This window comes from Eptatretus burgeri, chromosome 1, assembly GCF_056783735.1.
Source record: "Eptatretus burgeri isolate ZD-2024b chromosome 1, Ebu_testis_v1, whole genome shotgun sequence".
NCBI lineage: Eukaryota > Metazoa > Chordata > Myxini > Myxiniformes > Myxinidae > Eptatretus > Eptatretus burgeri.
In genome coordinates this window covers 30,250,786-30,374,739 of record NC_140961.1, presented here as the reverse complement: position 1 = coordinate 30,374,739, position 123,954 = coordinate 30,250,786, and the positions used below count along the sequence as shown (strand labels likewise).

At 44.2% G+C, this 123,954-nt stretch overlaps 2 protein-coding genes and 1 long non-coding RNA gene across 9 annotated transcripts in view; 2 read left to right on the top strand and 1 right to left on the bottom strand.

The window, feature by feature from the left end:
* Positions 1 to 3,109: 3,109 nt before the first annotated feature.
* Positions 3,110 to 98,233, top strand: LOC147034158 (CMP-N-acetylneuraminate-beta-galactosamide-alpha-2,3-sialyltransferase 2-like). Of its 2 annotated transcripts, XM_085877476.1 has the most exons (8): positions 3,110 to 3,384; positions 14,780 to 15,440; positions 23,365 to 23,567; positions 39,137 to 39,313; positions 67,713 to 67,746; positions 92,255 to 92,374; positions 94,690 to 94,759; positions 97,570 to 98,233. In XM_085877476.1, the coding sequence occupies exons 2-8, from the start codon at positions 15,087 to 15,089 to the stop codon at positions 97,812 to 97,814; spliced, it is 1,203 nt and encodes a 400-aa protein (XP_085733602.1). In that variant the 5' UTR covers positions 3,110 to 3,384; positions 14,780 to 15,086; the 3' UTR covers positions 97,815 to 98,233. The 2 variants fall into 2 exon arrangements, with proteins under 2 accessions (XP_085733602.1, XP_085733612.1); XM_085877486.1 differs by lacking the exons at positions 3,110 to 3,384; positions 14,780 to 15,440 and adding an exon at positions 17,720 to 17,786.
* Positions 98,234 to 108,458: 10,225 nt separating this feature from the next.
* On the bottom strand, positions 108,459 to 117,940 carry LOC147034157 (uncharacterized). The gene is made up of 3 exons (XR_015057305.1): positions 117,845 to 117,940; positions 116,600 to 117,619; positions 108,459 to 113,840 (listed from the first exon to the last, which is right to left on the bottom strand). It is a non-coding gene; the product is annotated as an uncharacterized LOC147034157 (long non-coding RNA).
* LOC147034156 (CMP-N-acetylneuraminate-beta-galactosamide-alpha-2,3-sialyltransferase 2-like) overlaps positions 117,192 to 123,954 on the top strand; it is a 93,001-nt gene continuing 86,238 nt past the window's right edge. For 4 of the 6 annotated variants that reach the window (XM_085877451.1, XM_085877443.1, XM_085877436.1 and 1 more), the window contains exons 1-2: positions 117,192 to 117,359; positions 118,316 to 118,461. The gene's annotated coding sequence lies outside the window, so the exon portion shown is untranslated. Of the gene's footprint in view, positions 117,360 to 117,639; positions 117,992 to 118,045; positions 118,190 to 118,315; positions 118,462 to 123,954 lie in introns of those variants that run through there. The other 2 variants (XM_085877417.1, XM_085877422.1) reach the window with 2 other exon arrangements.

Below are 123,954 nucleotides of genomic sequence, written 5' to 3'. Positions count from 1 at the left end.
CAGGATCTTTTCACTTCATTCTTGAGGTCTTGGTATTTGATCATTTTCTATATTTCTGCATCATAAGGCCTAGGTCGCATTTGCTCTACGGCGAGGATACGGCGGCTGTACGCCCTCTGAATTCACAGAAATGTGAGGCGGCCGCTGAGTTTCTGAGGTGGCCTCAGAGTGGCCCTACACCGTATGGCTATATTTTACAGGCCGTAGGGTCGCCGTGGAATTATAGCGCGGAGTTATAACTTTTTTCATTTCTACGCTCGCCGTAGCAATTCGACGAGCCGAAACAAAAGAACTGGTAAAAAAAAAAGAACCCACTCATTACCGTCCGTCTGGCCGCACGTTCGCCTTAGGGCCCCCCTGCGGTGCCCCTGCGCTCGCCTTGCGGGCACCTTGCATCTGCCTTGAAAATTCTATGGCCGCCGCAGGGACGCCCTAAGGTCACCGTGCGACATCAAAACAAAGACCGTACGGCACCCACACGTTTTCGGTCTCCACAATTTCTAAATACTCCTTGTGGCTCCCCGAAAAATAAAAACATATGTGACTGCTACATTGTGTGACCGTGGAAATACTGCGGCCGCCCTATAATTGCTAGTGGCCGTAGATTTTGGAGACCCCACGGCCGCCATGGCAAACGTGACCTCGGCCTTAGTCCAAAATCACTGGTATTAACACCTCAATGAGCAATGCCTTCTTCTCTTTTTTTGTACCTCAGTATGATATCTGGTCGCAATGCTTTGTTTTCGATGTTCACGCTCAATGGGATCATTTGTTCGTATGTGAGCTGTACTTCAATGTTTTCAGTGATCGCTTTTGGTTCATGTTCCCACGAATTTTCTGGAACTGGAACATCAAAGTTTGCAGATGTACCAGCGGATTACTTCACGAACTCTGTTGTGTCACCGTGTGTACAACTGTTCTGACATGTTTTTTTTTTGTGTTCGCTCATTTTGCATAATTCGGTCATTAAGCATTATGCTTGGTGTTGGCTTAATGGCTAGAGTGGTGGGCTTGGGATCCTAGGGTCATGAGTTGAAATCCCCCGCAGTGATGTTACCAGTGAATTAATACCAGGTGGGGTTGACTCTGCCTGTCATCCTTCTGAGGTCGGCAAAGTGAATGCCAGCTTGCTGGTATCCTGTGTCAGAGTGGCGACCCGTCCAGGATTGTACCCAATAGCCAAGGAGACTGCTTATACAGCACCAAAGCTCTGCACAGAGTAAGGTCCCAATGGATGGATTAAGCATAACATCATTCTCTTTGCTAACACCACCTCTACCCCTCACCAGTCTTGTTTTTCTTCCTCCTCCCCCCACTCACCCACCCCTCCTTGCACCCCTCCCTCCCACAGTGTTTTGCAAAGTTTGGTGAGATGTCACTCTCCCCACTCCCTTTCTCGCTCTCCCATACCCCTTCCTAGCTACCCCTTCATCATCCTCTCTGCCTCCCCTCCTCCCTCTCTCCCTAAACCTGCCTCCCTCCTCCCTCTCTCCCTACACCTGCCTCCCTCCTCCCTCTCTCCCTACACCTGCCTCCCTCCTCTCTCCCTCCCTCGTCCCCCCCCCCTATTTTCTCTGTCAGCGAAGTGACGGGTTGTATTTGCTGCTAAAAAATATGAATGAAAAAATGGTGCACCCAACCTTCCCATTTATCTAGCTTAAGTCATGCGTCATGCTGACCATTGTGAAGGTCATGTTTGAGGTCACTAATACATGCATCAAAGAATCTCTCTTGAAAAATAGATATTATTTCATGTGTCACACATAGGGTTTCTTGATAGCTGTTTCTGGACTGAGGATCATGAGAACATACCCTCTGTCCCCATGGGGAAGGGGGCTTGGGGTGGGGGGGGGGAGAGTGGGGTCCTTATGGGGGCATATAATATGTGAGTATACATTTTGTTGTGGCACAACTATGCCACTGATGCTGTGCCCCTGTACCAGCACACTCGTGCTCATTTCACCAACCTCAGAAAGATGAGTCACTCAACCCCATCTGGTGTTAATTCAGCGGAAAACAGGGTTCGAACTCAGGACCTTCAGATCCCAAGCCCACCACACTAATCACGAAGCCAACACCAGGCTGGAGTTGCAGTGCAAGGGATGAGAATTGGTAAACGGAAATAAAGCATGAGTCACATTTGCTCTACGGCTAGGATACGGCGGCCGTACCCCCCCCCCCCCCGAATTGACAGAAACGTGCGGTGGCCGCAGAGTTTCTGAGGTGGCCTTAAGGTGGCCCTACGCCGTATGGCTATCTTTTACAGGCCGTAGGGGTCTCCGTGGAATTACAGCGCGGAGTTATAACTTTTTTCATTTCTAGGTTGGCCGTAGCAATTCGACAAGCCGTAGCCATGACGTAGATGTGTTCCATGTCGACCGTATGTAGGGCGTACAGTGGGCTTGCATTATTCGTGCGTTTTCCGTAGGCTCTTATCAATGAAAAATGAATTTTGGCAACCCCCAAAAAATTACGGCGGCCGCACTATTTCCACGTTCGCCTTAGGGCCCCCCTGCGGTCACCTTGCGGGCACCTTGAGGCTACCTTGTCTCTGTCTTGAAAATTATATGGCCGCCGCAGGGACGCCCTAAGGTCACCGTGCGACATCAAATCAAAGACCGTACGGCACCCCCACGTTTTCGGTCTCCACAATTTCTAAATACGCCGTGCGGCTCCCCAAAAATAAAAACATATGTGACCGTGGAAATACTGCGGCCACCCTATAATTGCTGGTGGCCGTACATTTTTTTTAGACCCTTCGGCCGCCGATCCAAATGTGACTGAAGCATAAATCTGCTCCTCAGACTCCCAAACAAGAGGAAAATGCCCAAATATTGCTTTTCACAGTGTCAGACACTTTCACATTTTAGCTCGAGTTCAAACTCCACTGTAGGGGGGTGGAGAGAGGAAACAAATGATGTGCGAGGTCGAGGAGATTCGCCAATAAAGATGAAACTTCCAATTAACGAAAACACCTGCAATCGCATGTTCACCTTCTTGTGCTCTAAGATACAACACCCATCTCTCACCGCCCCTCCGCTTCCTATCCACTCCCTATCCTTCTCGCCAGACCAGAATTTGTTGCAAACGTCCGATCATAATTGTTCTACATCTCGAATGATAATAATCAGTCAGCATCGACTCTGCTCCGTCGCCTGCTTCGGGCCTACTCGCATGCTCCGTCGCCTGTTTGCTATACTCGTTTGTTGTACTTGCTTTGTCGTCTCCAGTGGTGGGTGGGGCCTCGTCCTGCACGGTGGTTTCGGCCGATGCGTGGGCGCCTCCCCGTTTCGGCACCTGTGCCTGTGGCCTACCCACGATCCGGTCCGCGTTGCCCGTTTGCCAACGGGCACGACGTGGCTTGCAGCAACGACCTGCACACAGGTAAGACCCCAAATCGCAGCACTGGAGACCCACGGTCACGACGAGACTATCAAGACTAACGTTTGTCTTTTGATATGGGTCTTAATGACGATCTACACAGTTTTAATTTCATTGATATTATTTAATTTCCATTAACTGTATAAATTGTTGTTTTATTGCGTCAGCCACCAAAGGTGAAGGAGGTGATGTTTTCACCCCTGTCTGTTTGTCTGTTTGTCTGTGTTCAGGATATATAAAAGTTGAGGACCGATCCGGATGAAATTTTGTGGACAGGTTCGGTGTGTGACGAGGACGAACTGATTCGATTTTGGTGAAGATCCTGATCCGAATCCGGATCCGACTACAAGAATTTTTTAGTGCTTCTGCACCATTGAGAGAGATAGGGCTAACCAGAGAGTTTGTGTCAAAGCCACCCAATGCTCACCTGTTTATACATTTATCGTTTTTAAAAGGCGAGTCTAATAATTAATATTTTTTATTAAGCATTGCAGTGAAGTCTGATCCAAATAATTTTAAAGCAATATATGTATTTGTATATTGTAATCAGTAACGAGCGCAGGTGAGCACAATATACGCCCGAACAAGAAGGTATATACAGAATTGTGCGACTACATGGCAACCAGGATGCTGTTTTCCATGGCAACCTCTTTAGATGACGAACGTATGTCGTGGCACACCGTCTCCACAGTCTGTACCTATGTACCAAATATGAAACGTGAAAGTTGAAAACTTTGGGAGTTAGAGTGCGGAAAGGAACGGATGGAAAACAGCAACTACTTTAGATGACGAACGTATGTCGCAACACACCGTCTCCACAGTCTGTACCTATGTACAAAATATGAAATGTGAAAGTTAAATACTTTGGGAGTTAGAGTGCGGACAGGAACGGACGGATGGATGGACGGACGACCGGTATCACATAATACGCCCCGATATATATAGATCGGGAAGTGTGGTAGATAAAAACATTAGAAAAGAAAAAATAACTTGCACGAAAAACTTTAACATTTTCACGCTCACGCTGATGCTGACGCTCACGCCGGGGGTATCGCTATAGCTCTCTGTTCTTCGAACAGGTGAGCTAAAAATGATATATAGCACGACATCTCAAAAATGTATTGGGCCTGATATGTTCTCGTGGATCAGAAATTACGTGGTCGAGGTATGTGCTCTCCCGAGTTCCCTTCCAGTTACCCTCGTCGTCGAAGGATTCGGAGAGGGTATTGCATTTGGCTCCGTTTGTTTGTCTGTCTGTCTGTTTGTTTGTTTGTTCTCACAGAACTTTTGTGTTTTTCTCTGCATTCGCTTGTCGGATTGAGACTAAATTTTCACCATTGGTGCGACTACTCATGTCGAATGTTTCAATGATAATTATGACATCATTGGTCATGTGCTGTGTCAGCCATTTTGGAAAAAATGGAAAAACTTTGGACCTCTGTATCTCTGAAACCGCACCAAGGAAAAAAAATGAAACTTGGCATGTAGCATGTACTCCTCATGAGAAATGATTGTGATTTGTTTATGGCATCATAGGTGCCCTCGTTATGACGTCATAATTGCATGTGAAGAACGCCACATCCGATCGGTATGAAAATTTCTGAAGGTCATCTCGGGATAAAATGTTCCACAGAAAACAATTTCATGATGTCATCGGTCACGTGATTTGGCAGTCATATTGTCTAAAAAAAAAAAAGAAACCTTCAAAAATCTTCTCCGAAGTGGCTGAACAAATTTAGGCGAAAGTTTACACATATGACTGCCTGTCCATGAGGAACAAAAGGTTCACACATATGATATAGGTCACATGTTTGGCAGTCATATTACCCTAAAACCCATAGATATACAGCACTCAAAAGAAGTCCTGGCGAGGGTCTGCAATCTCTGATTGTTCTTTTTCTTGTTTCACATTTACAATTATGCCTGGAGTTGGCTTCATGGTTAGGGTGGTGGGCTTGGGATTCTTGGATCCTGAGTTCAAATCCCACTCAGCTGTTTAATTAATACCAGGTGGGGTTAACTCAACCTGTCATCCTTTTGAGGTCGGCAAAATGAGTGCCAGCATGCTGGTATACTGTGTCGGAGTAGCGACCCATCCAAGATTATGTCCAACAGTCAAGGAGACTGCTTCGGCAGCACCAACACTCTGCACAGAGTGTGGACCCAATGGATGAATGGATATACAACTGTCTTCCCTCCAACCATTCAAGTTTGTCGCCTTCAGGTCACAATTTTCAACCAATCTTAACGAAACTTCACCACATGGTATTGTTTGTCATAAAAAAAGAAGACTATTGTTTTTGAGGACAAAAGGTCAACCTAGGCCAAAGGTCAACAACTTCAGGGGGATTTCTAAAATCAAATTTCATCCGATTGACTTGAAATTTGAAGAGGAAAAATATATTTCAGGTCACTGAATTCAACGAGCCAATTTCTGAGGTCACCATCGACCAAAAGGTGAACATAGGCTAAAGTTCAACAACTAAGGTGGTATTTCTAAGATCCTCAATTTTGATCGGATTGACTTGAAATTTGAAGAGGATTTGCAGATCAGGTCACTGAATTCAACCACCAAATATTTTTGAGATCAACTTCATCCAAAAGGTCAACGTAGGCCAAAGGTCCACAACTTAGGTCAGGTCAGGTATGGAAGCATGCGCCAGAGCAGCGCGTTGCTGCGTCAACTTTCCGCTGGTACTCCAGGAGCCTCCGTCTGGCCATCCCCCAGGCAGATGCCAGGCCCATCCCCATCTTCTTGAGATGCCGATCAACCTGCTGCAACCACGAGGCACGTGGTCGGCCCATTGGCCTCCTCCACTCACGAGACTCCCTCGCTGAGAGAATCTGGTGAGCAGGATCAGTGTCAGGAAAACGAGCCACATGTTTCATATAGCCGCAGCTGACGCTCATGGACTATGCAGGTAACAAATCTCATTTGAGTCTCTCTCAGCAACCGCTCGTTGGACACAAAGTCCGACCAGCGAAAGCCAAGGATTCTGCAAAGAGACCTGGAACCAAATGAATGAAGTCTCCATCTCAGATCCCTGGTCAGAGTCCAAGTCTCGCGTCCATAGAGCAAGACTGGAAGCACCAAGGACCTGAAGACTCGGACTTTCGTCCTCTCGCACAGATACCGGCAGCGCCACACCCCATTATCCAGTGAATCCATGACTCCCCAGCGCCGACCCAAACGTCTATTGGCCTCTGACTCACAGCCAGCAGAGACATGAATATCACTGCCAAGGTAAGTGAATCTCACCACAAACAGGCGCAGACAGGACAGTGGCATCCAATATGTCATTGAAAGCCTGGATCTTAGTTTTGACCCAGGAAACCCATAATCCCAGCAGCTCCGACTCCTCATTCACAACCTCGAGGGCCCCCAAAAGGATGTCTACGGTCTCCGCAAAGATGACTGCAACATCTGCGAAATCAAGGTCAGAGATCTTGACATTCTCAAGCGATGCACCGCAGCTTGATCTCTCCGACATCCTCCCGAGAATCCAGTCAATCCAAGTGCTGAAAAGTGTGGGGGCAAGGACACACCCCTGACAAACTCCAGCAACAACTGGAAATAAGTCAGAGATGTAACCACCACATCTCACAGCACTCTCAGTACCAGAGTAGAGTTCAAACATCAGATCGATCAGTTTTGGTGGCACCCCACGAAGACCAAGAATCCTCCAGAGGACATCCCATTTCACTGAATCGAACGCTTTACAGAGATCAACATAGGCTACAAGCAGCCCCTGCCGAAACTCTCATCTGCGTTCGGTGAGGACATGAAGAGCAAGGATACGGTCAATCGTTGACCTCTTTGGTGTAAAGCCTGACTGCTCTGGACGCTGGTGCCCAAGCAGATGGTGGCGAACCCTATCAAGAATTATCCGAGCAAAGACCTGCCCGGCACTGAGAGCAGCGTCACCCCTCGGTAGTTGTTGCAGGGCGATCACTCTTCCCTTTCCAGAGAGGGACAACAAGGCCCCTCTTCCAGTCAGTTGGGATGATGCCTGTGTTCCAGGCAGAGCACAGAACTCCATGCAACAACACGAGTGCAGCATTTCCACTAGCCTTGAGAAGTTCAGCATGGATGCCACAGATCCCTGGAGCTTTACCCCATTTCAACCGGTTCACCGTAGCCTGCGTTTCCACAAGCGAAGGTGGACCACAGTTGATTGGAGGGTCAGCAACAGGGATTGTAACACCCCTGACGTCCAACTTGACAGCTGGTGGATCAGCCTGGCAAAACCACTCAAAGTAACCGGCCCAGCGGGGCTTCACTTCGGACTCCTCTGTCAAGAACCTACAACCCTCTGCTCTAACTGCAGTACACCAAAGGATGGGCTTGGATGAACGCAATGCTCGAATTCCCCTGTAAGCGGGACGAGAATCACCTGTCCACATGTGATGCTCTACCCCCTCACAGATTCCTTGCACATAGGCCTCCTTGTCCACCCTTAGCGCACGTATAGTTTTACGGCTCAGCTCCCTGAGCAGCTCAGCTCTGCCATTCAGCCCGGCCCTGCGACTCGAGTCAATGGTATCCAGTGTCCCTTGAGAGACAAAATTCTTCTTTGCCCTATGGTGAGTTCCAAGACATCCACCGGCAACATCAAGGACGGTGGTCTTGAAGGCACTCCACAACTCTTCAGGACCTCCCAAAGCACCCAGTCTCCTCAAGTGTCCACTCAGCTTGTTCGCAAACCTCTCAGCTACTCTCTCATCCTTGAGCTTGCCAACATCCAGCCTCGGCTGGGATGGTACCATTCTCCTGGATTTAAGGTGCAACTTCAGAGTTGCGACAACAAGCCAGTGGTCAGTATTGAGGAACTGAGCTCTCCTGTAGACCCTGCAGTTCTGGATCATCCTCCAGCGACCATCAATGAGGACATGGTCAATCTCATTTGCCACACTGCCAGCGTTGGAATACCAAGTCCAGTGATGAGCTTCTGGGCACTGAAACTATGAACCGGCCACCCTAAGTCCATGACTTCTTGCAAAGTCAAAGAACTTAGTGCTATTCTGGTTCATAGTTCCTGACCCATGGGACCAACCAACCAACATGGCAAAGTGGTGCTGAGGTGTCGTCCACCAGGTGGTGATTCCTTGGTTTAACATGAGGTGGTCCCTTCGGGTGGGTGCCTTGAATGTCCTTTCCCTAAGCGAGGATGATCACCTGTCTCTGTTATCATCTGAGCTCAAGCATTTGAACATCGGTATTGCAGCTCTCTCTGAGGTTCAGAGACTGGATAGTTGCGAGATCATGATGGGTGGTGCCACCTACTATTGGTCTGGTCACTCTGATGGTTACCATGCCCAAGGAGTTGCTGCTGTAGCTCTGTCCAACAAGCTGACTCCAATGATAATTGAGGTAACACCGGTCAACGAGCTTATTATGAGATGAAGGATTCATCACTCCTTGGGTGTCATTTCCCTGGTCTCTGAATATGCTCCAACTGAGTTGAGTGATCTCACCGTGAAGGACGCATTCTATGCCACGCTCGAGTCTGTGGTTGATCAGTGCCCCAGGCGAGATACTCTTCTCGTCTTGGGGGATTTCAATGTATCGACTGGAAATGATAGGGATGGATATGAGACATATGTTCGTCCCCATGGGTCTGGAAATATGAACAAGAATTGCACCAAGTTCTTTGACTTTGCAAGAAGTCGTGGACTTAGGGTGGCTGGTTCATGGTTTCAGTGCCCACAGGCTCATCACTGGATTTGCTATTCCAATGCTGGTGGTGTGGCAAAGGAGATTGACCATGTGCTCATTGCTGGTCACTGGAGAATGATCCAGAACTGCAGGAACCACTGGAATACTCGTTTCCTTAATATTGACCACAAGCTTGTTGTAGCAACTCTGAAGTTTCAGCTTAAATCCGGGAGAATGGTATCATCCCAGCCGAGGCTGCATGTTGGCAAGCTCAAGGATGAGAGGGTAGCTGAGGAGCTTGCAAACAGGCTGAGTGGCAACTTGGGGGGTCTGGGTGCTTTGGGAAATCCTGAAGAGTTGTGGAGCGCCTTCAAGCCCACCATCCTTGATGTTGCCGGTGGATTCCGTGGAACTCACCATCGGGCAAAGAAGAATTTTGTCTTTCAAGAGACACTGGATACCATTGATCAGAGTCACAGGACCAAGCTTCATGGCAGAGCTGAGCTGCTCAAGGAGTTGAGGTGTAAAACTGTAAATGCGCTGATGGAGGACAAGGAGGCCTATGTGCGAGGAATCTGTGAGAGGGTAGAGCATCACCTGTGGTCAAGCGATTCTCATCCTGCTTACAGGGAAATCCGCGCATTGCATTCGTCCAAGCCCGCCCCTCGGTGTACTGCAGTTGGAGCAGAGGGTGGTGGGCTCTTGATAGAGGAGTCTGAAGTGAAGGCCCGCTGGGCCAGTTGCTTTGAGCAGCTCTACCAGCCTGACCCACCAGCTGTTGAGTTGGATGTCAGTGGTGTTACTGTCCCTGTTGCCGACCGTCCAATCAACTGTGATCCACCTTCTTTTGGAGAAACACAGGCTGCGGTGAATGGGTCGAAATGGGGGGATGTGGGGCATCCGTGCTGAACTTCTCAAGGCTGCTGGAAATGCTGTACTCATGTCATTGCATGCAGTTCTGTGCTATGCCAGGAACACAGGCATCATCTCAACTGACTGGAAGAGGGGCCTTGTTGTCACTCTCCGAAACGGGAAGGGTGATCGCCAGGACTGCAACAACTACCGAGGGGTGATGCTGCTCTCAGTGCCGGGCAATGTCTTTGTTTGGATAATTCTTGATGGGGTTCACCACCTTCTGCTTGAGCACCAATACCCAGAGCAGTTAGGCATTCCACCAAAGAGTTGAACGATTGACTATATCCTTGCTCTTCAGGTCCTCACGGAACACAGATGAGAGTTTCGACAGGGGCTGCTTGCAGCCAATGTTGATCTTTGCAAAGTGTTCGATTCAGTGAATCGGGATGCCCTCTGTAGGATTCTTGGTCTTCCTGGGGTGCCACCAAAACTGATAAATCCGATGTCTGAACTTTACTCTGGCAATGAAAGTGCTGTGAGATGTGATGATACCATCTCTGACTTATTTCCATTTGTTACTGTAGTTCATCAGGGGTGTGTACTGGGCCACACACTTTTCAGCACTTGTATGGATTGGATTCTGGGGAGGATGTTGGAGAGATAAAGCTGCGGTGCATCATTTGCGAATTTCAAGATCTCTGACCTTGATTTCGCAGATGATGCAGTCATCTTTGCGGATACTCTGGATATCCTTTTGGGGGCCCTCGAGGTGATGAATAAGGAGTCAGAGCCACTGGGACTATGGGTTTCCTTTGTCATAACGAAGATCCAGTCTTTCAATGACATCTTGGATATTGCCATCTTTTCTGTTCCTGTTTGTGGTGAGGATGTTGAGGTCATGGAGAGATTCACTTCCTTTGGCAGTGATATTCATGTCTTTGCTGGCTGTGAGCCAGAGGTTAAATAGACATTTGGGTCTGGCCTGGGGAGTTGTGGATTCACTGGATCATGGGGTGTCGTGCTTTCAGTACCTGTACAGGAGGACAAAAGTCTGAGTTTTCAGGTCCTTGGTGCTTCAAGTCTTGCTCTACGGATGTGAGACTTGGACTCTGACCAGGAATCTAAGACGGAGACTTAATTTCTTTGGTACCAGTCTCTTCGGAGAATCCTTGGCCATCACCTCTCAGACTTTGTGTCCAATGAGCAGTTGCTGAGAGAGACTTGATCAAATGAGATGTTACCCACATTGTCTGTGAGTGTCAGTTGTGGCTGCATGGAACATGTGGCTCATTTTCCTGAGGCTGATCCTACTCACCAGATTCTCTTTGCGATGGAGCCTCTTGAGTGGAGGAGGCCAATCGGCTGACCACGTTCCTCGTGGTTGCAGGAGGTTTTTCAGCATCTCAAGATAGGGATGGGCCAGGCATCTGTTTGGGGGATGGGCAGATGGAGATCCCTGGAATACTGGCGGAAAGTGGACACAACGACGCGCTGCCCTGGCACATGCTGTCATTCCTGACTTGACCTGACACATTGGTGTTTTTACCACTATCCTCCTGACGGTCTCATTCTCAAGCCTTCCTTCTCTCTCTCCCTCTCTCTTTGGGACGTCAACATGCTTATCTGCTCTACCATCTACTTCAATACTGTCATGTCGGAGGTCTGGCTAATGCAGACCCTTTGAGCTGCAGGTCTAAGACCTCCACAAATGACCAAACGATCTCGAATTTACACTGCGTTTAACAGATTGTAAAATATGTACTCTGTTCAATTAACGTTTCACAATCCCCCAATGATCATTCAAATAAAACCGAGAATGGCAGTTGCTCTGATGGAAAGGCAGAAGGCGGGAAAACTTCTCTTCCAAATAATGGCATATTTAAAATCGATACAGGGGATACGGAAAGACCAGACACTATAAATAAATGGAACAGGTCTAGCAGTCAATGTGGAAAAAAATAGGACAGAATGGAGCATGCAAACTTGTGCACACATATTGGAACTAAACCCCACTAATGGTGCCAAAATACCGGAATCATACCTTTTTGGTCTTGCACACTCTTGCCCTCTCTTGGCTCTGTCCTTCCCAAGTTTCTGCAGGGTGTACATGGTCTGCCAGTAACCCTCTTCAAGTGAAACTCCCAAAATCCAGGCTGACTGCTCACCTCCACCTCTTTTCACATTCCTCTTTTCTCTGGCCTGTGGACCAACTTCCCCAGTCTGTTCAGTTCCATTCTTCCATTCAGAGCTACAAGCCCACTGCTCACCATTACTTCATGTCATCCCCCATCCATACTCGTGATATCTTCTGCCTCAAATGACCCCATTCCCAAACACTCCTTTTGTTCCAGGTTATTGTGATTTTTTTCCCCATCTTCTTCACCTCCTTTCATTTGTAAGTTGGGGGTTGGTTTGTTCCTTTCTGTTTCATTCTCGTGTTTCCCTTCCTCTTCTTGCTGTGTTTCATCAGCTTATATGCAGCTTGTTCACTCCCATGTGTCCTTGTCCGCTCCCCTTGATCTCACTCTCACTCCCACTCTGCTGTTCGTGTTTCCCCTTTTCATTTTCTTCCACTCAATTATGCTCGAGCTCTTCCACGAGCCTCGGTTATGGACACTAAAAAACCCGGAAACAAAGAGACACGTGGGGACTTGAGCAGGCACTGTCTGGTCTCGGCCTGCAGGCGGGTATCGCACAAGACTGGAATGATGCGAAGTGTGAGGATGGCGATGAGGAGATGCCTTCGTTGTTTCTCAAACCATCCAGAGAGAATGATAGAGTGAGAGAGTATGAGTGAGGGAGTGTGAGTGAGAGAGTATGAGTGAGAGAGTATGAGAGAGAGAGAGAGAGAGAGAGAGAGAGAGAGAGAGAGAGAGAGAGAGAGAGAGAGAGAGAGAGAGAGAGAGAGAGAGAGAGAGAGAGAGAGAGAGAGAGAGAGAGAGAGAGAGAGAGAGAGAGAGAGAGAGAGAGAGAGAGAGAGAGAGAGAGAGATATATATATATATATATATATATATATATATATATATATATATATATATATATATATATATATATATATATATATATATATATATATATATATATATATATATATATATATATATATATATATATATATGAATGCACTAAATCATATCGCTCAATGAAGCCGGTTAATTTTGGCATATTCAAAAAAAAATTTGTTCACTCAATATAATTCTCCAAATAGGACAAAAATATAAGTTTAATGCTTTGGAAATTTCACATTTTCTTGTGTATGTATGGAGAAGGCGGGAACATAGCCTTGCAGCTTGAAGTAAATGGGTATATCGGCTTAGTTTTAAGACTCATTATTTCTTTAAATTATCAGGTTTCACAACAGATTTTGACACTTATTTAATCCGGACAATATCCGATCCTCAAAATCGAAATAATATTTTGATTATATACTGTCATTTGTCCATGAGAGTCGATCATGGAAAATCGTATCATACAATGCATGAAATCGCTCCAAGCTCCGAATTTGAAAACTATGGTATTTACAAAAGTGATGTACGCAGCGATTTGTAGCTATGATGAAGATGTTTTCGATAATAATATGAGTTAGTGAAGTTGTAGATACAGTTACACAACTTCAGTACAATTTAGAACATTAATTTTTTTTAAACAGACACATTTAATATGCACGCATAGGAGGGAGGTTCTGAATGGACAAACGCATTCCAGAAATCTCAAATACAAATGGAGAATCTTAGTCTTTATATAGTTTCAGCAAGAGACAGGTTGTTATTTTATCATCTCTGGCACCGGCGCCAGCCTATCTGGTCTTGACATCTTCCAGGCGAAGCTTATCCTCTGGTCTCCATACAGCCCCAGCTTGACCTGGTTGAATGGTTGTAACATATATTTCAAATCCAGACATATTAATCCTTTCTTAATACAAAAAAAACCCCACAGAATGCTTGAATGACATCAAACGCCAACTCTCATGGTCATTAAAACAGTTTCCATCCCAAAAACTGGGAAGATATATTTTCTTGAAGCGACTAGAGCTTCGTGAATACATCTGGATACCTTCTTAAATCCACATTCCAACTTGTTTGTGTCTTATATAAGAAATTCCTTTAGAAATTTATGAAATGAGAGGCAATTCTTCTTCTATTCAACTTCCTGGCAAAGTTCAACCTGTTTACACTTTTAATATACAGGTGATCTTTCCATACAAAGGAGAAATATAATTACGTTAATTCCAGATGGATACATACTTAAAAACATCATATCAGAATTGAGTACATTTTTATTTCAGTTTTAACATTTTCATTTTAATACCCTCTCTCCTCTCTCTCTCTTTCTTTCCCCCTCTCTCCTCTCTCTCTCTCTTTCCCCCTCCTTCCTCTCTCTTATCTCCTCACTCTCCCCCCCCACCCCTCTCTATCACCCCCTCTTTTTTCTTCCCCATCTCAGTGTTCCCGTCAGCGAAGCAACGGGTGGTATTTGCTTGTAATTAAATAAGGCTGCTAATTATCTTCTTAAAAGGGGTGTTTTAGTTAACCCAAACACCCAATTTTCACTCTTTCACTTCCTTGGAGTTTTCTTAGTGTGCATGCAAAGTTTCAGGCTGCTCGGTTTTTATAGGTTTGGAGTTATAGAGGAAACACCCTGACACACCCCGACACACCCCGACACACCCCGACATACCCCGGCACACCCTGACACACCCTGACACACCATGACATTTATTAGTTTCGATTATTATTATTTTTTTTTAATTATTATTATTGGATCGAGGACAGCATTTTATGTTTCACGGCTTCAAAAGCACCATTATGACAGTTGAGACTCGTGTCATTGAATCAGATGAGACAGGTTGAATTCACCATTTAATGTTTGCCCAACCCATTCTCAGGAATCAATCAACATTTCCTCTGAAAGAAAACGAAAATGCCCGAAACGGCACAGCAGCATTTCTTCCTTTCCACGTCCACATCTCGTCATCTGAAACCTGTTCCCCACTGATGTACTGGTGGTCTCTTCTGTCGGCAAGGGCAAACATTCTGTGCGGTTTGGTAAAACGATTTATATTTTTCTCTTGAAAATAATGCCAAAAATAATCATTAACTCATAAATATATAAAACGAAGTGGAAACGACTTTTTCTAGTTGTGGATATTTTCACTGAATTGATCTACAGAAAGAGATTGGACTGTAAGCGTCATGGAGTACAAAGTAAAAGTATTGCTTGCGATTTTTGCATTCGGGACCTTTTCTTGTGGTTTTCTAAACTCGATGGTGAATCGTCAGAACGGGTTTAACACTTCGGACTGGAAGATCCTGCTGTTGATAAGTGGAGAGAGAAATAGCGAGATGGGTTTTATCGAGAGCTGCCCGACGGACATGACGGGCTCGTCTCGCCTGTTTGGTTTCTTTAAATGGCTCTTCAGCTGTGACACCTGCAAGTCGATCCGCAATAACAAATCCCCCTGGTTCTTGGAGCGGTTCAATGCCTCGATCCAACATGAGTGGCCACTCTCGCAACCTCTCTCTCAGGAAGAATTCAGGTGGTGGAACGTAAGTTTCTTGTGTAATCCATTTGTATTGTGTTGATGATACTTTTATGTATGCTATTTTGTAATTTTCCTCTATTTCTGCTGCATCATTGACTCTTAACCTGGGGGGCGTGAGTAATTTCCAGAGGGGGCGTGAGCCCGGAGAAAAAAGTAGGAATTTTTATAATTATTTTTGGAATTCTCTTAACAAGTGTTTGCATAATATTGTGATGAACATAATATTGTGATGAAAAAAAATACAAAAGTATCGCCTTTAAAAAATTTCGTTTTCTATTCGCTACGACGTCTCCCATCTTCTGTATTGAAATTAATTTTAAAATTTAACATTTATTTAAATGTAATATTAAAATTTATTGTTGTTCACAGATTTGCAGTCCACATTTCAAACTAAATCATTCGCAATGAGTGCAAAAAAGCGAAAGTATCTTGAATATATTCGATTTGGATTTGTGTCCCTCCAAAAGGGTGACATAGATGTACCCCAATGCGTAATATGCTACAAGACTCTGAGCAATGATGGCATGCGGCCAACACGCTTGGAACGCCACTTGAAGACGATGCATCCTGCTCTCGCTGCCAACCCAAAGGCATTCTTTGAAACAAAAAGGCAGTCCTTGAAGCAAGCAAAGATGGACAGCAGTGGAGCATTTCGGCAACAGACTTCAAAGGTTGTTGAGGATTCCTATGAGATCGCCATGTTGATTGCAAAGAGCAAAAAGAGCCAAAACATTGGAGAGACTCTCATAAAACTAAGTTTACTGCGTGCAGCAGAGCTCGTTCTGGGGAAGGATAGTCCAAACAAGTTATCCCAAATCTCTCTATCAAATGATACCATCAAGGGAAGGATTAATTAAATGTCTCAAGACAACAAAGATCGAATTTTCGACCAAATAAGAGCTTCTCCTGCATTTGCCTTCCAGTTGGACGAAACGACTGATGTTGCTCAGTGTTCTCAGCTACTGATGTATGCTCGTTTTGTGTCAGGCAATAGTGTAAAAGAGCAAATGCTCTTCTGCCATCCCATGGAAAGTTATACAACAGCAACAGATATTTTTCAAGTGGAATCAAACTTCTTCCAGGAAAATCAACTTTCGTGGGACTCACTGGTGTGGGTGTGTACTGATGGAGCTCCGCCATGCTTGGTTTGCAATCTGGTTTCATAACAAGAGTGAAAGAAAAAAAGTCCATCTGCTATAGGTACGCACTGCATCCTTCATCGTGAATCCTTATCATCCAGAACTCTACTTGCTGAAATGAGGGATGTCATGAACCTGACTATCAAGGTAGTCAACTTCATCAAAGCTGGAGCCTTAAACAGTCGTCTCTTCAAACAGCTGTGTGTGGATATGGATTCTGAACATCAAGCCTTGCTTGTCCACAAAAACGTACAATGGGTTTCGAAGGGAAACATGCTTGGACGGCTTTAAGAACTATGACAAGAAGTGGCAACATTTCTAGATTCACAGCAGAAAGAAGATCTCCATGACAAGTTCCAGTCGGAAGGATTATTGCTCTCTCTCTGGCTTACCTGGTGGAAATCTTTGAAGTGCTAAATGCCATCAACCTCAAACTCCAAGGGAAAAACATCAGCATAATCATGCACCATGACGTCATTCGAGCCTTCATGGCCAAACTCGACATCTGGAAATGTCAGATTGAGGTTGGAAATACAGGCAGTTTTGCTCACTTGGATTCTGCTCTCATTCACAGTCACCTTGATTCCGAGTCAAAGAAACAAATAATTACTAATCTGACTGAATTGAAAGCAGAATTCATCAGATACTTTCCGGATATAGATGAGAACCGCGAAGCCGGGAAATTCAGGCAGGCAGGCTCTTCTCTCCTTGGTTCCTCTGGGTGCAAGTCAGCCATGAACTCTGGTGTGTTCTGGCTTTTACCGGCCTTGGGTGAGGTGGGGGTTTGGGGAGCAATGGTTGCCGCAACACTCTGATCCCTGCGTGCCGCTTCCCCATTGGTGTGCTTGCGACGCCGTAGTGCACTCACTGCGCAGCAATGCCATGGGGCCCCACTGAGCCTGGGCTCGACCCCTCGGAGTTTTTACTCAGTGCGCGCTGCTTTATGCTGGCGTTGTGACCATGCACCCAGTGCTGGGATTGCCTTGGAAATGGCTTTGAGGTTGTTATGTAACGTCATCTGTATATGTAAGACGTGTTGCGTTTTGGGCCTGGTTTGCACTGTAGGAAGGTGCAGAGGAGGAGAGGTTTAAGAGAAATGTGGAAAACAGATTGAAATGGATTAATGAAGAGGGGTTTTTTCCGGAAAATCCGGGGAAGGAGAGGTTTGAGAGGGAAAAGGTGAGATTGAGAAAGAGGCGGATTTCAAGAAGGTGGGACATCACAAAGGGGGTAGAACCTGGTAAACGCACACCACATTTTCCCTGTCCCTGTTGTGAGGGAAAGGTAACCTGACATAACACAATTTAGAGGCCGTGTAGGTATTTCAGAATCAGAGCAAGGTTTTAAGCCCCCACCCCCCCAAAACAAATTTCCCCCTCCCACAAGGAAACTATGTTTGTATAGAAAATATCAGCTCAGCCAAACTCCACCAGATTTTGTGGATGTGCTGGCGGTACCCAAGTTCAGGTCATTGGCATAAAAAAATTCCCTCCGTCACAAGGGAAATTTTCTACGTATGTGTGTACATCTGAACTTCATCAGAAAAAAATATACGGCTGGGCCAATCTCGACCAAATTTTGAAAACGTCCCGGGGTAACCAGTGCCAGGTTATCGGCACCGCCACCCCTCAGCCCCTCCCACAAGGCAATGTTTTATATGTTTGTTTGTACATCTGAAAATCAAGAAACTGACCTCAAACAAGGAAATTTGACCATTTGGCACAACTTTGCTGTAGTGCACTCTCGGGATAATTTTTTGCGACAGCTTTAAACATCAATCCTCTTGATAGTTTACGAAAGTCAAAATAACCCAATCTTGAACAGGTGACCCAGCTTGGGTGGGCTACCCAGTTCTGTAAAGGGGGAGGAGGGGGGTGCCGATGTAGGGGTTCTGGCGCATGTTGCGCATTGCAAATGTTGAAATCATCTCAATATTTTGAAGTGTTTGTGTTTTTATGTGGATTTGAACGTTACTCTTTCATGGCTGAACCATAGCATCTGGAGTCCCTAACATTTATGGATAGGTTCCACAGAATCTAGACAATGTTTAAAGCTACGACAGGTTGGCTTTCACGTCCGTTTGAGGCCATCAAAGGCCGCTAAAAAGTGTATCTTGTATATTGTTCTGGCTTTGGAAAACCTACCCCAGGGGGAGAGCATACATGGACACGTAGGTTACCCGAGGATAAGTTATTTCATTAGTCTTTGTGTAGATAGTCCTTGGTCCCTTGTCAATGGACTATTTGGCTGGGGGTGGGGGGGCAAGTGTTGGCTGGGCTGTGTTTGTCCCATGCAATGTCTCCCCCCCTCCCCTTCTGTTACTTTTCTTCTTTATTCCTTCACCCCGTCATTGTGTTCAATCCCTTCTGTTACTTTCAATCATCCCTCCAATACCCTCATCGGGCCATTTCAATGGTCCACCAATAATCTCTCCTCCATCAAACATCCTTTCAACAGTCCCTCCTTCACCCTATCAGTGTTACTTTCAATCCCACGGCCGTTTGGTCATCGCTAGGTCATGCGGGGTTCCTTTCCGTGTTCCCTCCATCCGCCCATTGCTTAATAATCCATCGGGTACTCTCGCATGCATGCTCATGTCGCATTTCGCATGCATGTTTGTGGAGCTTGGTACTTGGCATGGCCTTTGAGGTACGGCGCTTCTCGAAGGCGTGGTACAGTGCAAAACAGTGCGATTGGGCATTTTCCGCTCGAAGGAGGGTGCCGGGGTCTCTCGTTGTGGCTTTGCATGCGTAACTGGTGGGCCGGGGATTCGTTGAAACTTCCCTCAGAATGGTGTGGCAATTTCCACAAGTGACATCATGCACCCATCCCCATCGGCTGCGGATCAATGGGAGGGGGAGAAGGAGGAGAAGCATCTTCCATCTCACAAAGTCCTTCCTTGGCAGCCCGGAATTCCTGTCCACCTACAAGGTCATCATCTGCAGCTTGATGAAGTACTGCTCTCCCCTCTGGGCTGGTTCCCCTGCCTCACATCTTGCTCGGCTTGATGCTGTGGAAACCAAGGCCTTTAACATGAGTGGAATCTCCCACAAGACGTGATATGGATTGGGACAAACTAACAGCAATGTCACGAGAGCAAGAACTGCTTTGCAATACGTCCCCCACTGATCCTGTGATATTTTCCAAGTCCAAAAAGGGCATAACTCTGTGAAAAATCGATGAAACGCCCTGAAATTCGAGCTTGTTCTGTAACTTATCATAATAAAGCCACGTACAAAGTTTCAGTTGAATACGTCAAAGGGTACAGGGTAAAAAGTCTGAAAACCCACAGGTGGGATAGACAGACAGACAGACAGAAAGACAGATGGATGGACGGACAGCAAATCTATAGTCCCCTCCAGTGAAACCGGAGAATGAATGATCTGAGTTGTATATTATCATCTCAGATCAGTTGTTCTACAGATGAACCCTCTTTGTTCCACTCAGAGTTTGACAACTTTGACCAGCTGTTGAACAACTTAACTGGAATGGGCTCAATGCATACTGCCCATGCCCATGGCGTCACGCTGCAGGATGTGGAAAGCAAGCCAGAGGATCATGGTGGCACACAGGTTGAAATCCCCTCCATTGCTAAGACTGGTAAACAATGCTCTCTGAACCTGAATCAGAATGAAAGCCTTCCAAACTATTAATGTCACACAGCATAGAAGTCCACAACTTGTGTTGCAGCAGCTGACATATCCTGGTGGGGAAGGTGCTCTTGTGGAGGTGAACAAGACACCTTTTGTGGGTGCTGATTCGGATGAGAAGTTTCATGTCACAACAAGAAGTTCCTGGATGGTCAGGATTCTTCTCTCTGACTGGCAGAACATAAGAAAGTCTGACGACCATTGACTTTTTCCCTGTCCTTGCTCGTCTCATTAACCGATTACAAGTTATCCATGTCCCCTTGACCTTGATTTTCTTCCTAACTTTGGAATTGCAGAAAATACAATCTGATATGAACAAGACATTGTCACCTTTATCTGAACTTCTTCTATTTTCTCTGATGAACCATGATGGTTCAGATGAATCGGATTGTTGTGCAAGGAGGTTGAGATTCATAGAAAACCTCTGATGACATTCTCTGTGATACCCGTGATGCTCTGTGATGTCATCAGGGATAAGTTTGTATGTTTCTGTCATCCGGTAGATCAAAGCCAGAGGTTGAGAGAGTCTTTGCTTGCACATCTCCTTCAACCTAGCAAGTTTATCAGCATCCTTAGAAGCAGATAGCAGTTGAAGTGGTCCATATCATAGTCCTGGGATATGAACGATGCACGTTGGTTTCTGTTGGGTATCTTGTCTGACACTTCCATCATCAATATGATTCTTTGAAGGTGGACCTGGTTCCAGCAGTCTGCATTGAACTTCTTGCTCTAGACATCTTGCACATGAATGTGGATATGAAAATGGAAGATAAGACAATATTGAAGCAAAGTGTGTTATCAGAAGTGTGATTACATTCTTCATGAGCATGACATTTGCTTCATTTTGGTGTCAAATGGAAAGTATTTGGCAACAGATCATTACCATTGAATAGCTGTTTGTTTGTTTTCTCTGAAATGTCCACCTGGAAAATAAAGAATGTTGAAGACTTGGGGGAAACCACCCATAAGGAAAATGAGGATGTCGCCACTCAAAGTCCACTAACCGAATCAATGGACATATCAACCGACAAAACATCCACAATGAAGCATCAGGAAATAAGCTTTAATTATTTCCACCACCGAAGGTGAAGGAGATTGTTTTTTCACCCCTCTCTGTTTGTTTGTTACTTGCAAAATGGAAGATTTTTCAAGTATATTGGTTTTTCGATTTTGTTATTCTGTCTGCCTGTCTGCCTGTATCGCCTCCAGGTCAAATTTTAAACCCATATTCACAAAACTTCACCACATGGTAGAGTTTGTCATAAGGAAGAAGCCTATTGTTATTGAGGTCAAAAGGTCAAAAGGTCAACATAGGCCAATTGTCAACAACTTCGGTGAGATTTCTAAAATCCTCAATTTCAATCCGATTGACTTGAAATTTCAAGATAATTTATATTTCAGGTCACTGAATTCAACCAGCCAATTATTTTTGAAGTCAACAGAGACCAAAAGGTCAACATAGGCCAAAGGTCAACAACTTTGGTGGGATTTCAAAATGCCTCAATTTTCATCTGATTTGACTTGAAATTTGAAGGGGATTTATATTTTAAGTCACTGAATTCAACTAGCCAATTATTTTCGAGTTCAACATGGACCAAAAGGTCAACATAGGCCCAAGGTCAACAACTAAGGTGGTATTTCTAAAATCCTCATTTTTATCCCATTGACTTGAAATTTGAAGAGAATTTATATTTCAGGTCACTGAATTCAACCGGCCAAAAGGTCAACATCGGCCGAATTTCTAAAATTGTCAATTTTCATCTGATTCACTTGAAATTTGAAGATGAGTTGCATATTTGATCATTGAATTGAACCACCAATTATTTTTTTTACCCCGTGGGGTCTTCCACTCCATGGGGTCGAAGCGCCGCTCGCGTTCTCTCTTTTCTTGTGTACAGTTCATTTGAACGTCTATGTCTCCATTATTCGTGAAAAGAATTCGATGAAAATTGACAGACATATACTAGACACACATGCACAGGCATTAACTGAGCCCAAAGTCTCATTCCGGCTCTTTGGGCCGAGCAACGGCCCTTTTGGGCCATTTTCTTAAAATTGTTATCACAAAAAAAAAATTGAATGTGCTGGGCGATGCCCAACGCAAAATTAAGTCGCAAGTGATGATATGAAACGAGCCTCACTCTTTTGAGGTGTTCTGGTTTCTTTTTCTGATGCGATGAAAATCTTACCAAATTTCAAAACTATCTGTCATCCATGCTATCGCTCACCTGAGAGTTGTACGAATGAACTCCCATGGGGTATGTTCGCAATTCAAACTTGTTTTAGGTCAAATTTGTTTGATGGATTTTGCAAGTATCGTGCTCGGCATGACGTCATCTTCTTGTTTGTTTGTTTGTCTGTCTGTTTGTCTGCACAGAACTTTTCCCATAACATTATAATATAGCCATGTACCAAATTTCAGTTGAATATGTTAAAGGGTATTGGAATAAATTCTGAAAAACCACAGGTTGGACAGATGGACAGATGGATGGACGGACAGATGGAAAGCAAACCTATAGTCCCCTCCAGTGAAACCAGTAGGGGATTAATAACTAGACTCAGCGATGTAATGGTTGGAGCATCTGCTCTGGGTCTGTAAGGTCAGTGGTTTGATCCCTGTAGTTGGTGTAGAGTCATACCAAGGACTTTAAAAATGGAATGTGCTGGTTCCAGGCTTGATCCATAGCATTTAAAAGGATAGAGCATGGGCAAACAACCATAGGTTGGTAATACTAGTGCAGGCTTTGATAGGCGGAATGGCCTCCTCCTGCATTGAAGTTCCTTGCAAGGGAACTCATATTTATTTATGACTATTATCTCCACAATTTGATTGGGAAGGAAGTAGATGGTGTTCAAAGGCATCTGGACCCTCTCAACACCCCTCCTTGCTTTTCAAAAGTTCCATGAGTTTAATATTTGGCATTATTTAATTATATGATTCGTCTCTAGCTTCATTGTTAAAATTTTTAATGCATTTTTTTCTGATTTTTTTTTTTCTTAAGTGGCTTATACTCAAACGTTACTCGTTGTTGCACACCTCTGGTGCTCACCAAATACTTTGTTTTTTTGACACTCACAGATGTTCACACTCTGTGCTGGTATTCTTGAACTTGACGTCTGTCTTTTGTTTTTTTCACAGACACGGCAAAGCAGTGGTATGTCCTACAAGAAGCTTCAAACTGTATTAATGCAAATTCACAAGCTGATGCCCAATAAGACACAGCTGTTTTTTAAAGAGAAGAAAGAAGGCCAATGTGTGACTTGTGCTGTTGTCGGAAATTCACAAAATGTGATTGGTTCTGGTCTTGGGAAATTCATCGACTGTCACGACTATGTTTTCAGGTAAGTCACTTCTTTTAAAAGCTTTTGAGGTAAATTATGACTGAATAATAAATGCTGAGAAAACTATATTGCAGCAGCCAAACATTCAGTCAACAGTAAAATTTTCATAACTTGAAAAGTTGTATACCCATCAGTTAGTCTGATTTTATCTGGATATTGATGCTTTCTGTATTTTCACATTTGACGTTAATTGGCAGCTTTGTTAAACTTGTGACTCTTTGTCGCAACAAGGAGCTGATACTCTGTCCACTACCTTTTGGATGGTATGAGGAATAGATCTGTATTTCTATGAAAGCTAAATCTTGAATGTTTTTTGAAATATCGCAGACACAAACGAAATAACCGAGATGGTTGTGTGGTGGAGATTTCCAACCAAATGAGAAAACCCTTTATAATTCAACAGATCGTTTATTGTACAAAAACACATGTATGTGGAAAGAAGAGCTTGTCTGAAGAGTCCAAGCCGTTCTCTGCTTCTGAGCGAGAATACATGGCCTTTTATAGAATTGGAAAATAGGGAGGGGTCAGAATATCACAAGGCACTTGGCCAATCAAACTACAAGAAAGCTTTCTTTGCACACGAGGTCCTTTAGGCAAAGAGAAAACAATCTTGTACATAATTAAGCAGCTAGCACTGTGAAAGAATGTGCGTCTTCCTTCAGGGCGTGTATGCACAGAAAACCATCATTTACTTTAGGCAATGATAAGCATTTATCTCAGCATGCAGATGGAGCATCTGGTTTGCACAGCTTTTGCAGAGCAATTAGATAAGAGGTCCATAACCTCTGCAGTTCGATGAGACTCCAGTTGATAAGAGGACAAAGGGAAGATAGAGTTCATGTTTGTACAACTTTGCAATTGAATGGGAGGCCAGAGTTAATGAGACTAATGCCTTTGGGGACTAAACTCTCTGACCAGTGTGACCACTCCTCGTTTTCATAAATGCCAAGGTGAGCCAATGAAAAAAGCCAAGAATTCACAAGTTTTCAGAAAAGCGATGATAATAGAAAAACCTATATGCTAAGAAAACCTGTAGAAAACCAAGATGCCAAGGTGAACAACGAATAGCCAAGATCTTGTGAAAAAAAGTCAAGGAGTGGTCACACTGTCTCTGACGTCACCAAAGTAGTTCTCCCCAATTTGCCAACCAAGTGGAAAATAGAAGATTATATTGTTACATAGTTAACTAACATACTATATCTATTTATTTATATAACAACCTTCAGTATGCAATTATTTATCAAGTATATTTTAGAGTAACAAACATAACAGATGGGTACAGTTTTCCTTTAACTAAACATGGACTAACAAGATCTCTTTCCAGATGCACTTGGGCCAGTATGGGGATTAGATATTCGTTATTATTGTACTGGTTAATCAATGATCCGAAGGTTTAATATGGAAAGATATATCAGTTTATAGGGAATTAACAAGACCATGTGAACATTTACTCATGGCCTGTCAGTATTAACTCTGCAAATTTAATGAGCTCTGACCTTGTCATTGTGAGAGACCTGATGAGCATAATTATCCTGCAGACAATTGAAGTCTATCTCCAATCTATCTCATTGCCTTTGCAGATGATGTTTCCTGGCGAATCATTCCTTATATGGGGATAAAATGACCTTAGCCAATGCTTTACACCAGACTTTATACTTCCATATGCTTTAAAAACAAAAATAAAGAGAAATGAGTACATAATTTGTGGACAAAGGACACATCTCAATATGAAAAATATTTGTTTCAGTCTGATTAATACAGAAACAACAGTGCTTTTCAAGAGTTATGTGATCCATAGAGCTTTCTATTACGAAAATGTCCATGCTCATATTTCACAAGGTGGAATTAATTATTTTACTTCCATAGTTGCCAGGGTAACAAAATTCAATCACAGCATGATAATATAACCAGGTTGAGATAATGTCAGGAGGAATAGATATCTGCATTCTGCAATATGAAAACTAAATGTTCAACATTTTTTAAAATATTGCAAACACAAAAGTACATGGACAGACATTATAATCTGGCGTGCCGGCAGTTACGCAACAGACCTAAGTCAATCGGCCGAGCGGAACCAAGGTTGCTCAACCACATCTGAGATCGAACTTGGATAACAAGTTAGCGCTGGCCAAACACCTCAGCAGTCGTATGCCGCCATCAGAACAGACATAATAAATCAGGACACAGTCTCTTGAGGAAATAGCTTTTAGTGACAGTAATCAAAATGCAAATATTTACAAGGAGAATAAAATGACATATATGGACAATCACAGCACGTATACTTTCCAAAATTATCCCCTACGCGACAGACCTGCCTTCGAAACCTTACTGGTTGCTTAACATGCTGCAGTACAGTATGCTGACATCATGCATCTGATGTGGAACGGAGAGTTGAGTGATTGGTAAAGAAGATTAGATGACGTCAGAAAGGGATAGATAGGGACAGGATGGACCCCTGCACACCTCACACTTGTTGATGCTGGCTCCCATGTCCTGACTGAAACTGGAACCCTCTGTGCTCCGCTCCCCTCCTGCTCCTTGTACAGCCGTGGCTCCAGTGTTTCCCCATGGCCCAGTGAAGTTACTCACAGCATGTATTGAACGCGTCTCTTGGGAAGACGCCCGGGTGGTGTTGATGAGGCAGAGGGTCCAGTAACACAGTTCAAAAAATGAATTAAAAACACAAAACCTGAATATCTTGGTTGGATAAATGTCCACCCCTCTTATAATAGCAATTGCAAATTTGCTCAGGTGTAACCAATCACCTTCAAAATCACACACCAAGTTAATTGGCCTCAACCTGTGTTAAATTGCAGTGATTCTGATTATTTCAGAATAAAATCAGCTGTTCCTGTAGGTTTCCTCTTCTGGGTTGTGCATTTCACAGACTCGACCATGAGCACCAAGGAGCTTTCAAAGGACCTCTGGAATAAAGTTGTGGAAAGGCACAGATCAGGGGAAAGGGTATAAAAATATTTCAAAGGCCTTCAATCCCTTGGACCACAATCAAGAAAATCATTAAGAAGTGAAAGGCGTATGGTACCACCAAGACCCTGCCTAGATCAGGCCGTCCCTGCAAACTGGATGATCAAGCAAGGAGGGGACTGATCAGAGAGGCCACCAAGAGGCCATTGGCAACTTTGAAAGAGCTCCAGGCCTTTATGGCAAAAGCTGGTCACTGTGTGCATGTGATGACAATATCCCAAGCACTCCACAAGTCTGCCTGTATGATAGGGTGGCAAGAAGGAAGTCATTACTCAAAAAACCCCACCTTGAGTTCCATTTGAGTCATGCAAAAAAACACACAGAGAGTCTGAAACCATGTGGCAAAAACTGTTGTGGTCTGATGAAACCAAGATGGAACTTTTTTGTCCAAATGCAAAACGTTACATTTGGCTCAAACCCAATACAGCATATCACCCAAAGAACACCATCCCTACTGTGAAGCATGGTGGTGGAAATATCATATTATGGGGATGTTTTTCATCGGCAGGGACTGGGGCACTTGTCAGGATCGAAGGGAAAATGGATGCAGCAAAATACAGAGAAATCCTAGAGGAAAACCTGCTGCCCTTTGCAAGAAAGCTAAAATTGGGACGGAAGTTTACCTTTCAGCATGATGAACCGAAGCACGCAGCCAAAGCTGCACTGGAGTGATGAAGGAACAAAAAGAGAAATGTCCTAGAGTGGCTCTGTCAAAGACTTGACCTAAACCCAATCGAAAATGTGTGGCATCACTTGAAGATTGTTTGAAGGTGCTTCCACCAAGTATTAACTCGGGGGGATGTACAATTATATCCAACAAAGATATTCTCGTTTTGTATTTTTAATTAATTTTCTGAAATTTATAGAATTTGTTTTTCACTTTGAAGTTGTAGGTTGTGATGTGGAAAAAATCTAATTTCATTCCAGGCTTCAAGGCTAAAAAAGATGAACATTTTGTGAGGGGGTGTAGACTTTCTATAGGTATTGTATTTTGTGGATTGCAAATGCTACAAGCAACAACATATAGTTGGCCATGTGTGAAAACTCGATCATGCAAGAACACTCCAGCTTTTTGCAAAGTTTGATCTTGAGCCTTATTAGCCCGTGCTTGCAAAGCGAAAAGCGGGCTTTAGCGATCGTTCCCAAACATGCATACGTGCGTGTGTGTCTGCATTTTTTAAAATTCCCTTTTCTCTTGAACTGCTTATTTATTTATTGTCATGCCAAATGTGAGCTGGACTGAGAACTGACATCATTGCCAAACAAATGGGATGTACTTGTCAGTGCGCTGTATTGCAATGCCAGGAATTACCAGTTTAGTGTGATCTTGCAATTGTTGCTTGCAGTAGTCGTTCATTGATGATGAAGGGTGACCCATCGGTATTTTCATACTATTCAGCCTTGACAACTTGGGCTAAAACCAAAATTATGTCCCAAAAAAACCTTCATCTATATTACAAAGCAAGAGTGTAGAGAAAATGAGGAAATGATGTGAGGGTTTCCACCTGTGACATTCACGGATTCAGCATTTGCAGATTCGCCATTGACATTGGAGAAGAATTCTCAGTTCCTCCTGTACATTTGAGTCATTTATTAAAAAACAAACATTTACTGGAAGGGCACTCGGTTGAGCGCATACCACCGCCACATAATGCCTAATCTTTGAGGACATATCAGGCCGAATAAATTTTTGAAATATCATGCGAAACACAACTATATCGCTTTTGGCCCCATTTCTCAATGGTGAAGAAGCACTTTAAAAAATAAATAATTCTCATATCCAGATCCGGATTCAGATATTCACCAAAATCGAAAGAATTCGTCCTTGCGACACGCCCAACCCGTTCACCATGTTTCATCCGAATCCGTTCACAACTTTTTGAGATATCGTGATGTATATAATTTTAGCCCGATCTCTAAACGGTGAAGAATCACTTTTAAAATTCTGTTAGTCGGATCTGGTTTCGGATCTTCATCAAAATCAAATGAATTCTTCTATGTAACACACCCAACGTGTCTACCAAGTTTCATCCGAATCCGTCCACAACCTTCAGTGACGGTGGTAACAAAACAAACACGAACATATCGATATGGAGAATTCAGAGGAATTTTAATAAGCAACACAGTCTTCCTCTGATTTTGCCGCACATGGACTTTTTGAGTTCTTCTATAATATTCAGGGAAAAGGAGGGGGGGGGGTTAAGATAATGTCTGGTCATCCTTGAGACAGAATGGTGCCATGGCTGACATTTTTGGGTTCAGGGGAGAGATCACTCATCGCCTCGTCGCAGCAGCCATTCAGAGGTTTGCTTAATTTCAAAGGCTGGGGAAAATTTATGACCTGAAGATTGATAGGAGTTCGAGACATTACCTTCACACACATTCCATTTTAGCTAGACTCCTGCTTCCAGCCAGACTTTCAGACACCAGAATATAATTATTACCTTCGCATTCTGCGAAAGGTTATGTTTTGGTCGGCGTGTATTTATTTATTTATTTATTTATTTATTTGTAATCATGTGATTAGTATAACTCAAAAAGTATTAAACCGAATTGCATGAAATTTGGTGGGATGATTGGTTATTAGCCAGGAAGCATTCGATTAGATTTTGGGATCGTTCGGGTCAAAGGCCAAGGTCAAGGTCACGAAAAGGTCAAAATCGTCTTTTTACGATAACACGGTCAATTTTTATTCAATTTGCATGCAACTAACGCCAAAATGTTCAGAATTCAACGCCTCATCTTGTGATATGCAATATGACACAATGACGCCCATACTCTTGTTACCTGTTAGGGGTCAAAGGTCAGGGGGGTCACGACCTTGAAAAATATGCGGTTTTTGTCATAACGCGGTCAATTCTTGTCCGCTTTACATGAACCCAGCACCAAAATGTTCAGAATTTAATGCCCAATCATGTGACACAATGACGTCATAACACATGTCACCAGTTGGGATAAAATGTCGGGGGGGGGGTTACGCCATTGAAAAATATGCGGTTTTCGGCATAACTCAGTCAATTCTTATTCGATTTGCATGAAACCAGCATCAAACCAGTTCCCCACACTCATACCAAGAACAAAAAAAGTAGTGGCGGCGAAGGTATGCGCTCTATGAGTGCCCTTTCTAGTTTTAATAGTTTGGATTTTTACACCCCTTATAACAACAACAACACGCCTTCACCTCGCTTCCTCACACCGACGCCGTTTTCTTCCTGCATTCGACCACGTATGTGGGCAGAGTTTCCTCAGCCACCAGAGCTCTGACTCCGCCCCAGAGAGATGGAATGTTCCCCGCGACCAATGAGAGGCAAGACATCTCAGACATCGACTTTCTCACGAACCCTCGACCAATGGGAGGCGTGAGACACCACCGACATTGACTTTCTCACGAACCCTCGACCAACAGGAGGCGTGAGACACCACAGACATCAACTTTCTCACGAACCCCGGACCAATGGGAGGCGAGACGTCTCTGACGGTGATCCTCCCCACGACACCCCACCCTGCAGGAGAAATGCCATATATGAAACGCCAGGGCCTTGGAAAAGTCAGTCAGAGTCAGCGTCAGGGGTGAGCGTCAGCGTCAAGGGTGAGCATCAGGAGTAAACGTCAGCATCAGCATCAGGGTTGGGCGATCGGGTTTGAGGTGCCGGAGATCGACTCGTCTGGTCGGCTTGGCGGTGATCGGGTTTGAGGTGCCTGAGATTGACTCGTCTGGTCTGGTCGGCTTGGCAGTGATCGGGTTTGAGGTGCCAGAGATCGACTTGTCTGGTCTGGTCAGCTTGGAGTGCTCGGGTCGTCTCTTGTCTCATCCACCTGGCGTCCGACGCTTTGAGGCGCATCGTGTTGCGGGTTCGAGTCCCGTCGAGCCGGATTGTCGAAGACCACACGAGGTGGACAGGTCCAAGTGCAGGCTCTGGTCTCCAGCTCCCTTTCCTCGAGCTGGAAGACTTCAATAAAGACCATTGGGGCCCACTTCTGTGTGTGTGTGTGTGTGTGTCTGTGTGTGGGCCCATCTTTAAGTAGCAACTGTTAAGTGCCTTGTGCATTGACTGCATTTATCAATAGTCGTGATAACTCTGCTTCTTATGTGCTCCCCTCCTTCCCCACCTATGATAAATAAACCCATGTGTTAAATGTATCAGTTCGTTTTTGTGTTTCTTTTATTGGTTTTACATGCTGCATGTTGGAGAATTAGCCAGGCTGTTGCCGCTGTAAAAGGGACATTTGGACCGACGAAAGCTTGGTGACCATCTGCTCGTGTTGCACACTGTTCGAGTACGCTCGTGACTCGTTCCGTAGGAGCATCGTCGAGGGTGAATTTCCCCGGTAGTTGGACGGTGTGAGTACTTAGGTAAATTGGAGTTAGACAAGTGGACCCTACCTCACGCCGTCAAAATATTGGCGAACTTTGGTCCGATAAGGGACCCATCGGCTCCGGAGTTATCCGGGGTGATGACATATACATTCCGGGTGATTGGTGGAGCCGATTCTACTGCTCCATCTGGTGGTTGTGCTCGTCGCCGACGCCCGGTCCCGCAACAATATAAGGTCATTCAAAATGGAAATATATTATTAAAAATAGATGCGTGTTCAACTTCAAGCACATACAGTTGATGTAAAAATCGATGTTGTATTTGAGTACTTTTCCCATAAAAGGGTTATAACAATACATTGTGCTCTATGCTAAGAACGTTTACTTTTTCAAGTTTAATTGGCAACATTTTTATTTTCATTTTTATCACCCTTAAACCCATAATACTAATTTTGGAGAAATTTGCATCCACATACCCCCCTTTTTGTCATTCAGACATCACAATCAATGACTTTTTAAAAGGTTCACATCGGCAATTCTTGAATGAACATTCCATATTCCCCGAACATCAGCATCCAAGTGCAAATCATCAATCCCAGCCCTTCCCTATCAAAGCCTGCCAATAAAGTTTCACACGGCTTACTTATCCATCTTTGCGAGGAGGTGAATGGTGATACTGTTACGAATTTGGAAACCTTGTGCACACAAGCAGCCAGAGTCCCCGTAGTTCAGTTATTTCGATAAGTATGTGTTAATAGTTAGAATCCTTCCTTCTGTCTTATGGAAATTTTGTGTGTGCGCTACGAGTTATTTTCCAGTTAGTTTTTTTTTTACAACAACAACAACTACTACTACATCCTCCACAACAGCAACTATAACAACAACATCCCTCCTTTGCTCCTGCCTCCATCGGCCTTCCTCACCGCATGCGTGCTGAGCACAGACGTGGGCGGGGCTTCCATCGCCTCAGATCGGAGCCCCACCTCACAAAAGGGCATGGAGTGTTTCCTCTGCCCAATGAGCGAAGGGCGAGCATGACACGCACGCCCCAGCCAATCGAGAGGTGACCACGAGTTGTCCGACAACCCCTCGTCCAATCAGGAGGCGAGTGGCGAGGGAAGACCCCTCCCACCACAGAGGAGTGGAGTGGTGGTTAGGACCAGTGTTGGGCAGACAAGGGTGCGTTCTGCAGGATCGTGGCAATTGCGTTCTGCAGGATCGTGGTGATTGCGGTCTTGGTGGCGAGTGCGGCTTGGTCTGGGTCGTGGATTCGAGTCCCACCGTGGTGTTTTGCGTTGGAACGCTCGAGCTGGGATCCCCCTTCCCGTCCATGGAGTCCGAGTTCCACAACTGGGGGTCCGGTGAAACCGCACAAGGCAGGTAGGTACCAGGTTCTACTGAAAATAGACCCACGAGGTCCATTTCGTGTGTGTGTGTGTGTGTGTGTGTGTGTGTGTGTGTGTGTGTGTGTGTGTGTGTGTGTGTGTGTGTGTGTGTGTGTGTGTGGTGCCGTCCTATAAGTAGAATTGTTTAAGTGCCTTGTACATACCTGCATTGCTTTGAGTTGGTTTAACTCTGCTCTGTGTCCCCCTCCCCGATTATCGTTGTAAAATAACCCCCTGTTAAATGTTCCAGTTCGTTGTTTGTGCTTTCCTTCATTGGCCTAGCATGGTGCGGGTTTGAGAATTAGTAAGGCCGTTCATGCCGTAAATTGTTCATTTGGTCCGGCGCAGCTTTGGTAACTTCCGCTCGGTTACGCCGGTTCCGAGTCTGTGATAGCGACTCGATTCGGACAAAGTCGGCCGAGGGTGCGGTTTTCCCCTGTAGTTGGACGACGTGGGCATTGTTACGTCTGAGGGGGGGGGTATGCATTCAAAGGGTAATTAGGATGTTTAATTAGGTATGCCATGCTGTTCGAGTTGTACCAGGATCTCGATGTAATAAGTAGCAATTCAGTGGTGATAAATTGTCTAGTAAATGTCCATTTCTTAAAGAGGGAAATGATAATTGTCACGTAATTAGATAGAGAGATGGGTTTGGGTAAGTGTTGATGCGTATTCCCATTTAGTATTTCCTGTGGGCTTGCCGTGACGTGATCGAACGGTGCTGTGGATGGCTCCGCCCCTTGATGACGATTGGCGGAAGGCGACAGGCAGAGGACCAATGAGGGGTTCCGTTGGAAGTGACGAGGACTCTTGAGTATAAAAACGATCTGGTCGGAAGAGTAAGAAAGAAAAGCTCTCGTCGAGGCTGGTTTCTCTAAGCGCTCTCTCTGGTCGCGCTTGTTCGTTCCTTGATTCGTCGTGTCTCGTGGCCTTGCTGTGCCTCGTGCCTCACCTCGTTTGGCTCTCGTGTTCTGCTGGCTCTGGGTACGGGACCGAACGGTGGGCAGACCTGCCTCCCCGTCCTGCTCGCATCTCTGCGCATGAACTGGGTTCCCTGGCGGCTGTGAGCGGTCTTGGGCCCACACCGCAGAAGGTCGACGACCCCAAGAACAATACCACAGTGGCTGATTGGAGCTCACAGGCAAAGAACTACAACTCTGTGCGGAAGGTTTCATGGAAGATCGGCACCGTTGTGTCTCCTGCCCCTGACGGAAGCAGCGCCAGTTGGTCCGGCACCAATCCAATGACTGTGGCAGTGACACCACGGGCAAGGCTGACGAACTAACTGTGTGTGTGTGTGTGTGTGTGTGTGTGTGTGTGTGTGTGTGTGTGTGTGTGTGTGTGTGTGTGTGTGTGTGTGTGTGTGTGTGTACCTGGCACCTTCGAGGGTTTGAGATTCGTGTACCGATGAATTGATTCTTTACATTTTGCTGTATATCCATTGAAATTGTTTGTGTTTTCACCACGCCCGAACCCACGCCACCTTTCGTCGAATCGCCCACGGATCCCTCCTCTTGCCGAGTCTTCTTATCGCTCTTGTGTAGAAAATAAACATTATTAACTCGGTGAAAAGCGACTCGTGCCACGTTCCTCATCCCGTTTGCTATAGTTAGTATAGAGCGATCAAAACCGCCACCCTTGGATTGTAAAAAAATAAACCAATGTCACCCGCAGGGTGACCCGTATCTTGCCAAAAGGTGACCACGTGTGACTTCTTTAAGGTCACACTGAGGTGAACTGAGCTGCTATCCACCAGGAGCGACTCCTTGAGGAATATCTGCCTACGAGAGATTCCGATGAGAATCATTCTTCAGAGTAACCATGAAAAATATGCGTTTGCCTCATAACGTCACCAAATGATGTCATAATGTCTCAAGCTTGACATATCTAGAAAGCACTCATCGAGGTGTTCAATTTGAGGTACTACACGATATGGTTCCTAAAACTTGAAAATTTGACCTTGGGGTCAAATATGTTTGACCTGAGGCGCTAACCATGAAGGTCAAGGCCAAATCGCCACCAAAAATTAATCAGCTGAGCGCCAGACCATGAACTATATTCCCATGAAGTTTGAAGACGATCCGATCAAAATTACTCAAAAAATAAGGGTTTCGTCGACTCCCCTGATTTGCGACAAAGTGACCTTGATCTTTGACCTTGACCTTCAAAATTTTATGCGCTGAAAGGGACCTCTATAGGCCTCTGATATGCGAAGTTACAAAAATTTCCAATGATAACTGTGCTCTGCAGAATTTTTTATACGTGATTACAGACAAACAAAAAAAACAAAAAAAAAAACATACCAGCTGACTAACATATCTTGCAAAAACTTCGTTTTGGCAAGATAACAATAAACCGCCTCCATCGTTTCGGCACATCCTACGTTGGCGGGACCGTTCAAGTCCCGTGGACGTCACATTGGTGTCGGATATTCGAACCCCTCTAAATTATATTTGGTATCGGGAGAATATACCAAGATTAAAATCTCGCCATGAATTGGAATATAGAACCACTTCAGAAAAACGCGCGGGAAAATTTTGGCGGGGTTTTTCAAATTTTATTAAATTGGCGACAAACGGGATTTCTGCACCATGGTGGATGTGCAGATGTTTGAGGAGGAAGGACACGTGTCTGGCAGCGAGTCGGGGGAAGAAGGGAGAGACGGGGGTAGGATTGGAACCTTCCCCATTCCGAGTGTGGACCGTGCTTCATCGCGCGTAACGGAGCCGGCAGTGCCGGAAACTGGCGCGATGTCGATCTGGACAATGTTGGAACGTTTAATGAGTGCAATTACGGCACAGGGGGCAGAAATGGCAAATCAATTTGTGACACAGAGGGCAGAAATGACGGCACACGGGGCAGAAATGGCAAAAATGACGGCACAGGGGGCAGAAATGACAGATCACTTGGGGGTAATGGGGGAACAGTTGGGTGCACGGATTGATTTAATGAGGGATGAATTCGGGGAAAAGATGAAGAAAATGAAAACTGAGATGCAGGAGTGTGTGGATGTTAAATTGGGGGAAATACAAAGTAAATTCGAGGATAGATTGGAGGAAACAAAGGTAGAAATTACATTGGAGGGGGAAAATAAACGGAAAACATTGTAGATAAAATTGATGCAATGAACAGTCGGGTTGATAAAGTGGATGAAGGCCTGGAACATCATCGTGCCTGTGTGGATGCTCGTATGCGGCTGCAAGTAGAAGAATGGGGAGAGCTGAGGAAGCAAGGGATGAATTTGATGGAGGAGGTAAAAAGATTGGAGGCTCGTCTGGACGAACAAGATAAAATTATGAGCCAAGAGGGAGACTTGGATAAAGGCCTGGTAGAGCCGTGTTTTGTAAGTAGAGTGTCCGGGTTGGTTGAGGAGCAGCTACAAACTCGCGACGGAGCCTTGGAGGAGGTTGTGCGGGCCCAGAAGATCCTGCGGGAAGAGGTGACTCAGTCCATTCAACGTTTGGAACAGGAGGCAAAATTGACCTATGAGACCCTCACCACAAAACATCTTTGGCCACAGGGGGCTTCAAAATTGGATACGCAGCCACAAGGGTATTTGATCCCTGGGCTGGATTTGGACAAGGGAGAAACTGGGAAGCGGGCCACCGGGAAGGTGATCCCCCTGGTAAATTTTGGCGGGTCAGGGAGCCTTGAAGCTTTTCTGTCGCAATTTGAGTGTATTTCCCGACTAAACGGGTGGAATGAGCGGGAACATACAGGGAATTTGGTGGCAACATTGCGGCGACCAGCCGCAGATGTGTTAAACGTGATCGTGTAGGGGATGTTAACCAGCTCCCACATTTGCGAGGCGTTGAGCCGTCGGTTTGGGTTCGCGGCAAACTGTGATCTGGTGCGGACCCAGCTCCCTTACCGCAGATTAAAGTCGGGCGAGACAGTGCAGGAGCTGGCACATGACATTTACCAATCAGTTAGGATCGCGTATCGGGACCTAACAGTGGAGGCGTGGGACAGACTGGCACTCGAGAAATTTTTAGCTGAAGTCCGAGCGCTAGTGGAGTTACAGGATCCGCCCACCATTCACCGAGCGGCCGAGTGCGCGGCCAAGCTGGCCTCGTGGAGTCGGCCGGGTCGGGTGCCCGAGAGGCCATCGGTGACGGTCCGACAGGCGGAGATTCAGGATGAGGGAGGGGGGCTGGGAGAAATGGGCATTACCAAAATGCTTCAGGAAATTTGCCAGAAACTGTCAAGTTTGATAAGGGGTAATTCAGCAGTCGGTGCGCCACAGCGGCGGGGTCCAGCCCAGCCAATAGAGCAATTTTGATTATGGCCGAGGGGGTCCGGAACCGGAAGAGACATTACACCGATACCCACGGGGGCCTTTTATGGGGAGTTGTTTCCGGTGCAGGCAAAGGGGACACATGCAACGATATTGCCGGTACCCGGCGATGAAGAGACCCTCCAATAGACTTTTAAGCCCGGAGGGGATGAATCCTCCTGCTGAACTGCCAGGTCTATCCGAGGTGCCCTTACCTAGATTGAGTCCGGAGATCACTGTCGGGGGGTCGGGGAGACTAGATCGGGCTGAGCAATAGGGCCATGCTCGGCTAGTGAGATTGTGGCGAAGTGCCCTCCTTTGGTAAAAATAGTGAATTGTGGGAAAATTGGCATGGGTTTGTAAGTTCTGCTGGGTTTTAGAGTGACAGTGGGTAATTGGTAACGAAGCGGCACGAGTGGCTGTCCAATGGCTGGTGTGTGGATCGGGTGAGGAGAAGTGCTGTTAGTTGTTTCAAGTTTAGAAGTGAAATGTATGGTGCACACATTGATTTTTTTTATTGGACATGGTATGGGAAGGTCATGGTCGGCGAAGTGCTGGAAATGCAGGTGTCACATGGAAGGCCGATGGGGTGGGGGGAGTCATGTGGGTTTTTTGGGTGGGGATGATGTGCTTGTCCACAGAGATTGCCGAGGCTCATGGTGAGCGGAAATTGCGACCCCTTCAAGGAGACTCACCCCTGGTGGCTGATGATGTCTGCATAATTTTAGAGTCAGGCAAATTTGAAAATTGGCTCCCCCGGTAACGCTGGGTCTATTAGCATCCACTGGGGGACGCAGTCGCATGTAAATACCCCGTAAGTAGTGTCTTTAAGGCTTTAGAGTGGGAATGTAAAGTATAAGTGTTGTGTTTTTGTGGAACCTTTTGTTTCCCCTCCCCAGATCACCGGAAGAGTGTTGGACAGGAGCGATGATCCAGAAGGTGGAGTGCAACTTCGCTCAGTGCTCTCATGTGATTAAATAAAATTAAAAAAAATGGAAGTGATTGTTTAGGCGAGGTTAAGGCCATAAGGGGGTAGTACGTTAATCAGGCTAGGTAAGTTAGCTGCGGCTCGCTGCCCATTGCCCCTCCTGCTTTATTTTGTTAGGTTAAATAGTTGTGAGTCAGTAAGTGTAAAGCCTGGTACGGTAGCGCCTGTGATAGAACTTGCAGGAGCTGCGGTACCAGAGGAGGTGGCAGTGTTACGTCTGAAAGGGGGAGGGGGGGTATGCATTCAAAGGGTAATTAGGATGTTTAATTAGGTATGCCATGCTGTTCGAGTTGTACCAGGATCTCGATGTAATAAGTTGCAATTCAGTGGTGATAAATTGTCGTGTAAATGTCCATTTCTTTAAGGGGAAATGATAATTGTCACGTAATTAGATAGGGAGATGGGTTAGGGTAAGTGTTGATGCGTATTCCCTTTTAGTATTTCCTGTAGGCCGTTCAAGTCCCGTGGACGTCACAGTATTTAGGTTTATTGAAATTTGGCAATTAACCCTACCCCACGCCGTCAAAATATTGGCGACCATGGTCCGCAAAGGGACCCATGACCTTTTGGACTTATCCGAGAGTCACGACCTAATTTCCGGGGTGTTCGGTGGAAACGACTCGAGTGGTCGTTTGTCGCCACCGAACCCTGGCCCACAACAGTTTGGTGTCAGGAGCGGATTCGAACCCCTCCGCCCCCAGATAAATTCACAGGAGTTGGATCAGGGGTGCACAGAGCAAAACCCCCCATTCCCTCCAAATTAAGAGCATTTTAAAATTGTTCTCAAATACGCACCATGGCGGGCCAAAATGAGCTGGAGCAGGTGGGTGTCGAGATAATGGTAGGTTTAGAGGAACCAGAGAGCCAGTTCACCACCATGAAGGTCGACCATCATCCGCAGCCAAACCCAGAAGGGGTATTAGGAGTGGCAGGGCGGCGTAGTGGCAGGAGTGGTAGAACCAAAGGAGAGGATGATGACAGAGTAAGGACAGAAAGCAGAGACAGGGTGGAGGGAAATATGAGCTCAGTACTTTGAACATGCATTCCCTTTACCACATGATAATGAGATTGGCATAACACCCAGCCTGTTTTCATGCAGCAAGCAAGGCCTTTGCCATCAAAAGCCAATGGGGTTATTGAATTTTCCTCAGACTACAAGACGTTTGCTCCAGTAGCCTTCCAAAGTTATTTAATTTATTCGAGACAACGAGGCGGCAGCAAGGCGTTCTTCTCTTCAGCAGCTGGGCAGTTCAATTTAAACATTGGAGATACGAGTCGTGGTTATATGTATTTCAATGAGGTAAAAGCACATAAGATTTAGTGAGATGCAATTCTACTTCACTTGCATATTCATCTATATCACTATGAACGTCAAAAGACTGTTGGTGAGGGGGAGAATTTACTGACAGTCATTTGACTCCCGTACAAAAGTAAGACCTTATTTTATACTGTGTTCAATCTTTAAAAAGTACCAGCAACAAGTCAATATCAGTGACAATACAATGAATATAATTGTTTTTCTTCCACAGACTGACTCTAACTTAATGGTGGATGTGAGGTATAAGATATGATTCACCAACCATTTTGACATTACTCCTTGGATGGGATTTCTGTTTGCAGGATGAACAGGGCCCCCGTGAAAGGCTATGAGAAGGACGTGGGCTCAGTCACCACACATCGTTTTAATTACCCTGGGAGCATGATACATATACCACCTGCAACAGGTCTCGTCTTTCTTTCATACATCGCAGAAGATATGAGTTGGCTGAGTAATGTTTTGAACATCACAAAAAGCAGGTGTGCAAGATATTGTAAAATAACAATAGGGAGTGTCTGCATGTGATTGACAGCAGAAGGCATGGGAAGGTTTGAAAAATGATTGATCAAAATGAACTTGTTTATGCAAGAGCGGAATCAAAAAGGTGAAGTAATTTTGGTTAGCAAGTTGTTCACAACAGAGTGCCTTATTTGGCCTTTTCTTTGGGGATTGATTCAAATAACGCAAGCATCGGGTGTTGATCAAACCAAATCGAGAATGGATCTTTTGTCCTACTTTTAGCTTTGCTTTCTGAGAAGTATTAGATTCTCTCTTGGTATTCTCATGGTACTGCTTCAAGTTGAGTTTAAACTAACTCATGAGAAGGGACCCCTGCCTTTGTCACACATACAGTAGACCAAGAAAATCTTATATGGTGTTGTTCAGCATTGCAAGCAAATAGAGATTCCTGACTGCACAAGGTGGAGCCTCTTAACTGTAAAAGCAGTTTTAATTAGTTGAACAAGACCACTAGGCTGGAAATGGGTAACGACAGCAGGATGGCAAGAACAATTTTTTTCTGACTGCTGGCAGAATTGGCAAAGATTTCCAATTTTACTAACCTCCATCACCAACATGGAAGATCATTGCAGTTGGCCCAGAAGCAAATGTAATTTGAAGGGCATTTTGGTTTTGGCATCTCGGTAGGTTACCGAGAGACTCGCAAATGAGTCATTGGTGCAACACCAGTGGAAAAAATGTGTTCACGAAAGGAATTTAGGTGGGACGGTGTTGTAAGCAGAGGTGTCGTGAGCTTCCAAAAAGATGAGGGGCCAAGGCCCCCTTGAACTTCAGATCCCCCCAAACCACAATGAATTATAATTTCGCACAGCGACACGTGCATAAAAATAGACTAATCGTTATAATGTGGCCTATCGTAGTCAAGGGACACAGCAAGAAACAACTGGAGCATGTGCCCAATGGGCCAGTGCCCAGCGATGCCCCAGATTGTAGGTACGCAAGACATTGTATGCATGCATGTGAGTATACATTATGTGTATGTATGTACAATTATACAATATTGCAATGCGCTGGAGGGGAGGATTCCAGGTCCCAGGTAAGACTCGCCGAGAGTACTGCCATTGCCTGTATCTCCTGTTATTATATCCAACCCCACAAGTGTATTTTGTATTTCGCAAATGCACCATCTCCACTCATCCTCATGGATCAGTCACCCGGCTTATGGTAAAAAAAAAAAAAAATTTCAAATAAAAATTCAATGTTCAGTGTTTGTCTCGTCAGGATTCCGAGTGAGACTTGTGGTTTTGTATGTCAATTTACTTATATTGCTGTGACATGTTTATTCATTTCCATTTTTTACAGGCTGGTACCATACTGATTTTCTTCTGTTCATTATAATTATTATTGTCCATTATACTTACCACTGCTTTTGGACATTTATTCCCCTTGCAAATGTTTGTCCGATTGAAACAAAATTTGCAGCATCGGAGTAGGTGTATGTATTTACATAGTATGTGTATATGTATATGTATATGTATATATAAATATATATGTACTTTTAAAGAAGAAGAGTAAGAAGACTGGGTCTGCTCTTGCCTTTTTTTTTGCTCAAATAAGCGGAGTCAATCTAGTTTTTACTTTTGGTTGGAAGCGCCTTCTTCTTTAACAATGTGCAATCCCAACTGCCTCAATGTTATACAAAATATTGTTATGGTTGTGGGGGTAGATGGAGGAATTTAATGGGAAAGTGAGGATTGAATGGAGTTGTTTATATATATATATATATATATATATATATATATATATATATATATATATATATATATATACATATATATACATACATATAAGGCCCTGCGAGGAGGAGTGATGTAAGCGACATTTTTAATGATATGATGATGATAGGCTCGGATGATAGGGTAAGGGTTAAAATAGTGCTCTGTGGCATTAACTCCAAAATGGCCGATGTGTCCCTTTCATTACTCCTCGCGGCGCCTCGTGTGTGTGTGTGTGTGTGTGTGTGTGTATGTATATGTATATATATATATATATATATATATATATATATATATATATATATATATATATATATATATATATATATATATATATATATATATATATATATATATATATATATATATATATATATATATATACATATTATTGAATATTTCCACCCGCCGGCGTGCGAACGACCGCGTCTAACCAATAGCGGTCGCTTCGCCCACCGAACGGATAATCCAGTCGCGGCTTTCCAGATCAACGCCGACAACCAGCTACGGGTGTGTTTGTAACCACACCACAACTTTGTCTGCACTCGACCCACGCTACAGGGTCCGATCGCCAAATCTTCGATTTACCTAATTATTCGCGCAGGTAGGTTACCGAGAGATTGTACCTCAACGGCACCGCTTGGAAACGAGCCGCTTAAGCAGCTCGCTTCCTTTTGGGATAACCAAGGGGGGTATTATTGCGCAGTCCCGTTGGACCCGATCACTTTACCGGCTATTTAAAAACCAACAATATTCCAAGTGCAAGATGGCAGCTCAATTAAGGGAAGAGGACGCAACAAACAGGTTTACTTTCACACAAGGACATTTATTATAATAAAGCACGTATGCCATTAAACAGGGCAAAACACGTATGCAATTATACAAGCAACAAAAGAACTACGACCGTCTATACGAAATGCGATGCAAACATTTACAGCACACAAAGCACTTAACAATTTCCTACCTATTAAATGGGCCCACGGACACACGTACACATACACACCCAAGAAATGGTGGCAGAAGCCTTTAATAACGAGCTCCAGCTCGGAGGACAGGTGAGCTGAAACTCAGAACCTATCTCGAACCTCTCCACCTTGTGTGGTCTTCAAGTTGTTCGGACCTGGGCTCCAGCGAGAGCGAGCTGGATCCAATCGCCGTGAGCCGCGATCCTTCCAGAGCTCCCGCGAATCCTTCCGCGCTTCTCAACACGTGCTGGTGAGATGAGGTGCCGATCCTTCCCGTCGATGCGTCGCTTCCCTGAGGAACCACCTCCAAGAAGAGGTCGATGAGTCACACCAAGCCGGGAACAAAATGGAGAACAAAGAGCTCCACAAACCAAGAAGAAGCCACCACTCGCAGCTCGAGCCGAGCGACCAGCTCAACTCTCTTCCAAACAAAGTAGCTCAAAGCAAAAAGCTCTCCCGAGCCAAACAGAAGCCGAAGCTCACTGAGCCAGCCGAAGCAAAAAGCTTCCGAAGGCCTCAAGCCTAACGCAAGCCAAGCATCACCCGACGGTCTGCTGAACGACTCCGCTGAACTCCCTTCCCCAACTCTGCACACGAACAAAGAAAAGATCTCCTCTTATCCTTCTCCCGCCCTTCCCCCGCTCCCGGTGTGACTCATGACTCATGCCCTAGTGCTCGATCCCCCGCTCAACCACGGGTGGGAGGGAGTTGTTGACATCATGAGTCACGGGACGGCAGGGTTCTTCTTCATCTTCACAGAAGGGGGGGGGGGAGGAACGTCTCCATTGTTTCGTTCCTTAACTATTAAATTGATCCGCAATGCATCTAATCGATTTCTGAACATTTAAACAATGGAAGGTGAGCTATCGAGGGAACAAGCACTTATCGACGTAGCTGACTAAAGGAACCTGAATGTTGTGTGCAATCGAATTCCAAATTCGTAACAATATATACATATATATAAATGTTGTTACGAATCTAGAAGCTTACTGCACACAACAGCCAGGTCCTATAGAACAGTTATATTGGTAAGTACGTGTTTATAGTTAGGGCCCCCTACATGTGTGCGCTGCGGAGTTTCGTTTACAACAAATCTCCTTCACTTCACTTCACACACCGACGCCATTGCCCACGTGTGTTCGGCCACGTACGTGGGCGGAGATTTCCATTGCCTCAGACCACGACTCCGCCCAGGAAGGCAGGGGTGTGCCCCTTGTCCAATCAGGCCACAGAAGGCAACTTTCCCATGAGCCCCGTCCAATGAGGGTTGAGATGGCCACAGAAGGTGGCTTTCCCACGACACGCCGGCCAATGAGGGTTGAGATGGCCACAGAGAGCGACTTTCCCATGAAGCCCCGTCCAATGAGAGTGGAGAGCATATTTAATAAATATGATAGTTATTGTGAGGAAACACGAGTTGGGAAAATATATAATATGAATGGGGATAATCCCTTAAGAAACAGGGGATGTGATGTTCCTTTCCCTCGTACTATAAAGGTGAAGGTATGTATTTTGGAAGAGAATACTATAAACCAAAGAGACAATGGGTGAAGGACATCAGTTTAGAAATAAAGGAGATGGGATAATTGATACTCTAATGGGTATAGGTTCAACTATTCTAAAACATAAAGACCTAATTTGTTCAACTGCTTCTGCTGTGGGAAATGTATTGGGTGCTATAAAGACAACGGGAACAAACGCAGACCCCAGTTACAGTCAAAGAAAAGGAATGTATAATGATGACACAAATGCAGGTAATAGTTTTACCCATGGCAGGTATATTTGGTATATTTGCCCAGCCTGGAGATCCAGCCCCATGCGCTGCATTTCACCCCGCATTTCTTTCATTTCGTTTTTCTTTATATACCTCTTAAAGGTATATTTGGATTTTGTGATTTTGATAAAGCACTGTATGGACTTAAAATTAGATTTCAACTGAAAAGGAATGAAAATAGATTGCTTTTCGTGCTGCAAATGCTCTTGGTGATCAGAATAAATTTCTTATTGATGAAAGGAGTTGGTATTTTAGTGAATATTCTCCTCATCATAAAACAGAAGAGATGTTGAATAGAAGACTTAACTCAAAGAAACCACTAAATGTATCCTACCTTAAAAGAAGATGTCAACATATCAAACAAAACCAAACCACTTACACGTGGAATTTGGGTGATCAAGAAGGAAAGCCACGATACCTATGGCTCATTTTAAAGAAACCACATGGAGTTACTGCTACTGATAAGAATAATGCATTGAGTGATAATGCAAGTGTGAAACAACTTTGGGTTTCTCTGGATGGAACATTTTATCCACAAGATAGATTGGAAATTGATTGGGAAAAAAATGATTATGCTGAAGCATACAAGTCTTACCAAAAGGTGTGTGAAAGCAATGGAAATAAATAACCTATTTTGGATATGGTAACATTTAAAAAACTTAATACAACATCTGCGATTGACCTGAGCGCTTACAAGGATACTAAAAAGTCTAATAGAGTGGGTACTTCCCTATACATTGAAAGAGGAGAGAGTGAAGAAGTTGATCCATAATGTTTGCTTTTGGAAGAAACAGAATTACAGATTAATACAGATAATGGTGTTATGAATAGTCTCACATAATTTTTTTGATAAATGAGTAGTTAAGTGCCAACTGGGGTATGTGTTAATCAAATCAATATGGATAAAATATAATCTTGTATTCAAAATTAAAAGCCTTGAATGATTAATGTTAATACAATTCAGAGAAAAGGAGCAGTAAGAATTGATGTTTTGCTCACAAGAGAACTTGTGAAAAACTTGTACTGCACTGGCTCACTTTAAAATAAAATGTCAAAACCAATGTTGAAGAAATATTCAATAAGAGAGATGAGTGGAGGATTTCTCCCATTTCTAATTTCTTCATTTGCTGATTTAAGTGCGGCTGGAGCATTGACGGGCGGTATTTCAGCAGCGGTGAAAACTGCCAACGAAAGGAAGGCTCAACTCCAGGCTTAAAAAGAGTTGGAAAGACATAACAAAGAGTTTGAGAAACAAATTCGTGGAAGTGGTGTAATTGTAGATTTTGCTGAAAAACTTGAGAGCCTACATGAGAAAGCGAGATTGTTGGTTTGAGATATGCTTTCTTCTTTCACACAAGCAGGTGTAAAATTAACTAAAAGGGGTAATGGATTATATCTTTCTCATAAATAAATCAGCATTGATGAGTGGTTTCAAGAATTTGGAAAGAATGCATCAAATATATAACTTGCCAAATATTGTGAGAAATTAAAAATTGATAATGTGGTTATTTGTATGAGATGAATTAACAAACTTGTCTCAATACACAAGGAATATTATTATTAATTTAGAAGATATTAATGGAAACGGTTCTCATTGGATTTGTATTTATAATCATCAGGTTAAATATTATTTTGATAGTTGTGGTCTTCCACCACCTGTTGAAGTCAAGAAATTCTTACAGAATGGTGTTTATCAAACATTTCAAGTCCAATAATCAAATTTTAAGTGTTGTGGTCAATTATGTCTGTATGTGTTATTTCAACTCGACAACAAAAAAAATATTTATGATGACATTTTTAATGTAATATAAATGACATGTTGGAAAAGATGGTTCTATTTTTGGTGTATCACAAGAACTGGCTATTGATTTATCAAATTATTACACAAAGGCACAGGCTGAACGACAGAAATATAGGAAAACAAAAAAAATTAATATCAAAAATGCTTATAAATTAATAAATTATAATCCAAGCCTGACTGAGGTGAATGACTTGGTGAGATTAAGTGATTTATCACAAATTATATATCCTTAAAGAAAACAGCTGTGTATTCCAAAGGTACAGAAGTGTTGATTTTATCTCCGGGTCATTCAGAATTTACAGTTCCAATTGAAATAAAATTTTATAAAGAAGGGCGTATCATTTGTTTGAGACCAGAACATTGGAGATATGATATGAATTATTGAGGGTGTAATTGGTCATTCAAAATAAACCGAGAAGACCTGGAAGAATTAAATCGGTTCGTAAGGAAGAATATTATCCACTTGGTGCCGTTAATAATATTTGTGGAAGCACGATTAGCAAACAACAAATAAAAGAATTTAATAAGGCTAAAATCAACAACTGTTTTACCATAGTTTATATCATGGAAACACAAGTAACAGGATTTTATCTCGTAAGTAAGGGAATACAAACTGATTTAATAATGGGGAGGTGGTATTACCTGTCATATTAATGTCAATATTTCTGATACATAAATGACAGCAAGAAGACTTCAAGAAAATTATCATTTCTGTGTCCAAGCATTCCTACAAAAAAAGGGGATTCGGTATTTCAATAAATATGTTCTACAACATTCTACAACATAAGACTACAACATAAGACTTTATACTGATGTTGTTTCACTCATGGTGGTAAAAAAATGAAATTTGTTGAAAATTGTCAGAAGGGGTGTCCCCTTGTTTCTTATGACCCATAAATATTTTAGGCAAATATTTGGTTTGAATGGGGTATTTTCAGTAAAAGATTGGCTTTATACTGATGTTGCTGAACCAAACAAGTTTGGATTTAACTGAAATGTTAATTAATGAAAAAGTTTTAAAGTTGAGAAAATAAAAGGCTCTTGAAGAAATTTTATTGGTTTCCTGTTGTAAAAATTTTTATTTTGGAACTCCAGATGAATATATGTATGATATTCTTTGGCGTGAAAATGATTCAAGGGTAGGATGGGATGAGGAAGGAATTGAAGAAACTGAGGCAAGGGAGAAGAGAGAGGAGGGAAGGGAGAAGAGAGAGGAGGAGGCAAGGGCGGGGGAGAGAGAGAACGAGAGAGAACGAATTAGATTTTTTTTTAAAGGTCTTTCAGAAAATAAATCTATCTCATCCCACTGAGGAGGAAAACAAAGAATTAACAAGTCTAGCAATATGCATCAAGATTATTAACAGCGGTTTCAGGGAGAAGATTTGAACGAGAAAATGGAGATAAAGAAGGAAAGATATTATTGACGATGTGGTATAATTTAATTGACTTTGGTTAAAGTTTTACAATTTTTTTTCTTTAATAAATGGAGGAGAGAGTGAAGACATTTCTAAAGATTATATATATTGTTGCGGTATTCGCGCCCGCCGGCGTGCTGACGGCCACGTAACTCGAATCGCGGCACGTCGCCCACCGGACGGACAATCCAGTCGTGACCCTCTCGGACTAACGCCGGGAACCAGTCACGGGTGGACCTTTCGGTCTCACCGCGATCGAGCCAATCAGCCCCCGCGTGGGATAGGGTTGCTCGCCAAATTCGACCTACCTAAGTACCCACGCGGAGGGTAGACCGGGCGATCGCACCTCGCCGCAGGTCGACTTCGGACACGGGCCGCTTAAGCGGCCCGTTCCGTACTATCAGAATAACCGAGCGGTGTTATCGTCGACCTCGACGGTTCGATTAATTATCGGGCGTATTCAGCCCACTACCAACCCTTTACGTGAAGCAAGATGAGGATTCAATGGGAGAAATGACGAAGCGAAGCGGGAAACAGTTCAATAATAAAAGCACATTTATTCGCGGCACACGGGAAGCACACATATACAATTCCACCAAATGCACACAGAAAAGACACAATGCAATTTACACAACAAGCAAATGTAAAAGTGAAAACACAATGCAGAGCTAATACCGACTACCGAGCACACGGCAACACTTATACAATTCTACCTCACAGACGGCGCCGACAACACATACCCAAAACCAAGGAAAAGAATACCCCCAAGAATGAGGCGGGCCTGAGGCCGAGACCGGGTCGCGCCTACCCGTCTGGTGATGAGACGCGGAGCGGCGATGGCGCCCCAACCCCGCGGGCCTCGCGGGCAGTGTCTGGTAGGGGGTGGGAAAGGGGCCCCCTTGGTCGCACTATCTCAGCGCGGGGGGAAACAGGAGGGGGTTGCTGATGCTCGGGGTATAGAGGATCTTTATTATCCCTGGTGTGCGTCTCCACCTCGGCCAGGTCGCGCTGTCGGCCTCCCTCGGGTGCAGCTCCCTGCACGACGCGAGCACCCCCTCGTCTGGTGTCGCCGCCTTTCCACAGCTCGTCCCCTCCATTCCGACTCCAACGCACACGACGAGCAGCTCCACCGCCCGCGAAGTCTTGACCCTCTGCTTCCGACTCTCCTACTCTCCGCCTCTGGACTCTCCGACTCTCCACTCTCCGCCTCTCGACTCCCCGACTCTCCACTCTCCGACTCTCCCACTCTCCGCCTCTGGACTCTCCGACTCTCCACACTCCTGACTGACGAACACGGTCCTTTTATCCCCCCGTAGCTTCGCCTTTGACCCCTCCCTTTGACCTTTCACCTCGCTCCCCATTGGCCCGAGAAAAAGTGGGCGTGAAGGCTTTTTGATCCACAAATTTGCATATATCGATCGTTCTGGAGGCGGGGCCAAATCGCCCCTCGCTCACCGATTGGACGGCAAAAAGTGGGCGTGTGTCGTTTTTGATCCGTTTTTGAAGCACAAAATCCGTGATTTTGTACACGCTGTTCGACGCGCGCCCTGCACGAGTCCAACACCGGTACCCACAGCGGGGCAAGAACGGTGGCGATGCTACGGTGGCGAGGTGTGACGGGAAGGTCGTGGCGGTTGTGGTGAAGCGGCGTTGTGGTTGGTGGTTGATGTTGTGGTTGTGGTGGTAATCATGGCGGTTGGTCCAAAATAAAGATAGTAAAAGAAAAACGGCTATCCTGAAGAGTCGCAGCACGCATAAATGACATGTATTCCCACTAGACAACGGGTTTGGACCTAACTACACATGTACTTGCCGAGATACCTCACCTAAGGGACCTGAATGGTGGTTTGCGAATTTGGTAACCACAACACTACCCCCTCCCCTTTTTACAGACTCGTCCCGAGTCGTCAAATTTTCGTGTGCCATCATGTGTAGTTTTCCCCTAGTACATTTTACCTACGGATCCCTGAGTGCGACATTCATGGTATTCGTGTCCCCAAAATAAATAACCTGAGGGCTGCGTAACTATCTAAACAAACTCACTCACACGGACGACTTAAATAAAATTGCCGGCGCTAGACAGACATGCCGGGGGCGCACTCATATTTACAGTACATCTTAACCTTAACTTACAAATTTTACACTAAACCATGGCCCAGGATCACTGAACTCTGCAAAGAAAAGCAGTTAGCAGGGAGCCAGGCTGCCCACATGCAGTCTCTGGCTCAAAACAATGCAGGTGACAGGGAACATGGCTGGCTGCTCACACGCAGTCCAAGGCCTTCCCTTTTGAACTGAACGCAGTGAACCACAACGGTGCATGGGCTGCACAAACGCAGTCTCCGTGCCAGCTCAAGTGGCACACGCAATGAGCACAACGAATGGATGCATGAATGGATGGACGCAAAACACGGTGCATGGGCCGCCACTGCAGGCCCGTGTTGTAGCTGCCAACAGGGCAGTTCTCGCAGCTTGCAAACTGTTGCCTTGCGGATCCTGGCGCACATGGAAATGAACAGGGGGGGGGGCAAAGCAAAAATTGAACGGGGCTGGTGAACAGGGGCAGTGGGCATGGCATGGCAAAGGTAGCAGGCAAACACAGCCCGCAGAAGAAGGCCGCTGCAGGCAAACACAGCCGGCAGATGAACTGGCCGGCACTGGCCTTGAAGAAAAACAGCCAGCCGGCAGATGAAGTGGGCCGGCACAGGCCTTGCAGCACAACAACAGCTGCCGATGAAGTTGGCCGGCCTCTGCCTTGCTGTCAGTGGAAGTTGGTGGAGGGAGTGCGGTGGTGCTGGCCACTTGGAAGGCGGGCTCGGACCTACCTACCTGTCTCCCTCCCAACCTATCGCCTTTGCCTGTCACTGTACATACCCACTCCCTTAATTTGTCAAACCCCAATTTAGCCCCAACTTATTTTTTTATGGTTTTTATTTTTACTTCCCCTCTGTAAATCGTCCCCTAACCCCCTTTATCGTCCTTGTTCGGCTAACCTATCCTGTCACCTAGCCTACTCCCAACCCCTACGTTCCCTTCCCGGAGGGGAATAAGGGAGAGCTAACGTCCTGTGTCGAGGCCCAACGAAGCCTCAGAATGGCCTCCCCAGAGTTCGGCGATCTTTAACCAAAGTGGGTCCAGCGGCCCACAACAACAGCGAGGGGATGGATGGTGCGGAGGGGTACATCTCCTAATCTACCCTAACCATTTAACTGTTAAACTACCCCGGGGCTTTCAACAAGCGCCTCTCGCTTAAACTATTGGTTCTAACAACCCAGATTCCCGTCGCCTGTGTTGGTGTCCTCACAATTTCGGGCCTCGCCCCCCAATTTTCTCTCCGTGCCCTCACACGGTCTCCTGGCTGGGACACGTGGCTCCCTTTGGCAGGCACGACCCTCTGCCGATTCTCCCGCTATGGCACCCCCGGGCACTACACTGCCTCCGAGCCTACCAGCTCCCTAACACCGGGGAGTGCCCCCATGGCACCTCCCCTGAAACGCACACGTGGCAGGCCGGCCTCCCGGGCCCCTTTCCGAGGGTCACCCGTGCCCACAACACTGCCCACGCGGCTAATGGCGCCCGGGCCCCCGCACCAAGCAGGCGCACCCGTGCCCACTACTCTATCCCGGCCCCCCATGGGCCCATGGCCTACCGCGGCCGACTAGCCTGGTGCCCGGGGTACCCACTCAGCGATACTCACCTTTCGCAGCCACGCTCCCAAGCCCGTCAACAGGGCTCCTGCACCCCTCCAAATGGGTCTCGAGCCTACTTTCCCACCAACAGCAAAACGACCTCCATTTTTCAATTTGACTAACCCAGCTAACTCACTTTACTCTGACCCCGGGGTCCCTTGGGCGGGAGTCACTCCTCCCCCCAATCACTCATCGCACCATGCATTCCCCATTCACTCCATACACACACAGACCCGCTGGCCTCACTCACTCATCATGTACTCACCTCTCAACTCTTCAACACACACACCGCTGAACTCTGCCATCCTTCTAACTGCACCCCCTAACTAACTCGTGCTCCCACGTCGTCCCTTAAACTACAGCACGTTCCATTTAACACTACGTAGCTAAGCTACGTTCCCGCTACACATCCACAAGTCTGTCCATGTCCTCAAATAATTCCATTAATCAATTTCCCAGGGGGGGGAATTTCCTCCCTTCCTACTGGGCTCGTGAACTCGTCGCAAGACTCTGAGAGCCCTGCGCCTCTGCGGGAGCGGCTGTTCCAGCACCGACTCCTCCGGCAAGACATATCCATGAGGGCGTAAGGTCGCCCTTGTAAGGCCTCAGGCGGTCCGCGTGGACGATCCGGGGGAGGGCTCGTGGTCCCATTTTAATTTTTAGGACCACGTCACTGACTTGCGCCAGGACGACCCCGGGCCCTGCCAAGGTGAGGTGAGCTTCGGGCATCTGCCCTTCCTTCGCCGGGGGTTAAAGAACCAAATCTTTGCCCCCGGTGGGTATTTGCTCACCTGGCTCCGGTGGTCGTACCTGCGCTTCATTTTTATGCCCGCCTGTTGGAGCTGGTGTCGTGCGAAGGCGTGGACCTTCTCCAAGCCCTCCTCCAACCGACGGGCATAGCCCTCCCCGGGGGCCTATCAAGCCGCTCAGGCGTCGGACCGCACAATAAATCGACGGGGCTTCTCAGCTCCCGTCCATACATCAACAGCGCCGGACTACATGCGGTAGACCCGTGCTGGGACGCGCGATAGGCCATCAGGAGGTACGGAAGGTGTTCGTCCCAGTCCTCCTGGTTAGTGGCGGTGAAGAGGGCCAACTGTTGGACCAGGGTCCTGTTGAACCTCTCCACCATGCCATCAGACTGTGGTCTCAGGGGCGTTGTCCATGTTTTTCGAATTTCCAGGAGCCTGCACACCTCTTTTAGTAATTCACTCTCAAAATTTCGTCCCTGGTCCGTGTGCAGCTCCTGCGGAATCCCATACCGGCATGTAAATCCTTCTACGAAGGCCTTGGCCACAACCCCTGCTTCCTGGCTGGGAAGGGCAAAGGCTTCTGGCCATTTGGTGAAATAGTCCATAATTACGAGGACGTACTTATTACCCCGGCGAGTGGGGGGCAGTGGTCCCAAAATGTCCATGGCCACTCGCTCCAGGGGAGCCCCAACCTGATGTAGTTGGAGTGGGGCCCTCATCCTCTGTGGCGGTCCCTTTTTTGCAGTACAGGCGTCGCATGCTCGACACCAGTCCTGTACATCGCGCCCCATGTTAACCCAATAGAACCGCCGGCGGGCCCGAGATTTTGTTTTGGTCCTGCCCAAATGGCCGCCGGCGCGGGTACCGTGCACCTGTTTCAAAATTTGGGTCTTAAACCCATCAGGGACTATCACCAGCCAAGAAGTTTGTTCAGAAGGAATCTCCACCCACTTGCGATACAAGATGTTGTCCCTCATTTCTAGGGTCCTCCACTGAGCCCAGTATGCCTTTGTTCGCGCCCCGAATGGGGCGATTTCCTCCCCACTGGGCCTCCTGTTTTCCTGGACCCATTTGTACACTGGCCCTAGCACGGGGTCTTCCCGCTGGGCCGTGCTCCATGCCAATCCACCAAATTCCTCTCCCGCGGTTAGTGGCAAAGTTGGGCCTACCATCCGGGCCGCACGGACTGGGAGTTTCGGGGAGGCGTCTGCCAATTGGTCCCTCTCCTCATGTCTCGTACAATATTTGCAGTTTTCCCTCAGACAGGGACGTCGAGAGAGCGCATCGGCATTCCCATGAGCCTTACCGGCTCTATGGACCACACTGAAATCGTACTGCTGCAATTTTTCCAACCACCTTGCAATTTGGCCCTCCGGTTCCTTGAACCGTAAGAGCCATTGCAAGGAGGAATGGTCAGTTCGAACCAAAAATTTCCTCCCGTACAAGTACGGGTGGAAATGGCTCACGGCAGACAGCATAGCCAATAGTTCCTTACGAGTTACGCAATAATTTCGTTCGGGCCTACTCATGGCCCGACTGTAATACGCGATCACTCTTTCCACGCCCCCTGTGTCTGAGACAAGACTGCTCCCAATCCTTCCTGGCTTGCATCCGTGTCCAGGGTATACATCCCGTCATCGGTGGGGTACGCTAAAACAGGTGCGGATGTCAAACACCCCTTTAATTTGAGGAAGGCCTCCTGGCACTCCTCCGTCCAATTAAATCTCAACCCCTTCTCCGTCAACCGGTGAAGGGGCCTGGCTATCTCCGCAAAGTTTGCCACGAAACGCCGGTAGTAGGAGCAAAGTCCCAAAAGCCCCGCACCTGTTTGACAGTTGTAGGTACGGGCCACTCCTCTACCGCTGTAATTTTTCCGGGGTCGGTCTTCACCCCCTCACGGCCTATCACGTGTCCGAGATAGGCCACCTCTGTCGCGAACAAAGTGCATTTCTCTGGGCTCAATTTCAGCCCTGCCTGCCTGAGGTGCCCAAACACCTGGTCCAAATTGGCTATCTCCTGGGTGAATGTTTTAGCGTGTACCAGGACGTCATCCAGATACACCAGGCATGACTGCCACGGCATGCCGCCTAGTACACGCTCCATCAGTCTCTCAAAGGTGGCGGGGCGTTACACAAACCGAACGGCATCACAGTGAACTGATACAGTCCCTTCCCTGTGGAAAATGCCGTTTTCTCCTTCCCCGTCTTATCCATCTCCACCTGCCAATACCCACTCTTGAGGTCCAAAGTTGAGAACCATTTAGAGCCTGCAACGGCGTCGAGGGTATCGTCAATTCTAGGCAGGGGATAGGAGTCTTTGAGTGTCACGTTGTTCAGCTGGCGATAGTCCACACAGAAACGCGTGGTCCCATCCTTCTTTTTAACCAGCACAACTGGTGACATCCAAGGACTTCCCGAGGGCTCGATGACACCTGCATTGAGCATCTTTTCAACCTGTTCATCAGCCTCCTCTCTTTTGCTCCATGGGAGCCTTCGAGCAGGCTGACGGACAGGCCGGGCCCCATTGGTGTGGATCTGATGTTGCACCAGGCCCGTACGTCCAATATCCTCGGGTGACAAGGAGAAGATCCCGATGTGTCGGTCGACCAGCTTGTATAAGGCCTCCCGCTGGGCCTCCTCCAAATCTACACTACTCCGATTTACCATCTCACAAATGGGACCGGGCCAATTCCTAATCGAGTCTGGAGACTCCTTCTGGGGCCGGTCCGGCTCGACGTTATCGTCCCTCAGCTCTGCGACCTCTTTTACTGGGATGCAATCTGCCACCTTCGTGCCCTTCCTGATAGTGCGTGGTTCCGTGCTAACATTTATCACCCGTACGGGCACTACTGGCCCGTCGGTACTTACCAGGGTGCGGCCCACGACTAAGCCCGGGGTTGACGGCCCTGCCGGTAGTTCCGCTAGGCCGCAGGGGCCCTGCCACGTTGGGGGTGCTCGCCACCGGGCCGGGACCACCGCCTCGGCACCCGGGGGAATGACCACGGAGTCAGGAGCCTCCAGCTCCACCCTCTCATCCGTGCTCACGCCTCCTAACGGCAACTCCTCACCACCCAACTGCATGACCCCCGGCCCAAGTCGATCTTACAACCACCGGCCGTCAGCACATCCAACCCTATTAGACATGGGTCGTACACCTCTGCCACCCAAACCTCTATCTTGGTTTTCACAGTGCCCAATTTAAACGACACGAAACCACGTCCTATGATAGGGGCCGTTGCCCCGGTAGCTAGCTGCAAACTATGGTTTTGCAGACGGTGGATCTCATCCCAACCGTCTACACTCGAATCAAGGACCACAGGGCTGATGATCGTGGCGCTTGCTCCTGTGTCCACCACGGCGTCTACCCCTACGCCGGCAATCTTGCACCGAATTGTTAAGCTACCTTTGCCAATTTGGCCACAACTGATGACCTGTCGCAGTTCTGAGGGCTCTTCTCCGTCTGAGTCTGCCGAACACGGCCCTACATGTTCGGCACTTCTTAGTTTCCCGGGGACTGGTGGGGGGGATGGTTGGGCCTGGCTATCCCTATTGACCCGGGGCGGAGTTGGTGGTCTAGGGGGCCGTGGCTCTTCTCTTCGCGGGGGCCTTTCCCTGCGCGGGGCGTTGCACCTCCGCTGCAGGTGGTCCCCTGCGCCACAATTATAACACCTCTTCTGGTAAGGTGTTTGCCTCCAGTACGCCGAATTATACCCCCCTCCATTCCGAATTGGGGTACCCCCCGATGGCCCATCTCCCGCCCTTCCCGGGCCCGACCGCCTCTCCACAGGTCTCCCGAACCGGCGGTCGAACATGCCCTGCACCATCCTTTCCACTCGCGCTTGGTCGCCCAGGGTTGCCTCGGCTCCCAGCGCACTGTCGTGCACGGGGTCCACCCGTCGGACTGCCACCGCATGGCGCCCAGCCCCTCCCAATGGCGTTCTGGCTGCCTCCCAGCAGGCAGCAGTATCAGCCGCCTTCTGGAGGTTGTCCGGGCGCCATACGGTGAGCAATGCTCCGACATCGGTGCTCCCTATTGCTCGAAGGAAATGGTCCAGGGCAATCTCCTCCCGGTACTCCGGCGGCATGTTGGTGTGCGCGATCCCCACCAAGCGGCGAATGTCATGTGCCAATTCTCCCAGTGATTCCTGGGGACGTCGTTTGCGCCCGTTGAGCTGAGCTTTAACAAGCTCGCTCTGCTGGTCCATGCCAAATCGGTTTTTAGGGCCGAATGGAGATCCTCCAGGGTCGCCCCCTCACTGGGTACCGTGGTCAGGACTTCCAAAGCCACGCCACGCAGGGCCGCTGTGAGTTGTGCCACACCCTGCACCTCGTTCCAGCCATTGCCTCTGGCAACACACTGGAACTGGGCCATATATGCCCTCAAGTCCGTCTTGCCATCGTACGGGGGTAGCGGCACCCTCGGTTCTTTCGAGGTCTCCTCCCGTTCCCTAGGGACTCCGGGAGGAGTGTACCTCCCCAGTCCCAACGGTGCCTCACTCCCGCAGGGTCCGAGCCATTTGCCCGGGGGCTCCACCACCCTTGTCTGCGTCTGTCCGTGCCCCGCGTCGTCCCGCTTATTCTCCCAAGCCATTGGACTCACACTCCGCACACCCCCTGGAACAGTCATTCTGGGTACCCCCATTAGGCCAAAAGACCCCGCGGCCTCTACCCTCCCCAAGCTTGGCATGCTCACCCCCGCATCGGGCAAGCCTCCTCCTCCGCCCTGTGACACCGGCCCCACCTGGGCACGATCCGCCTCGAGGGAGTATATCCTCTCCCCCTGTTCCCGAAGGAGGCCACCCTGCTTCTCACACCGGGCCTCCACCCTATCCGTCAGTCTCTTCTCCATTTCCTCCATTTTCCCCTTTATTACCCCATTTATTTCCTCCCCTATCATTCCTAACGACAGTTCCCCGACTTTTTCTCTTATTTGCTCCACCTCCCCTTGTACCTGTGTCACCATCTTATTTGTCTTGGATATTTCCTCCCTCGTTGTCCTAAACTGCTCTTCTGTCTCGCCCCGGTTTTTTCCTATCTGCTCCCCCAGTTCCTCTGTCTTTTCTCCGGCTTTCCGCTCCATTTCATTAATTACCTCCTCATGTCTCTTTCTACATTCCTCCGCCACCTTCTTTAATCCTTTCTGTGTCTCCGCTTTTACCTCCTTTCGCAGGTTTTCAACTTTGTCTGTCATTTCCCGATGTCTTTTCTCACAGTCCTCCTTCACGGCTCCCAATCCCTCCTTTATTTTCCCTTGTTCTCTTTTCAATTCCTCTATCGCCGTCGTGTTCCTCCCGATTTCCTCCTTTATTTGGTCTTGTCCCTGTTTTACTTCTCCCAATCCTTTTCCTACTTTGTCTATTTTTCCCACCACCGTCTTTATTTCGTTTACCCTCTCTTGTTTACTTTCTTCCATTGCGACTCCCACTCCTTTTACTTTCTCTTTTAACCCGGTCACCTCCGCTCGTATCGTGTCGACTTCCTTTTTCATTTCGTTTTTTAGTTCTTCCAAGCTTCCTTTCAGGCTCATTCCCATGTTCTGCGTCTCACCCCGTAGCTCTTTCATTTCTTCCTTCATGTTTGCTTCCATTCCGTTTATTTGCTTGTTCATTTCGTTTTTCATTTCATTTGTATTTGTATCCATCTTTTCGTTCATGCCTTTCATTTCGTTTGTATTTGTATCCATCTTTTCGTTTATTTGTTGTGTATTCGCATCCATCTTTTCGTTCATGCCTTTCATTTCGTTTTTTATTTCATTTGTCATTGCCGCCAGCATGGCGCATAGCTGGGCCATGTCGGGTGTGCTTGAGTGAGCCGTTTCGGCAGGGGTTGGGGAAGGGTCTTGGTGGAGAGGGGGGGGAGGTGTCATACACCGCGGCCGCTGCCGCACCCACCTCGGGCCCTGGGTTCAGTTGGGCGAGTCCGTGTTCCTGCACAATCAACATTTCCTGCCCGGGGATTCCATCCTGGACCATGGATGCTACACATTCTACATCCATTTCTAATACCCCCGGCTCCCGCTCGCCTTGAGACGCCATCTTGCTTCTCGTGAAGGGTTAATTTGCTCGCTCGTAATTTGGAGGGAATCGGGGGTCGCTTCTCTCACCCCTGGACCGATTCCCGTGAATTTAGCCGGAGACAGGAGAGCCCGTTTTCCTGTTCTCCGATACCAGTGCCGCGAGGAGGGCGATGAATTTGTATCGCACGACCTGACACCAGTGTTGCGGTATTCGCGCCCGCCGGCGTGCTGACGGCCACGTAACTCGAATCGCGGCACGTCGCCCACCAGACGGACAATCCAGTCGTGACCCTCTCGGACTAACGCCGGGAACCAGTCACGGGTGGACCTTTCGGTCTCACCGCGATCGAGCCAATCAGCCCCCGCGTGGGATAGGGTTGCTCGCCAAATTCGACCTACCTAAGTACCCACGCGGAGGGTAGACCGGGCGATCGCACCTCGCCGCAGGTCGACTTCGGACATGGGCCACTTAAGCGACCCATTCCGTACTATCAGAATAACCGAGCGGTGTTATCGTCGACCTCGACGGTTCGATTAATTATCGGGCGTATTCAGCCCACTACCAACCCTTTACGTGAAGCAAGATGAGGATTCAATGGGAGAAATGACGAAGCGAAGCGGGAAACAGTTCAATAATAAAAGCACATTTATTCGCGGCACACGGGAAGCACACATATACAATTCCACCAAATGCACACAGAAAAGACACAATGCAATTTACACAACAAGCAAATGTAAAAGTGAAAACACAATGCAGAGCTAATACCGACTACCAAGCACACGGCAACACTTATACAATTCTACCTCACAGACGGCGCCGACAACACATACCCAAAACCAAGGAAAAGAATACCCCCAAGAATGAGGCGGGCCTGAGGCCGAGACCGGGTCGCGCCTACCCGTCTGGTGATGAGACGCGGAGCGGCGATGGCGCCCCAACCCCGCGGGCCTCGCGGGCAGTGTCTGGTAGGGGGTGGGAAAGGGGCCCCCTTGGTGGCACTATCTCAGCGCGGGGGGAAACAGGAGGGGGTTGCTGATGCTCTGGGTATAGAGGATCTTTATTATCCCTGGTGTGCGTCTCCACCTCGGCCAGGTCGCGCTGTCGGCCTCCCTCGGGTGCAGCTCCCTGCACGACGCGAGCACCCCCTCGTCTGGTGTCGCCGCCTTTCCACAGCTCGTCCCCTCCGTTCCGACTCCAACGCACACGACGAGCAGCTCCACCGCCCGCGAAGTCTTGACCCTCTGCTTCCGACTCTCCTACTCTCCGCCTCTGGACTCTCCGACTCTCCACTCTCCGCCTCTCGACTCCCCGACTCTCCACTCTCCACTCTCCGACTCTCCCACTCTCCGCCTCTGGACTCTCCGACTCTCCACACTCCTGACTGACGAACACGGTCCTTTTATCCCCCCGTAGCTTCGCCTTTGACCCCCTCCCTTTGACCTTTCACCTCGCTCCCCATTGGCCCGAGAAAAAGTGGGCGTGAAGGCTTTTTGATCCACAAATTTGCATATATCGATCGTCCTGGAGGCGGGGCCAAATCGTCCCTCGCTCACCGATTGGACGGCAAAAAGTGGGCGTGTGTCGTTTTTGATCCGTTTTTGAAGCACAAAATCCGTGATTTTGTACACGCTGTTCGACGCGCGCCCTGCACGAGTCCAACACCGGTACCCACAGCGGGGCAAGAACGGTGGCGATGCTACGGTGGCGAGGTGTGACGGGAAGGTCGTGGCGGTTGTGGTGAAGCGGCGTTGTGGTTGGTGGTTGATGTTGTGGTTGTGGTGGTAATCATGGCGGTTGGTCCAAAATAAAGATAGTAAAAGAAAAACGGCTATCCTGAAGAGTCGCAGCACGCATAAATGACATGTATTCCCACTAGACAACGGGTTTGGACCTAACTACACATGTACTTGCCGAGATACCTCACCTAAGGGACCTGAATGGTGGTTTGCGAATTTGGTAACCACAACAATATATATATATATATATATATATATATATATATATATATATATATATATATATATATATATACATATATAATAGCGTGTTTCACTCATGGTGGTAAAAAAATGAAATTTGTTGAAAATTGTCAGAAGGGGTGTCCCCTTGTTTCTTATGACCCATAAATATTTTAGGCAAATATTTGGTTTGATTCGTCAATAATTACTGGTCCCACAGTTGGACAAGATTCCACATTTCAAGTGAAACTTCGAAAAAATCAAATGGAGGAGAAGACAAAAAATTGCAACGAACGTTTATTGAACTGAAAATTAACAAAAACATTTATGAAAAAGAAATGTAGAACAATTATGCAAGTAGAGCAGGGCAATCAAATCGTTGGGCTCAAGGAGCAGGAGGGAACTTAGCAGTCACTCCAGCCTTTGTTCTCTTGACGGTCTTGCGGTCATGATGAACAACTTTGAGGAGGAACTGCTTCTGCTGCTCGTCTTCGGTTCGGGCTTGGAGTTTTTGTATCAGTGCCACTCCTCTCTCTGCTGCATTATTGGTGACCTGCAGGCCTCGGACGGTGGCTCGAGTTCGTGGATCTTGCAAAACATCTTCCACGTTATGGGTAGTGACCATCCTCCCAGCAAAGATCCCAATGGCCTCAAGTGTTCGCCCTGTTACCAATTTGGAAAGACCGTCAGGGAGAGTGAAGTTCTTCTTTTCAAGTCTCTTGAGTGCTTTCGAGGTTGCTGGATGGCTTAGGTTCTTGACCATGGCCGCCCGGTCATCGGGAGACACTCGTTCGTCGAAGAAGGCTAGGGCCACTCCTTGCTCTGAGAGGTACCAGAGGTGCCTTTGGAGGGCCTTCTCTGCCGTTGACCCGAGTTCTCTATCCACAAACACCTGGAGAATCGCCAAGAACTCCAGGTCATTCTTTGGTGCACAGTTTGGGACAGCTGCCTCATGCCAGAATCTGACGTAAATGAGACTGACGAAACGGGCCAGTCGTCGGACTCCGCGTTTTTCCGAACTCGTCAGCTCCAGTTGTTGCAAAAACAGGGCAATCTTCAGGATATAAATAGCCTTTGCCATCCATCTCGCCTGATGGTAGACTCCAGGGGCCCTAAATCGAGGCAGATCTCCGCTCCACCCTCCTAGGTAGAGAAGAGAGAGCTGAAGAAGTTCGAGATAGTCCTCTCTTGGGTGGGCTGCATCATGGATGACTCTCCTGAGGAAGTCTATCATCTTCAGCCTTTGTGATTCGCTCCACTCATCCAGGGGTTGTTCGTCACTGAGGGTACCGGCAGATGTCTTGTCCAAGACGTCCCATTTTCCTCGGAATCGTTTGAAGAGGGGAATGTCGGGACCTGAGGAACAGCCGAAGAGGAGTTCATAAGTGTTCTTCAGTACCATCTCGTGAATGTGATGTCGGCATGCCAGCCAAAGAAGAGGTCTTCCAAGGGACTGTTTCAATTATGGTGAAGGCTCCGCTAATCATGCCACTGTTGGACGCAGTCGTATCAAATGAGAGACCGATGATCTTGTCAGCAATCTGATACGTGTCCAGCAGCCGAAGAACGGTATCTGCTATCGACATATCGGTATTGCTATCAACATATCGACATTGCTGACTAAGGGAACCTGTATGTTGTGTGCAATTGAATTCCAAATTCGTAACAATATTTAAAAGTTCATGATAGACACTCTCAAAAGGCACCGTACATGTGCTCAGTATTTAAGGAGATCCAGATCTTGTCTATACAAGAGCTGAGACCAAGAGATTAAGGTTTTGTCTTCACAAAAAGAAGAACAAGAAGAAGATGAACAACGCCGAGCTCTCTATGAGCAGCGTTCGCGACGCGAGACGCTGCTAAAAACGTCAACATACCATTCAAAAGTGTGCGACCTGTTAACACGGTCCCATTTCGCTAAGATTTTGCATGAAGCACTTTTTATAGGAAAGGTTCAAAGGCAAACCTGTGCTGATAAAATTATTGCACTTCAGAAAAAATGAAACACACACATATATATATATATATATATATATATATATATATATATATATATATATATATATATATATATATATATATATATATATATATATATATATATATATATATATTTCAGAGCCTGGTGTTGGCGCAGTGGTTAGGGCAGCGGCTTGGGATCCAAAAGGTCCTGAGTTCAAGCCCCGTTGGGCCACTGAATTAATACACCAGGGGGTTGACTCAGCTTGTCATCCTTCCGAGGTCGGCGAAATGAGTACCAGTGTACTGGGCCGGTGTATACCCCGGTTAAATTAGGTGTACCATATCCCTGTATCGTAAGAGGCAACCAGGGTTGCGTCAGGAAGGGCATCCGGTGTAAAACATGTGCCAAATCACTATGCGGATCATACGGATGATCCGCTGTGGCGACCCTGAACGGGAGCAGCCGAAAGAAGAAGAAGAAGAAGATATATATATATATATATATATATATATATATATATATATATATATATATATATATATATATATATATTTCAAAAATCAAGATTAAAATGTACATGTTGGAAACTAAAAAGTTTTTCGCAATCTGTAGGAATTTTTCTCATAAATAAATGAGTTATTGTCTCAAATGTAAAAAGAAAACCAACACTAAAAATATATTTTATGTTAAAAGTAAAAATAATAGGATAATACAAAAAGGGATATGTTTGGTGTGCAGCTCTCAAAAGAGTAAATTAATCTCCAAACAAAAACGTGGGGGAGATATGCAAAAGTTTTCATCAGGAAGTAAATGTACAACAACTGGAATACCAGGGGAATTACGTCTTCCAGGGTAATCTTTGTGGTCCAGGAACAAAATTGGATCAAAGATTAGATGTGGCTAACAATCCTAAACCTTGGTCTAAACCTAAAAACAGAGTTGATGAAGTATGTATGAAGCACGATATTGATTCTAGAAATAGCATGACATTGGAAGAAAAACACGAAGCAAATCGAGAAATGTATAATTTGTCATAGATACAAAATCCAACCTTGAGAGAAAAAGTTGATAGGTTCATTGTGAAGAAGATGATCCATGCTAAATTGAAACTTGGGCTTGGAAATTCAAAAAACTTATAGGCTGTAATGATGTTATTAAGATTGAAGAGCAATTAGCTGATGAATTACCTAAACCAATAATCATAAAGTTTAAAAGAAGGAAGATTTATTCCAAAGAAGTTGATTATATCTGGTCCGCTGACTTGATTGAATTCAATTATGATAAGGGGTACAAGTATGCTTTAACCGTTATTGATTTGAGGAATAGATGGTTGTCCCTTTGAAAAGCAAAACAGGTAATACTCTTATGTTAGCCTTCCAACAGATATTTAATAAAAGCAAGAGAAAACCTTAAATTGTGGACTGATTAGGGTACAGAGTTCTACAACAAAACATTGATGAATTTTCTTTAAAATAACGGCATTACATGATACAGCATCTTCAATGAAGGAAAAGCGGTGGTTTGTGTCTTATTGAGCATTTAAATTGCACTTTAAAAGAGAGACTATATAAAAAATTCACTCAACTCCGTTCTAAACAATGGTTATCTTTAATTCATGACATTGTAGATAAGTACAACAATACAATTCATACCTCAACAAAATCCAAGCCATCAGTTACATTTACAAAAATTAGAATATGAAAAAGAGATTAATCTCAGAAAGCATAAGTTCAAAGATGGTGATATAGTAAGAATATGCAGGTGGATATCTCATTTTGAAAAAGGTTACACTAAACGATGTTACAATCGATGTTCCACGAAAAAGGTTACACCACATTTCCTTGAACTTACAAATTATCTATACATTACTAAAACCCTTTATGTATGTATGAATGTTCCCGAAATACAGCCATAATGGTACAAGATGGCGCAAAAATGGTTGACCCACCTAACTCACCATTCTGCAGTGTGCAGCATCAAGTTTCGTTGAAATTGGGCAATGAAAAAATTATTAGAAAATCAATTCCTGATTCAGTTAAGTACTCTTTGGGATTACAGTCATGCGCCACTTAACGATGGGGTTACGTTCTGAGAAATGCGTCGTTAAGCGACGTTGTCGTTGTGCGAACATCATGTATATATATATATATATATATATATATATATATATATATATATTTCTATATATATATATATATATATATATATATATATATATATATATATTTTTTTTTTTTTTTCGTTTTCGAACATCGTACTTGCACAAACCTAGACACCTTGGCTATATGGTATAGCCTATTGCTCCTCGGCTACAAACCTGTACAGCATGTTACTGTACTGAATACTGTTGGCAATTGCAACACACATCCAACAGAGACAGAAGACGCGTTAGTTTTACCTTTGTGCTGTTCATAACTGCCATGTGTGTTGTTAGCGGCAGCTTACAATCTCCTCTCGCATCGATTATAGAAAGATGAATAAATAGCGTTTGGATTTTATAAATACGTAATCATTGCATCGATGTTATAATTTGTAAATGTAGAAACGAGCACCTGTCCGTTGTGATCTATATTTTCGGAACAGTGCGATTGTTTTAACAACATAAAAAGCTTCACCAAAAATAAATTTGTGGTTTTAAATTTAGACTGTAACAACAACGATTTATTCACGGAATTCTTCAATTCAAAGGTAATTCACTTGCTTGAAGGTAAACGTGCAAACATTGGTTCAGTTTGAAAGCCGATTTCCTTGAATCCCGATTTAGCACGACCCTGCTTTTTTCGCGATGACATTTTATGGACCTCAACTATCACATTATAATGGGGCCACACTGTCGTTGTTTGTAATAATTATGAAGTATTATGTACTGTACATAATTGTATGTGCTATTTTTATACGACTGGCAGCGCTACGTCGGCTACATCACTCGGCGATAGGAATTTTTCAGCTCCATTATAATGGAGCTGGCAGAACCGTCGTATATGCGATCACTGTCGTATATGCGATTATGGGACCACCGTCGTATATGCAATCCGTCGTTGCCCGAAACGTCGTTATGCAGCGCATGACTGTATTTGATTATTGCAAACAACCTCAACAGTATAGTTCGCTGGAGCTATTTGTTTTTGATTTTCTTGAAATAATTTTTTTTTTATCAACCGCTGTCACAATGGGAACCCAACGGGTTCACGGGTCGTCTGGTATGATTTAAAAGGAGAATAAAATTTAGGTTCATTTTATTCAGAGGAATTACAAAAGACATCCACACAAAAAGAAAAAAGAAAAGTAATTCTTTAACAAAAGAAAAGAGGAATCACACGTGGACACACACATGGACACACACACGGGCACACATACACAGGTATTAATATTATATGACACATCTGTGAATACCGAAGAAGGTGTCAGAGTATGACGTCTTGGTAGATAAATATATGTATCCAAACTCTCATATATTAGATGCAGTCAGAGAGATGAATAATTAATTACCTGGGGTAGCCTTTGATGACGGTTTGGAACAATGCTGCACCACAGTTCCTTGAACTTACAAGTTATATGGTTTAAAAGGAGAAGAGATTTTAGGTTCGTTTTATTCAGAGGAATTACAAAAGACATACACACAAAAAGAAAAAAAGAGAAAATTATTTTACAAATGAAAAGTGGAATCACACATAGACACACACACACACACACACACACACACACACACACACACACACACACACACACACACACACACACACACACACACACACCCCCACACACACACACACACACACACACACTTGTATACACATACACATAGACACACACACACACGGACACACATTAGACACACAGACATACATGCATATACACAGACACATGGACATTGGACACACACATATACACACACATGGACACACACAGACACACACACATTCATTATATAGGCTTACATTAATGGTTTAATAGTGTATGAAACTTACCAATGTTGTGATGGGTCATTATATTCTTTATTGGATGAAAGATGGTTCATCTTCGTTGAATCATAAAGCAAATTCTCGTTTATCTTCGTTGGATAAAATTATTTTTTAATGAGAGCAATATTTTATATAGCATGTTTGAGGAAGTCAGAAGAAGTCTATTTTCCAGAATTACTGGGTCCGGATGAAAAACAGGAAAGAGAACAATGGGGAAACTCTGGGAAAATATCCAGCTTCTCACTTCCTCAAAAATTTAATGCATTCATGTTTGAGAAAAGGTTCGAATATGGAAAATATTTTATGACAGATGAGTGCTACATAGCAATTTTATAAAACAACATAAATAAATATTTATTGACTATATAAGTTTAATGTACATGAGTAGTACCAAAATATGCTCAGACAAGAGCAATGAGAGGTTTGTCATTTCACCTCTGCTCAACAAAGATACTTAAAGGTCTAAACTCTAAAGAATAGTGTATTAAAAGACTGTGAACTTTCAACATTACCTTGAATGTATATGGAAGAGAATGGATGTTTATGAAGAGATGAATCATATTAGAAATTATACACACAAAATATTCTCAGAGACTGTTCGTAAGAAAGCTCTAACAGCATTTGATGATAAAAGATACATAATGTGTGATGGAATAAATACATTAACTTATGGGTTTAAAGTATGTTTAATATAAAATGGGGTTGGGGGTTTTAAGCAGCTCCTGCTGCATTATTTTTTCATTGATGAATAAATTAAGTTATTCCTGAAAATAAAACACAAATATTTATAGGATCTCTATTTGACTACACAATTTGGTTAAATAAATGATCATGTGGAAGGGATGTGAAGCCCAGCCCCCAGCAGGGGAGTAGTGTCAAAAGTGAGGTATTTGATGCAGTAATTTGCTCCAGTTTGAAAAGGAGAAATTTGAGTGAGTGTAAGAGAGCGAATATTGCGACTTTGAGAAATGGGACACATTACTGCGTCACACCCTCCCTTTTGACACTACTGTGGTGACCCATCCAGGATTGTGTCGAATAGCCAAGGAGACTGCTTAGGCAGCACCAACACTCTGCACAGAGTATGGTCGCAATGGATGGATGGATAATTAGAACTACCACTTTATATCTGCCAGCATTGATAACTATTTCAGCCATTTCAGAGAAGATTTTGAATGTTTTTTTTGTTTTTTATAAACAATATGGCTGCCGATTCACATGACCGTTGATGTCGTCAAAAACATTTTGTGGACCATTTTATCCCGAGATGATCCTCACACATTTTCACACTGATCGGATGTAGCATTCTACATATGCAATTATGATGTCGTAACGAAGGCACCTTTGACGTCATCAAAAATCACACTCATTCGCAATGAGTAGTGCTTGCTATGTGATAATTTTCAATTTTTTCCTTGGTGTGGTTTCAGAGATACAGAGGTCCAAAGTTTTTCTGTTTTTCCATTTTTCTGTTTTTCCAACATGGCTGCCACACCACGCGACCTACGACATCATAATTATCATTATAACATTCTACATGAGTAGTAGCACCAATGGTAAAACTTTTGTTTTAATCTGATAAGTGGTTGCAGAGAAAAACACGAAAGTTCTGTGCGAACAGACAAATGGACCCAAATGGAATACCCTCTCCTTCGGTGAGGGTAACAAGGGAGAGAGATGATCGAGTCCAGCACCTGCTGTTGAAGAAAGGGATACCTGTGACTTCAGGATATCCAGTGAAAGAAACGTCATTAAATAATCAAGTCTTTCGAGATCGGAACAATGGGAAGGTTCTCCCAAGTGGCCTGTAATTGAGAATTCGGCCATTTTTCCTGCTGGATTGTTCTGTTGCGTTACAGCAGTTGTGTGTCAGATTCTCCAATTTTTCCCGAAAAGATTGTCTGTGATCCTTTGTTCGACTTCTGTCTACCCCTTCTGATTCCATATTATGTCTTGAGTACATTTGTTCTTCCCCTCGTTGATCTAAAACTCATGGATGAGCTTTTACATACATTCCTTGAACTTGAACATTATATGTCCTTGAATGAATTGAACATTATAAGAGATTATAGTTCCTATACATGAATTATAACACCCTTATTAGATTGCAGACAATCAACACAGACAGTATAGAGGACTTCAACCATTGATCTAATTACATGCTTAGATGGGAATACCAAATGAGTCAACACATGATTCGCAAATCCACTGTAACAGTGTGTTTCATTGTTTCCTATTTGGCCATCACATTGAAGTTTAAATCAAAATCTGGTATTGACGTGTTATAGTTACAGTAATGAAGTAATCGATGTATCCAATGCAGAAATGATTGTGGTTCTTTTTTCGCAGGGAAAATCAATTGACCTCGCTTGACAGGGACAAGGTAAGAAACCAATGGTTCTTCTCACCAAATCTCTGCCTTGTTGGCACAATATAGAGATAAACTGCAGCTGTATTTTTTTTTTCTCATCGTCCTTAAAGTTGAGAGCTTTATTGGAGATGCCACTAGGCCCACGTAACATGCACCGCCACCTGAGCCAATCCATCCGCCGCAAGTAGTCCCAATCACAACACTCCTTATGTTGGGGCAGGAATTTGGAATTTGTTCCTGGTGCCGGTGATAGCTTGCCTACTGTTAGTGACAGACACCGTGGGATCTTTAACGTCCACTATCTAATGCAGGTAGATGGGATGCTCAGTCTAACACACATTCGAGGGATGGTACACACATTGATGAATCGACCTGCCTGTGAAACACCGGGATGATCGTTTATAGCGAACGCAGTGAGCTTCATACTTAACGCGTGCACATGAGAGAATAGGAAACAACAACAACACAATACCCCTGGCTATTTGGAATCTGTGTCATTAGCTATGACCTTTTGCTTCCGGTTGTTGTTAAACGCTGTGCGGTGTATAAACACGATTGGGTTTTATTTCTATCTTGTGAATATTACTTAACACGTGCACATGAGAGAATAGGAAGCAACAAAAACAACACAATACCCTGGCAATTGTGAATCCATGTCGTTGGCTTTGACCATTTTGCTTCCGTTTTTTTTTTGCTTTTGGTTTTTTTGTTTCCGGTTTTTGTCATGGGGAATGATGCATGCCGGGAGATCATGACCGGAAGTGTTTATTTATTTATTCAATTATTTTTTTCCCAAAGTTAATTTTATACTTCCGAAAGTGATTTTTTTTCATGACAGGAAATGTTTATTTTGTATTTAACATAACCGGGAGTGTTTTTGAAACTCTTTCCGGAACTTTTAATTTCTTTTATTCTTGACCAGAAGTGATCGTTTATTTATTTATTTATTTATCCAATTTTTTTTTTTCCCCAAAGTTAATTTTAGTAAAGATATCTCTCGCATCATTAAAAAATATTTTTTAATCGTGATTTACATGATTTGATCGCTGATCCCGAATCCAGGCTGAAGTAACCGGAAATTGCGTCAAAACCATCAGCTGTGCGGTGCTTACACGTACCACGGTATACTTGGCAAGTATACAGTTGTGAACAAGTTTTATGTAAAGTCAGAAGTGAATGTAAGAAGAATTCTACGTTCGCTTCTAGGCTTTGCCTATTCCATATTAGCTGGGCCGGGATTCAAACCCAGGCTTGACAGCTCAGAGGCGAGTGTGTGATGCCATATCTCCAGGCCATCCCCCATCCTGCTAGGTTTTAATTGATGGAATATATGTATATGTATATATATATATATATATATATATATATATATATATATATATATATATATATATATATATATATATAGATATATATATATATATATATATATATATATATATATATATAGATATAGTTGTGGACCCATGGTCAGGGCGAGAAGACCACGAAAGGGGGGGGGGGGTGGGGAGCTACCTCGGGTTCCCACCAGACTCTCCGGAATCGCAGGCCGTCGCTCACGAATAACTCTGTGACGCAGCAGGTCGCAAATCGACCGTGAACGCCAATAACTCAACCACGTGACTTAGGGTCTGCCGTCTAATGGAAACCCGTTACCAAAAATGGTCACGTGATCTAAGTACTGGGGGACATGCCTTCGCTACGCCTTGTTCAAACTGAATCACTTTACCAGATCAGATGCAGCTGAGCGTAATGGCCAAGGACATACCAGCGAGGAAACAGATCGTTGGGGGATAACGTCCTGGCGAGCCTAGGATACGGACCATGTAGTCTGGGATCCAGGGCACCAAAATTTGAGATGACCTATCACGGAAAGATATACTTTGCAGGCCACTTTTTTTGCAAGTTCAGACTCTTAGGAAACAGAATCCAGAGGCCTGCTCTGCCGGAGGAATTGCAAAATTGAAAAAAAATGCATTTTTTACCACTACTACCCTCAAATAAAAAATCGCCTCTCGTGAAAAATTGAAAAAATGCAGGATAAAGTTTGGGTAATTTTAATTAAAATAGTACTAAACTTGGCACATTAATAGAACATAACATCCTTTAAAGTATTCACTATAAATTTGACTAAAGGTTTTCAAAATGGCTGCTATATTTCTAAGATGGCTGCCATTTTCCAATATGGATGCCATATTTTCTCATAGATATCTATGTTCATTATATTCTGAGTTATTGCAATTATTCAAGTGTTTTGTGTTTGTTACGAAACCATTGCTTGGTTTACTCTTTTATTGGCGTCAAAAAACCCAATGTATTGTGGCTGGATCTTTCGAAGATGGCTGCCATTTTGCATGACTGATGATAATTTGGTCCGTAAAGAAACATTTTCAGAATTGTGTTACTTGCTTGATATATGTACTATTCGACCTTTGAAAGTTGGATAAGAAAACACTATTAAATTTAATGAAAAATTCAATATGGCGACCATTTTTTTCAAAATGGCTGTCAATTTCTGACGAAATGTCTGTTCTCACCACAGATTCGATTATAAATGCACAACATGAGTTCTTTTTGTGTCTTTTATGATGTGACCATCTCTAATATAATAAATACAAATAGTTTCACATGACACTTAGTAAAATTACATCTTTTTAAAAGTCTTGCAAAATTTGACATGTATCATGTTGCACTCATCAATGAAAATGAATATTCCACTGACTAGTTCATTATTTAGTTCTCATCAGGAATCAAGAGGTTTGCTTCAACGCGTCCACATTTCAGTGAGTCGCTCATGCAAAGGCAAGCAAAAACACATTTAGAGTTGGCTCGACGCACAGGCAGCTCCGAAGACAGTTGCTCTTCTTGCATTGACAGAACTTTTCCTGTACATCTCTTGGCTTGGGATCCTTTGTCATCATTATTGGCACCAGTTTGCCATTCCTGATTTCTCTGCCGATTGCTCTTCTTGCATTTACAGAACTTTTCCTGTACAGCTCTTGGCTTTGGATCCTTTGTCATCATTATTGGCACCAGTTTGCCATTCCTGATTTCTCTGCCGAATGCAGTTGCTATTGGCTGTACTACTGTACTGGTTTCAAAATGTGCACTCTGACACACAGCCATTTGGTGAAGACTTCGTAGTAAGTGAAGGTAAAATGCATCCTCTGTAGGAGGCAGGCATCTGAGGTCACATTTTTTGGTAGCGAAAATGTGTGCACGCAGGACATCCAGACTACCCAGGAAATCAGATTGTGTATAGAGGGCCAGAAAGAAGAATCTAGCAGCTTCAATGACATCAGTCAATACATCAAGGACAAAGTTCTCGCCAGGTTTGCCATACTGAGCGAGTGGAAGAAGCTTTTCTGGATTGTCTACAGCACATTTGAAAGCCCGCTTCTTTCCTTTTTGGAATGGATAGCTGACTGTATCACAGCCACTCAAGATGTAGGCACTGAGGATAACAGAACGTATTTAGTCCTGTACTGATTTCGTAGGGTTGTAATATAGAATACCTTATTCTCAAGAATTCGGGGTGCTTCTATCTCGGAAATCAGTTTTTCAAATGCATCATTATATGGATCATTCTCAGCTTGCTGTTTTGCGCCAGTGATCCTCTTGTTCATGTAAGTTGTCATGCAAGAGTGGTGATAGTGAAAATCTGCTGCAACTATGTCAATGCTACCACTATCAAACATATGTAATCTCTTCAGCATGACTTCATCATGAAGGCTTCTTGCTTTCTGTTGAATCGGTTTATGCCCTTCTAGATCTGTGATGAGCAAGAGCTTCCAATCGCCCTTTTTATTTCGCTCTTTGCAACAAATGAAACACGGGTGCTTGTATCGGATAGGTTGCTCAGAACTTGATCTTGTTCCCATATGTGCTGTGTTGGAACTAGAGCTTGATTCGTCACAATTGTTCACAGTACTCTTAACATTTCGTATTTTCTGTTCAACTGTCTTTCGGTTTGTATAACTGTTACGACATTTTCCATGCATTTTTGGTCCATGTAGCATAAAGTTATGTTCATCTATAATGTCTCGTTCCAATCTAAAAGCTACTTCATCCATTCGTTTAGTGACAGCGTTAAGAAGTGCTGGATAACCCAGTGGCGTTAATTGTTGGACCGCCACAGTTTCTGATACATGCTGACAAATTAGACATCTGGAATAATCTGTGTCAGATCGGGATCTTTTCTGCCTTGTGTGTTCTGGTTCCATGATTTATTCAGTCTACTCCACCATGCCAGATAATCTGTGGAAGAAACAAATATCTACAAAAGGTTGCAGTCTAGAATAATACAAGAATATCTTTGTATCTCAAAAATATTACATGTACAGCCACTTGTAATAAGACACTTTCTTCTAAAGCAAGAACAAGTATGCACATCTAAATAAGGACTGCTCCCTTGCACTAAGGCCTAGGTCACATTTGCCACGGCGGCCGTGGGGTCTCCAAAATCTATGGCCATGAGCAATTATACGGTGGCCGCAGTATTTCCACGGTCACACAATGTAACAGTCACATATGTTTTTATTTTTCGGGGAGCTGCACGACGTATTTATAAATTGTGAGACCGAAAACGTGGGGTTGCCATACGGTCTTTGATTTGATGTTGCAGGGTGACCTTAGGGCGTTCCTGCGGCGGCCATAGAATTTTCAAGGCAGACGCAAGGTGCCCACAAGGCAACTGCAGGGGGGCCCTGAGGTGAATGTGCGGCCAGATGGACGGTAACGAAGGGTTAATTTTTTTTTACCAGTTCTTTTGTTTCGGCTTGTCGAATTGCTACGGCGAACGTTGAAATGAAAAAAGTTATAACTCTGCATTATAATTCCACGGCGACCTTGCGGCCTGTAAAATATAGCCAAATGGTGTAGGGCCACCCTGAGGCCACCTCAGAAACTCTGCGGCCGCCGCACGTTTCTGTCAATTCGGAGGGCGTACGGCCGCCATATCCTCGCCGTAAAGCAAATGTGACTTAGGCCTAAGTGACCTGACATTCTAGAGAACTAGATGAATGTTGAGATTTACCATTTGTTTTATTAATCTCATTAACTTGATATGTATTTAAATAAATTAGGATTTGGGGCATAGTTCATCTCAGGTTCACAATATATATAACATGTATAACATGTCTTGTAGAAAGTAGTACATTTGTCAAAATTTGAGTGGGGGGATTTCCAAATTGATGATAGGTTTCATTTGCCATTATATCGTTTCTTTACATGTTTTGATTGTATTTTTTATCATTATGAATGCAGAAGTATATAATCTGCGATATGAATGTAGCATTACTCACCTTCTTCTGAAAAGTGATCGCCAAACAGTCATTTAAAGGTGGCTACAGTGATGACCTGGTTATTTACCACCGGAGCAGGTGCACTTCCTGTGCTACTTGCATGTCAACAAATAATTATTAGTAGCATCATCAAACGGACTAAAACAAAAATTTCATTTTCATATATGTTATTAATGTGCATCTTAGGAAAAATAATGGGAGGGTTATATTTGTACAAGGACGGTAAGTCGACGATTAAAATGCTTGTAATTCTGTTGCCATGGGAACCAAAAATCCTAATGTTTTTGGCATTATTTAAGTATTGCATTCAGAATAGTTAATTAGCTGACATAATATTTTAGGCAGAAGTATTTTATATTAAATTAATTAATCTTATTATTTAATGTATAAATGCTATTCCACCTAAAACTTTTACATGTAACCAGGCCTCGAATTGGTCTGTGGCAAGTGGGTTCTATATCTAATTTTTTAAGGTATGGGTCAATGTGTAAGTGTGCCAAGTTTCATGCTTTTAACACAAAATGCACATACCACTGCCTTAGCCGCCCTACTATTATGGGTATGTTTTGTTTAATTGATAACATGGTCACTTGCACATATATTATGCAACATTCCAATGTGGTTTCATGCATACCATAACAACATACGTACCTTTTGCTGTGGAGATCTGCTTCAGTGTTGTCGTCTGCTAGTATGCCAATTTGGAAGAGAGGGAGTATTCATTGTTTCAAAATGCATTTTGTAATATTTTTATTACTTTATTTAAACAAGACAATGAAAATGTTATCTTAAATATCCAGCCTGATATTAGTTGTGTACATGATTTTTAAATAAAATAAAATAATTTAATCATTTGACATGTCAAATATTCTATGAATTTTCTTTTAACTATGGGTATTTTTGTTGAGAAAAAAATAAGTATTTTAGAAGATAAGGGCCGTATTTATGTATATTTCCAAATTATTTATCTGAGGGTCACAGACATATGAGAAACTCAAAACTTCGCAATACCTTTTTAATATATGTGCTAAATCGTTTGGGTCAACATTGGGAGGATAACAGATTTGACACGAGAAACAAGCCCCAATACATTGTATTGCACTCCCTAATAGTGTAAACCATGCAATGGTTTTATAACAAACACAAAGCAAAGAAACAATTTGAATAATACTCAACGTGTAATGGAAGATTGATATCCATGGTCAAACATATTGTCCTATCTTGGAAAAAATGGCGGCCATCTTGAAAAAAATGGCGGCCATCTTGGGAATTTTATGTCAAAAGTATAGTGGCAATTTTCAGGATGTTATGTTCTATTAATGTGCCAAGTTTAGTACTATTTCCATTAAAATTACCCTAACTTTATCATTCTGCATTTTTCATTTTTTCACGAGAGGCGAGTTTCGATTTGAGGGTAGTAGTGGTAAAAAAATGCAATTTTTTTTTTCCAATTTTGCAATTCCTCGGGCAGAGCAGGCCTCTGGATTCTGTTCCCTAAGGGTCTGAACTTGCAAAAAAAAGTGGCCTGCAAAGTATATCTTTCCATGACAGGTAACTTCATTTTTAAGGCCCTTTTGGACCTTGGATCCCAGACGAATGCTGGACCAATGAAGGAAAAGACAAAAGCGAGCTGGGAACATTTCCATACAAAGCATTTATTTACAATCAGGCAAGGAAAGGTATGTGGCACAGTGAATGGGGTTTATTATTATGTCCAGCAAGTTTAGCAAGGAATTTGTGGGTTGCAACAAAAGGCAATCAATTTACAAATGCAGACACAGAGCATACTTATCCCATTATATCTTCTACGACGTTAATTTAATCTAGGACAGGCGCCACATACACACGCACAGACCCAATGAAGATTAAATAGCCAGAAAGAAGGAGAGCAGGTGAGAACTAATGGCCTTTTAATACGTGGCGCAGTCGGTCGACTGCGCAACCCAGTACGCTTTGGGGGACGCTCCGCTTGAGTGATTCCACCTTAAGAGTTGGCGCATTTTCTCTTTCTTGATCACTTTGCCAGGGCTCGTGGAAACGTATGTTTTGCATTGGTCCAGAACATCTGTCGCACACCAACCCCAAGTACAGCTGCAGCGACAAGCAGATAACGAGGTGCAGTGAAGAGAGGGCGGAGCAGTGGGCGCGGCAAACATGCGGAGACAGTGTGAGGCAGGCATGCGAGAGGGAGGAGAGAGAGGGCGGACGGCTTCACGATCTGCCTTTTATAAGCCCCTGGCGAAGTGTGGGGCGGCGACGTGCCGTCATCCGAATCGTGTCCTTCCATTGGATCCCGGCCCCGCCCTGCCAGATTCTGGGGCCGAAAGCGGCCTCATTCGCACGTCCAGCGCGACGCGGCCAGGAGCCTTTCACTGAAGTCCTGGGCTGTGTTCTGGTGACTTGACGAGGGCTGTGTCAGTCCCGCATGCCTGTTCGGGGCACCCCCGGCGAGCTGTGGTTGGTGCTGTTAATGTGCTTGGCCCGTCCCCGCACCTCATGGTACGATTGGCCTGGGTTGCGCAGCACGCTTGTTTAGTGGCAAACTGCATCAATGCAGAGATTCGTGGAGGCGCGGGGTGATTTTTTTCCTCTGTGAGGGAGATGTTAGTGGTCGAGGTGGTGCTTCTGGTGAGCGGAGGTTGAGCAAGGTGAGACACGTTGTAAATCAGCGCGCAGATTCGAATGAAAGGGTGCGCCATGTGCCTCATGTCTCGTAGGGTGGCGGCCTGGGTGTGGTGCCTGCTTTGATTTGTATCATGGATGAAAGGAAATGGTTGGAATGAAAATCAGGATTGAATGGCAGATGGTTCTACAATTAGACCGAGCTATAAGATCCACGCAACGCACTTCGTCCCGTTAACCCATTAGGCTTGAGGGGAAGTTCTGACTGCACGAATACTAACGAAATAACTACCTGGGGATCACTGTGTCATCCCTTGAGTGTCATCAAACGGTTTGACTTCCCACAAATGTTATTTACATTTTTCATTTCATATGTAAAGATGGTGGTGCATGGTTTGGCCCTTGGGTGGGTATGCAGTAAGTTGAATTAAGAAAGCCACCTTGTGCCCATGAGCCTCACTCCTGTACAGGGGTGGTGGCCAGGGGGGAGGGGAGAGGGTTGGATAAGAGGTTGTGAAAATGGGAAGTAGAGTTATATGGGAGAATAGGGAGAAAACAAAAAAGAGTTTAACAGGATATATGAGAACCATTCAAAACTTTCTAACAAGATAATACAATTGTCCAAGACTGCAACATTTTTATTTCAATCTAGTGTATCTCGAAAGGTCCAAAGATGAAAAAAAAAAATATTTTTGAATGTGATTGTATTCATTAATAAAATAACAAGCAGTCACAGACTGGTACTTACGAAATCATCAACTTGACCTCTGACCTTGTCTAATAAAAGCGGTCTCTGGAGAAGGTAGCGGCACAAACCAGAAGTTTATACGATGATTCTGTACCAAACCATCAAAAATCGAATGTTTGACCTCACTTTGACCGATTTTGACCAAAATTTAATCAGCGCTAGCCACCACCCTCCTGAATCACGTGGTGTAATTTGACATTGGTAGCTTCTTCCGTTCTCGAGTTATCATTTTTGGGATGTTTGACCTCACTGTGACCTTGACCTTTGACCGATTTTGACCAAAATCTAATCAGCGCTAGGCATCACCCTCCTGAATCACATGGTGTAATTTGACATTGGGAGCTTCTTCCGTTCTCGAGTTATCGTGCCTACAAACAAACACACAAACAAACAAACACACACACACACACACACACACACACACACAAACACACAAACAATGACGGAAGTCATCAATATACTTACGAAATCTTTAGATTTCGTAAGTAATAAACATAGAACTGAACGTGTTTTTTAATTCAAGAATTTTTTGAGGTCTTACAGTTTAAAAAAAAAGCAAACCCATCAGGTACCGCCCTTAAAAATTCCAGGTAAACTGCCATGACTTGATCACAGGAAAGATTGTCTGCACACAATGTATAATGGCCACATAACTCGCTTCAGAGCTTGGTGTTGGCTTTACGGTTAGGTGGTTGGCAAAAGATATTAGGGTCTTGAGTTCAAGCCCCTGTTGTGTTGTTTAATTACCACCAGGTAGGTGGACTCAGTCTGTCATCCTTCTGAGGTTGGCAAAATGAGCACCAACTTACTGGTAACAGGGGGCATTGCATCACCGGCACAGCCATGCTTCCTGAAAAATGATGCAGCCAATCAGACACAGGCTACATACGGAAAAAAAAACTCGCTTCAGACTCGTTCGAAAGTGAATTTGATCAATAATTCCCAGATTATGACAATAGTCAAAATCATTATGTAGAAGGTGCTGTGAGACTGGAGGTGTATGAACCTGATATCAAGATGACGTCATGGGAGGGGCAGGGCCAATCGAGTGTGTTTTGGGGGTCGGGGCCAATCAGCGCAAAAAGGCACCAAATAACATTAAAATATTCCTTTCAAGAAAAGAACAATGATTAAGTGTTAAGTGAAGTCATATCTATTTCTTAAACCCAACTAGATTTTCTGATTCTCTGGACCTTTAACTTAAATACCTTCAAACTGTTTATATTTATAAAATAGAAAAATAAAAGTAAATAGAATGAAATAGAAGTTTTCAGATCACCCATCAGCTATTTTGCCCATTTCATAAGTGAAGGCCCGAAGGGCTCGTTACTTTGAGTGGTTGGACCAGACTGACCCACCAGCTATTGAGTTGGATGTCAGGGATGTAACTATCCCTTTTACTGACCATCCAATCAACTGTGAACCACGTTCGTTTGTGGAAACGCAGGCTGTGGTGAACCGGTTGAAATGGGGTGAAGCTCCTGGGATCTGTGGCATCCATGCTGAACTTCTCAAGCCTGGTTGAAATGCTTTACTCATGACATTGCATGCAGTTCTGTGCCCTGTTTAAAGCACAGGCATCATCCCAACTGACTGGAAGAGGGGCCTTGTTGTCCCTTTTCAGAAAGGAAAAAGTGATTGTGAGGATTGCAACAACTACTGAGGGGGCTGCTCTCAGTGTTGGGCAAGGTCTTTGCTTGGATGATAATTGAAAGGGTTTGCCACCATCTGCATGAACACCAGCACCGAGAGCAGTCAGGATTTGCACCAAAGAGATCAACGATTGACCGTAACCTTGTTCTTCTGGTCCTCACCGAATGCAGGGGAGAGTTTCAGCAGGGGATGCTTGCAGCCTGTGTTGATCTCTGCAAAGTGGTAGATTCAGTGAATAGGGATGCATGCTGGAGGATTCTCAGTCTTTGTGGGGTGCCACTAAAACTGATAAATCTCATTTCGGAACTATAACCGGGTGCTGTGAGGTGTAGTATTTGCATCTCTGACTTATTTCCAGTTGTTACTGGAGTTCATCAGCAGTGTGTCCTGGCCCCCACACTTTTCAGTGCTTGTATGGACTGGATTCTGGGAAGGATGTCAGTGACATCAAGCTGTGGTGTATTGTTTGGGAATGTCAAGATGTCTGACCTTGATTTTGCAGAGGATGCAGTTATCTTTGTGGAGACTGTGGATATCCTTCAAGGGGACCTTCCAGCGTTGAATGAGGAGATGGACCCGCAGGGATTACAGGTCTCTTTGGCGAAAACTATGACCCAGGCTTTCAATGACATATTGAATTCTTGTGGCAAGGATGTTGAGGTCACAGAGAGATTCACTTTTCTTGGCAGTGATATTCATGTCTCCGCATGTTGTGCGCCAGAGGTCAATAAACATCTGGGTCGGACCTGGGGAGTCATGGATTCATTGGTATATGGGGTGTGGTGCTGTCGGCACCTATGCAGGAGGACGAAAGTCGAGCCTTTAAGTCCTTGCTGCTTCTCGTCTTTCTCTGCAGGTGTGAGACTTGAGCTCTGACCAAGGATCTGAGACGGAGACTTAACTCCTTTCTGAGGATCTAAGACAGAGACCAGATCTCTTCAGAGAATCCTTGGCTATCGCTGGACAGACTTTGTGTCCAACGAGCATTTGCTGAGAGAGACCCAGACGAGATTTGTTACCTGCAGAGTCGGTGAGTGTCAGCTGCAACTGCATGCACAAGTGGCTCATTTTCATGACGGTAATCCTGCTCAACAGATTCTCTCAGCGAGCGCCTCGTGAATGGAGGTGGCCAAGAACCAGACCACATGCCTCGTGGTTGCAGCAGGTTAATCTGCTTCTCAAGAAGATGGCGATGGGCCAGGCATCTGCCTGGGGGATGGCTAGACGGATGCCCCTGGAGTATCGGTGGAAGATGCACATGGCGACGCACTGCGCTGGCACACACTCACAAACCTGACCTGACCATCGGCTTCATCTCAGTTGCTCTGGTATTTTTGCATGCAAATTGTGGAGGTCCGTGGAAGAGTTGGAACACAGAATGGACCAGAAGGTGACAACAAAATAACATCGTGGAAAGGGAGGAAAGATGCCAACAGAGGGATATTTGGAGGAATAATGGGATCAAGGGGAAGAGGGGGGGGGGTGACAAAGTAGGTGAACAAGGTTAATGCAAGCTCAAACACAGTGAGTACAGGCAGGGTAAACAATGAATTAAATAGAGCGGAAAAGGAGGGTGAAAGAGTTGGGTGGGGGGAACACAACCTGGAAAGTAAGACGTAGGCTTGGGGAGGGTTAATGAATTGTTGAACACAGAATGAGTATGGTTGGGGGGGGGGTGACCTGAAGTGGTGGTGAACAGCCATAATGAAGTCCCAGAAGGAAGATTGAGTTTGAATAAACTGAAGAGATTTCTTCCACATGTGAGAGAAAACAGGACCAAACTCGAGGGGGAGCACTCGGTAGAGTGCAAAACCTCAGCCGCCAATACTGCTGGGTCACTCAAGTGAACCTTATATCTTATTCATTAAATATGTCAACAGTGCTGACAGTTATCGTTCTTTTCTCCAACATTTGGGGGAGGGGGGGTTGGAAATCACTTAAAACATGTAGAAATGCAAAAAAAAAGAAATCGAAATATTGTTGAAAAAAAAGTTGCAAAAATTTTTTTTTTCTCTAACAATTTTTTTTTGGGGTGGGGGGGTTGGAAATCACTTAAAACATGTAGAAATGCAAAAAAAAAAAAATCGAAATTTTGTTGAAAAAAAAGTTGCAAAAATTTTTTTCTCCAACAATTTTTTTTTGGGGGGGGGGGATTGAAAATCACGTAAAACATGCGGAAATGCAAAAAAAAAGAAATCGAAATTTTGTTGAAAAAAAAGTTGCAAAAATATTTTTTTTCTCCAACAATTTCTTTTGGGGGGGGTTGGAAATCACTTAAAACATGCAGAAATGCAAAAAAAAGAAATCGAAATTTTGTTGAAAAAAAAGTTGCAAAAATTTTTTTTTTCTCTAACAATTTTTTTTGTGGGGGGGGGAGGTTGGAAATCACTTAAAACATGTAGAAATGCAAAAAAAAAAAAAATCAATTTTTTTTCAAAATGGCCGCCTTAGCGGCCATATTGGACTTTGGTCCAAGTGCAAAATCTAATGGCATGATCCTTGGACCAGACCCAACCCCCGCACCAAGTTTCGTCGAAATCCGTCGAGGAGTTTTTTTTCCGTAATACTGTTCACAAACAAACAAACAAACAAACAAACAGAAAGGGGTGAAAACAGTAACCTCCATCCATCTTCAAAAATGGCAGAGGTTAATGAGTGGAGGTGAGCAGTGAGTCTGCATTTTGTGGAGTTTCACCAAGAGTAGGCTACTACTAGACTGTTTGCACTCGAGAGAAACCTTGGAGGTGGAGGTTGGAGGGGAGATAGTACAAAAGGGTAGGGGGTGCAAGGCCAAGAAGGAGGCAGTAGAAGACAGAGAGGTCACCAACCTGTCTGTGACACAAGAGTAACAGGCTCAGAGACCTTCATTGTAGGAGAGTCCAGTGATTTTTGAATGCCTTGTTTACCATGGCATAAAAAAATGCAAGGTGTGAGGCAGAGGCACCAGCCCGAAGGGCAGAGCAGTACGACACCCAGCCGCAGATTAAGGCCTTGTAAGCTTTTAAAAGGTCAGATTTGCCATGGAAAGGCTGTTTAATGGAGGATGCATATATGATGGCTGGCTTTGGAGGCCAACTTTGAGATGTGGTTTGCCCAAGAAAGATTATTGCTGATGTGTGACTGAATTCTCTGAAGTAGTTTGTTGAGGAAGTCGATGGGAGGGTTCACCAGACGATGCTTTCAGAGAGACATGGTGAATGTGTGGGATTTGTCAGGGTTTAAATATATTCCAAGTGTTGGACAATCTCCTAATTTATCAAGGTTTACAGAGAGGGAAGAGGCTGTCCCTGCTGATATAGCCAGGATAGGGGGGGCTGCAGCAGAGAGTGGAGTCATCAGCAAAGACATTGGGAAGATTTTTCTGGAGCATCCAAAAGATGGTTGATGAAGACACTGCCTTGGTGCACTCCAGCCTCAACAGGAAGAGGAGATGAGAGGATCCTGTTGAGAGCTTATGTGTTGTATTAAGAGTTGAGAGTCAACAGGACCCTGTTGTATGTGAGGTGATCCAGCTGCTTGAAGCCACAGTCATGGATCGTAGTTTACACAACCTGGAGCTTGTGCACTGGTACGTTCTCATGAAAAAACGTGTTGATCTTTGGCCAACAGAACTCGATATGTATCCTTAATAGCCGATCATTTCTATCCTTGATGGTGCATGATCTTTTTTCGCTATTGGTGAGTTTAGGATTGGGGTGTTCCTGATTCCTTGTGCTTTCACTGGATGTATTTCAAATTGGTGCAGTATCCCAATGGTGAAGCCACATTTAGTCACCGCTTGCCACAAAATTATTGAGAAGATTGGCTGGATCTGCTTTGAACAATTCAATAAACTCATAACATAAAGCCAGCCATTATTGCCTGTCAGGAGTGCTGAGGTTTCTGGAGACTCATGTTGCTGAGACTTTTGGCATGCACAAGTGTTTTTGGATGATCGCAAAAATTGTATCTTAAGAAACTCGAGTACTTGGATATTTTGGGGGGCGTTAACCACGTAATCCTCTGTGAGTAATGCCACGACCTGGGAAACAATCAGTTGTGGTCGCATCTTCTGGCAGCCCTGACCTGTACTCATCTTCACTGAACTTGCATTGATGCTTAAAGTCAGTTGCCCATTGTGGAAACTTTAGAGTATGAGGTGCATTTTTTCATCATAGTTTTGAATGGGGAATGATCTGAGATTGTGAACAGCTGTCTTGAAGACCTGGAGAAAATAATGAGATTGAAGAGAATGTGGAAGTCGGTTTCACAGGCAGGAAAAAAAAAGAGCAACGAATGAGTGAAGGTGAGCAGTGATTTTGGATTTTGGGAGTTTCACGAGAAGGGGGTCGCTCGTGGGCTGCATGCACCATGCTGAAACATGGAGGTGTTGGGAACAAAGCACGGAAAGGGCAGAGGGTGCAAGACCACAGATAAGACAGACCACCGCCCTGTCTGCGATGGCAAAGTGATAGGCCCAGAGACTTAGCTACATTGCAGGAAATTCCAATGATCTTGAAGGCCTTGGTTTCCATTGTGTCAAGCTGAGAAATTTATGAGGCAGGGGTGCCAGCCAGAGGGGACAGCAGTCCTCCATCAGGCTGTGGATGAACACTTGGTAGGTGGATAAGAGTCCAGGTGTGCCAAGGACTTTGCATGATGGAGGATGCTCAGTCGACGACTGGCTTTGGAGGCCAATTTTGAAATGTGGTTTGTCCAAGAAATATCAGAGCTGATCGTGAAGGCCAAGCGTTTGAGTGACTAAACCTCTTAAACAGCTTTGCTGAGAAAGTATATAGGAGGGTTTGCCAGGCAATTATTTTGGTGAGAGTGTGAGTGTGAGATTTCTCAGGATTGAAAGATATATTCCAAGTGTTTGACCAGCTTGTGTTTTTATCAAAGTGATATATATATATATATATATATATATATATATATATATATATATATATATATATATATATATATATATATATATATATATATATATATATATATATCTAGACTGCTTCCTACTTGTCTGAAGGATGATAGATGTTACAGCATAGGGTGGAGTCATTATAAAATAGACAAAGGGGATTTTGCAGCAAGTCAGAGAGATCATTGATGAAGATTGGGAATAGGATGGAACTCAGAACATTGCCTTAAGGCACTCCATCCAGCATTGATGGGGAGAGGAAAAGAAAAGATTTCTTTGAGAGCCATGCGTTATCGATGAGAGTAGGGTAAGTCAGTAACCCAAGAGTGGAGTTGGACTTAGATGGCATAGGCAGAGAGTTTGTAGAGCAATGTAGGGTGCCAGGCTGTATTGAAAGCTTGAGATATCTCCACAGCACCAGCCCTGATCACATGTGCGCATTGCGAACCTACATCTATTGTTGGCAGAGAAGTAGTGACCTGGTCTGAATCTGAATCGATGATTTGAGATGAGGTTGTTGGGTAAATCATGTTGTTATTTTTCCTGTCAATGTTTACAGTGCATAAATAAGCTCCTCAAAAAACATTTCTTTCATAGGTATGTATGAATAGGTGTGGGCTGGCAGGATGGTGTAGCGTAGGGGTCCTCAAATATTTTTGGTCATGGACCAGAACCAAAAATCCCTAGCACCTTGTGGGCCACGCAATCAAATCAAATGGAAGACCAAATACTGCATTGGAGTCATCAGAAAGAACCTACATCAGCAAAGAGCAAAGATGGAGTCTTCAGGAGGAACCTGGATAGGATTCTGGTTTCAGCTCCGATGCCCAAACTCTCAAACCCATCCAGGCGTAGCCAAGTGAGCCTTACAGAAAACTTTCTGCAAGAATTCACTTCTTCTTAGAGAGGTAGATAAAGAAAGAAAAAGCAAGAATTACAATGAATAAAGAAAAATGTGAAAGGAACAAAAATCAAAGATGTCTGGAAGAACCTGGATAGATAGATTCCAGCAGTTACTCCTCAAGCTCAAACACAGCAACAGGCACAAGTTACCAAAGAAATTTTAAACAAGTAAAAGTTCTTGCATAAAAGTTTATCTATTGGCTCTCCATTCTCACAAACATTATTCTATCAAGCAATTGGGATTGTTAAGCAGGATTATTACAGTTAACAACTGAAAAAAAAAACCGTACAACAGCACCATAGTCAACACATCACCTACGGCTGTTTCAAAAAGAGTGATGCAACTTTAAGTGTTAATTTGCAAAGAAACAGAAACCTCAGGAAACTGAAGCAAACATTTCATGAAAGCTTATGGCATGGTATTTTCTATCACTGATTGCTATTGTATTCACTCACTGCTAGTTAGTGAGAGCCCAAGGTCTGAAATTGGCATTTACGCAAAATCCTTGTAATTCATGTTCTCAATGTGTGTCCCTCTGTGGTTCAGACAGGCATTGATCCTGACTCCAAAGTTCTGTCCATCTTACCTGTCGGTCTCATGTGGCACTGCCTGGAGGTAATCTGACACCTGCTTCAGATCATCCAGTGTGGCAGGATGGTTGGCATCGACAGAGCTCTTGGCAGCCCCCCCAGAACCAGTAGTGCAGAGGGTTCAAGTCTGGGCTATGGGGTGCTTAGTCAGGAGCAGTACGCAGGGCAACGAGGCGGCTTCTGAAGAGCTGCCGCAGGGAAGTGATGGTGTTACGAGCTGTATGCGGGGATGCATCATCCTGCATATAAACCAGATCATGCTGAGCTCGTCTGGGGTGACCTTTTGGGCTAGATCATTATGGAACTTCTGGAGCATATCCTGGTAGCACTCACCATTGATCTTCACCATCCTGCTGTTGTCATTCTCAAACCAGTAAGGCCCTAGCGTTCCCCATCTGTCATTGAAGGCACAGAAGCATGTGACCTTAGGCCCTTTCCCGGCAGAACCACTGGCAGGTGTCCACATATGATTTAGTCTCATATCACCAAGCTACCACTTTAGTCTTCTGCTTCACTGTCAATGGCATAGTTGAGCTACGGAATGAGAAATCCCATGGAACAAATACCATGATAACACCACCAAACCCTGAAAAGGAAAACGGTAGAGGTCATAAAACAAAGAAACGGCAGGAAGTCAGTTGTATCAATAATTTTGAAACACCCTGTACATGCCATGATGATGTGCCAATCTTCATTTGTGGGAACGAATAAAACAAATACTTCATCAAAATATTATAATTAAAGCAAGTTAAACTATGAATGGGCAGGGTGGTGCGGAGTATGTGAGCAGCAGTGCAGTCACTTTTTTTCGTCCACGATCTTATCAACATAGGAAACGCAGTCAGTGCAAACCGCTTGTTTCACTAAATGTGAGCTGTGTACCTATATAGAGAAGGGCATGCAGTTACGAATATAATGTCCATGAACGAGTAATATTTAATCAAATTGATAATGGAAAATATAAATGAAATTCGTCGAATGCAGAAACCAAAAAACTCTAAAAATCAATAAGCGATATCACCATCAAACATCAATATCAATAAAATCAGCAAATCTACTGTTTGCAATGAAATGGATACAATTCATGACCACAGAAAATATTTTCCTCCAAATGTGTGTGTATATATATATATATATATATATATATATATATATATATATATATATATATATATATATATATATAAACGTTTTTACAGCCATTTTTCCCTGCTGTGCAGGGGTTTGGCTTTTTCTTCAGGCAATGTTTTATGGCCGGATGCCCTTCCTGACGCCAACCCTGGTCGCCTCTTACGACACACAGGGATATGGTACACCTATTCTAACCGGGGCATTCACCGGCACTCATTTCGCCGACCTCGGAAGGATGACAGGCTGAGTCAACCCCCTGGTGTTAATTCAGCAGCCAACAGGACTTGAACTCAGGACCCTGGGATCCCAAGCCACCATCCTAACGACTAAGCCAACACCAGGCTTCATATATATATATATATATATATATATATATATATATATATATATATATATATATATATATATATATATATATATATATATATATATATATATATATATATATATATATATATATATATATATATATATATATATATATATACATATATATATATATATATATATATATATATATATATACATATATATATATATACATATATATATATATACATATATATATATATATATACATATATATATATATATACATATATATATATATATACATATATATATACATATATATATATACATATATATATATACATATATATATATATATATATATTTATATACATACATATATATATATATATATACATATATATACATATATATATATATATATACATATATATATACATATATATATATATACATATATATATACATATATACATATACATATATATATATATATATATATATATATATATATATATATATATATATATAGTTATGGAAATGGCCCTTATTGGACTACTAAATACAGGATTAGCTCAGATCCCCCATTTAATGCATGTATAGCTAGGTTGTTTGGCAAAGTTGACGTTATATGTGTGTTGGGACATGTAAAAGGCTGTTTCATGTTCGTACAGTGGTGGTTTGCCAAGGGCTCCCTCTTCTTCCTCTCCTCTACGGACGATAGGCCCCGCTCAGGGTGTGGCTAGAGGGAGGGAGTGACGCGAAGGGGGTAGTTTGTCAGTTTCGCCGAGAGAGGCGGGCTTGTGTCTCAAGGTGAGCAAATGAGAGAAGAAACGAAGGCTTTGTGAAAAGTGTCGAGTGTGTGGAAATAGTCGCTCTCGAAGCGTGCTCGTGATTCAAAACGAGTGAACGAAGTAGTTGAGTTTTGAGAAACGGCAGTGGCCTTTTGAGAGGCTGCCTGCACGTCGAGGATTCTGCCGTGAGAGGGACGGCAGCCGGCTTCGAGGTGAGTGAGAAAAGAAAAGGCAGTGGTGAATCGGCCGGGAGAGAAAGCTGAACCTGAGGGTCGAGTCTGCCATCAGCCGAGAAAGAAAAGGTGATTCGACAGAGAGAGAGGAACTGAGAGGAGGAAGCGGAAGTCGGGCTTCGAGGCGGGAAAGCAGGAGAGGAGACGCGGAGCCTCCGTACTTACTCACCTCATGGGCCGACACGTTTGTCGATCTCCCTGCGGAGTCCGGCACCTCAATTTGGGCCTTGTCTGGTGAACGGGCCAGGCCTGGATTTGTATGCTGAACCCTGGAGAGAGATCGGCTGAGGCCCATCGTTGATCTGGCGGACTTGTGCTGTCGACATTGCGCGGGGCCAGAGCACGCAGAGACTGCGTGCATGAGGTCTGTGACAAAAGGACAAGTGCCATTTTGCCACGCGGCGTGGTTCGAGCTGGGAGTTCGAATCCGTGGACATCCGCTGGTTACGAGCGACATTCGTGCTTTTTGACACTGTCCTCTCGTCCATGAAACCTCACCAAGTACTCTGTTTTGTCTTGCATGCATGCAGTTTGTCTTTGTCTGCACTTGTTGTATAAGGCATATTTTGGTAGCGACCCCCTCGAAACCTGTAGACTGTGGTTCCCTAGTTAAGAACAGGTTGAGGATTGTTAATAAAACCATTGTCGTGAATTTTGCTTGTGTTGTGTGTGATCCCCGATGTTCCCCATAAACCTTGTTAATTCGAATGAAGTTGCCACTATGGATTCATTCGTGTCGCGTCGAGGAACGATCCGTTCGATAGGCATATAAAACCAAAATGGTTATAGACTGGCAGAAAACACTCGGCATCTGACAAAACCAGTCTGCAACCAGGGGTTCTATTTCCCAACTGGCAAGGTACAAGGATTACTTTGGTATCGCGATTGAAGGCGCGTGATCCGAGGCCTGTGCTGAGGCGGCCGGCGTTATAGATCCCAGAGACGGCCGGAGTGGGTTGAGAATCCCTCCGTAAATATATATATATATATATATATATATATATATATATATATATATATATATATATATATATATATATATATATATATATATATATATATATATATATATATATATATATATATATATATATATATATATACTGTTGCGAATCTGGAAACCATTATCTCACTCATCATTCAGGTCCTTTAGCTCTGTTATCTCAGAAAGTGCATGTTCCATAGCGAGCTCGCCTTCCATTGTTTAATGGGTAAAAATCGATTAAATGCGCTGTGATTCATTTTAATAGTTGGGGTTCGATCAGAACACAAAGAAGAACGACCCTCCCCCTCCTCTGCAAAGCGGAAGAAGAACCTTCCCGTCCCGTGATGCAATGACGTAAATGTCCCCCTCCCACCCGCGGTTGTGCGGGGGATGGCACACGAGGGCATGGGTCATGCCGGGAGCAGGGGAGGGGCCCAATAGGGATAAAAAAGGGACACTCTGCTTGGCTCGAGTTGGGTCTTGTTCTTGGTTCTTGTTGGAGAGTTGTTCATCGGAGGAGTTGGTTCGGGTTGTCGTGGTTCTTCTTCGGCCTGGTGGTCGAGGAGTGTCGGCCTGGTTCAAGGGTGGTCGAGTTGGTTCGAGGTTGTTGTTCTGCTGGTGTGGTGCTTCTTCGAGTTGGCTGTGCAGTCGGTGGTTCAAAGGGTCGTGCTGGTTCTGAGTTATCTTGGTTTGGCCTTTGTTCTGCTTCGTGGCCTCATCTTGGTTCGGCTGGCTCTACTTGAAAAGCGACGCATCTTCGGGAAGGCTCAGTGTTTTGTCTCACCAGCACGTGGTCCGGAGCGCGAGGGGATCCGCTGGAGCTCGGGAAGGATTGCGGCTCACGGCGATTGGATCCAGCTCGCCCTCGCTGGAGCCCGGGTCCGAACAGCATGAAGACCACACGAGGTGGAGAGGTTCGAAATAGGTTCTGGGTTTCAGCTCATCTGTTCCTCTGAGCTGAAGTCATTAAAGGCATCAGCCACCATTTATTGGGTGTGTGTGTCCGTGGGCCCGTCTAACAAGTGGAGAACTGTTAAGTGCTTTGTGTGCTGTAAATGATTGCATTGCATTTATTGTATTCGGTATAGTTCTGCCCTTGCGTGCTTCCCTAGTTCCCCGATTACTGTATAAATAAACCCCAATTGTTAAATGTTTTCAGCTCGTCGAGTCGATTCTTTCATTGACTGAGCATGTTGCGTGTGAGGGATTAGTCGGCCATTGCCAGGGTCACAAGATAATCGGCCAGCGGAATTCGGCGATATCACCGCTCGGCTACGCACACGAAACGGGCTGCTTAAGCGGCTCGCTTCCGTACGAGTTCCGCCCAGGGTGAAGTATCCCGGTAGCTGGATCACGTGGGTACTTCGGTAAGTTGAAGCTGGCAATTAACCCTACCCCACGTGATCTCCCCATTGGCGTATTTCGGTCCAAAATATCCAGGACCCGTCGACTCGGACTTACCCGGGCCAGCGATCTGTAAATTTCGGGTGATCGAGCTGAGACGGCTCCAATGCTTCATCGAGGGTCGTGCTCGTGGCGACGCGCCGGTGGAAAACCTCAACAATACCATCAAGCCAGCCATGTTAACCTCACATTAAATCACTTCTTGTATTAATATATTCCTGTTTATCATTTATGAAGTTGATCAATGGATATAGATCAGAGGTCATTAACACATAATTAGGAGCAGATGAATTGAAGAACATTTGAGGAGATTAACTCAGGAATAATTTAACAACTAAATTAGCACCATGTGATCAATCCATTGACAGGGGATTAGGATTAGCTGGTGGGCAGGACTGCTGATTCTTGCCGATGTGGACCCTGGTTGGCCTTTTGAGGACCGATAGCCGAGACTAGAGGAATGCACACTCGCTGATGAGCTGTCTTGGCTGGGTTCAAATCCGAACCATACCTATTAACTGTCATCATGAGCCTGGTGTGGCTCAGTGGTTAAGGCGGTGGCTTGGGGTCCTGAGTTCAAGATCCGCTGGCCGCTGAGTTAGCATCAGGGGGGTTGACTCAGCTTGTCATCCTTCCGAAGGTTGGCAAAATGAGCACCAGTATACTGGTAATTATCCCTGCAGGGTCGAAGGCGACTAAAGGGTTGGCATCAGGAAGGGCATCCGGCTGTAAAACCATTGCCATAAGAAAGAGACCATGATTGGAGCCCACAAAAAGCTGACCCCTGCTCAGGGATAAAGGCTTTCAAATGGTGTGATGATGATGACCTATGAATTGTCATCCCAGTGTTTCACAGGCAGGATGATTCATCAATGTGTATGCCATCTCTCCAGATTGATGTTGAACTGGGTATCCCATCTGCTCGCATTAGTTGGTCTTTCATGAAGAGTTAACAAGCTATCACCAGCACCATCACAAAATTACGAATTCCTGCCCGAACTATGACTGGGAAGGAAATTTCAAACTACCAAGAAAAGAAACTGCTTTGATATCGCTGACAATTCTTAACAAAATAGGGTACTGTACATCAGAATTAGTACGTGTGTGTGTGTGTGTGTGTGTGTACATTGCCTTCAGAAAGTGTACACCCCCTTTCAAAATTTTCACCTTTTGTTGCCTTATAGCCTGGAATAAAATTGCATTAAATCAGACTTTTTACACCTTTATTTAAATATCGTAATCCACAACTTCCAAGTGAAAAACAAATTCTACAAATTTCAGAATATTAATTAAAAATACAAAACTAGAAAAAAAAAAAATGGGACTCAAGGTCGGCTTTTTTGAGTAATGGCTTCCTTATTGCCGTCCTACCATACAGGCAGACTTGGTTGGATAAATGTCCACCCCCCCCCCCCCGAGTTAATACGAGGTGGAAGCAGCAATGATGGCTGTGATTCTGTTGGGATCGGTCTCTCCCAACTTTGCACACCTTGATTGGAAAATATTTTCCAATTTTTGAGTACAAACCTGTTCAAGCTCGGCCATGTTGCATGGGGAGTGTTGATGGACAGCAATCTTCAAGTCATGAATCAGATTTTTCGATTGGATTTATATCAGGGCTCTGACTAGGCCACTCAAGGGCAAGGGCATTTATCTTTTTGTTCCTTAACCACTCCAGTGTAGCTTTGGCTGTGTGCTTCAGGTCATTATCATGCTGAAAGGTTAACTTCCATCCCAATTCCGGTTTTCTTGCAGAGGGAAGCAGGTTTTCCTCTAGGATTTTTATGTATTTTGCTCCATCCATTTTCCCTTCTATCCTGACAAGTGTCCCAGTCACTGCTAATGAGAAACATCCCCATAACATGATGCTGCCACCACCATGATTCACAGTATGGATGGTGTTCTTGAGGTGGTGTGCTGTGTTGGGTTTGTGCCAAACGTAATGTTTTTCATTTAGGCCAAAAAGTTCCACCTTCGTTTCGTCAGACTAAAAAACTTTTTTCCACATGGCTTCAGAATCTCCAGAGTGATTTATTACATACCTCAAATGGGACTCAAGGTCGGCTTTTTTGAGTAATGGCTTCCTTATTGCCGTCCTACCATACAGGCAGACTTGTGGAGTGCTTGGGATATTGTCATCACGTGCACACAGTTACAGTCTTTGCCATAAAGGCCTGGAGCTTTTTCAAAGTTGTCAATGGCCTCCTGGTGGCCTCTCTGATCAGTCTCCTTGCTTGATCATCCACTTTGGAGGAACAGCCTGATCGAAACAGGGTCTTGGTGGTACCATATGCCTACCACTTCTTAATGATTGTCTTGACTGTGCTCCAAGGGATATTCAAGGCCTTTGAAATAGTTTTATACCTGTCCCCTGATCTCTACCTTTCCACAACTTTATCCTGGAGGTATTTTAAAAGCTCCTCAGTGCTCATGGTTGTGTCTTTGCTGTGAAATGCACTACCCAGCAGAGGAAACCGACAGGTAGAGCTGATTTTATTCTGAAATAATCAGAATCACTATAATTTAACACAGGTGGAGGCCAATTAACTTGGTGTGTGATTTTGAAGGTGATTGGTTACACCTGAGCTAATTTAAAATTGCAAATATAAGGGGGGTGGTCACTGATCCACCCAAGATATTCCATTTTTGTATTTTTAATTAATTTTCTAAAATTTTTAGAATTTGGTTTTCACTTGGAAGTTGTGGGTTATAATGTGTAAATAAAGGTGGAAAAAGTCTGATTTAACGCAATCTAATTCCAGGCTATAAGGCAACAAAAGGTGGAAATTTTGAAAGGGGGTGTAAACTTTCTATAGGCACTGTATATAGTATATACATATCTGAACTGTACTGTTGAAAGTTGCATATCTAACATCGAAAAAGTCCTTAAATGAATTTAACACTGAACGATAACAGTATTTTATTTGGTCATTTATCTCTGCAGTTGATAATCTTCAACCCACTCTTCATGCACTACATTCAGCGAAGCTGGCTGGAGGGAAAATGCCGCTACCCATCGACGGGAATCATAGCTGCCATATTTGCTCTGCATGTCTGCAACAAGGTGTTGTCTTGATGCAATTACGAATGAGTAAATGTGTGTGCCCTTTAAATTTTGTGTTGCTGGATCCCTCCACCCTCCTGCTCCCCCTTTTCTGTTTTCTGCTGCTATATATCCTCTTTTTATTTAGTCTCTTACCCTCACTAAATAAGTCGATGAAACACAAATCTGTTTTCTTGGCATCTATCTGTCAACACCTTCTTTTCCTCATGATTTTTATGTCTTTTCATTTCTTTTTCACCTCGTGACACTCTCCTCATTCATTCTCTCATAAGTGTGATTATGGTTGCGTTGTCCTCACTCGATCCTTGGTGAATCCTTTGCTGTTTATTCATCCCCTCTTTTCCCTCCTTCCCTGAATGAACACTTCACATCCCCCAACCATGCTCACTCTTCTTTCCTTTTTCCTTACTGGGTGGTACATTGGTCATTCATATTCGTTGATCACGCATGTACAGTGTAGTCTTCCTGAAAGCCTTCCATAACACCTTTCTTCCCAATATTTATGCATGTGGCGGCATTGCCAATTTAGATAACCTCAGACAGTTTTTGCTATTGATGCAGATGCACTGGACTTCCTTTCTTTATCAACCCACATCTGCCGCTTTTGCTCATCCAAGATCTTTTCAACACAGGAAACACAATTGGTGCAAACCGCCTGTTTCACTGAATGTGAGCTGTATACCTATATAAAGAGGGGCATGTACTTACTAATATAAAGAAAATTAAAAACATAATTGTAATGAGAAATTTATGAAACCTCTCACCCACCCTGGGATGAATAAAAGCGGGGTTGTTCGGGTGGAAACTCAAAATCGCAATTGTCTTGAGATATTATCAAACGAATGTTTCTGCCGAACTCATGATTGGTGTTTACTTCCGGATCGGGGAGCAGCTTCGTGTGGATCGAAAATCAAAATCATATAATTGTATTGACGTATTTGTGAAACTTCCCACCCACCTAAGGACGGCTTTATTTAATTATATCCTTTATCAGGTGCATCATCGACCATCTTGCTCTCAATTGTGTCTTAAGGCGCATCCTTGGTTACCTCGCTGGGATTTAATTAGCCATTTTGTTCAGCCTCCTCAACAATGCCTTGAGTTAGAACAGGCTGCAATGATTTAACAGTAAAGTTTCCCCCCCCCCCACACCCACTTTCATTTCCGCACATGTGATAACTTCGAGAATCTCAAACTTAGCTGATTTACAAAATTTAAGCTCCAGATTTGAATTTAGCAGCAGTTCCGACTGCTAAAAAAGGAAAGTGTTCATTTGACCAATTTGGACATTGCTTGAGCGTTTCCAGGTGCATGGGTTTATATGACCGATTGACGACCGGTAATCACTTGCCAAGCCAGCCGTTCCGTTGGAGTGCTTAAACCACTTGACGAGCGCTCACCAAGCTGCTTGGTTGTTCGTTTCAAAGCCATCAGAAGTCAGACATGTTGCTTTGCTGATGGGAATACCAATGCTTGCATAATTGCTGAAATAAATAAAAACATGGAATAAAAATTAACTTTCATCGTTTACAAATTGTGCGAATAATTTATTGAAATATCAGCTGCTTTTTCGTATCCTTCTCCCATCTGTATTGTAAGTAGAGCAACTTGCTTTGTGGTGTTTAAAAAGGCGGTGCATAATCAGCGTTTTCACACCCTTTAAAAATCGTGCGAATAAATTATTTAAATATCAGCTACTTTTTCATATCCTTTCCTCACCTGTGTTGCAAGTTGAGTGATCTGCTTTGTGATGCTTAAAAAGGCAGTGTATAAGTAGCGTTTTCTGAATCCAAGTGAAGAATAAGATGAAGGAGGAAGATTTTCCACCTGGTTTTATATCGAACATGGTAGTTAAAAAGGAAACGTTGCTGCTTGGGCATGTTTTATTGCCCCATTAATGCCCTGGAACACTGCCTACCCTCCCATCACGCTTTATTCCCTTCCCCTTATGCTGTCTTCCCCCCTCCTCCCACTTCCCTCCCTTGCCCTAACGCTGACTTTCATTCCCCTTGCACTACATTCCCTTCCCCTCACGCTGCCTTGCCATTCCCTCATGCTACCTTGCCGTTCCCTTCCCTTATGCTATCCTCCTCCCCCCCACCCCACCTCCCGGAGTGTATAGCGACATTTGGTGAGGTGTTGCTCTCCCCACCTGCCCCCTTCCTCGCTCTACCACCCCACCCACAGCTCCCCCACTCCTCCTCCCTCCTCCCTCCCTGTACTTTCTGCTTTGAAAATTTTATATCTGGGTAGCACCAAACTGCAATGCAACAGGTTTATTGGAATTTCTCAATCGTTGTTTTTTTTCATTTCAGGTGGATTTGTTTGGGTTTGGAATGAACATCCACAAACAGTGGCCTCATTATTTTGACAAAAACTACAAAGGTACAACTTGGGAAAACCACAATGCAAGTCTTGAAACCAAAGTGTTGGAGAGACTGAAGAATGAAGGAATTATTCGGATGTTTAAAGGAAATGATAACACGTGATTGTGATAGTTATGTGCTGTACACAGATATATCTTGCACTTATTTAATCATTCCCCATCCCCCTCAACCATCGTCATTATCAAGATAAACCTTGAAATTACTACCCCGCATAAAGCGGGTTGAAGCAAGTGGTTCACTTCTATCTGTCCGTCTGTCTGTCCGGACACAAAAGTCAGTTTATGATCGAGGAAGAACTTTTTTATATTGCATGTAATATTTTGGGCACGAATCAGAACATGAATCGGAAAACGAACCTGTAGTTTAACAGTACTTTGGCTCTGAATTGGTCCCGATTGCACATGTGCAGACAGGAGCAAGATAATTTTTGCTCTGTCTGCCTGTGTGACAGTCAAACTAAATTGAAAATCGTTCCAACAGGAAACTTACTGTTTTTAAGGACTTCATAAAGGACACAAACAACAGTCTTGAAGAACTGATGTAATGTGTTAAAGGTGGCCCTGAAATACACTCAATAGGTTTGGGGGACCTGGCTTGATGTTTGTTGTGCATTAACTGTTATACAAACGTTTATTTGCATGACCTTCCAGATATGCTCAGAAATGGTGGTGACAAATATTCCTGTGCTTCTTTTTGTTTTATTTTCGTTGAGGTTTGAGGGAAAAGTTTAATTCATATCATAACACTGTCCTTCTCTTTTCCACTCATCTGGTTCACGAGACCAGAGTTATATTCAGCGTAGTTTTGTTTAACTTAGTACCTCATTTGCATGACCCAGACCCGACACCTGGAAAAGCTCAATCATTGGGTATATCTTATAAATGAAAGGATCAGTGAATCATCAATTTTGAGCAAATACTCCTCGACTCGCCTCAACATTGTCGAGAAAAAAAGGGGGGAAATTTTTTTGAAAAAATAAATAAATATATATACATTACATTGAAATAAAAGTAAAAAAAATTACCCCCCCCCCACCCCACCTCCATATGCGCTCCACCTTCTCGTGGTCCATGCCAACCATGCACGCATTATAGGTTTTCTTCTCAACGAGCAAACACCACCCGTCACTTCACTGACAGATACTAAGGGGGGGGGGGAGAGAAGGAGAGGTGGAGGGGAAAGGAGAGAGGAGGGAGGGGGGGCGAGGAGGTGTGTCGAAAAGGCAAGACAGTGTGAGGTGAAAGGAAAGGAAGGGAAGGCAGACGTGCAGTGGAGAGTTAATTACGATTCATTGTCTCATAAAAATGATTCTGCATCGAATAACAGTGAATATGGAAACAAAATAATGTCTGAAATCCATTTTCTCACGCTCATACTATAAACACGGCCTGGAGACAAACACCGCTTGGACACACATTAGTGCTTAGCCGATATCTGCAATTTTACAAGAATCGGCAGGTTGGAGTCAGTATGATTATCGACTACAGTACGGACTGTAGACAACCCAAAAACCTTGAGTAGCATTCACTGAAAAACAATGTTGCAAACAATGTTGAAAAAGATGTTTCAGGGATATGTTTACAAACATTAATCTTTATGAACAGCTGCGAGTGACGGGTGGAAAAAAAATTGGCTCGGTAATTTCGAAAACGTTAATATTATATGGTAAACGGCTTGGAAATCGGGTGTTATTTCACAATAACTTTCACAACAACTTCTGAAATCAGCATTTCAGAAGACTTCAAACCTAAATAATAAAGATTGTTAACCAAAATGAAAAGCTCAGAAAGCAATCTACAATAATAAATGAGTGGATGTCATCGTGTGTGTGTGTGTGTGTGTGTGCGTGCGTGCGTGCGTGCGTGCGTGCGTGCGTGCGTGCGTGCGTGCGTGTGTGTGTGTGTGTGTGTGTCCTGCATAACTGAAAAATCATTAAGCTAGTCATACCCAACTGCTCCTGAATTCTGTGTCGTTTACACCTGAAAAGGTGGAAAAGTTTCTGGAAACCCTGCAACTGGACTTTTACATGTCCTAAAAACCTGCTCTGCTGCTCTTGCACTTCCTCCTTCTGCCCTTTTTTGCCTTAGGTCATCTTCCATCTTGGAAATCGGCAAACATCACAGCATTACATAATAAACATATGGGCAATACCCCTGGGTGCTCACCTGACAGCAGCTGGTCAAGATAACCAGGGAACCACTGATAGGCATGGATGACCGACAAAATATGTAACGGAGAAGTGAATACCGATGGGTTTTTTTTTTTTTAATGTTGTGAACGAACTTTGGAACATCATGGGTGTTGAAGGTGGTGGTCAAGTGTCATCAGAATTGTGTATGTAGTTTCTGGGAAGAAAGCAAATACCTCTTTTGGGGGGGGGCAGCCCTTCCCCCCCCACCACCAACACACACCCCCTTAGACCTCTTTTTAATGTCATGAACAAACTTTGGCACATCATGAGTGATGAAGGTTGTTGTCGAGTTTCACCGAAATTGTGTGTGTAGTTTCGCAGAGGAAAGTAAATATATATTCTGGGGGAAACCCCCGTAAACCCCCTCAGAGCCCGATTATGTATATATATTTATGTATATATATATATATATATATATATATATATATATATATATATATATATATATATATATATATATATATACATATATATATATATATATTGTTATGAATCTGGCAGCCATTTGCACACAAACAGACAGCAGTCCCCGCAATTCAGTTATTTTGATAAGTATGTGTTTATAGTCAGGGTCCCGTCCTTCTGTCTAATGGGTTAATTTCATGTGTGCGCTGCAGGTTTCTTTTATAGTCAGGTTTTTTACATCTCCAATCAATCCTTCGTTCTTCGCACCATCGCCCACGTGCAACGTGTCACATCCAGGGGTGAGGTTCCCTCCTCCCACTGGACCTCCTCCAATCAGGAGACTCATCGCCTCAGCTCCGACTCTGCCCTCCGTCCAATCAGGAGGCGAGTGGCCAGGGGAAGAAATCTCTCAGATCTCGCGAAAGAGAAGAAAGAGTGGTCGTCAAGAAGAGAGTAGAGCAGTCATCGTGGCCATTGCTCTTGGTGTGCGTCGTGAGAGTCGTCGTGGTCTGCGGTCTTTTGCGAGGCTCCTCGTGGTGGTGGTGGTCGAGCAGCCAGGATCGTGGGCTCGGTGGATTCCGGGACGTGGGTTCGAGTCCCACCGTGGTGGGTTGGAGTCCGGTGTGACTGCACGAGGCGAACAGATACCCGGCCAGACCTTGACTCCCCAGCTGACCTATCCTTCTCGGCTGGAGGGTCCAATAAAGACCCAACGGAGTCCATTTCTTTTGGGTGTGTGTGTGTGTCCGTGGGCCCCGTCCTTAAGTAGAAATTGCTAAGCGTTTGTGTATAAGTTGCATTTCTCATATTCGGTTTTAACTCTGCTCTTTGTGCTCCCCTGCTCCATAATAAATTAACCCCCAATTGTTCAATGTACCAGCTCGTTGTCCTGCTTTCTATTATTGATCCAGCATGGTTCGTGCTCGAGAACCAGTCAGCCGATTGGGCTGTAAGTTGTCGTTTGGACCGACAGACTTTGGTAATTCTGCTCTGTTACACTAGACGGAGGTCGCTAGAGCGACCCGGTTCGACAGAGTCCGTTGAGGGTGTGACTTCCCCGGTAATTTGACGACGTGGGTACTTAGGTATATTGAAATTTGGCTATTAACCCTACCCCACGCCGTCAGAGAATTGGCGATCACGGTCCTTAAGTGACCCGTGACCTTCGGAGTTGTCTGAAGGTTATGACCTGCAATTCCGGGTGTTCGGTGGGAGATGGCTCTACTGCTCCACCTAGCAGCCGTTCCTCGCCACCGACCCCTGGTCCACAACTATATATATATATATATATATATATATATATATATATATATATATATATATATATATATATATATATATATATATATATATATATATATATATATATATATATATATGCCATGAACAAGCTTTGGCACATACGCAGTGATGAACGTTGTGGTAAAGTTTCATCAAAATCGTGTGTGTAGTTTTAGAGAAGAAGTTGGAAGTATTTGTGGATGGACGGACTGACAGAGGGATGACGCGCCATCTCATAAGCTCCCCAGAACTTCATTCCATATAAGCTAAAAAGGTGCAAAAACAGCTCCTCTTCACTGTAGACCAATTAGCTTGCTTCCAATCATCAGCAGGGTCATGGAATCCATCATCACAGTTAACATAAAATCATTCCTTTTCTCCATGAGTCTCATCTCAGATCATCATTTCGGATTCAGACCTGCTCACAATCTTGGACATGCTGTTTCTACTCTCCCAACAATGGATGAGGGCCCTCAATGTCAAACATTAGATCAGGGCCGTCTCTCTGGACATATCTCGAGCTTTTGATATGGTCTGACATCCTGCCTTGCTCTCCAAACTGACTGCCTATGGAATCCAAGGCCAACTCCACTCTTGGATTACTGACTTCCTCCACTCTCGTAGCCAACGTGTGGCTCTAAGTGGAACCCTTTATTCTCCTCTCCCTGTCAAGGCTGGAGTACCGCAAGACAGAGTTCTCGGCCCCATCTTTTTCCTAATCTTCATCAATGATCTCACCGACTCTCTGGAAAACCCTTTCAATCTCTTTGCTGATCACTCCACTCTCTGCTGTGAGATCCCTCATCCTTCTGACAGACTAGCAGCAGCCTTTTCCTTCTCCTCAGACATTGACAAAATCACAAACTGGTCAACACACTTGGAACATGTCTTTCAATCCTGAGAAATACCTCACTCTCACTCTCACCCTCTCCAAAAGGACCATTCCACAAACCCTTCCATCTACTTTTTCAACAACCCTCTTTAAGAGGTTTAGTCACTCAAACTTTTGTTTCTCAATCTCAACCATGATCTCTCTTGGGCAAGCCACATTTAAAAATTGGCCTCCAAAGCCAGACGCTGATTGGACATCCTCCATCGTGCAAAGTCCTTCCTTGGAACACCTGAGCTCCATGGAGTACTGCTCTCTCCTCTTGGCTGGTTCCCCTACCTCACATCTTGCTCAGCTTGACGTCTTGGAAACAAATTCCTTCAATATCATCAGAACCTCTTGCGATGACTCGGTCTATGGGCCTGACAGGTCGGTGTTCTCTGTCTTCTTCCACCTCATTTCTCGACTTGTACCCTATGCCCTCCACATGTTTTATGCTTCCCAGGTATCTGCAGAACCTCCTTCCATACTCTTTTCAACCTAATTCTTCCCTCCAGGTCTTCAAGATTGCTATTCACCACCATCTCAAGTCATTTCCCCATCCAAAATCATGATCTTTTCTTCACTCATTAAACCACCCTGCACCCTTACCAAAATTTGGCTGATATATCCATATTGTCCACCCTTTGCCTTCTCCCTTTCCCCTAATCATTACCTGCATCCCTTGTTTATCCTTCTCCATCTACTTTCTCCCTCCGCCCTGCTTTTGGTGTTTTCCCCTTTCTGCTGCTGTTCCCTTTATTGTGTTGTGTTCTGATTTCCTCTGCCACCGAAGGCGAAGGAGGTTATGTTTTCACTCCTTTCTGTCTGTTTGTTACTTGTAAAATCGAAGACTTTTCAAGTGTATTGGTCAGTCGATCTTGTCACTTGCAAGATCGAAGATTTTTAAAGAATATTGGTCAGTCGATTGTTATTCTGTCTGTCTGTTTGTCAATCGATCTCAAGGTCAACAACAATCGCCTCCAGGTCACAATTCTAAACCGATCATCTTGAAACTTTACCAAGTTGTAGAGGTAGTCTGAACTGAGAAGCCTATTGATTTTGACGTCAAAGGTCATCTTGAGATCGAATTTCTAAAATCGTCATTTTTAATCTGATTGATTGAAATTTGAACAGGATTTGCATATTGTGTCATTGAATAGGGAAAACAACTATTTTTGAGATCAAAAGGTCAACTCAAGTTCAAACTTCTAAAATCATCAATTTGTTTCTGAAAAATCATCAATTTTCATCTGCTTGACTTGAATATTAAACAGCAATTGCATAGTGCATTACTGAATTGGAAATGCAACTATTTTTGAGGTCAAAGGGTCAACTCAAGGTCAAACTTCTAAAATCATGAAATTTCATCTGAAAAATCGTCGACTTTCATCCGATTAACCTGCTAATTAAGCAGAAATTGTACAATTCATCACTGAATTTGAGAAACCAACTATTTTTGAGGTCAAAGGTCAAACTTCTAAAATCATCAATTTCAATCTGAAAAATAATCAATTTTCATCCGATTGACCCGAGCTTTGATTCTATTCTTAATGAAATGGACAACTTGATGTATTCATGGCACCCATTGGAGAGGGGGGGTGAATTTTGCAAGTATCGTGCTCTGCACGATGTCTTTTTCTTGTTATTGTCTGTCTGTCGCCTACAGGTCACAATTTTAAACCGAGATTCACAAAACTTCACCACATGGTGGAGTTTCTCATAAGGAAAAAAGCCTATTGTTTTTGAGATCAAAAGGTCAACATCTAATATGGTATTTCTAAAATCCTCAATTTTCATCCGATTGACTTGAAATTTGAAGAGTTGCATATTTGGTCATTGAATTCAACCACCAATTATTTTTGAGGTCAAATTTGTTTCCTGCAAGTATCGTGCTCTGCATGATGTCTTCTTCTTTTTATTCTGTCTGTCTGTTTATCGCCTACAGGTCACAATTTTAAACCGATCTTCAGGAAACTTCACCACATGGTAGAGTTTGTCATAAGCAAGAAGCCTATTGTTTTTGAAGTCAAAAGGTCAACATCGGACAAAGGTTAACAACTTAGGTGAGATGTCTAAAATCCTCAATTTTCATCTGATTGACTTGAAATTTGAAGAAGATTTATATTTCAAGTAACTGAATTCAACCAGTGAATTATTTTTGAGGTCTACATTGACAAAAAGGTCAACATAGGCCCAAGGTCAACAACTAAGGTGGTATTTCTAAAATCCTCAATTTTCATCCGATTGACTTGAAATTTGAAGAGGATTTATATTTCAGGCCAATTATTTTTGAGGTCAACGTGGACCAAAAGGTCAACATGTGCCAAAAGGACAACATAGGCCGAATTTCTAAGATTATCAATTTTCATCCAATTGACTTGAAATGTGAAGAGGATTTGCATCTCAAGTCACTGAATTCAACCACCAATTATTTTTAGAGGTCAACATAGGCTAAAAGGTCAACATAAACGGAATTTCTGGAATCCACAATTTTCATCCTATTGACTTGAAATTTGAAGAGTTGCATATTTGGTCATTGAATTCAACAATCAATTATTGTTGTGGTCAAATTTGTTTGCATTTTGCAAGTGTCGTGCTCCGAATGATGTCTTTTTCTTGTTTGTTTGTCCGTCTTTGTGTGCAGGATATCTTGAAAAGTTGTGGATAGATCCAAATGAAATCTTGTGGACAGGTTTGGTATGTGACAAGGACGAAATGATTAGATTTTGGTGACGATCCGGATCCGAATCCGACTACGATAATTATTTAATTTTTAACTGATTCTTCACCATTGAGAGATAAGGCCAAAAACGATTCTAGCACGATATCTCAAAAAGTTGTGGACGGATTTGGACAAACCTTGGTGGAAATGTTGGGTGTGTGACGAGGAAGAATTGATTCAATTTTGGTGAAGATCATCCGAATCTGGATCTGGATGTGATAATTTTTAAAGTGAGTCTTCACAATTGAGAGATAGGGCTAAACGAAAATCGAGCACGATATCTCAAAAGTTGTGGATGGATTCGGATTAAGCTTAGTGGACACGTTGGGTGTTTGGCAAGGACAAATTGATTTGATTTTGGTGAAGATCCGAATTCGGATCTGGATACGAGAATTATTTTTTAATTTTTATAGTGATTCTTTACCATTGAAAGACAGGGCCAAAAACGATATTGTGCTTTGGCGCATGATATTTCAAAAATGTAATGCGCTCGATATGTTCTCGTGGATCAGGCATTGCGAGGCGGAGTTATGCGCCCTCCCGAGTGCTCTTTCAGTTTTGTTCTGTCATAGCTCTTCCACGAGCCAAGAGCATGTATATTGAAAAAAAAAAGCAACAAGGCAAGCATGAAGATGGAGGAGATTTCCAAAGAAGCCGTACATAAAGTGGTAGGGAAGCACCATTCAGGAGAGGGTTACAATATTTCAAAGTCACTCATTATCTCTGAGTACTGTGAAATCCATCATTAAGAAGTGGAAGACGTATCATGCAAACCAGGCTCCATCCACATCAGGTTGCCCTTCCAAAATCAGCAGCCGGGCAAGCCAGAAACTGGTTCGGAATGTCACTGTAAATCCACCAATGACTTTGAAAGATCTTCAAGGCTCTACGTCCGAGATTCATCAATCAACAATATCCTGTTCCATCCACAAAGCTGGCCTCGATGGACAGGTGGCAAGAAAGAAGCTATTACTGAAAAAGACGCATCCAAAAGCTCTTATGGAGTTTGAAAAAAACCATCTTGATTCTGCAGGCATGTGGAGAAAGGTTTTGTGGTCAGGCAAGACAGGTAAAATTGAAATATTTGGTCTAAATGCAAAGCGTTACATCTGGCACAAGCCTAACACTGCACATCACCCAGTCAACATTATCCCCAACTGTCAAGCTTGGTGGTGGCAGCATCATGTCATGGGGCTGTTTTTCATCAGCAGGGACAATAGATGGTGCAAAGTACAGGAGAATCCTTAATGAAAACCTGTTTGAGTCAGCCATGAATCTGAAACCGTGTCGGAGATTCACATTTCAGCAGGATGATCCGAAGCACAAAGCTAAAGCCACAGGGGAGTGGCTGAATAAGAAGAAAATAAATGTTCTTGAGTGGCCCAGTCAAAGTCCCGACTTAAACCAAATTGAACATTTCTGGAGAGAATTGAAGATTGCTTGTGTGCAAGGCTGATAGAGACCTACCCAAAAAGATTCATAGCAGTCATTGCTGCAAAAGGTGCTTCTACCAAGTACCGACCTTCATGGCTAAATACTTTTCCAACCAATGAATTTTGATTTGTAAACTTTTTTTGCAGGGATAGCCTGGTGTTGGCGCAGTGGTTAGGGCAGCGGCTTGCGATCCAAAAGGTCCTGAGTTCAAGCACCGTTGGGCCACTGAATTAATACACCAGGGGGTTGACTCAGCCTGTCATCCTTCCGAGGTCGGCGAAATGAGTACCAGTATACTGGGCCGGTGTATACCCCGGTTAAAATAGGTGTACCATATCCCTGTGTCGTAAGAGGTGACCAGGGTTGCGTCAGGAAGGGCATCCGGCGTAAAACATGTGCCAAATCACCATGCGGATCATACGGATGATCCGCTGTGGTGACCCCTAACGGGAGCAGCCGAAAGAAGAAGAAGAAACCTTTTTTGCAGGTATTCCTGACATGTAACCTCCTTCAACTCTAACATTGTTTAGTTTGATCTTTTCAGTTATGAATAAAAAGATTTGGAAACATTGTTTCTATATAATTTGTAATTCATCTGAATGTGGCATTATTGGTAGGAGGTGACTACTTTTGCAGGCCACTGTATTGCTGACACCAGCTACTCTATCATAGTTGCAGATTTAAAAAAAAAAAATTTTTTTACACCATTTCAATCTCCTTGTGGACATCAAACATCGCAGTCTATTGGACAACTCGACACAGCTGTCACGGGGTTCCGCCGCATGGTTACCTGTCCTTGAGCATTGTGTGATGCATCACGCGGTTCCTCCACTGCTTCCCACCCCAGTGTGCTCATGGTAGTGGTTCTCAGTAAAGCAATCACTGTTTAGTAACTGAATATCATGTGTCATTCATCCACACCCACGTGCCCTTTTCAGAAAATACTTTACGACTTCCCATCCATACCGTGCCTATTTGTGACAATTAATCCAATCAACCACCACATTACGCATCGCATCCCCCCACCCCCCCCCACCGTTTTCACACCCACTCGCCGACTCAGACCTGATAAATTATGCATCACTCACCAAGAGTTTCAGTACATATATGTTACAACGTGGAATCATCAGACCATCGTCCAGCGGTTGGGCTTCACCACCACACATGGTACCCAAAATGACACCTCGGGATTGGTGTCCTTGTAGGAATTACCAGTCCTTAAACAGCAGGACTGTTCCAGCCCATTACCCCATTCCACACAATGAGGATTTTACCCCTACACTCGATGGAGTTACAATCTTCTTCAAGGTCGACCTAGTTCGTGCATACCATCAGATTCCCATGGATCCAGATGACATCCTGAAGACAGCCGTCACCACGTCTTTTGCCTGTTGAATTCCTTTGGATGCCGTTCGGCCTAAACAATGCCGTACAAACCTTTCAACGTTTCATCGATCAAGTGCTTCGGGGATTACACTTCTGCGACGAGTATATAGATGATATTCTAAATCGCCAGCGCAACCGCAGAAGAACATCAGGAACACCTTTGTCTCCTCTTCACCCGATTGCAGGACTTTGGCATGGTCATCAATCCCACAACGTGCATATTTGGTGTTCAGGAGTTGAATTCCCTTGGACACTGTGTTAATAGCTCAGGCATCCGTCCTCTCGAGGAGAAGGTACAGATTATTTGGCACTTCCCATTACTGTCATCTCAATGCCGACTGTGAGAGATTTTGGGCATTGTCAACTCTTACCATCAATTTATTTCAAATGCAGCTACAACACTGCAGCTACTGAACGAGTTACTCGCAACTGGTAGCATTATGAAGTGTTCCGAGGATCGCCTTTGTCATCCTTCCACAATGGCCAATGCCTCACTCTCGATTCATCCGAAGCCAGAGGCACCAACAAGCTTAATCGTAGATATGTCCGAGGTCATGGTGGGCACAATCCTTCACCAGTTTATCGATGTCAACTGGCGCCCACTACAGCTGGGCAGATTTCAGTATAATTGTGCAAAATGTGGTGAAAAAAATCAAACTTGTACACATATCGTACTCCCCAAACTGACAATTTTAAGATAGAGCCACTACACCAGCTCCCCCTGGTGGCCAGCAGTGCCACCTATTGGTGGCGTGCCAAGGCAACCTGAGTTTCATGATATTCGTTAAATGGTTGTAACTTCCCAACTATATGCTATTTTCGATTTTATTAACCTCCGCCATCGAAGATGGATGGAGGTTACTGTTTTCACCCCTTTCTGTTTGTTTGTTTGTTTGTTTGTGAACAGTATTACGGTAAAACTCCTCGACGGATTTCGACGAAACTTGGTGCGGGGGTTAGGTATGGTCCAAGGATCATGCCATTAGATTTTGGACTTGGTCCAAAGTCCAATATGGCCGCTATGGCGGCCAATTTGAAAAAATATTTGAATTTTTTTTTTTGCATTTCTACATGTTTTAAGTGATTTCCAACCCCCCCCCCCCAAAAAAAAAAATTAGAGAAAAAAATTTTTAGCAACTTTTTTTTCAACAAAATTTCGATTTCTTTTTTTTTTTTGCATTTTTGCATGTTTTAAGTGATTTCCAACCCCCCCCCCCACCCCCAATAAAAAATTGTTAGAGAAAAAAAAAATTGAAAATTTTTTTCAACAAAATTTCGATTTTTTTTCTTTTTGCATGTTTTCAGTGATTTCCAACAAAAAAACATGCCAAAATTATAATTGCGGCTGATTTTGGAACTTCAGGTGGATATACCCACGTAAAATCAATTTTTGTCTCAAGGAATCTCTAGTTATGACGAATGAATTGAGTATGTAAAAGGGAAAGTTGCAAACTCTCACTCTGTGAGCACTGTTGATGTCAAATTGAATGAATAGGATATCAGGTTCACTTGAGTGACCTAGCAGTATTGGCGGCGGAGGTTTTGCACTCTACCGAGTGCTCCCCCTCTAGTTTTCACTGTTATGATGCTTCGGCATCTCATTTTCACTACTGAGAGAGATAGGGCCTGGCATCCCAGGCATCCCGAATTGCAACTGCATGATGATATAGTCATTTAAATTCTGTGAAATATCGGTGAAAAGAAAATCACATTTTTTCATAGGCTTAAAAAAGAAATGCTAATATAAAGATAAAAATTCTGGTGGCCACAAAAAAACATTATAAAGGGGTCAACACGGTTGGGAGGGGGTTAATCCCCCCCCACCCAAAAAAAGGTATTTGCTCTCTTCTCCAAAACTACACCCACACACAATTATTTCAATGAAACTTGACCACAACCTTCATCACCCATGATTTACCAAAGTTTGTTCATGGCATTAAAAAAAAAGAAAAAAAAACCCATCAGTGTCTAAGGGGGGTTTGAGTGACTTGCTGCTGATCCAGGTGAGCTTCAGGATGTGTGGTCTTATTTTTATTTCCATTTTCAAATATTTAGTATGTACCCTAGCTATTGCTTTTAAACATATAAGCGTCTATGACACATTGACACAATGACAATGTGACGTGACTGTCACAGCGAAGCAATAGTGAAATCAACACGACAAACAGCAATGTTTTAACATTGTAAGAATGGCATGATTGAAAATTTAGTCCCTTGTACATCCACCACCACCTGTGTAGAGATTGGTACACCTGATACATTTACAGTTCTTTTGGCAACCCTTATTACATCCACATTTCATTACCTCCACCACCGAAGGTGAAGGAGGTTGTTTTTCAACCCCTTCTGTCTTGTCTGTCACACGATATTTGGCCACAGTTTTCTCGCTATCGTTTTTAAGTGTGTGTGTGTGTGTGTGTGTGTGTGTGTGTGTGTGTGTGTGTGTGTGTGTGTGTGTGTGTGTGTGTGTGTGTGTGTGTGTGTGTGTGTGTGTGTGTGTGTGTGTGTGTGTGTGTGTGTGTGTGTGTGTGTGTGTGTGTGTGTGTGTGTAGGTGACTGGCCAAGGACAGCAATGCTAAATTTTGGTTAAAGATCCGGATCCGAAGCAGAGAATTTTTAAAAGTGATTCTTCACCATTGAGATCGGGTCAAAAACGATGTATATATATATATATATATATATATATATATATATATATATATATATATATATATATATATATATATATATATATATATATATATATATATATATATATATAACACAATATCTCAAAAGATTATGGATGGATTCAGACGAAACTTGGTGAACAGATTGGAAGTGCCACTCAGAAGAATTGATTCAATTTTGGTGAAGATCCGTATCCAGATGTGGATACGATTATTATTTCATTTTTAACTGATTCTTCACCATTGAGAGATGGGGCTAAAAACAATATTGCATGATATCTCAAAAAAATGAGGACGGATTCGGATTAAACTTGGTGGACATGTTGGGTGTGTGACAAGGAAGAATTGATTCAATTATGGTGAAGATCTGAATCCGGATCTGATAATTTTTTAAGTGATTCTTCATCATTGAGAGATGGTGCTAAAACGAGATAGCACAGTATCTCAAAAGGTTATGGATGGATTCCGACAGAACTTGGTGGACAGGTTGGATGTTTAACAAGGACGAAGCGATTAAATTTTCGTGAAGATCCGAATCCAGATCCCCATTCGAGAATTATTTAATTTTTAAATGACTCTTCACCATTGAGAAATAGGACCAAAAACTATATATATATATATATATATATATATATATATATATATATATATATATATATATATATATATATATATATATATATATATATATATATAACACAATAGCTCAAAAGGTTATGGATGGATTCCACAGAACCTTTGCAGACAAGTCGGGTGTGTGACAAGGACGAAATGATTCCATTTTGGTGAAGATCCGGATCCAGATACTGCAATTTTCTTTGTGGTTCTTCATCATTGAGAGATAGTACCAAAAAACCACATCGTATGAGATCTCAAAAAGTTGTGGACAGATTCGGACGAAAACTGGTGGAAACGTTGAGTGTGTGACACATGCGGGGGGGGGGGGTTACATGCAAAGTTTATTGCTTGCATTTGGAGATTTCTTACTGCCAGTCTGCTGTTTTCGTATTCGCTGCAGTGATGTTTTGGGGGAGACAAGATGGCGGAAAGTGAACTTCCGGTGACTTCACTCCTCCGTATACAATCGCTGTGGACGTGACCAATCCAGGTATAGAGATCAGTGCGCACGAGCTGTCGTGACCAATCCAGGTATAGAGATCAGTGGTAAAGTCAGAAGCGAATGTAAGAAGAATACTACGTTCGCTTCTAGTATTAATTTTATTTAGATGAGATCCTGTTCTAGGCGGTGTAGTTGTCGTTGTGAAGGTAATGTTGAGGATTTTTTTTTTCAGATGATATCCTGTTCTCGGTGGTGTAGTTGTTGTTCTGAAGGTAATGTTTCGGTAATATTTATTTTTTTCATAGCAAAAAGACTTTAATTTGATATATTGAAGAAGAATTCTACGTTCGCTTCTCGGCTTTGCCTATTCCATATTACACCGCACAGCGTTTAAAAAAAAACCGGAAGCAAAAGGGTCATAGCCAACGACATGGATTCCAAATTCCAGAGGTATTGTGTTGTCGTTGTTGTTGTTGTTGTTGAATTGTTGTTTCCTATTCTCTCATGGGCACACGTTAAGTATGAAGCTCACTGCGTTCACTAATAACCGTTATCCTCGTCGCCAGTTGTAACAACGAGTCAGCCGGACGCCATGCTGGTTTCAACACTAGCTTTATTACCTCCTCATCCGAGAGTACTTCCGGTTCCGGGGGACCGGTTATTATTTGGATATTACAGCAAGAAAAAAGAATTTCAGGAAAGGAAAAGTTAAACATTCTATACCAATGCCAGAAGTTTAAATAATAAGATGGAAGAGCTTGAAGCCAAAGTGGATAGCGAGGAGTACGATATAGTTGCAGTGAGTGAGACATGGTTTAAGGAGGAGCTGGAGGACAGGATTAGAAGGCTACAAGGTGTATCGGTGTGATAGGAAGGAGAGAATAGGAGGAGGAGTAGCAATCTGGGTAAAGGACAGCATTGCATCAAGAGAAAGGGGTGACATGAAGGAAGGAAGGAATAAATGTTGAGGATTCTGTGTGGGAAGAGATTAGAGATTGTAAAAACAGTAAGATACTGTTCGGGTGATTTTATAAGGCTCCGGGTGTGAAGGAAGAGGAAGACGGAGGAGTACATGAAGAATTTAAAAGGGCATGTGGTAAGGGAAGAGTATTGATAATGGGGGATTACAACTTGCCAGGGATAGATTGGGTCCAGGAACAGGGAAAGGGCAGAGCAGATGAGGATTTCCTAGTTTTAGTCCAGGATTTCATTTTATCCCAGTTTGTAGATAAGCCCACAAGGGGGAGTGCAGTGTTCGACCTTTTAAGTAACGATCCCAATATGGTGGAGGAGGTGGAGGTTGGGGAGCATTTAGGTGCAAAGATTCTGTTAAGGGTTAGAGTTCAGGATAGTAGAGTAAGGCTATTAGATTTCAGGAAGGCAAACCTTGAAGATACGAGGAGAGAGTTTGGTGATGGAGATTGGGAGACTCTAACAACAGGACAATCAGCATCAGAGAAATGGGAAATCTACAAGGAGCAAATGTGTGGAGTGCAGAGTAACTACATTCCAATGAGGTGTAAAACTAGAATCAGAAAGAGGCCAGGGTGGTTGAGCAGTGAGATAAGGAACGCTATTAAGGAGAAGTAGAAGACATTTATTAGGTTTAAAATAACAGGACTGGAGTTAGATTTATATCACTATCGATGTAAACAGAGGCAAGTGAAGAAAATAACTTGACAAGCCAAAAGAGAGTATGAGAAGAACAAGGCAAAAAATATTAAACATAATAGCAAGGCTTTCTTCAAGTATATCAGGGGAAAAGAACAGGTTAGGACCAGTGTGGGTCCATTGAGGAATAGCACCGGGAGAGTGGTTAGTGATGAAAGTGAGATGGCAGGCTTATGAAACAGGTATTTTGCTTCAACATTTGACACAAGAACAGTCAGGAGAATTGCCAATAGATGAGAGTATCTATCAAGGAGGTGAGGAAGGGCTTTTATAGAAAATATAGGTTGGAGTGGAGGAAGTAAAGGAACAGCGAAGTCATCGAAGAGAAGTTAAGGCTCCGGGTCCAGATAATATGCATCCGAGAGTATTGATGAAGGTGGCTGAGCAGGTAAGCGAGATGTTAACGGATATTTTCAAGAGCTCACTGGAGTCAGGACAGGTATTGAAGGATTGGAGAGTAGCATATGTAACACTGTTATTGGAGAAAGGATCCAGAGAAGAATGGGCAAACAAGAGACCTGTTAGTTTGACTTCAGTTGTGGGGAAGGTGTTGGAGACATTAATTAAGGATCAGATGAGGAACCATTTAAACAAATACAAACTAATTAAAGGTAGTCAGCATGGGTGTACCAAAGATAGTTCATGTTTAACAAATCTTTTAGAGTTCTATGAAGCAGTGTCTGATTGGGTGGATGATGGAAAGGCAGTGGACATAGTATATCTAGACTTTAAGAAGGCATTTGATAAGGTACCACAGCGGAGGTTGTTTGCCAAAGTGAGGGCTTGTGGAGTGGCTGGTCAGGCAGCGAATTGGATTGCAAACTGGCTTCGTGATAAGAACCAAAGAGTGGCTGTGAGTGGGAGGATGTAAGTCGCGGGGTACCTCAGGGAGAAGTACTCGGACCATTTATATTCATTATTTACATCAACGATTTGGGTAATGTGGTGAAGAGTAAGCTTTCCAAATTTACAGATGACACAAAGCTTGGAGGTAAGGTGGATAGAAGAGGGGTTGGTGATCAGATTCAGGAAAGTATTGATTCTTGTATAGATTGGGCAAAAGATTGGCAGATGGAATTTAACCTGAGCAAGTGTAAGGTGTTGGGAATGGGAAAGAACAATGAAAATAGAGATTACATGATGCAAGGGGTAATTTTGGAGCGTGTCACACAGGAGAAGGATCTGGGGGTGGTAATATATCTGGGAGATGAGCAGGCAAGCACAGTGCCAGGCAGCTATAGGTAAAGCAAACAGGGTTTTAGGTTGTATTCGGAGGAGGATCGTTTATAGATCAAAAGAGGTGGTGCTAACATTGTACAGGAATTTCGTGAGGCCAAATCTAGAATATTGTGTGCAGTTTTGGTCACCACATTTCAGGAAGGACAGATGCCAAAGAGGGTTCAGCACAGGGCTGCTTGATTGATTCCAGGCTAAGCTAGACTTAGTTAGCTATGAGCAGCAGTTGAAGGAGACAGGGCTTTATTCACTGGAAAGGTGTTTACGAGGAGATATGATGGAGATATTTAAGATAATGAAAGGTGTAGATAAAATAAGTGCAGATTAATTATTCAAAAGAGTAGACAGTGACAGGACCAGTGGCCATAGCCTGAGGATAAAGAAGAGGACAGTTAAGATGGTAGCGAGGCAGGGGACTTTTACTCAAAGAGTAGTTAATGCATGGAATGGCCTCCCTGGAAAGGTAGTGGCAGCAGAAATAGTTGATAAGTTTAAATTGGAATTAGATAGTTACTTGGACGTTATGGAGCTGGAGGGGTATAGGGATGTTGGCAGGACTTTTAGGTAGTTTGAGCATTGATGGGTGATTGTGTGCATGTGTAAGGAGTGCTGTTGGTGGGGGAGGGAGAGCGAGGAAGGGTGGGGGTGCGAGGAGGGGGAGGAGCGGGGAAGGGTGGGGGTGTGAGGAGGTTGCGGAAGCAAGAAGGAGAAGTGGAGAGGGGAAGGGGGTGTTCTGGACTTGCGTTTGGTAGTGGGACTTGAAAGAAAGGGGGGGTGGGTTTGACTTGCATTTGGAATGGGAACCTGAGGGGAAGCGGGGGTGGAGCTGTTTGCCAGCATTAGTACAGGATTGAATAAAATGGGGTTCGTTAAAACAGCACGTTCAAGCCAGATAGTAAAACCACCATCACTTTCATGCAGCACATACCATTTTAAAAGAGATTAGAACATGGGCTTCCCTTGAGGTAGGTGAGTCGAACTGCAACTGCCACCCCGTTTACCTGCACTGGAACTGAAACTCTCCGTGAGGGGTCACACACCGCCCAGAGTGCCAAACAATGCGCAAACCAGACAAACACCCTCTGAATAGCCAAGCCCAACCCCGCGGTCCAAACCCCGAAACATGACTCAAGCCAAGAGACCCGAGAGCCCATCACACCTGAGCTGCAATATTTATAAATGCCCAGATACACCAGTGTTTGTGCCTTTATTTAATTTCAGCACGTTTTACAGCTAAGATGCGATAAGCCCCAATTTTCTCAACCCCGAGCAGAATGCCAAAATTCAAACTGCAGAATCGAGCCCAGCAGTCATCCCGACCGCCAAAAAAGTGCCCATCTACCCAACCCGCACACTCACTGACACTCCGGGCTCAAAATACAAAAAAAAAACTCCACAGGAAAACAAAATCACCTCCAAACCACAACACAACTGCCTTTGAGAATGTACCACAACCACCCATTGTTTATCACCTCATGAAAGTTGGAAGAGGGGTGAGAGAGAGAGGGGGAAGGAGGGGAGCAAGGACAAACAAAGAGATGGGGGGAAGGGGTGGATGGATGAAGGAAGGATGGATGGTTGGAGGAAAGGGAAGGATGGAACGTGGATTCACAGTAAGTTCCACAGTTGTTCATGAACACATTAACTCGAATCTAACAGAGTGAAGACGAGGTGAAAGGAATGAATGATGAACAAAATAATGAGTTCCCACCAGCTGTTCCTTCGTCTGCCAATGCATTCCCTGCAGCATCTACAATGAGCTTGAGTTTGGGAAACAACTCTCCCCTAATAACCTCTAAAGTACTCCATCAGGGGAGGCATCTCCGAATGTGTCTATGCCTTGCTCAGTATGACCGCTCTGAGGTGAAGGTTACATCTTAAACATTGATTAGATTTAACGAAGATAAAGGAACATACGTTTATATATGTACTTCATCTATATTATTATCACCTAACATTGTCTTGAATGCCAATCTAATTTTTAGATCCTCGTGGAGGATCTCTAAGTCTTACTCACGTTGTTCTTCATCTTCTTCTTGTGGACTTTTTTGTTTCACAGCCCACAGTTTTCATCGAAACTTCCTGAAACTTGGCATATATATGTAGAAATACCCCGCGCAGACAGTAATCATCTCCGATTTTGGAAATTCTTCCTAGAAAAAAAGTTGACGTCATAATATCGCCGCTAATGGAAATCGCCTATACCATTATCTCCGAAACTAGGCAAGCTTTTTGAATTTTGTTTGCGGGAATCAAACCTGACATTAGCACAGATAATTTATCGCAAACCTGATACATCACAATGACGTCATATTCGTTTTTATGACGTCATCATTAAGAGGATGAGGATCTTAGCTCATTTGAGCTTGTATTATCAAAAACGACAACAGCTGTGTAAGAAGAAGTTAATCACACCGCTGTCTACCGCACGACTCTGGACGTCAATCGATGTATTTTTGAATTGTGTTCAACGGGGGGGGGGGGGGACAGCGCAGAGTTACAGTGCGGGTACTTTTGTCGTGTATCGAACAATCAAGCAGCTTGTAGAGCGGCCGCCAAGCGGCTTAAGCACTTGAGCAAGCACTGCAACGAAACGGGTTGATGAGGAACGGCTGGGTTGGCAAGCGATAGCAAGCTGATTGGTAATGGAACACCCGCAAAAACCAAACCTTCACCGGTTTTTGTTTTTAAACATTTTCAGGTTCCACTTCGATTTTCGACAGTTATTTCGTCCACTTGATCCGATCCTCAAAAGTCAAAACCCAAATCTAATATTTTAATGATACACTTTATTAGTCCGTGACGGTTCATCGTGGAAAATTGTCAAAATTGGAGAATCAAGATCACTGCGAGGGAGAGCTGGTTGAGCAAGAGGCTGACCAAAGGATGAAGCCTTGATAAAGGGTAATTAAATAATCTGTTAATTATCTTCAAAAGGGGTGTTTAAATGAACCGAAAACGTCCAGTTTTCATTCTTGCACTCCTTTGGAATGCATGCAAAGTTGGAGGCCGCTCGGATTCATGGTTTTTGGAGTTCTGGAGGAGACACGCTCACACTGACACACACACACACACACACACACACACACACACACACACACACACACACACACACACACACACACACACACACACACACACACACACACACACACACACACACACACACACACACTCACTGACACTCACTCTGACACTCACACTGACAGTCGACAGCCACTGACACACTGACACAGACAGCCGACAGCCACTGACACACTGACACACTGACACACACTCACAGCCACTGACACTCACACTCACACTGACACACACTCACAGTCACTCACACTCACACTGACAGTCGACAGCCACTGACACACTGACACTCACAGCCACTGACAGTCGACAGCCACTGACACACTGACACTCACAGCCACTGACAGTCGACAGCCACTGACACACTCACACTCACACTCACACTGACAGTCGACAGCCACTGACACACTCACACTCACACTCACACTGACAGTCGACAGCCACTGACACACTCACACTCACAGCCACTGACAGTCGACAGCCACTGACACACTCACACTCACACTGACAGTCGACAGCCACTGACACTCACAGCCACTGACGGTCGACAGCCACTGACACACTGACACTCACACTGACACTGACACTGACAGTCGACAGCCACTGACACACTCACACTCACAGTCACTCACAGTCACTCACACTCACACTGACAGTCGACAGCCACTGACACACTGACACTCACAGCCACTGACAGTCGACAGCCACTGACACACTCACACTCACACTCACACTGACAGTCGACAGCCACTGACACACTCACACTCACAGCCACTGACAGTCGACAGCCACTGACACACTCACACTCACACTGACAGTCGACAGCCACTGACACTCACAGCCACTGACACACTCACACTCACACTGACACACTCACCCTCACACTGACACACTCACCCTCACAGCCACTGACAGTCGACAGCCACTGACACACTCACACTCACACTGACACACTCACCCTCACACTGACACACTCACCCTCACAGCCACTGACAGTCAACAGCCACTGACACACTCACACTCACACTGACACACTCACCCTCACACTGCCATACTCACTGACACTCACTCTAACACTGACACTCACACTGACACACTCACCCTCACACTGCCATACTCACCCTCACACTGACACTCACACTGACACTCACTCTGACACTGACACACTCACACTGACACACTCACACTCACACTGACACACTCACCCTCACACTGCCATACTCACCCTCACACTGACACTCACACTGACACTCACTCTAACACTGACACTCACACTGACACACTCACCCTCACACTGCCATACTCACCCTCACACTGACACTCACACTGACACTCACACTGACACACTCACACTCACACTGCCATACTCACCCTCACACTGACACTCACACTGACACTCACTCTGACACTGACACTTACACTGACACACTCACAGCCACTGACAGTTGATAGCCACTGACACACTCACACTGACAGTCGACAGCCACTGACAGTTGATAGCCACTGACACACTCACACTGACAGTCGACAGCCACTGACGGTTGATAGCCACTGACACACTCACACCGACACTCACAGCCACTGACGGTCGATAGCCACTGACACACTCACCCTCACACTCACACTGCCATACTCACCCTCACTCTCACACACACAGTTTATTAACAATTAAATATGGGGATAAGGGTAGACGGGACAAACAACAAATAACGCCACAAATCTGCCGATCCACAGCCACAGATAGCGATGATGGGGTTCGCAAACTTGTGCACAGAGGAGATAAATAACCAAAGCCTGATCCAACGATGGCACCAAAATAAATACCAGAACTCACAAACAATGTGGAATGAGTGAGGGGCGATCCCGGTGGGGAAGGGGAGGGGTGGGAGCGTGGGACACATCCCCGCAATATTTATGATGGGGGTGGATGCTCGTGGCAATACCCCCCTCCCCCCCCCATATTTTTGCCTTCACAGCTCGGCCCACGCCCACCCGCCACACAGAGAGACGTGTGGCTTTTAAAAAACGATTCCGTCTTTATTTATTTATCTTGTCCGTTTGTATTTCGAGGTACTTTCAACTTTCACATTTGAGCTTTTGTCATCAAATTTTCAATAAACCTTTATTAACGACAATACGGAGAACACTAATTAATAAAAATGGCATTTTTTGAAAAATCTGTTTTCATCATGTTTAGCATACGTAATACGAAGAAGAAGAAGAGGATGAAGCGGAAGAAGAAGAATAAGAAGAGGAAGAAGAAGCCAAGGAAGAAAAGAGGAAGAAGAAGAATATGAGGAAAAAGAGGAAGTGGAAGAGTCAGTACAAAGTGGATGCGCATGTATCAACAATTTTTTTTTTCCCTGTGTAGATTTTCCCAATTTAAAGGAGAAAAGCACAAAAAAAAAAAACGTTTCCCGAATTTCCACAAAGGTAATAAAACAGGTGATACACGCGGCGAGAAAGCTTTGATTGAGAAAGGAAAAGCGCGATCCTTCTGTGAGGGATTCAGCTGAGGATGAGGGTGTGACCGATCTGGGACCACGAGTACCAATGGGCGTCACAAGACCTTTGTACGAGTTGAAGCATACTTTGTAAGTTGGAAAACAAACCGTATCGGGGATGCTCGCCAACATAAACACCGTGAGGAATGCACAAATTTACGACAATGAGAACCGAGGAGGAATTTTCTTCAGTTGTTCCTGAGGTAAATGGTGAGTCAGCAGATTGGAGTTCATGAGCTAGGCCCCATAATGTTTCCGCGTTCCAGAAGGCCTCCGAAGGAATAGGCCAGCGCCTCAACAAGTTCCCACTAATAATCCAGTGCGGGCCACGTTTGTGCGGATCCATTATTCTAGGTTGGGGGGGTTGACGGGGTGTAAAAAAAAAAATTACATTGCATCGAAAAACGCAATTGAAAGAAGTACTTAATTGAAAAAAAAAACTTTTCCTCAAAATTCAACGTTTATTTTAATTCTTTTCTCATCCAAATAATCCGATTGAATGAAACAAACCAATGTTTGACCGTGGCATTGACCTTCGATCAGAATTTGGGTTTTCCCATCATCCAAACATTTACCTGAGTCATCTTGACGATGTGAATCATTTATAACATCACTTTTCATCACACTGACATTTATTAACACGGATCCATCAACCTCGACAACTCGTGCCCACAACTGCGGAACCTGAAGACTACGAGGAAGGTGTTTTCTTTCCCCCAAGGGTAAGTCCATTCAGAGATACCAACCAAACATTTGGTCATTTCGAGCACCCAAATGCCCCCCCCCTCCAGAATTGGAGTCTGATTGAAGTGCATCATTTGACTGATTGTTGAGATGACTGGCTGGTCCCTCTGGGACATTTTATCCCCTGGATCGTTTACTTTATCACGACAGCCTTGTGAATGGGCTGCACCAAGGAGGCAGGTGGAGTTTTTATTTTTCTCCACCCCATCCTCATAAAATTGCACTTTGTGCCTGTTGGTGAGTGTTCTGAATGTGGCCATTTCCCTTTTCCCTGCCACACACCCCTCCCCCCTTCCCCACAGGGTCAGCATTTGTATTTCCTTATCGGAACGAACCGTTTCAGCAGGAAATGATGTTTCACAGTCAGCATGGAAGTGGTGCTTGCAGAATTAAATATTGAAGAAAATGACCTCACGAGCAACTGGATTGTAGACGAAGATCTGGAAAGGTTTGTAAAATAACGTGTGTGGTTGTACCTTTGTTGTGTTGCTTTGGGATCTCAGGGTTGGGTCTTTTATTGGGTTTGGGACCCCAAGGTTGGAATTTTTATATATTTTATGCCTCTGCTGATGAAGTCGCTGGAGGCATCCTGTTTTCGTGTTGTCCGTCCGTCCGTCCGTGTTAACATTCTCTGTTTTCTCTACAAAACGATGGAACGAAATGTCGAAGAATTGTGTGCTCAGCCAGTGGGTTTGCCACATAGCTCAGATAGTAGAGCACTGGAATGGTTTTCCAGAGGGCCTGAGTTTGATTTCTGGTCTTGACTTGTAATTTTTCCACATATACTTATAATGTTTGTTTCCTGTTCATTGATAATTATATATGTTTATGCCAGAGCTGACGGAGTCACCTGTGACATTATGTTTTCGGGTTATCTGTCCGTCCGTCCGGACGTATGTACATCCGTGCTAATTTTCTCTGTTTTCTCTGCAACCGCTTATCCGATTGACACAAAATTTTCACGATAGGTGTGACGACTCGTGTATAATGTTTTATCAATGATGATTATGATGTCGTACGTCACACAGTGTGGCAGCCATGTTGGAAAAAAGGACAAAATTTGGACCTCTGTATCTCTGAAACCGCTTCATGGAAAAACTTGAAGCTTGGCTCATGTGAAGTACTTCAATTGGGAAACAAATGTGGTTTTTCCCCTCGCCAAAGGAGTGGGTATTGCATTTGGGACTGTTTGTTTGTTTGTCCGCACAGAACTTTCATGTTTTTCTCTGCAACCGCTTGTCGGATTGAGACAAAATTTTCACCATTGGTGCGACTACTCATGTATAATTTTTTAATGATAATTATTTTGACGTCTTCATTGCATATGTAGAACGCTACATCCGATCAGTTTGAAAAAAATTGAAGGTCATCTTGGGATAAAATGGTCCACAGAAAAAAAAATTCATGATGTCATTGGTCACATGATTCGGCAATCATATTGTTAAAAAAAAAAATTTAAACCTTAAAAAAACTTCTTCTCCGAAGTGGCTGAACAGATTGAGGTGAAATTTTACATGTGTGACCGCCTGTCCATGAGGAACAAAAGGTTCACACATGTGATGTCATAGATCACATGGTTTGGCAGCCATATTGAATGTACCCAAAAACCTATTTAAAAAATATTCTTCTCCAGAACGGCTGGACAGATCGAGAAGAAACTTCACACAAATGTTCCGCAAGCCATGGGTATACAAGTTTTTTTCAGGAATAATTGATAGATCACATGGTTTGACAACCATATTGGATTGAAGAATAGTATTAAATAATGTTTTCTCTGGAACCGCTTCATCAATCGACGTGAAACTTCACATTTACATGTTTTACATGAATACATGTTTTAAATTTCAAATTGATCGGTCACATGGTCTGGCAGCCATAATTATTTAATTTTTTGATATGGGTTCCTTTTTTTTTCCTTTTCTTTTTTTTTAATAAGGTTAATTTGGCTGTGCCTGGATGGGTTTGAGGGTAGAAGAGTAGCAGCTGAAATGAGAATCCTATCCAGGTTCTTCCTGATGACTTCATGGTTGCTTTTTTGCTTATTCGGGTTCCTTCTGGATTACTCCAGTGAAGGACTGTCCCTATTTGGTCTTCCATTTGATTTGAATTGAACTTATTTTAATCCCATTTTAAATTCAATTCAATAATGAATAATAATAAAACCGTCATGGGTTACGGTCAGATGTCCGATCAACGTGGGGTTGCATCAAAGCGGGATGTCTTGGTTCCTGGTCATCACTGCCAGCAGTTATAAAGTGCCAGTTCTAATTATGTCATTAATTACAGAACACACCAGTACGCAGATGCCGCACAAAATACACCAAACAAACCTACATAAGCACCACACACAACAATGTGATTGCTCTTTTTCTTGTTGATGATGTCATTGGTGGCTTATTTTATGACACCATAATTGCATACATCAAATGCTTTATCCGATCATTATGAACATTTCTGAGGGTCATCTAGTGCTAAATTGCATTGAGGGCGGGGGGGGGGGGGAGGAGGAATTGATGACATCATCGGTCATGTGGTTCGGCAGCCATATTGTTTTTAACACAAAAACCTTCAAAAATCTCCAAAATGGCTGAACAGATTGAGGCGAAATTTTACATGTCTGATTGCCTATCCATGAGGAACAAAAAGTTCTCCACATGAGTTGTCATAGGTCACATGGTTTGGCAGCCATATTGGAATAACCCTAAAAACCTTTAAAATTCACCTCCAGAATGGCTGGACAGATGGAGAGGAAACTTCACCCACATGTTTCCCAAGCCTTGGGGATACCAAGGTGTTCATGAATTATAATTAATGTCACATAGGCTGGCAACCATGTTGGATTAAATGAAAATTTATGACTATATTTCCTTTTGTATGCTCCTCCCATGGCCTTGTAAAGGGTTCCTGCTGTTGTAGAATAATACATGTCTGTTGGAAGTGCTATATTAAAGCTCAAGGTCCTGTTTCTTCTTCCTCAATCCTGGAAACACAAGCTTTTAAAAGAGGCAAGTAAATGTAATGAAAGGAATGAAATTTTGTACCACTTAAATCGATTATTAACTTTCCAACCAAGTAAATGATTTATTGCCTTTACAACAGCACTTTTTTGTATTATTGCATGACAGCAGAAACTCGTAAGACTAAAGCATTACGGACGGAGAAATTTGTCTCCTTTTATATAGATGGGGCAAGAATTCACATGATTTGTTCCGATAGATTTGTCATGTCTCGTGTCTTGTTTTCTGATGTGATGGATGTAAGGGAGGTCATATTGAGGCTTTCGTTCGCAGCTTGATGGAGTTGTTGGACCCCCTCGCAAAGAGCGGAGGAGCTCCTTGTGAGCCAACGGCCATCCATATCTAGTGCCCAACTGTGTCTGCAGACGTCCTCCTGCAGTTGGGTTACTTCTTATTAGGAGGTTGGTGGCAGGATTTGCACTCCGGCCACCGTAAAACCCTTCATTCCGCAAAACGCAAAAAAATCTGAAAACCCACTCTGTGGGAGTACCTCCTGTGCAGCTTCCCTTCGCAGGGCAGCTCACCGGATGACGGGAATGGGGCAAAGCCTTCGGGACCCGCAATCTTTGATGATAGGAGGGAAACCACGGGGTAACATCCCTGGTTCAGATTGCGGGAGAGTGTGTCGGAGTGGTGCTGAGGTGTCGTCCACCAGACGGCGGTCTCCTTGGGTTAACCTGAGGCGGTCCCTTCGGGTGGGTGCCTGGAATGTCCTATCCCGAAGAGAGGATGATCACCTGTCTCTGTTATCATCTGAGCTCAAGCGTTTGGACATTGGGATTGCAGCTCTCTCTGAGGTTCGGAGACCGGATTGCGGCGAGATAATGGTGGGTGGTTACACCTACTATTGGTCTGGTCACTCTGATGGTTACCATACCCAAGGAGTTGCTGTAGCTGTGTCCAATAAGCTGACCCCAATGATAATTGAGGTAACACCGGTCAACGAGCGTATTATGAGATTAAGGATTCGTCACTCCTTAGGTGTCATTTCCCTGGTCTCTGTTTATGCTCCGACTGAGGCGAGTGATCTCACCGTGAAGGACGCATTCTATGCCACGCTCGAGTCTGTGGTTGATCAGTGCCCCAGATGAGATACACTTCTTGTCTTGGGGGATTTCAATGCATCGACTGGAACTGATAGGGATGGTTATGAGGTGTGTGTTGGTCCCCATGGGTCAGGAACTATGAACCAGAATAGCACTAAGTTCCTTGACTTTGCAAGAAGTCATGGACTTAGGGTGGCTGGTTCATTGTTTCAGCACCCACAAGCTCATCGCTGGACTTGGTATTCCAACGCTGGCGGTGTGGCAAAGGAGATTGACCATGTCCTCATTGACGGTCGTTGTTGGATGATCCAGAACTGCAGGGTCTACCGGAGTGCTGAGTTCCTCAATACTGACAACAGGCTTGTTGTAGCAACTCTAAAGCTGCACCTTAAATCCTGGAGAATGGTACCATCCCAGCCTTGGCTGGATGTTGCCAAGCTCAGGGATGAGAGAGTAGCTGAGGAGTTTGCGAACAGGCTGAGTGGACACTTGGGGGGTCTGGGTGCTTTGGGGGGTCCTGAAGAGTTGTGGAGCGCCTTCAAGACCACCGTCCTTGATGTTGCCGGTGGATGTCTTGGAACTCACCGCAGGGCAAAGAAGAATTTTGTCTCTCAAGGGACACTGGATACCATTGACCAGAGTCGCAGGGCCAGGCTGAATGGCAGAGCTGAGCTGTTCAGGGAGCTGAGGCGTAAAACTGTACGTGCACTGAGGGTGGACAAGGAGGCCTATGTGCAAGGAATCTGTGAGGGGGTAGAGCATCACCTGTGGACAGGTGATTCTCGTCCCGCTTACAGGGGAATTCGCGCATTACGTTCATCCAAGCCCATCCCTCGGAGCACTGCAGTTCGAGCAGAGTGGTAGGCTCTTGACAGAGGAGTCTGAAGTGAATGCCCGCTGGGCCGGTTACTTTGAGCGGTTGTACCAGGCTGATCCCCCAGCTGTCGAGTTGGACGTCAAGGGTGTTACAATCCCTGTTGCTGACCCTCGAATCAACTGTGGTCCACCTTCGCTTGTGGAAATACGGGCTGCGGTGAACCAGTTGAAACGGGGCAAAGCTCCAGGGATCTGTGGCATCCATGCCGAACTTCTCAAGGCTGGTGGAAATGCTGCACTCGTGTCGTTGCATGCAGTTTTGTGCTCTGCCTGGAACACAGGCATCATCCCAACTGACTGGAAGAGGGGCCTTGTTGTCCCTCTCTGGAAAGGGAAGGGTGATCGCCAAGACTGCAACAACTACCGAGGGGTGACGCTGCTCTCAGTGCCGGGCGAGGTCTTTGCTCGGATAATTCTTGATAGGGTTCGCCACCTTCTGCTTGAGCACCAGCGTCCAGAGCAGTCCAGCTTTACACCAAAGAGGTCAACGATTGACCGTATCCTTGCCCTTCGTGTCCTCACCGAACGCAGACGAGAGTTTCGGCAGGGGCTGCTTGCAGCCTATGTTGATCTCTGTAAAGTGTTCGATTCAGTGAATCGGGATGTCCTCTGGAGCATTCTTGGTCTTCGTGGGGTGCCACCAAAACTGATCGATCTGATGTCTGAACTCTAGTCTGGTACTGAGAGTGCTGTGAAGTGTGGTGGTACCACCTCTGACTTATTTCCAGTTGTTACTGGAATTCGTCAGGGATGTGTACTTGCCCCCACACTTTTCAGCACTTGTATGGACTGGATTTTAGGGAGGATGTCGGAGAGATCAAGTTGCGGTGCATCGTTTGGGAATGTCAAGATCTCGGACCTTGATTTTGCAGACGATGCAGTCATCTTTGCGGAGACTTTAGACATCCTTTTGGGGGCCCTTGAGGTGCTGAATGAAGAGTCGGAGCCGCTGGGATTACGGGTTTCTTGGGTCAAAACTAAGATCCAGGCTTTCGGTGACAT

What these genes read in the sequence shown, in the direction of transcription:
- LOC147034158 (XM_085877476.1), top strand. Translation starts at nt 15,087, where the DNA reads ATGGAGTACAAAGTAAAAGTATTGCTTGCGATTTTTGCATTCGGGACC. An exon ending in CCTCGCTTGACAGGGACAAG is followed by an intron (nt 67,747 to 92,254) that starts GTAAGAAACCAA and finishes TTATCTCTGCAG; the next exon opens with TTGATAATCTTCAACCCACT. An exon ending in CTCTGCATGTCTGCAACAAG is followed by an intron (nt 92,375 to 94,689) that starts GTGTTGTCTTGA and finishes TTTTCATTTCAG; the next exon opens with GTGGATTTGTTTGGGTTTGG.